The 121896-nt window shown below is 39.9% G+C and overlaps 2 protein-coding genes across 3 annotated transcripts; one reads left to right on the forward strand and one right to left on the reverse strand.

Annotated features, from left to right (window-relative positions):
* The first annotated feature begins 16828 nt into the window (after positions 1-16828).
* On the forward strand, positions 16829-39239 carry S1PR3 (sphingosine-1-phosphate receptor 3). Its single transcript, XM_060762040.2, has 2 exons — positions 16829-17108; positions 35062-39239. The coding sequence occupies exon 2, from the start codon at positions 35199-35201 to the stop codon at positions 36327-36329; it is 1131 nt and encodes a 376-aa protein (XP_060618023.2). The 5' UTR covers positions 16829-17108; positions 35062-35198; the 3' UTR covers positions 36330-39239.
* Positions 39240-56163: 16924 nt separating this feature from the next.
* Positions 56164-106298, reverse strand: SHC3 (SHC adaptor protein 3). Of its 2 annotated transcripts, XM_060762038.2 has the most exons (12): positions 103941-106298; positions 88870-88940; positions 81673-81736; positions 77990-78109; positions 77420-77473; positions 73724-73775; positions 70119-70245; positions 68224-68377; positions 66276-66372; positions 61313-61507; positions 59805-60100; positions 56164-57117 (listed from the first exon to the last, which is right to left on the reverse strand). In XM_060762038.2, exons 1-12 carry the CDS (start codon positions 104460-104462, stop codon positions 56989-56991), a joined length of 1881 nt encoding a protein of 626 aa, XP_060618021.2. In that variant the 5' UTR covers positions 104463-106298; the 3' UTR covers positions 56164-56988. The 2 variants fall into 2 exon arrangements, with proteins under 2 accessions (XP_060618021.2, XP_060618022.2); XM_060762039.2 differs by lacking the exon at positions 77990-78109.
* Between the last annotated feature and the right edge of the window lie 15598 nt (positions 106299-121896).

Below are 121896 nucleotides of genomic sequence, written 5' to 3' on the forward strand. Positions count from 1 at the left end.
TCCCGGGAAATATGAAGCTCTTATAGTGAGTTCCTGCAGTCCGGCATTCATCTCCAATCTTCTCAGGCTCATTTATTTCAGAACAGCTGCTAAAAGGATCTACCTGGAATGATGCCACGTTAAACAGCAGCTCTTAAGATACTGCATCATTTCCTTTTCTTTTGGACTGTCAAATCTTTCTTCTTCCCAACCCACAAATATTCCCATTCGAATGCTGTGAAGAAGTTAGTCTGGAGACTGCTGATTTTAAGACACACCAAATGAGCATCAATGTAGAGTTTGAACTGATATGGCAGGTTCAAAAGTTCAATTCAACATTCATGAAAGTGGCTTACTTTGTTTATGTTGGTCATGGAGGAATGTAGGATTCTTGGGCTAGAGCCTTAAGAACATAATACATTTCTGCAGCAATTTATCATGCAATCATTCAATTTCCCTGGGGGCATTTGCCATCTGCCCTGACAAAGAGATGGCTTCCACTTTCTTCTGGGAAGATTGGCTTTTGTTTGCTTGTTTGTTTTTAGTTTCAGTGACTTGTGCTTAGAAGTCAATGTGAAGTTCTTAGATGTCCTTGATGGAGCAATCAGCCTGATAAGAGCTTATATCACAAATCTGGGATGTTAAGCTAAGTGTGCCATTAGACTGCATTAGGAAAATATGTTTACCAGGTCAATTAGTTCACCAAGAAATCACTGCCATGTAGTTCAGTACTAGCAATGCTTCCAATTTCCCTCTTACTGATATTCAGTGGATGAAAACATGAGAACCTATTTGTTCAGTGTTATAGCTAAGATTATTTGCTGTTGCTATGTGCCCTCAAGTAATTTCCGATGTATGGCAACCATAAGGTGACCCAGTCACAAGGTTTTCTTGCCATGGTTTATTCAGAGTGAAGTTTGCCATTAACTTCCTTTGAGGCTAAGAGAGTGTCATTATCACATAGTTCCCCAGAGGATTACATGGCCAAGCAGGGATTTGAACCCTACTCTCCAGAATCATAGTCCCATTCTCAAACCAATACACTAGGAGTTCTCAAAGTGTGCTTTGTGGAGCCCTTTGGGCCCTGCGAAGATACTGAGGGACTCCATGGTTTCCTCCTCCTCTTCCCCCTCTAAACTTTCCTTCCTCATTCCTGCTCCTCTCTCTCCTCCCCTCACCTCTAAAAGCCTTTTCTCCTCGCCTTCCTTGCTTCCGAAATCCTATTTCCCTCCCATTATTCAAGGGGTGCTTTGATTGTGATTTCCCTGCATGGCAGAAGGGAGTAGAACTGGATGGTCCCTAGGATTTCCTCTATTATTATTATTATTATTATTATTATTATTATTATTATTATTACAAAGGCTAGGTGGCCATCTGTTGGGGGTGCTTTGGTTGTGCTTTTCCTACATTATATAATCTATATAAATAAAAATGTAATGTTTTTTGTGGGATTAACATAACTAAAAAACCACTGGATGAATTGACATGAAATCTGGACACAATACACCTTTCTGGCTGATGAGTGACCATCACTCACAAAAACAATTAAAAACACAACAGAAGGGACTTAAAGGGCCAAAAAACCAAAAAGATGCTACAGCGCATGCACAAAAACAACTCCCCCTGACAAACAAAACACACAATAACATAGTCACACTCTCTTCCAGACTATAGCTTTCAGCATCCCCTAGACCAGGCCCTTTATGAGAGGAGGGTGATCCAAATGCTCTTCTTCCAAGCTGCAAGCTTTGATTGCATACCAATCCCTGTATATTTCCAATTTCTTATTCCTGGACTTCAACTCCCAGCAATCCTCCAGAGAGATAAGATAGATAGATAGATAGATAGATAGATAGATAGATAGATAGATAGACAGACAGATAGATTAGATAGAGATAGATAGGTAGGTGGAGCAGTGGGTTAAAGTGCTGAGCTGCTGAGCTTATTGGCCAAAAGATCACAGGTTCGAATCCAGGGAACGGTGTGAGCTTCCGCTATTAGCGCCAGAACCTATCAGTTCAAAAACATGCAAATGTGAGTAGATCAATAGGTACTGCTCCGGCAGGATGGTAACGGCGCTCCATGCAGTCATGCTGGCCACATGACTTTAGAGGTGTCTATTGACAACTCCAGCTCTTTGGCTTAGAAATGGAGATGAGCACCACACCCCAGAATCAGACATGACTGGACTGAATGTCAAGGGAAAACCTTTACCTAGATAGGTAGGTAGGTAGGTAGGTAGGTAGGTAGGAGAATGGCTGGGACTTGCAGTCCAAGAATAGGAAGAGAAAGAAGAAAGGGGAGAAAGAAGAATGGAATGGAAAGGGAAGGGAAGGGAAGAGGAAGAGCAGGAAGGAAGGAGAGAATGAAAGAAAAAAATGGGAAAAGAAGGAAGGAAAAAGGGAGAGAAGGAAGTAGAAAAAGAAAGAAGGAGAGAAAGAGGGAGGGAAGGTTGGCTACAGCAACATGTGGCGGGTACAGCTAGTAGAATATATAAGCATTTATTGGGCTCCACAAGAAACCTTTGCTTCAAAAAGGGCTCAGTGGCTGAAAAAGTTTGAGGACCTCTGCACTAGACTATGCTGGCTCTGTTCGGATTATTTACCTACATTTGTATTTTGCCAAAAATTCAGACTACAGTTATCCTGACCATACCTCTGTTAATGACCAACCCTAAACCCTAACCCTAACCCTCTCCCCCCCCCCCCCCCCACTTTATAAAGTCATTTCCCACTCACTCTTCTCTTTTTTTGAGCGAAAAATCTGTCTCTGATCTTTCCATGTTATTCTGCTTCTGGTACCAAATCTTCTATTAAAGAAGCAATGCTCAGGAACACATTTATTAAATGAGGTATACTTGTAATTTTAATGTCACTGCAAAGCTGTGTTTCCTTTGTAAATTTTTGATAAATGACCTTAATGTTGATCTCAAAAAATGTGTAACCTAAACCACTAGGTAAAGATAAAGGTTCCCCTTGACATTAAGTCTAGTCAAGTCCAACTCTACAGGGTGGTGCTCATCTCCATTTCTAAGCCAAAGCATCGGCATTGTTCATAGACACCTCCTAAGTCATGTGGCTGGAATGACTGCATGGAGTGCCATTACCTTCCCACTGAAGCAGTACGTATTGATCTACTTACATTTGCATGTTTTCAAACTGCTAGGTTGGCAGAAGCTGGGGTAAGGATGGGAGCTCACCCCACCCTGTAGATTCGAACTGCTGACCTTTCAGACAGCAGCTCAGCAGTTTAACCCACTGTGCCACCACAGCCCCCTAAACCTAAACCACTACCTAGTGGCAAATTTATTTGCTGTTGTTGGATAAGGAAAACATGGCTATTGACCTTAATCCTGTTGTTAATGCCAATTAGAATTTATTCATTGGCTCAGTTGGATTCAAGCCTTTATTACATTTTGTGGTCCATGCTTGATTTAGTAGAGATAATCAACCGTTTGTACAGGCCAGGATGGAAATTGGGTAGCCACCCAGCTATTGAAAGTATAAGAAATGGTGAAGAATGCAAAGCATCACAATCCAGCATATCTGGAAAGCCAAACATTTTCCACTACTGACATGAATTTCATGAAGAGATGAATACGACAGAGCTCCATTGCTTTTGCTTCTTAATGGTTTTGGACCAATAAGTAGTGAACTAGGAAAATGTTCTCTAGATGTCATACAAATTTGAATCAATGGTTGGAATAATTGGATGTTTATCCCAGCTAACCAAGTAGCCATGGCAACTGTTTTAAGAATATATTCCTTTTTGTGATGTATATAAAATGTTGTACAGGATGGGACTGCCAACAAAAGAAAAAGAAGGAAATAGAACACATCCAAGCATACAATGATGACAATTCAACATGACAAGAAATAAGATTTGTAGCTTCACAATGCCCTGCGGGTTAACAAAGAAGCTATGATGATCCAGGGCACTGACAGAAAGCACTTGAAAAGGAAGATACACATTCACTTGAGAATCACATTCACTTCAGAAATGTGGCAAACCCCATACAATGAAACAGTCTTCGATAACCAAGGCTTACGCTAGCTGGGGATGAAGAAGGTACTTCAAGAAGGAACAAGGTTGGTGAAGGCTTCTATAAAACAATAAAATAATTTCAGTATCTTTGATCCAAGCCTTGAACTAAGTTTGCATTTTAACTTACAGAGATGGTGATATTGTAAATCATAAGAGGTCACATGCAAGTATGAATGGCATTGAGTAAGAGTTTATATCAGCCCTCTGTATCCACAGATTCTCCATGCACAGATTCAACCCATCCAAAAAACAAAGCTTGGTTTTGACATTTTATACAAGAGTCAAAATTAAATGCCATTGGATATAATGGGACATAAATATTCACAAATTTTAGCATCCATTGGGGGATACAAAGAGCCCACTATACTAGCTTGATGTGTAGCTAATTGCTGGTATCACAAACAAATTGAATTCTAAATTCCAATCAGCTTGGGTAAAATCAAACCATGCCATTTTGTGTGATATCATCTGAGGAACTGGCATTTAATATTTATTTGTTTATTTATTTGTTTATTATTTGTTCAAATATTTAAATCACATCCTATGTCTACATTTTGATATAGTTAACCTCATTTCTGTGCCAAACTAAAATGTAGTTAACATTTGCAGTAGTTGGCACTGGAGAAAAAGGCACAGGGGGCAGGATACAAAGTAGTATAGAAAGTACAGACAAGAAAGTACAGAAAAGAAAGGAATTTTTCACCCCATATTGGAACAAAGTACAAACAACAGACTGTTATACATTTTACCAGAACTCCATGATCTAATCAAACCAGAATTCTGAGTTTACAAAGGCTTTGATGAGGAGTCAAATTTTAGCTTACTGTTACAATGAAATTAATCTTAATGTCAATTGGGCCTTTGGGATGAATGTGCACAACTGGAACACTACAGCAAAACAGGTCCTTAGTGGTAGCTCTAGGTGACTAGGGTGTATGCGCCAGTGTAAGTAATTCATGCTCTCATCCCTCTAGAGCTCCTCCCATGCTAGATCACAATATTGTATTTAAAATACCAATATATTTTTTACAAAATCAGCACCTATATTTTTAAAAAGCAATAAAAAATACCCTGTGTAACACTTGAAGATGAAACTCCATGATCTGAAGAGTCATTGTAATTATCTAGGTGATTGAAATAACACCTCCGATTGGAATGCATCTGATTGGAGCCCCTGGTGGTGCAGTGGGTTAAACTGCTGAGCTGCTGAACTTGCTGACCGAAAGGTCACCAGTTAGAATCCAGGGAGCAGAGTGAGCTCCCACTGTTAGCCCTAGCTTCTGCCAACCTAGCAGTTCAAAAACATGCAAATGTGAGTAGATCAATAGGTACCGCTCCCACAGGAAGGTAACAGAGCTCCATGCAGTCAGGCCAGCCACATGACCTTGGAGGTGTCTATGAACAACGCCGGCTCTTTGGCTAAGAAATGGAGATGAGCACCAACCCCCAGAGTCAGACATGACTGAACTAAATGTCAGGGGATAACCTTTAACTTTTGAATGTATGCATGTTAGAAGGTTCAAAAGGGAAATTAGCATAGATTTTTTATCCTTGTAGGTATATTGATAACTATATCAACATGGATGCTGGGAATATGAAAAATATTTTGGAGTTATATTAAACTACAGGGATAAAAACAATAAATTTCTGGAATCCAGCTGAACCTCCAGTAACAGAGAAGTACTCCGGCCTATAATATGTATATTCTACTTCAGGAGAATGAAGCCCCATCTACACAGGTCACATATGAAAACCCCAGTGGTGCAGTGGGTTAAACCCCTGTGCCGGCAGGACTGAAGACCGACAGGTCGTAGGTTCGAATCCGGGGAGAGGTGGATGAGCAACCTCTATCAGCTCCAGCTCCTCATAGGGGGACATGAGAGAAGCCTCCCACAAGGATGATAAAAACATCAATTCATCTGGGCATCCCCCGGGCAACATCCTTGCAGACGGCCAATTCTCTCACACCAGAAGCGACTTGCAGTTTCTCAAGTCGCTCTTGAAACGACAAAAAAATATCCAATTCCCAGACCTGGGAGTCACTAACCTACATAACCCCTGCCTTGTTAATTCAGTAAAATTTGCTGGTCAAGATAAAGGATAAGGGCAGTTGGTAACAATGTGAGCCTAGAACAAACTGTTTACTGGAAGCCACAATAGCCACTCAGTTCAAAGTGCTGTGAAAGAACACTACAAAACCACTTTGTTGAGAACCCGACATTAGAAATGACCTCAGCAATATTATTAGCTCTCCAGATTCTAGTGCCCATTTGCAGTTCTATCCCTTGGTCCTCTTCTCTGGTCTGGCCATTTGTCTTTTAATTTATTACCTTCTTCCTTTGATCATACAGCTTCTGATTTTAGAGTCCTGAGAAGTCCCATTTCCTAATCATGAACTGCTTTCAGGGTAACATTTTGTACTCATTCCAATCGACTGACGTTTTAAGAGATATTTTGTTTCCCACCATAATGGTCCTGAAGAAACAGCTGGCTCTTCAAAGGAATAAGATGAGCATTGAATACACGGAAATGTGATGAGGGCATTGCAATATTTGTATGTGGCCCCATATGCTCCTGCCTTAGAAATAACAGTCCTCTATTAGAAATCCTCTACTATTTGAGGGACTGACTACTCCATCTTAAAAGACAAATACATTCTTCATGCAGTCTTTATTTATTTTTACCACTTGCTGTGGAACAGAAGCTCTAAGAGACTGTAGGCTTCCAGGCACATCGGCACATCTGGCACTGAGGCTGGCTATAGGAATTTAAAAGTTAAATGAGAAATCCTGAATACATGATATTAACACAGAGGTCATTATATATTCTTATTTTAATTGTCAACAATAATTCAAATCATAGCTGTCGAGCGCTCAATGAGAACTTGGAAGAGGTACCAGATTGATCTTCATCTCTTAATCTTTACACTTTACACTTCCCAGACTAATACAGGAACTAAATAATAGTTTGGGTCCATAGTTCTTACAATTTTACCAAAAGACCCAATGTGATATAGTGGTTTGAGCACTGGACTGCAACTCCAATCATCATCATCTTCTTCTTTATTTATATCCCACCCTATCTTCCCAAGGGGACTCAAGGCGGTGAACAACAAATATTGGCAAATACTCAGTATGAACTAGACTGAGACAAAATAATCCACCCCACCTTAATCCAAAACAAACCACATCTATATTAAAAGTTATCACAGATAAACAAGAATTAAAAAATAACATAACAAATATACAAGTTCGATTCCACAATTCAATTCCTCATTCAGCCATGGAAACCTACTAGGTGACTTTGGGCAAATCACATTCTCTCAGCTCCCAAAAGCCTCGTGATAGGTTTGCCTTACAGTCACCATAAGTTGGAAATTACTTGAAGACACACAAATCACAATCCTCAACAAAACTGTATATCAGAATAGGAGATATATGATTAACCATTAACAAATATGTGAACCAGCATGGTTATATATGTGGAAAGATACAGGATGCATCTGTCCCAAAAGCAACCCGAAGTCCCATTTTTAGAGAAAAGGTGGAATATAAATATAATGGACAGTGTCCTACATCAGCTACTTCATCACACTAGAGAATGAATCCACTTTAAATCCAGTTTCTGCCTCCTGCAGAATTCTGGGGTTTGTAGTTTAGTGAGACTGTTAAAGGCTCCTCCCTGAACTACAAACTCCAGAATTCTGCAGGAGGCATCAACCGGATTTAAAGTGGATTCATTCTATAGTGTGATGACATCCTTCAGTAAGTGGGCAAGTTGAGTCAGAATCCCACCTTGGACAGCAGCACTTAGCAGCTTACATAGAACTGGCATGAACTGTGTTTAACTAAGTAGCTTCTCTTCGTCTGACAAACACCTTCTTATGCCACAATCATAATTCCAAACTCCCAACATGCTTTACTGGGCAATAGCTAAATGGGGAAAAGGAGGTCCATTCCGCCTTTGAAACATGAGTGAATTATGTTTCCACTCAATTTGAAAGGCCTGACCATGAGATGTACTCAGCATCCAGACTGATCAAAAATACCAGAAAGTTTCAAACTGTATTCCTGTTCGGTGGGTTCTTGTGAGTTTTCTGGGCTGTATGGCCATGTTTCAGAAGCATTCTCCTGACATTTTGCCCACATCTTTGGCAGGCATCCTCAGAGGTTTATTCCTGTTCTTTTCAGTATTACTATTTCTGTCAACTCTCAGTACAATCATTTTTTAAAAAATACTAGATCATTTTATTTTAACCCAGCATACAACTGGAAAGAAAGGAACAGATTTTTGGACTTTTAATTTTAATCAGTCTGGATGCACCCTTATATGTACTTAATGTCATTTTTCATGTGATGAAGTCTATGTGGCATACAAGCTTGATTGTGTATTCACATCCCATTTCAATGGAACTCGAAAGGATTTTGGAACCCTTTTGGGTTGAACCTATTGGCACATATGCATCATTTTAACAGTGCAGCCCTCTGTATGTTTTCCCAAATGTAAATACTTCTGAGTTCAGTGAGGCTCATCCCAACTAATTGTGCCTAGGATTGCAGCCCTGGTCATAGGAATCTCCCAAAAGTGCTCTCCTATTAAAAACCCATGGTTACCATTAAGTGCTGTGGTGGCCTCTTCAATCAAAGAACAGCATTCTTTTTGAAGGGAGAAAAAAGTCTGTCCATTTATCAAGGTTTTGATGTAAAGAAAGTGTCTGAAAGCTCTGCAACATCGTATGTGCTGTACAATGGCCCAGCATGTCCAAGCACTGTCACTATTCTTTCCACTGGGGTTTCTTCTGACATATTCACACGGTTTTAAGCAACTGAAGCAGTGGTGCATTCTGCCAGAACATTAAATTGTGCCTCTATTCAGACACAGTTGCCCTCACAATATTGTTAGTGTGTCTTGGTCATGCTCTCAAAATTCTCTGCTCTTATTTGAGTTGGTTGACATGGTCAGCTCGGCTTTCGCCAAAATGTCTAATGTAGAGCAAAGGTTAGAGACTCACAGTGCATTGCTTTCCTGTAAAGCGTCTGCTAGAAAACTATTTCAAAAGCAGCTTCACACATTGTGTTTGTGCTGCCCCTATTGGGCCCTTGGGACACTTCAGTAAATAAAAAGAGGCAGAAAAATGCCAAGAACTGAATGCGGAAAAGAAGCATTTTTTAAAAAATCCAAAAAGAAATCTGTTATTTTAAAGTAATTTTGTTGGCTTAAGCTAATTATTCTTTTTATTAGTATTCCTCACAGATCTAATGTTTTCTTAAAGAAGTGAAGAAGATCAAATATGTCCAATAAATTAGATTCTCATATAAGATGAACAAATTAGATTCTCATATAAGAGGCATAAGCAAGAAGTGAAGATACCATCACCAGGGGCTTTGAGGGAAGGGGCAGCGTTTGCTTCCCTTGCTGCCTCTGGCTCAGCTCCTGGGGACTCACTCCTAGCAGAATTGAGGCCCTGACTCTGTGAAGCAAGGTCAAGAATCGACACCTGCTTGCCCCAAAGGCTAGAGAATAAAAAGAACCATGCCTGCAGGGCCTTGGGCATAAATAAGAAGTGAAGGCATCATTAACAGGGGCTTTGGGGAAAGGGGTCATGTTTATTTCCCTTGCTACCTCTGGCTCAGCTCCTGGGGACTCACTCCAGTTGCTTGGTGCTGCCGGATTCCATCTTGACCAGCCTCTATTTTGGCATCTTGAGGTCAGCACATAGATACCGACATTTGTTTCTTCCAGCCATGGCCCTTGATACACCTGGGCCCTCTTTTGAGTGAACACTACCACCATAACCCTGGTTTTGTGTCTCATTCCTCCCCCGATGGAACATCTGCTCCATTAAAACTATGTTTTAATCTGTTTTGTTGTATTTATATGTTTTAATTGTTTTATAATTTGATAGGTTATATTTATTATTTGTTGTATAATGCAGCATTGAATTTTGCCATAATCTATAAGCTTCTCTGAGTCCCCTTTGGGGTTGAGAAGAGCGGGGTATAAATATAGTAAATAAATAAATAAATAAATAAATAAATAAATAAATAAATAAAAGGACAGAGGGATGGAAAAGACCACAAGGATAAGAGAATAATGGGAAGAAAATAATGAATGTTTTTCTTCTGCTAAAGCAGATGGAAATTATAATGTTTTGGGGAAATTTGTTGAACTGTACCTCCCAGAAACCCTAAGTACCAAGGTCTGTGGTGAGGATTACATGATTCCTATCCAACCTTTAATAAAAGGGCATCCATTCCTCGTATTTCCTTCCCCTTCTTGTTATCCTACCTTAATAACCTTCTTCTTTAGTCCATTTTTTCCTTCACTGTTCCAACCTTATATGTCTCCATGTTCCATGGGAGGAATATAGGAATCATTATAAAGATTCATTGAGACTAGCTGTATAGAAATATGAGAGACAAAGGAAAAGAAATAGAACAAAACTTGGAGAAGAAGCAACAAAAATGGTGTTTCTCCCTGATGAGATCCTTCTGGCAAGACCCTCCAACTTTGACACATTTGATTGCTGCCTTAATGGTACCTGAAGTAAATCTAATGAAATGAACAGGACTTCAGTAAGACATGGACAACTTGTCCTCTTGTTTTCAGTGGATCACCTAAAAAGTATAGCAAAAGATGTTGTTCTAAAGATATAGGAGTATACCACTAAAGCATTATTAAAGCCTCCAAGATCTAATGCACTTTAGAGTATTGGTGACTAGAAACCAGAGTTCAATTCCCCACTTGGCAATGGAAATCAACTGGGTGGCTTGGATGAGTCACACAACTTATTTATTTGTTTGCGGTATTTGTATCAGAAATACGAGGTGCATAACTTGAACAACACAACAGTAGATATCTAGTTAAAATGTGGTACTGGAGAAGAGTTCTTTTTTCTTTTTAAAATATGTATTTTTTTATTTTAAAGCAATTCAATAAATTTGTTATACAGCAGACACATAATATCCAAAGCATCTCATAAATCTTTTTATACCCATTGTTACTTTCACGCTTATACATATATTTCTATCTTTCATCTCCGTGCTTACCTGCCCCTGAGCCACTTCTTTTAATATTTTCTATCCAAAATTTCATTTTCTCTTTTGGAGGTAACTTTCCATCCTTCTTTTTAAATTCTCTTTCAATAAATTTCCCACAGACTTCATCAAAATCACTCTTTTCCATATCCTTTTTTTAACTTTTAACTTACATATCAACTTATCATTTATTGTCAATGTCCATAATGCCTTGTACCACTCTTCAATTTGTATATTTGTTTCCCTTTTCCAATGCCTTGCTATAAGCAGTCTTGCTATTGTTAGTAGATTAGTTATTGCATCTTTTTCTTCTTTTTTCAGTTGTTTCTTATTATATAATGACAACAAAGCTATACTAGAACTTCTTCCTTCTATTTTTATATTCATAATAGTTTCTACCTCTCTAAATACCTGAGAATTCTGAGGTATCATTGACTGTTAAAAAGATAAATGAATGAGTCCTTAAGGCAAATCAAACCTGAACTCTTTACAAAAATGGGGAAAACTAAACTGAAGATGTTATATTTAAATTGTATATATTGTCTGCTGCCTTGAGATCCTATGCTAAAAGACAAAACAGAAATGTTGTAATATTTTTTTAAAAAAAACACAATTAAATTATACTTTCAAACAACAAGCCACAGCCTTTGTTGGTCTCCTTAAGTTCGTGCAGTTGATGAGGACCCTTGGGAAGGCTTGGGAGGACAGGGGTATGCAGGTAGGGGCTATGCTGTCCTCAAAGCTGATTTACCATGTAAAGTGGTTTTTTGTCTAGACTGTCTATGGATTGGTGAAAATACCTTTATGAATACTCTAGTCCAGTGGTTTCCAAACTTTCCAAACTGGAGGACCAAAGGTTGGGAACTATTGCTCTAGCCTAATGGTTGGTCTTCTAGATGTTTGGGACTTCAACTCTCAAAAGCTTTGGTCCTCCAGGTGTTTTGGACTTAAGTTCCCACAATTCCTAAGTAAGCTGGCTGAGATTTCTGGAAGTTGAAGTTGAAAACATCTGAAGGACCAAAGGTTGGGGACCACTGCTCTAACCTAATGGTTGGTCTTCTAGATGTTTGGGACTTCAACTCTCAAAAGCCTCAGCCTGTTTGGCCAACTGTCAGGAATTCTGGGAACAGAAATCCAAAACTCCTGGAAGATGAAAGCTTGGGAAACATTGCTCTATCCAGTTCATCTTTCCTATGAGACAAGGGTGGGAGATGTGGGTCATTTTTTGCCTCCCTCCACAATTTACTGACTGCTGCAGTTGTCACTGCAATCACAAGAAGCATACCACCAAATATTGACAACATTTCTCCTTCTTTCCTTCCAGAAAAGAAGTGGAATCTGCAGGACACTTGAAAGGCTCTATGGCCCCCTCCTTACAAAAGGAAGTGACCAAAATCACCACTCAGAATTTTGCCAACAGCTGCAAGTACTGGTACAAACATTGCATATTATTTTTACAGCTGGTCGGCCTTTCCATAAAGAAAGGTACTCCAATACACCCTTTCCCCCTCCCCATGGGAATTTGCCCAGACCTGACTTTCTAAAGACATGGAAACAATTATTATACACAGAGTTATTCCACTCCAAAGGACATCTGAACCTCTCTTGTTCTCTCTGTGTCACAGACATTGCTAACCTAGATGGAATGTAGGAGAGAAATACTTTAGGAAAGGACTGTCAGTTAATGGCATTATGCAAACGTTGCCAACAGAAGGTCCCAGGTTTATTCCCAGACATCTCAAGATAAAAGGATCAGAAAACAGATGAGGTAAATTGACCTTTCTGCCTGCAACCCCGGGAAGGTGCCATTGCAGGAGGGAGTTTAAAGCCCTGTGAGTTTGCCTTTCAAAAATAGTGGCAGAGTTGAGGTTTAAAATAGCCCGTCTGACCTGATGGTCCCAATTCAGAGTGGGCTGTCCCCCCTCTCCCATGAGTAAAAATGATAAAGTACTGCATATTATGGTCTGAATCCCTTTGGTAGCCTGCCTAGAATAACCTGACTGAATCAATTGTTGAATGATGAGTCAATGATGTTGAATAATGATCTAAATCCCACTGACTTGATGAGTTTGTATTTTATAGTTTTATCTTCTGGGTAAAGTGGATCGAAGGAAGTTCTGGGTGATTTGCACTAGATTAGCAAGGATGCTTGATTCCTGTCCTGCCCCACCAGAAAAGGAAGGAAATGTAGACTACAGTGTTTACCTGATCTTGGAACTATCTCAGAATCTCCCAGACAGCATGACCAGTGTTCAAAGAATTCTGGTACTTGTGGTCTGAAAAAAACGAACTCTTCCAAAAAATGGACCATGAACTTCCCTCAAATCAGTTACCTAGAACAAATTCCTGGGCTCACCATGATTAAATTATGTGTACCTTTTACAGTACAGGAGCCCCTGGTGGTGCAGTGGGTTAAACCACTGAGCTGCTGAACTTGCTGGGAGTGGGGTGAGCTCCCACTGTTAGCCCCAACATCTGCTAATCTAGCAGTTTGAAAACATGCAAATGTGAATAGATCAATTGGTACCGCTCCCGCGGGAAGGTAATTATGCTCCACGTAGTCATGCCAGCCACATGACCTTGGAGGTGCCTATAGACAATGCTGGCTCTTTGGCTTAGAAATGGAGATGATCACCAACCCCCAGAGTCGGATACGACTACACTTAATGGACTAGACTTAATGTCAAGGGAAACCTTTACCTTTACTTTTACATTACATTGCATCTAGCTGAAAAACAAATTAGATCCCACAAGCCTGAAGTCTATCTGCTTCTGCTGTACCCATTACTGTTCTAGAGGGAGGAAGAATGCATCAAATGGTAATGTGTTTTTGAAAACATTTTAGTCAAAATGAGGGGTTCTTGTTACATTGTTAATGGTAACATTGGCATCCTGTTTTGTCTCAGCCCCCTTCTACACTGCCATATAAAATCTAGAGCAGTAGTTCTCAACCTGTGAGTCCCAGGATGTTTTGGCCTTCAACTCCCAGAAATCCTAACAGCTGATAAACTGGCCAAAACACCTGGGGACCCACAGGTTGAGAATCACTGATCTAGATTGTCTGCTTTGAATCGGATTATAAGGCAGTGTAGACTCATATAATCCAGTTCAAATCAGATAATCTGGATTATTTATTTGATAATCTGGATTCTATGGCCATGTAAAGGGGCCTTAATGTAAGTTCTACTCATACATGCAGTTGTGCACTTTTTGGTCAATGCGTAAATCTGTTTTCTCTTGAAAATTATGGAACAGGGGTTATGCTCATGCATTAAGCCATAAGGCAATTATGTAACAAGAGGCTATCGCAACCAGCAGAGACCTTCATGAGAACAAAAATTACAGTACAGCCAGCCTTCCACATTTTCTGCAGTTAGAGGTACAAGATCCTTGTGAAAGTGAAAAACCATAAATAAAAATGTAATTTTCTTTTCACCTAAGAGTTCTCTAGGTTCTCCAATGTGATTCTATAGTCAACTTCCACTTGAAGTTGGCAATTGAATTGTGCTGAAGAATCAACAAATGTCTAGAGAAATGTCCTCTCTAGGAATATTTAGATCCTCCAACATGATTGTATCGTCACTTTCCAATGTATGTTGACCATAGAGTTACACAGGAGGACCAATACTAGGGTTACGGTCTGTGGTAGATGGGGTTACACTCCTCCTGAAGGCACAGGTTCACCGTCTGGGAGTGATCTTGGACTCATAGCTGAGCCTGGAACCTCAGGTCTTGGCGGTGGCCAGGGAAGCTTTTGCACAATTACAACTTCAACACCAGTTGTGCTCGTACCTTGGGAAGTCTGACTTCGCCTGGTGGTCCATGCTCTGGTTACATCCCGTATAGATTATTGCAACATGCTCTACATGAGGTTGCCTTTGAAGACTGTTCAGAAGCTTCAACTCATCCAATGAGCAGCAGCCAGGTTGCTCACCAGAACAGCGTTCAGGAACACACAACCCCACCCCACACCCCGTTATGTCAGCTCCACTGGCTGCCAGTCTACTATCAAGCACAATTCAAAGTGCTGGCTTAAGAAGGAGAAGAAGAGGAAGAAGAGGAAGAAGAGGAAGAAGAAGAAGAAGAAGAAGAAGAAGAAGAAGAAGAAGAAGAAGAAGAAGAAGAAGAACTTTATTTTTATACCCCACCTCCATCTCCCCGAAGGGACTCAGGGCAGCTTACATGGGGCCAAGCCCAATCACCAAAGTTAAAAATATAACACATTAAAATGCATGACATCAATTTAAAACAGCATTAAAACAACATTATAACAATATATAAATCAAGCATCAAAACCAACAACAATGGTGTGATTCAAGTCTCAATATGGGAGGACGGAATGGTGATCCACACTTCAGAGGATAGGGCTGGTGGATAAAGTGCATAGGTTGTGTAACAGCATTTAGGATAAGAGCAATATAGCAGCGTCATTCTAGCTTTGGATACAGCAGTAGTAAAGTGTGTGGCCAGGATTTTGGATCCTAGCCGGAGCCAAATACCAAGGGAATTGTCTAGTCAAACGTCTATAAAGCCCTAAACAGTTCCAGCCCAGGCTACCTGTCCGAACGTATCTTCCCCTATAAACCAGTTTGGAGTCTAAGATTGTCTGGGGAGGCCCTGCTCTCGGTCTCACCTTCCTCGCAAGCATGGTTAGCAGGGGACGAGAGACAGGGCCTTCTCAGTGGTGGCCCTTGGTTGTGGAATTCCTTACCTAGCGACATCAGATCCGCCCTCTCCCTATTAGCCTTCAGGAAAAGAGTCAAAACCTGGCTCTGGGAGCAGGCTTTTGAAAAATAGGGCAGTGCTGTAATCTTAATGTGGAATTATGTGCAAGTGATCACTGAATGGCTTCAGACCTTGAACTCTGGATGGCGTGTTTTAACCTTGAATGTATTTTAATCATGCTTATTATGTTGTAATTTTAATCCAAACAATTTTTAGGTGAATCTTGTATGTTTTGAGGCACTATGTGGGTGCCATTTGTAAGATGCCTTGAGTCCCCATCCCCCAGGGCAGAGAAAGGTGGGGTATAAATAAGGTAAGTAAATAAATACATGAACCATTAGTTCCTCAGAAGTCAAAGCCACAAAGTACTGGAGCCTCAACTTTTGTCAGTCATAACCCACTTCCTCACAGATTTCAGACATTGAAATACCAGACATTCTCCTTCATCACACTAGAGAGAAAAATCCACTTAAAATCTGCTTTCTGCCTCCTGCAGAATTCTGGGGTTTGTAGTTTAGTGAGGCTGTTAAAAGCTCCTCCCTAAACTACAAACTCCAGAATTCTGCAGGAAGCAGAAACCGGATTTAAAGTGGATTTTTCCCCTTCTAGTGTGATGAGAACAATTGTCACCCTCATTGAAGCTGATTGTGCTGAAGGTTTCCTGAGCTGAAGCTCTCAACCCTCCTTTTAAGGGGCGGGCGGGCGGGGGGGGGGGGCATCTTTTAGGAAAGGAAGTCCTCTCCCTCCAGATTGGAAAACTCCAAAAAGTTTTGTCTGCCTTTATCATACAATGGAATAAAATCTCGAATTATGAGTTGAGGCGAAATGGGGAGCAGTTCGGGTGCGCCAAAGAGGAAGGGGGCAAATTCAGAGGCAGAAAGAGAAATGGGAGTGAGTTTCTGCGGTGGGGAGTGAATGAAAGGATGGGTGGGTGGGTGGAAAGACATGGGGAGAAGGAATGCAGAAGGAGAGCAGGAGGGGGTCTGGTGGGAGGGAAAAAGGGACGGGGAGGGGGCCGATTTCGGAGGGGAGGAGCTCCAGGAGCAGAAGCAGCAGCAGCAGCATCTCTTCCTCGCGTCTGGGTAGAACTCCTATTCCTCCTCCTGCTGCTGCTGCTGCTGCTGCTGCTTCTTGGGAAAGTTTGCCAAGCTTGGATGGGACGATTCTTCGGCGCTTGAGTAGCACCAGGACTTTTTTTTTTGCAAAGCATCAACCGGGAGGCAAGAAAGAAAGGAAGAAAGGCAAGGCAAGGCATCGGAGGCGCCGGATCTTCTCCTGAGCCAAGATGAGGAGCGTCAGGAAAGGACCCCCGGAGAGACCCAGGTGAACTGAAGTTCAGATCGAGGCAAGGGGGAGGTATAGGTCCTATATGGGGAGGTACAGTCCTCGAATGCTCAATGGCCCTTCTAGATCTCTTTTGGAGAGGGAGGGGAACCTGAGGGCCAGGGCACGTTGAAACTGTTCCCTTCTCCGATCCGAATGAAGCAGCAAGAGAGGCGTGAGTACTGTGGAATGAATGCAGTTTGCCATCCCTTTTTAAACTGCCCTGGCTCAATGCCGTGGGACTCTGGGGTTTGGCTCCTAGGCGAGGCCAAGGAACTCTTTGGCCGAGAAGGCTCAAGACTTTGTGAAAGAACAACTTCCAGCATGCCATCGCCTCGAGCCACGTCAGTTAAAGTGGTGTCAAACTGCATTCCTTCTACAGTGCAGATCAGTGCAGATCCTCAACCCCTTAATACAGTTCCTCATGTTGTGGTGACCGCCAATCATAACAATATTTTCGCTGCTACTTCATAACTGTAATTTTGCTACTGTTATGAATCGTAATGTAATTATCTGATATGCAGGAGATAGTTTCATTCACTGGACCAAAGTTGGCAAAGTCTGGATAAACCCAAATTTGAATACTGGTGGGGTTGGGGAGGGGTTGATTTTGTCACTTGGGAGTTGTAGTTGCTGGGATTTACAGTTAACCTACAATCAACCTCCTCTATCTTGTTCATGCCCAACATTATTTTTTAAACTTCGTTTACATTTGGCCCAGCCACAGATTTTAAATGTGCACTGTACCTTGTTTAATGTTTATGCTATTTGTATTTGTGTATGGGATTTATTTTAATTGCTTTGTATTGCGTCTGTTATTGCTTGTATTGCTGTATTGTGGGCTCGGCCTCATATAAGCCGCACCGAGTCCCTTGGGGAGATGGTAGCGGGGTATAAATAAATTATTATTATTATTATTATTATTATTATCAAAGAGCATTCTGAACTCCATCATCGATGGAATTGAACCAAACATGGCACACAGAACTCCCATGACCAACAGAAAACACTGGAAGGATTAGGTGGGCATTAACCTTGAGTTTTGGAGTTGTAGTTCACCTACATCCAGAGAGCACTGTGGATTCAAACAGTGATGGATCTGGACCAAACTTGGCATGAATACACAATATGCCCAAATGTGAACACCGGTAGAGTTTTTCAGAAAATAGACCTTGACTTTCGGGAGTTGTCGTTGCTGGGATTTTCAGTTCACTGACAATCAAAGAGCATTCTGAACCCCACCAATAATAGAATTGGGCCAAACTTCCCACACAGAACCCCCATGACCAATGGAAAATACTGTGTTTTCTGATGGTCTTTGGTGACCTCTCTGACATCACCCTTGTGACACCCCCCCCCCCCCGGGGTCCCGACACCCAGGTTGAGAAATACTGCTCGAAGACCCTGTGAAATGACAGAATTCCAGTGGTGTCAAATTGCATTTATTCTACAGTGTAGATACAGCCAAGGGCTTGTTGGACACAAAGGGAGATCTGCTAAGAAGTATTGTTTTAGTCCTGGAGGTGCCATCATGACACTTTCTCCTCTCCAACACCTCTTTTTTTTCCAGAGTTATCCCAATAGTTGAGGGAAAGGGCTGGAGAAAGGGAGATGGCAGAGAGATTTGCTGCTTCCACACTTCCCAACTATTTCTCAACTAAAGTTGCTCAAAGAAAGGGACATTTCCAGAAGGTGGGGGGGGGGGGGGGAGAGAGAGAGAGAAATAGAGACCCTCTTCTCCATAACTTTCCCTTCCCATCCTTTGTTTGACATGACATCATTTCAGAGGTGAGTTTTGGTGAGTTCAGTGTTTGCTAAGGTTTCAGTCCATGATTGAATCATGCTTAGAGCAGACCCCTTGAAAGCAATGAGACTTCAGCAAGCCTGGACTACACTCTATATCAGTGGTTCCCAGCCTTTTCTTGACCAGAGACCACTTTGACTGGGGACCACTCTCCAACATTAGTGCCAAAAGGGTTACGAATCAGTTTTTGATCAACTTTAGATTCAGTTTGTTATTTGGGGTGCTGATTCAGAAAATTGCACTGGATAAATCCCATCAGCTATGGTTTCTGATACAGAATATCTGCTATCTAGTAGTCACCATCTGCTCACCCACAGAAAACCATATTCAATAAGCCTTGACACTAGAATTGGGTTTTGTGAGACCAGTCGCTCTTGTTGTAAAGTTGTAGTAACAGTGGGGCCACAGTCAGTATTTTAGTTCTTGTGGACCACTGGTGGTTCATGGACCACAGGTTGGGAACTGCTGAGTCTATATCACTGGTTCCTAACCTTTGGGCCTCCGGGTGTTTTGGACTTCAGCTCCCACAGTTCCTTACAACCTTTCAGCTGGCTGGGATTTCTGGGAGTTGAAGTCCAAAACACCGGAGGCCCAAAGGTTGGGAACCATTGGTTTGTATGAATAACCTTGGTCCCCCTGATTTCAGTAAGCACAGCAATCAGAGTAGCCATTTCTAAAGGTAGGGTGTATCTCCACTGTTGAGTGTATGTAGTTTGTCACCACTTTAACTGCCATGGCGCAATGTTATTGAATCCTGACAACTATAGTCTAGTGAGGCACCCGCACTCTTTGGCTAAAGAGTTGACCTTGTAAAACTGTAGCTTCAATGACTCCATAGCATTAGACCATGCCAGTTGTAGTGGTGTCAAACTGTGTGAATTTTTCAGTATAGATGCACCCAATGTCAAAAGTTCCTGGTCGGTTTAGGTTTCAATGTGTCACCTCTAGCTACAAGGACTGCAAACTACTTATTAATAGTTGTTATTGCTCTTAATGTGGCTGTGTTTGATTATTTCCAAGTTAATTGGGTTTAAAGGGAATGCAGGCAGTCCTCGAGTTACAAACATTCTACTTGCAAACAACTCATAGTTGAGAATGGGGTGAGACAACAGGAAGTGAGAGAAATCTACCCCACTGAAGGGAAATTCATTCATCGAAGAGTTATCATGCGGAAAAGATGTCCCCACTGAAGCTTTATCAGCAATCCTTGTTTCCACAACAAGGAATGTATTTTTCAAAATCCAATTATCAGAAAGTGAGGGGAAAATCTTCTGAACAGGGGCACAGGTAGCAAAACAAACTCCACAGGAGTGTCAACCCTTCTCTATGCTAGCCAAAGCTTATAGATAGATAGATAGATAGATAGATAGATAGATAGACAGACAGTAAAGTAAAGGTTTTCCCTTGACATTAAGTCTAGTCATGTCCAACTCTGGGGGTTTGTGCTCATCTCCATTTCTAAGCCGAAGAGCCAGCGTTGTCCATAGATGCCTCCAAGGTCATGTGGCCGGCATGACTGCATGGAACATATATAGCTGGAGTTACATTTATAAAATGTACCTGTTCTGACTTGCAAATATTCAAAGAAAATACACCAAGAACTCTTAGATTGGAGGTAGAGTCAGCCTATTGTACCTACAGGTTCTGCATCCACAGATTCACTACACACAGCTTGAAAATTGTTTTGTTTTGTTTTGTTTTAAAAGATAAACCTTGATTTTGTCATTCTATATAAGGGACCATTATATGCCTATACCATTATATATATAATGGGACTTAATTTTGGTATCCACAAGGGGTCCTGGAACCAAGCCCCAGTAAATATGAAGTGCCTACTGTACTCAACTTTACCAAAAATGTGTTTCTAAATATGCAACTGAAATGTTAAGTTCTCAAAATCTGTTACCTGAAGGAACATTTCATTGGAAGTGGGCAGGAATCTTATTTGTGGGAATCCCCCCCCCCCCAAATAGTTATACCTGAGGTAACACCCTGGTGCTCTCACACCAGAAAGTATAGTTCTGAGCAACCTCTGGAGAAACAAAGCATCAAGGGAGGAGGCCATCCTCCGCTCATTAATAATTACACCTTACAGATTGATCTGGGTGGGCACTTTAGAATATGGAGCTTCTTTGAAGAGTCCAAAGCCAAAGAAAAGAGCTACTTTTTCCAGAGTTATAATTCACATATTAATGGGTTGAACCAAGGACATGAGAATGCCTCCATTTCCTCCAATCATTTTTTGCACATCCTGGTTAAATGATCATAAGAGATGGTCCTCTGAAGGACCATGATTATGAGAAGGATAATTCAGTTCCTGGGAAATTGCCAAGATTTTGAAAGGGAATGTTCATCACAGTGCTGTGGTATTCAACTAAGTAGAGTCTTGCTTATCCAACCTTCACTCATCCAACATTCTGTAATATCCAATGTAGTCTGCCTCCCGCTTGGATCCACAGCTGTTTCAATACATTGCAATGTTTTGGTGCTAAATTCATAAATACAGTTATTACTACAATACATTGCCATATATTAAACTGCTTTTTTCTGTTGATTTGTTGTAAATCATGATGTTTTGGTGCTTAATTTGTAAAATCATAATGTAATTTGACATTTAACAGGCTTTTCCTTAATTCCTCCTTATTATCCAACATTTTTGCTTATGCAATTTTCTGCTGTCCCATTTATGTTGGATAAGCGTGAGTCTCCTGTATCCATAATGGTGTCATTGTATAGAAATAAGGGACACCCATTATGTGTTTGGGGGAGTGCAGTGTTTTGAAATACGAAGCAGGATTCTCTTAAAATAAGGAGTGTCCCAATAGTTAGTGTTTTATCTCTTGCGAGCCATAGTGTATTATCTACAGATATATTAAAGGAGCTGAAATCTCACCAGTTATTACAACTGCTCCATTCCGCACATCCCAAATATTGCTATGCATACAGCTGACCCTTGTGTTTGTTTTGCCTCCTACTGTGTCTTTCTAATCAAGCAATGTGGCAGTTGACTCTACCCACTTCAGGTGATACGAGGCAGGAGTTTTTGAGGGACTTAGTAAAGGTAGGATATCTTCTACCCACCACTCCTCTCCAGGGACATACCTTAATGCCTGAGAGCCCAGGGGACGATGGGCATGCCAAGTAAACCTTTTATTTGGTAGTTGACTCAGGAGTCCTTGCAGACTTTCAGGCAATATAAAATATATTCAATAAATAAATAATAAAGACAGGCAAGGAGAAAGGAAGGGAAGGTCAAATGAGGTTGATGACAGCTCACAACAAAGGTTCAAATGGTTGCTTCATTTGTGCTTGTCATGCAAGCCAGTTTTTTCATCCCAGCAGATAGTGTGGGATGGTAGGATAAGGATAAAGGAATGGAGGTGGCCCCAACTGGTTCAAGGACAATATGCAATCTAATCTAATGGTAGCTATACCAGTGCTGTTCCCAATTTGCTCAGGGCTCAATTTGGCTGGAGCTTACAATCTGCGAAGTCTGATCTAGATAGATTATTGCAAGTAATATTCATTCAGGTGGCAAGTTCACATGGCACCTATCCACAGTCTTAAAACCTAACTGTGATCTGAAAGCTAAATTCAAAGATGACATGAATATACTGTACATATTTTCTATGTTCCCAGCTGTTCATCCGCCTACATCTCAGCAGTAGTGAGCCACAATCTATGAACTGTCTGATGGAGTTTGGATCTCTAGACTTAAACATTATGTAATTTCACAGCTTTCTTGAACAGCCCTGTAGGGAAAGAAGCTAAGGCTAAAATTACTTAGAATTTTATTTCCAATCCACACATATTCAGTCTTTTTCATGCATTCATTAGAATTACTCAGAGAGGTTAATTACTAAATGATCATTGGGAACCTTCAGATACTGTCTATGTAAAAAGAGCTTTTATTGCATCCCTTAGATTTCTCTAATCATTATATTAATGTAATCTCAAGGGTGCCCAGTACAGAGAGATATGGATGGTCCATGTTTTCATCTCCAGGAAGAAGGCTTATATGTATGTACCTAAATATGCACATAGGAATGCCTTCAGAGTAATGATCCCTCATTGGCTGGAATCCTGTATGGCTAACATCTGCAACAGAATCTGGATTTGGGTCTACTTATTGCTTTCTTAGAAATTCCCTCATATATGGTAATCATTACTAAATTTCAGAAGACAGCTGACAGAGCTGGTTGACATCGATCAGGCATGAGCAGATTTGGATGGATATTTGAAAACCTTCCCATTGGGGAGCCTTTCTCATGTGCAGGAGATTGGCACTGTAGCTTGTTACTGCAGAGGACCTTGCTTGTCAGTGTAAGAGCACAACATTTCTTTCTCATCTGGAAAAGGAAGGACATGGCATGACATTGCCATAGGTGAATGGGAAACAGAGCACAAAAATGACCAGAAAACACATGAATCCTGTGATCCCCTTGCTGTCCACTACTGATTTATTCCCTTTCAGGACTAAATTCAGTATGATGGAGAGCATATTGACATGTCTACCCCATTCTAATTTACAGAAGAGGTGTGTCTCTTCATATGGAAAAGGTTACACAGAGAAGGTGTCTCCTTGGAGCAATATTCCTTGACTCCATCTTTGCTAGTGCAAGTGAATTGGGTTCAGAGGAGAAAATTGTGTTATGGAAGGAAGCCCAATGAGACAAACTGGAGTAGGGAGGGCTCAGTTCTACTTAGTCGTATATTCTTTTTCATAAACATAAAGACCAGACAGCTGCACTCACATGTTATGTGCTCACTCACATTGAAAGTGCAGGTGGACACCCTGTCACATCTCATTTGGCCCTTTTCTAGCTTTAGCCACTGCCTGTCAGGGCTAGAGGTGACGGACCTTTAAGTTCATGGTCAAAAGCCAAGTAGACTGTCAGCTGAATCATTCTTCAACTAGGAGCCCTTTCACACTACATAATTATAGCACTACGAGCCACTTTAACAGCCGTGGTTGCGTCCTGTGTAATCCTGGAGCTTGTAGCACTAGAGCTCCCTGACTGAGAATTCTGAATACCTCTCCCTAAACCAGGTATAGGCAAACCGAGCCCTGGGGGCCAGATGCAGCCCCTTGAGCTCTTTTCTCAGGCCCTCTTCTCTCTCACCATACTGTCCTTTCCTTCTCTCTTTCTTTCCTCCTTCCTTCCCTCCCTCCCTCCCTTCCCTCCCTCTTTCTTCTTCCTTCCTTCCATCCTTCCTTCCCTTCTACCCTTTTGTTCTTCCTTCCCTCTTTCCTCCCTCTTTCCTTTCCTTCCTTCCTTCCCTTCCACCCCTTTGTCCTTCCTTCCTTCCTTCCCTCTTTCCTCCCCTCTTCACTTCCCTTCCTTCCTTCCATCCTTCCCTTCCACCCTTTCGTCCTTCCTTCCTTCTCTCTTTCTTCCCTCCCTCCTTCCCTTCTACTTCAGGACAAAAGGGAGCAATGATTTCAAATGGCATGGAAAGAGATTTGACTGAAAAATTAGGAAGAACTTCCTGGTGAGTGGATAGGTTGCATCGGAGTGTGTGGGGTCTCCTTCTCTGGAGGCTTTTCCGCAGATGCTGTCTATGGGGAGTGCTTTGGTTGTGCTTTATTGCATGGCAGGGGGTTGGAATGAATGGTCATTGCGAGTTTCTTCCAGTTCTAGGATTCTATATCAGGAGTAGGCAATACAGGTTTTAATGGATACACTTTTTCTCTCCATCCACCATCCCATCCTGACCAAGACCAACCCTTTTTGGGATCCAAACATTTCCCATCTTTCATTCACTTTCTGCCTCCTAAAGAGAAGAGGAAGGGGAGCAAAGGGCAGGAAGAGGACTTGGGGAGAACATCCCTCCCTGCCTGCTCACCCCGCTCTGGCTTGCCATGCAGCCCCCAAGTTAGACAGTTTGTCCATGCCTGCCCTAAACTATAAATCTCAGGATTCTATAGGATTGAGCTATGACAGTTAATGGAATCATAGTGCTAGCACAGTATATTCAAGAGTATTATGAAATAGCAACACTGGATTCTATCTGTTGGGTGTGTTATATTTTGACCAGGAACAGTCTTGCAGCTGCCTGCTTTGACACATCTATATCTTCTGGGAAAATATAGGCTTTGTGTACTTGTTGCAGTGGATTCCTGCTGCTTGGAGGAATTGGCCCTGGCAACAGTTTCAAACCACTTCCTTGCCACAGGCTCTGAAGTTCATTGTTTTGGTTTACCATGGAAACCTACCTATTATCATCTTCAGGTGTGCCAGAAAAGTGTAGCTCACCTCAAAAAAGATTACTATAGCTTTTAAAATAATGGTATGTGTTAGTGGCATTCGTTCTTCTAGATTAGTTGTAAGTACCGAAGATGCAAACACTTGTGATCCAGGATCACATCCATTATCCTGTTCAGCTAATGTGGGGAAATTCCCTTCCAGATGTTAGAAGACATCCTATTTTAACACTCCAATCGTTCATTTTCATTCTTGGGTTAAGGTAGTCTGTTCAGGGGCATTTATTTCAGCACACTTTAAAAGGTAAAGTGATATTTTTATCATCAGTTCCTTATCTGTTATATTAAGTTAATTTCCCCCTGCTTTCGTTCCTCACATTTTACACTGATTTGTCTTTTGTCATGAGAAATTAGAAAACATTTTGCAAAAGAATTTGTGAATTCACTCTATAAGCTGAAAATTTGACTTCACTTCATCACCTTCTCAGGACATCTAATATCTAATGACCTACCAGAAAGGATCCGATAGTTAAATGAGCTGTTGGAATTTAAAACACATTTGAAGACCTATCTCTTCTGGCAGGCCAGTTTTAATAAAATTGTGTCTTATGTTTAATCTTTGTTCTGTGTATTTTCATATGTATTTTGTAGAAATATGTTTTACTATGTGCATTTTACAGAATGTTTTCAAGTGATTGCGTGTTATAGCAGTGTTGTAAGCCATGAGGAGAGGCAAGTAAGAGATAAAATTATTGTTGATTATTGTTGTTGTTGTTGTTGTTATGCAGCAAGTCGCTTGACTATCAAGCAAAAAGTGGGTGCTAGAAATAATATCATACAAAAGCTGACTGGCACAATCTGTGGCTCACAACCAGACACAGTGATGACATCCGACCTTGCATTTTGCTACTCTGCTGTGGAACACATCTCACCACGTTAAAACAGTGGATGTGGCTTAGAAAGAAATAGCTTTTTAAGATCTACAGAGATACTCACAGTAATACCTCTGCAAGCAAGAGTTAAAACCCGGAACCTCAATCCATGGCTGATACCAAATGAGAGACTCCCTCCTGGTCACACAGCCGACTGGGCAATTTGGAAGGCACTGAACAGACTGCATTCTGGCACCACGAGATGCAGAGCCAACTTTAAGAAATGTGGAGTCCATGACATACGAGTGTGGAGAATAGCAAACCACAGACCACTTACTGCAATGAAGTCTGAGCCTGGCCACATGCATAATGGAGGACCTTCTCACAGTGGCCAGCTACTGGTCAAAGGACATTTAGTATAATGGCAAGTTTTAACTGGGTGTTTTTAAATACATTACAACTGAACTCTCAATTTGCTTCTGACATGTTAATAAATTATTATTATTATTATTATTATTATTATTATTTGAAACACAACAAAATGAGTCCACAACAGACAAAAATCACTCAGCTGGCGGTTGTACTGGATCACACATTGGACACTTCCCAAGTGTCAAGGACTGTGTGATGTATTGGCGTATAATGCATGCAGATCCCAGTAAGGTGGCCTTCTGCAGCTGGCAGATGGCAATTTTGTCAGCGCTGATTGTGTTTAAGTGCAGGCCAAAGTCTTTAGGCACTGCATCCAGTATGCCGATCACCACTGGGACCACCTTTACTGGCTTGTGTCAGAGTCTTTGCAGTTTGATCTTTAAATCCTCATATCGTGTCAGCTGATATTATTATTATTATTATTATTATTATTATTATTATTATTAGCTAGATTTGGAAGACACTTGATGAACTATCTAATCTATACCATTGATATTATATTAATATGACTAGTTAAAGCACCCTAACTCTTCTTAAGGACTTCCAGTGAAAGATAATCCACTGTCTTCCAAGACTGTCTACTTTACTGTGGAAGAACTTTTGTTATCCTTAATGTTTTGTCAAAAATTTCTTTCTTGTAATATGAAACTCTTTGTTCCAGCCCTGCCCTCAAGGGCAGCAGAAAACAGGTTTGCTCCATCACAAAGGATCAAGGAAACGGTGGTTTTTATCATTAGAATTTGAAATTATTTTAAAGCTTTCCCATGGTTTCTTCTGAAAGACCCTTTGAACTCTAGAGGAAATAATGATCACAGCATCCATGTACTCACACAAGCATATTGTGTGGTTTCAGTGAAGAAAGCGTAAAGGTGGTGAGAGCACTGCTCTTGAATATAGCTTTTGTTAATTATGGTTAAACCTCATTGCAATTATTTGATACCATTTGTCAGAGTTATACACAGGCTTTTAAAAAGAACACAACCACAGAAGCCAAGACAAATAGTGGCTTATTAAGAGTCTTTGCACTTTCCAGGAATTAGTGCTTGGGACATATTGTTATCTAAAGTGTAGTCTTAGTAGACACAAACATTTTCAGAACTGAAGCAAGAAAACATGTTTGTTTTGAAAGCCAATATTAGCCTAGATTTTAGTGCTGCTGATGGATACTTGACAGATGATACACAATAGCTCATCAGAGATGAATCCCTATGTGGAGCAGTAGGGGCATGTGGTTTTCCCTACCCCCTGTCTGCTAATGTTTGCTTTTTTACTTGAGATATGCTTGCTTTTCTCTGGTCTAAAAATGGTAATTTGTGGATATGGCTTCTATTTAAGGCCACCCACACAAGAAAGAAGGGAAGCTGAAATATGCTCACTATGTCTGTTGTTTGTTTGAGTTTTCATGTTGCTATGTGCAGTATAGAATCAAATGGGTGTCAGGTTTATTCCTTTCCTAATTTTCCAAAAAAAAAAAAATACCCTTTATGAATGTTTCTGAAAAGGAGAAAATTATCACATTTAGTATAACAATCTATTCTGCCATTGGGCTGTGTATTAATATTCTATGAATAAAAATTGTTTTTTAATCATATTTTTATCTTACTATTCATTCAGATCTCTCAAGGTGGTATACAAAGTTTTCTGTTGCCAATGTTGTCTTTACAACTGTACTGTGAAATAAGCCAAGCCAAGCATCAATGAGTAAAACATGGTTGCTCAAAAGACTTTGTAACAGAGTAGACAAATCCAAGCAATCTTCCTTATCCAATGCACATTCAGTGATGGGAGTGAGTTACTTTTTTAAAGTAACATTCCATACTCCAGTCACCCGCATCCATTACAAGACATTGGCAAAAACTTTTCAATTCTCTGCCCCCTTCTTGTAGTAACTCATAAGATGGCAAATATTTCCCCCAGAAAAATAATAGGTAACTGGCTGATATATTAGAAGCACAGTATAGAACAGCATTTCTCAACCTAGGGGTCAGGACCCCTGAGGGGGTCATGAAAGGGTGTCAGAGGGGTCTCCAAAGACCATCAGAAAACACAGTATTTTCTGTTGATCATGTGGGTTCTGTGTGGGAAGTTTGGCCCAGTTCCATCGTTGGTGTTCAGAACTCTCTTTGATTGTAGGCAAACTATAAATACCAGCAACTACAACTCCCAAATGTCAAGGTCTATTTCCCTCAAACTCCATGGATGTTCACATTTGGGCATATTAAGTATCTGTGCCAAGTTTGGTTCAGACTTGTTTGAGTCCACAGTACTCTCTGGATGTAGGTGAACTACACGCCGAGACTACCCTAGTAGGAGCTGCTCAGGACTTCATGTCTTCCATGGCAACCATGGGGCTGTCCCAACAGATATCTGGCCCCACTCACAGTGCTGGACACACATTGGACTTGGTTTTCTGTCAGGGATGGGAGCAGAGTGGCGGTGTTGAGGAATTATCCATCTCTCCGTTGCCATGGACCGACCACTATCTGGTCAGCTTTAGACTTACTGCACCTCCCAACCTCTGCAGAGGTGGGGGACCCATTAAATTGGTCCGCCCCAGGAGGCTTATGGATCCGAATGGATTCCTGACGGCTCTTGGGGATTTTCCCGCTTCCTTGGTTGGTGATCCTGTTGATGCCCTGGTGTCTCACTGGAATAGGGAGATGACTAGGGCAATAGACACGATTGCTCCGGAACGTCCCCTCTCAAGTAGCCGAGCTAAACCAGCTCCTTGGTTCACCGAGGAGCTGGCAGCAATGAAGCGAAGGAAGAGGAGACTAGAGCTCGTGTGGCGTTCGGACCCGAGTGAGTCAAATCGAACACGGTATGTCGCTCTTCTCAGGGCATATGCCATGGCAATAAAGGCGGCAAAGAAATCTTTCTTTGCGGCCAATATTGCGTCCGCAAAGAACCGTCCGGCTGAGCTGTTTCGAGTTGTCAGAGGTCTATTAAATCCCACCAAGTCGGATGGGAACCCTGACAACTCGACGGCCCGCTGTGAAGCATTTGCTCGGTTCTTTGCGGACAAAGTCGCTTTGATCCGTTCTGACCTGGACACCATGTTAACGGCAGTCTCAGAGGATGTAACACGAGCATCTGCTTATCCGATTTCGTTGGATTCATTTCAATTGGTGAAACCTGAGGATGTGGACAAGATACTTGGAGGAATGAGAGCTACCACATGCATCCTAGACCCCTGCCCATCCTGGCTTCTAAAGGAGGCCAGAGGGGGATTGGCCGAGTGGGTGGAGGTGGTGGTTAATGCCTCCCTTCGGGAAGGCAAAATTCCAGCCAGCTTAAAACAAGCTGTGATAAAACCGCTGTTGAAGAAACCATCACTGGATCCCACTCAATTCGTCAACTTTCGGCCTGTTTCCAATCTTCCCTTTTTGGGCAAAGTCCTGGAACGTGTGGTGGCCTCACAACTCCAGGCATTCTTGGTAGACACTGATTATCTAGATCCGGCACAGTCTGGTTTCAGGCCGGGACATGGTACCGAGACAGCCTTGGTCGCCTTAGTGGATGATCTGCGCAGGGAGCTAGACAGGGGGAGTGTGTCCCTGTTAGTTCTGCTGGACCTCTCAGCGGCCTTCGATACCGTCGACCACGGTATCCTTCTGAGACGCCTCGCGGGAATGGGCCTTGGTGGCACTGCTCTGCAGTGGCTCAGGTCCTTCCTAGAGGATCGTACTCAGAAGGTGTTGCTGGGGGACAACTGCTCTACCCCACAACCATTGACTTGTGGGGTTCCGCAGGGCTCAATACTGTCCCCCATGTTATTTAACATCTACATGAAGCCGTTGGGAGAGATCATCCGGAGTTTCGGGGTGCGGTGTTATCTGTACGCAGATGACGTCCAACTCTGTCACTCCTTCCCACCTACTACTAAGGAGGCTGTTCAGGTCCTGAACCGTTGCTTGGCTGCTGTATCGGACTGGATGAGGGCGAACAAATTGAAATTGAATCCAGATAAGACAGAGGCACTCCTGGTCAGTCGGAAGGCCGAACAGGGTATAGGGTTACAGCCTGTGTTGGACGGGGTTACACTCCCCCTGAAGACGCAGGTTCGCAGCTTGGGTGTGATCCTGGACTCCTCGCTAAGCTTGGAACCCCAGGTCTCGGTGGTGTCCAGGGGAGCATTTGCAGAACTCAAACTTGTGCGCCAGCTGCGCCCGTACCTTGGGAAGTCGGACTTGGCCACGGTGGTCCACGCTCTGGTCACATCCCGGATTGATTACTGCAACGCGCTCTACGTGGGGTTGCCCTTGAAGACGGCCTGGAAGCTTCAGATGGTCCAGCGCTCGGCAGCCAGGTTGCTAACAGGAGCGGCACTCAGGGAGCACACCACTCCTCTGCTGAGCCTGCTCCACTGGCTGCCAATCCGCTACCGGGCTCAATTCAAGGTGCTGGCCTTGGCCTATAAAGCCCTAAACGGTTCTGGCCTCGCTTACCTCTCCGAACGCATTTCCGCCTATGAACCGACTAGAACATTAAGATCGTCTGGGGAGGCCCTGCTCTCGATCCCGCCTACGTCACAGGTGCGCTTGGCGGGGACGAGAGACAGGGCCTTCTCAGTGGTGGCCCCTCGGCTATGGAATGCCTTGCCAGCAGACATCAGACAGGCACCTTCGTTGCTGGCGTTTCGGAGAATGGTCAAGACCTGGCTTTACGAACAAGCGTTTGGCTAGGCAATGCAACTAATTAAGGAAGACGGTAACTGAACATAGGAACGGCACAATGACTATGAGAATGGATCTGACTTTAACGGAGGCGTTATATATGTTGTTTGTTGATTTGTCTGTCTGATGTTAATTGTTGTGGAACGACGTTGTCGTCCCGGTTGTTGTATTGCTGTGTTTTAATTGTCCTGTAAACCGCATTGAGTCGCCTGTCAAGGGCTGAAAAATGCGGTATAAAAGTGAAGCAAATAAAATAAATAAATAAATAAATAAATAAATACATACATACATCTCCAAAACTTAAGGTCAATGCCCACCAAACCCTTCCAATATTTCCTGTTGATCATGGGAGTTCTGTGTGCCAAGTTTAATTCAATTTCATTGTTGGTGGAGTTCAGAATGGTCTTTGATTGCAGGTTAACTATGAATCCCAGCAACTACAACTCCCAAATGACAAAATCAGTCCCTCCCAACCCCATCAGTATTCAAATGTGGGCTTATTGTGTATTTGTGCCAAATTTGGTCCACTGAATGAAAATACATCCTGCATATCAGAAATTTACATTACAATCCATAACAGTAGCAATATTAGTTATGAAGTAACAATGGAAAAAAATGTTATAGTTGGGTGTCACCACAACATAATGAACTGTATTAAGAGGTCACACCATTAGGAAGATTGAGAACCACTGGTATAGAAGAACCAGGGCTTGCAGGATCAAGGTACTCAGACTTTTTTAAAACCAGGACAACAATAAACAAGGACAACCATCCCCCCATTCTCCCCTATTCCCTCTGAATGTAGCTGCAACCCTCACAGTAGCAAGAAGGAAGAGATGCATTTTCCAAGCAAATACTCTTGTTGTGAGCTTTCCCAACTGTAATATGAAGTATTTTGGAATATATTTATCTTGAATGGGAATTTATTGCTAAGTATAGTAACCTTATTTTTTAAAAAAGATGATAAAACCTACTGAAACCGGTTTGTTGACATGGATCAAGGCAGCCTCTTGCATTTTTTGATTCTTCTGGAGAGTATGACTAAGAGGACTCTCATGATAAGCAAGTGCTCTTCAAAATTTTGCATCACATCACTGTGCTATCCATTATCTTGGCTGGTACAATAAGAAAAACTGATATCATATGTTTAAGTAGGATGCCTTTTATCTAATATAGCTATTGAGTGCCCATGATGGATGCTGCTGTTTTCATATTCTACTGTGAAAAGGCATTATCTATGGCCTCATATTCCCTCAAAGGAAAAGTTTTGTGGGTCTATGCCAATCAGATGCAATGCCTACAAATAGATTATATTCCATACCTATGGGAACTCAGAAATGCACAGAAGTATTTTTTTACCATTATATCCCCCAAATTAGGTGCCATCCAGCCATTTATCCATTTTGCCTTCATATTCCCAGATGGTACGTTTAAGTCAGGAAGAGAAACAGTGGCAGTTCCAGGGGTTGGTTTTTTACCCCAAGTTTCCCCACTGAAGGCCATGTAGATTGCCAAAACTACTACAGAAGAAAACAAGGTGTAGAAGTGGCTGGAGTCCACTTTGCTTCTGAATTTTTTTTAAAGAATGTTAAAGAGTGAGACATCTATAGAATAGAGAAGTAGAAGGTGCTACTCCTAAAGACTTCTGGCAGAGGCAATCCATTGTTTGGTTTGGTATGGTCTGGAGAGGTTGTGGGCCTCAAAAAATCAGCCATATGAGACAATATGCAGCCCCAGACCTGCATTTTCATCACTCCAGCTATAAGTGAAGGACAAATCTCCCTTGGGAGAACCTGGGCCCTGAAAATCTTGGAAACCAGATGCTCACCAGGCAATCCAATGGACTTTCAGTAAATTTGAAGAGAGAACTGGGTAAGTCAACCAATTAACCATGTCCCAAAGCTCCACACTCCTGTGCACACAGAGCGCAAATGGCTTCCAGGCATAGAATCAGAGTCGGGAGGAATCTTCCAAGCTGCATCTAGTCTAGCCTCTGCCCTACAGGGGTACACAGCTAAAGCACTTTAGAGAGATGTCCATCCAACTCTGTTTATAGATCACCAGAGAAGGAGAGCCTCCAAGCCAGTCTATTCCACTGTCAGTTACTGTTTTGAAATTTATCTTAATGTTATAGGTGGGATATTTTTTCTTCCGGTGTGAATCCATTCATTTGTGTTCTTGTCTCTGGAGCAAAAAAGCTTGCTAGCTGACATCTCTTCACATATTTAAGCAAAGAAGTCACTCTTGAACTGTGTTGGCCAAAACTGTATGCAATGTTCCAGTTGAAGTGAAATATTACCAAAGCTGAATAGAATGGCACTATATTACTTCCTTCAGTCCGGATGCTCTAGTTTTGTTGATTCTGCCTAGAATTGTATTAGCATTTTTGGCTAGAGTATAACATTGTATACCTGTGTTTAATTTGTAGTCTACTAAGAACATTAGTTCTTTTTCACATGTATTATTGTCAAGCCAGGTGCCACCCACCCTATATTTGTGTGTTTCATTTTTTAAATTCCTGCTTAAATGAGGTACTTGATCCTTTTGGGATATGGGCTGAAGTTCTGCATCAAACATGACACAATTGAGTAACCGGATGCAAACCATGTCTTGTTAGTTTTGGCCCAACTCTCAGAACGTTAAGGTCATGTTGAATCCTGAATCTGTCCCCTGGGGTATTAGCTATGCTTCCTAAATTTTGGTTTGATAAACATGTCCTCTCTTCCAACATTCAAGTTGTTTATAAGATGCTAAACAACATCAGGCCCAATATAGAATTCCAAGGCACTGCACTTGACAGTTATATATGCATAGTTGTTTGCCTAGAGAAACCTCAATCATATGCAGAGAACCAGAAATGAGAACCCCTGAAGATGCAGGTTTGCAGCTTGGGAGTGATCCTGGACTCATCACTGAGCCTGGAACCCCAGATCTCGGCAGTGGCCAGGAGAGCTTTTGCACAATTAAAACTTGTGCGCCAGCTGCGCCCATACGAAATTAATAAATAATAAATAAATGTGCAGTATCTACAATGCATCCAAGGAGGGCACAGAGAGATTTTGCTGGACAAGTTCTGTAAAAGGAGGAAGAGCTTAAAGGAAGGTATTTTGGGGAAATTCCTTTATTGGTCCACTTGAAAGGTATGTAGAAGCCTCCCACCAACATAAAATTCATTTTACTTTCCTCATTTTACTTTCCTCATTTTACTTTGCATTGTGTTTCCCTAGTCCTGTTGCAGACAACTTGTTGCTAATGGTGGGTGCTTAAATGTGGAAACGCGATGATATGTTGACATATATAAGTGCCCTTACTTTTAGAAGCAGTGGAAGAGAACTTGGTAGGAGATGTCCATTAACACTGGTAGCACCCTTTTCCTTGTAAAGTCTAGATATGCTCTTTAGAACAAATTAGTTGAACATTCTGAGTGTCCACAAAAATGTTCTGTAATGCATTATGTCAGAAAACATGAAACTACAGCTGTTGTTTTAAAAATACTCTAGATTCTCATGTAGAAGTCTAGACATTTTGTCAAAATCCACCCAACAAACTGGACCATCATATGCACAGGTCAATGTGATTACTGTTCCTTAACTTTTATCAAAAAGGGAACCATCTTCTCTGAGTAGAATGATGAAGGGCAAGAGCTTAGTCCATCTCAGGACAACCTATAGGAAACATTTATCCCCTGTACTCTCTCTGCTATGGCACATCTTCTTGCCATTTTGCATGCCTGGGTGGAGAAATGGCATTCATTCAGAAAAGAACTGGCATTGGTTCTTTCCCCTCTCTGTGAAATGGCCCTCAACTTATCGACAGATCATATCAAAACGAAGAATTTTATTCCCCAAACTTGCTCTCGACTTATATACGAGGTTGACCTATACTTGGGTATATACAGTACACTTATGAAATCAGGGAATACAGGGCAACTGACTAATGCAGTCTCCTTTTGGGTGTTTTACAGGTCTTGCTGTCCATTCAGAATGCTGACATGCAGCAAGTAGAGGAACCGGATCGCTTTTCAAAGGCGTCTTCCAAGGGATGTGACTTGGACTCCCCCTTGTGGACATCAATTGGAATAAAACATTCTCAGTTTGGAAAATGGCTGCGAACAGCACACCACACACAGGCATCTTTTCCTGTCAAGACAAAAAAATGGACCCTGTGATATGTTCCCATTATAATTACACTGGAAAGCTGAACCGAGAGAAAGAAACAGGGCTGACAACCATTGCACTACTTATCATTTGCAGTTTCATTATCCTGGAGAATCTGATGGTGCTGATAGCCATCTGGAAGAACCATAAATTCCATAACCGCATGTACTTTTTCATTGGCAATCTAGCCCTCTGTGACTTACTGGCTGGGATCGTTTACAAAGTCAACATATTGATGTCCGGAAATAAGACCCTGACACTATCTTACCGGATCTGGTTTGTTCGGGAAGGCAGTATGTTTGTAGCTCTGGGGGCTTCTACCTTCAGCTTATTAGCTATTGCAATTGAGCGACATTTAACCATGATCAAAATGAGGCCCTATGATGCTAATAAGAAGTACAGGGTCTTCCTGCTTATTGGAACTTGTTGGCTTATTTCAGTTTCCCTGGGCGCACTACCAATCCTTGGCTGGAACTGTATTGGCAATTTAAAAAACTGTTCCACCATTTTGCCTCTCTACTCCAAGCACTATGTGGCCTTTTGCATCATCATCTTCATGGCCATCCTGTTGGCCATTGTAATTCTCTATGCTCGCATTTACATCTTGGTGAAGTCCAGTAGCCGCAATGTCACTAATCATAACAATTCTGAGAGGTCTATGGCCTTGCTTAGGACAGTTGTGATTGTGGTTGGGGTTTTCATCGCCTGCTGGTCTCCATTGTTTATCCTACTGCTGATTGATGTTTCCTGCAAAGTAAAAGAGTGTAGCATTTTATACCAGGAAGATGGGTTCATTGCCTTGGCTGTCCTCAATTCGGCAATGAACCCCATCATCTATACCCTGGCAAGCAAAGAAATGCGCCGGGCATTCTTCCGTCTGGTTTGTGGCTGTCTGGTGAAGGCCAGTGCCACAATGTCTTTGCCAATTCAGCCCACCCCAGATCAGAGTCGTAGCAAATCCAGCAGCAGCAACAACACACAGAAACCAAAGGAAGATTACCCACAGACTAAAGGCTCTCCATGTATAGCTGAAAAAAATGAATCTTCATTTCATAATGGAAACTTCTGCAAATGAAGTCAATGAGTTCTACAAGCCAAGGCTTCTTCTCTGTGGGTTTTTGGACTTATGGAGCCAAATGGAAACCCTCTTAGTGGCATTTCATGCACTTAAATTAGGGCATGGGGTATTCTCCAATTTCTGAATTTCCAGTGCCTAGACCTTGAGTATTCCTTGCCCAAGAAAACCCTATGAAGTTCATGGGTTTGCCATGTGGACTGAAAGGTGATACTTTAAGTAAGTAAATTGATGAATGGTTTGAAGACACATAAACCGACAAATGTTTTGCACAAGCCATTTGAAACCAGAGTTCTACTAAGGAAACTTATAAATGCCACTTCAAGTCCTTACAATGTCTGTGTAAATTAAAATGGGCATATTTTGTCATGTCTTTTTCTGGATACTGATTGACCTCAAATGTATATGCACGAGAGAAACAATACAGTTATTTTATACTGATATATAACATCCAATCCACACCCATGTATATGATGCAAATCTGTGTGAGTTTCCTGTGCCCCATCTACTTCTTGTCTGCTTGGCCCATGTACTGCCTCTCTTCCAGTGCCTTCAAACTCCTTGATCCCCCTGGTTTCTAAATACAATGCAACTCCAAGGATCCATTCATGACATCCTTCTGTTCCAAGCTCATCTTTCACTTGCATCACAGAAGCCGGACAATCTGACAACATTCTGTGGCTCAGCAGCTCCTCCGCAGCAGCCACAATATTTATGAATATTCTGTAATATCACAATTGCACACATTAATGTGACACAGGGATTAATGCCCCTGAACAAATGGTAGACAACGTTTTGCATATTATGTATGCGTATATTTATCCATACAAATTGAATAGCAAGAAATGATACTGTTCACACAGAAAGACAGGTACTAAGCAAACCAGCATAGTCCTTCCTGAAATTAATAGGGAGATTATTTCCATTCTGCATTTCCCTTAATGTAGCTCATTGTTCACATATTGGCACTTTGAATATTATTCTGAGATTTGTTATTCCAACAGATAAATTTCAAGTGTCACCCTCTTTATCTTTTTGTTTGTACATTTATTTTAATATGCCAATTGTGTGGCAAGTGTTTACATTATCTGATGTTATAACCTTGATATGCTGTGTACGGTAACCCTCTGTAACATAACAAGTACTGTGAGCGAGCATGCTTCAAATGAAGAAAGATTTCACAAAGTTTTGGAGAAGGGAAAGCACATGCTGTACCAAGCCAGTATTCTGTTCTGCAGTTATCAATGCAAATTTTCTGTAAGTGTAGCTAAATATGGCTGTTATGACTAGAGGCCAATTCTATTTTATTCAGAAATTTTAAATTGACTAGTATAGGTTGGGCATCCTTTACCTAAAAATTCCAAAATACTCTGAAATCCAAAAATGTACAAATGGGTGGCTGTGGCTGTGATAGTGATTCTTTTGCCTTCTGATAATTCACTATAGACAAAATTTACTTCAATATTGTATAAAATTGTGCATAAGGTATAAATGAAGCATCAATTAATATGTTTGGATTTCAGTCCCATCTCCAAGGTATCTCATTACATACATATAGAAATGCTCCAAAATCACAAAATCAAAAATGCTGGTCCTCTACAATTCAGATAAGGGATATTCAACCTGTAATTACTCCGTTCATGAATATTTTTATTATTATTATTGAATGTAGTTTAGGGTGCAATTTGGAATTTCATGTCTATCATGTATATACTTAAAATCAATACATATATTTTTATTTTACTCCTTGAAAGAGATTTTTAAAATTTAGGACCAATCTATGTTACTGAAGTGGAAAAGGAAATCTGTCCAAGCAATGGCACTGTGTTCCCCAACATACCAAATGTACTTGTGTATAAGGTTTTCTTTTCTTTTTGTTTTTTAAATGGCACAATATCATCCCAAAAAACCATAGAGACCCAGCATGAAGGTAGTGACAAGAGACAGAGGTGAGAACCTCCCACCTTATTGCCTCTTTTTGCCCAAACTGGAGAAAAACAGGCAATCCTCCTCCTTTCATTCTTCACTTTTTTCCCAGCTTGAGCAGCATTTTGTGTAGGTGTAGATCTTTTAAGATCAGTAATGCAATTTAACCCTCACTCCAATTGTAACTCCTCAAAAAAGCATATCCTCTACTCTTTAGCTCTTCCTAAGTATGGCATCATCATCATCATCATCATCATCATGTAAAATAAAGCACGTGTATTTCACACGTGATCAGCCCACACACTGCCTTGCCAGAGAAAGAAAATATGCTATATAGATGAACAGTAAAGAACAAGCAGTGTACTCTTTGTAATTCAGAACAATATATTTACAATCATGTGATCAGTTACATTGACTCACATAATGTCCTTTTAGAGATATTTAAAATTGTCTTTCTTTGTCCATGTGGATAAACTCCTTCAGCAGCTCATAAAGCAAGAGCACACCCCAAACACTGTCTCTCTCTGCTTCTCTCTGCTTCTCTGAAAGCACCTGCATAGCTCAAGCCTGAAAAACATAACAGTATCCAAAAGTCCCAGGCTCAGCCAGCTCTCCGGGCGTAGCTTAGCCAATCAGCTTCGTGCATCTTATTTTATAGGTGACTCACACACTAACTGATTTCCTATATGCTCCAACACTAAGTAAGTTCCTTCTATGCATTTTTAAAAGAAAATTTTTCTTTGTTACATGCTCCAAAGTTTTGCCCTAGATATATCAGAATCCGTAATTTTGGCCCTAAAACCTGACCTTGACTGATACATGGTCAACTTATACACAGATATACATATATAATACTTCCCATATCACTTGAATCTTAGCATTCATTGACAACTGTATCATGCTCTAATTTGAATCAAATAACTTAGTGAGAAATTGCCTGGTGGATTCTGGGAGCTGTAGTCCAATAAAAGAACTTTTCTTTTATGCTTGCAGTACTTGAGATTTCATTCTAGATTCTAAACGGTTTGTGAGTCACAATGCAATGGGCTAGGGGTCGATTTCATAGTTCAGCTGATAGAATGGTTTCCACCCACACTACAGTTTTCCCTTTCCCTTTATCTTCTGTATACCTTTAAAGTCTGCTCTGGAGCATGTTTTGGGGTGATTCAGAATGCAACATTGGGGAGAGATTTCTGTTACACCAGTATACATCTGTTAAGATTAAACCAGCTGGTTATTTGAGGGATACTTTCTTTAGCTGGGAGATTGTGAAATGTTTACAAGATTTTGGGAAAAATGGGGGAGCTTCTTTTAAGATGGTCAACTTTATTGAAAATCTATGCCTAAGGGCGCAATCTTCAACCTACTTAGATGAAAATAAATGCCATTGAAAACAAGGGAGGATCCTATGGGTTTTCTTGTCCCCCCAGCTACTTAATGTCTATCATTTATAGTTGGTTTGCATAGTTTTTACCATGAGTTTAGAATCTTTTCAAGAGCTCAGTAGATTGACTTCTGGATCTCTGGACAAAAAACAAGAGAATGTATTGAAACTGTGAAAAGAAACCAGGCAGTATAAAGTGACATACTGAATAAAAACTGCTAAAAGCAGCAAGGTCCTCATTCTTTCTCTCTCATTATAAATGCAGCAATACAGCAACATGTATCATGACAAGGATACTGAAATCATAGACATGAAATGGGCCATGGATGTATATGTTAACTTTCTTAAATTGTAATGCAGCTATATATTTTGTTGCATTGTATGATGCACCACTTTCAACTTACAAATGAATGTTTTGCTATGTTTCCTGGCATATCGGAGGTCATTCTTCTCCAATGAGTAATTGCTCTTGACATTGCACTGAGATAGCATATACACACTCTGAAAATGTATTACTTACTGCATTAAAGTATTGCAAACCGCAGATAGGACATAACACATCTAAAGGAAATATAACCTAATCCTGCCTATCTTTACTGAAAAATTAAGCTTGGTTTCTATGCATGCATTTGAATGAAGACATAATGAGGCAGTACTTAGATGAGACAATATATTATACAAAGCTTTGAACATGAGATTTGAATGTTAATTCAATAATGTTATACATCTGCACTGAGCTCCATCTCCACCAACCATAAAAATACATACCCAGGGATAATTGGATATTATGTCTGTGTATGTCACTAACAATATTTCAACCATCATTGATTCACTCTTCTTTAAAATTTCAGATCTAAATTCTGTTGTTAGTCCTACCTAAAGTAGATTCATTGAATCAATTGGATTTACCCATCTGATCACTTTCCATTAAATTTTAAAGGATTCCAGCCTTAGTCTCTAGACATGGGATTTACAAACGGATAATTTACCTGAAACCATATAATGTCAATCCATTTAAAATTAATATCTAGCAACAAAGTTGTATATAATTAATCTGGCAAAACACAAATAATGGTGATACAAGTGCTTTTTCATGTCAGAAGCGACTTGAGAAACTGCAAGTGGCTTCTGGTGTGAGAGAATTGGCCATCTGCAAGGACATTGCCCAGGGGATGCACAGATGTTTTGATGTTTGATCATCCTTGTGGGAGGCTTCCCTCATGTCCCCGCATGAGGAGCTGGAGCTGACAGAGGGAACTCATCCGCACTCTACCTGGATTCAAACCTGCGACCTGTCGGTCTTCAGTTCTGCTGGTGCAAGGGTTTAACCCCTTGCAACACCGGAGCCTAAGGAACAAAAAAATCTGTCATCAGAATGTATTTACAATATTTAATTGTATTAATTAAAGTAAGCAGAAGTGGCATTATATCAGCCTTTCAAAAGCATTTTACATTTTTTCCTGTTCCAGGCAGATAATAGTGTGATGGCTCAACTGGCAGTCTGGGACTCTGAACTACATCAATCTGTGGCCCTGTAAACTCCAGTGCTTCTGCCCCTTTGGAAAGTACCATTGGGAGCTTGCCAGGAATAAGAGTTTACAGTTTTCCTGCAAGCATGTTTCTTGCTTCTCAGAGTCCTTTTGGGAAAGGCATAAAAGCTAGAAAGGAACTGGAGCAAGCAGGGGGCTCTGTTCAGAAATTCATAATGTAAAAAAGAAAAGTCAAGGCTGTCAGCAAATCTTGAAATAGAGGCAAAGTATTTGGAAGAGAGCAAGGAGCCATCTGGGCCCGGACTCTGATCAGACGTGGACTTATCCACCCAACAATTTCTGCACAAGCCACAGTCTGCTGGAGGGAGGAACAGCTGCACCACAGAAAGAGACATGCAAGGAGGAGAGTGGCTCTAAATTAGTTCTGCAAGCAAAGCAACACCACATATTGGAAGAGTAGGCATAGAGAAAACAAATCTCAGGGACCACAGACTGCCTAATGTCACTGTATGTGAATGTGCATGCATGTAATCCCTTTCCAATTTTAAAAATCGATGTCAGATAGACTGCAAAATACTGGTCTTTTACACGTTATCCAAACACCTATGGTTATAACTTTGTTGGATTGTGGCTGTTTTTCAAATGTATCTTTTTGATGTTTGCAGAAATGATAACTGCAACTTCTTCCTCCCAGGATACCCTTGGAATGATGCGACATAATGGTATGACATTGCAGGAGGGAAAAGGAGAAGAAATAGAAGCCATTCCTGGCAGTGGCAGCTATTCAATTACCCCATTAGATAGCCATTCATCACTACGAAGCACCAGTCTGGGGGCATTTGGCTCTGACAGGTAGAAAGTTTTTGTGCTACTAAGGGTTCTGCTGTGGCTGTGGCAAATAATAAAACTTGGAACCCGCCTTGACTCAACACATTAGCCTTCAAATGGTATGGCGAATTCAGGAGTGCCATTTCAGTATAACAACAACAACAACAACAACAACAACAACAACAACAACTTTATTTTTATACCCCGCCGCCATCTCGCCAAGGGGACTTGGGGCGGCTTACAAAGGGAACAAACCCAAAAATTACAGATGAAAACAAGACACATTAAAATCAATAAAATAAAAATAATAAAAACCTAAGATAAAAGTCATGGCTGGATTCAGGCTCAATGAGTGCAAATAATTCCTAAAAGGAGCCAATGAAAAGTGTGAAGATCAAATGTATGCAAACTTGGGCATAACCTTAGCAAAATGACAAGGAACCAATAGGAGGGCCGGAATAAAGTGCAAGATTTAGGGTGGGTCAAGATAATACTCTAGTGAACTGCCTAATCAAACTATTTGACTTATTTATTTGTATTAGGCATCTACAGTAACACTAAGAGCAAATGACAACGATTCACTTTGAAGTCCAGTTCAGATCTGAGCCCAGTTCAGTTTAAATGGTTTTTAACTCAGTTCCACCTCCAACCTGGATCTCAAGTTGTAATCAAGATTCAGAATCCAGCTCACCTTTGACTTTAACTTCTGCATGCAGTGGTGTTTGCCCTAGTATTATCCAGATGGTATTAGCAAACCTTCTTACACCATCTAGGTTGAGGATTCCTAAATTCTGCATCTGAACAAGTGGGCTAAATACGGCACCAGATCCCTTCTGATCTTGGATGCTAATCTGGGTCAGCCTGGATTAGTACTTAGATGGGAGCCTGTCTGCCAATGAATACAAAGTACTGTAGATTATATTTAAGAAGGGACTGACAAAACCATTTCTAAGTATTCTTTGCCTAAGAAAACCTTATGAAATTGTAATCAATCGGGAGTGTTTTGATTGAGTGGCCCTATATGGCAGAAGGATGGACTTGTGGTCTCTCTACCAAACTCTTAAGATTCTTTGAAATCCATGGGATCTTCATAAATCAACAGGCAACTTGAAGGCACATACACACACAAACAGACATCTGAAAAAAACCGCAACACTGAAGAGCAATGACAAAAGATATTAGGCATGCAGGCAGCAATATATGACAGAGACAGGCAAGCAGAAATACAATGTCAGACTCCATGTACTTCTTGGCCAGTTTCCTGGTACAAGGATGGCAAGCAGCTCAGCCTATTAATGTGTAGCTAATGAACAATTATGAACATTATAAAGAAATGGAAGCTCTCTAGCTTTATTCTACCTGCAATCTAACTGTTGATATTCAATAATGTAGAATAAGGAAATGGGACAGGAAGGAAGGAAGCTTTACCTGCATGCAATCTAACTCATACAGTTCCCCCTGATCAATCCCCTTGATACCAACTAATGCATTTGATGGTTGAGGCTTTGAAAATAAAGATGATTATACAAAGAATATTGGAGAGTGGGAGAGTATTGTTGGGATGACGATGAGATGACAACATCACAAAATGTAAGGGAAAGGTATGGCAGGAGGGACCTATATTTTATTATCCCACCGCTGCCAACAATATGTATTAAGGATAGTAAATAGTAGAGGAGGTTTGTGTGTAGCATAGCTGTGACTGCACACTTTATTATAGATATATATGTTCGTATGAAACTGTAGATACAGGCTGATATGAGGCTTGAGATGGGATTATTGTGAGGCTTATAGTGAGAGAGGTTTGACTTTTAAAGGATGTTGTCTGCAACATCTTAAAATTTGTAACCAAATACCACATACTGAATCCTGTTCCAAAATATCTTCAGCTGTCTTCCTTGAAGTATATCTTCACCTCAGAAACTGGAAAACAAGTCTTTGTTATAAGAAATTGAACAAGGAAATATTTATTGAAGGATTCTCAGGCACACAAATCTTAGTTGGTTACACAGTAGTTTCTTCTCATTATTCCTTAGTATAGTTACAGTTAACTTTTATAACATGAACCTTTGAAACAGTTTCTATATAACTTCCAGGTTGGCTTATCTTCCTGCCAAGCTGACTTTAATAACTTGCTGTACTTTAAAATGTTATTCTTTCTCAGTCTTCTGACTGGGTAAATATAACCTTATAGTTCCTTCACCCAAGCAATAGGTTACGTGTAAATTTGTTTCCCAAAAGTACATTTTTACCCTCAGTTCCACTGACTAATACTTAGGCACAGTTTTGCCTTTTATTTACTTCAGCTCTCCCACTGAAGACACAAAATATTACTGGTAATTCCTTTCCCTTACTCACAAGCTATTTACTAATTCAACACTGGTTCACTTAACCCACTGAATCCAAGGCTGAAGACTAAGACCCGTCGCAAACTAGGCTCCTGCGTGAGCAAACCTTGCCAGCACGTCCCTGACGTCATGAGACTCCGCCTCTCGCCCCGCCCCTTTCTCCGCCCCTTTCTCCGTGCCAGCGTGGTTTTTCCTTTGCTAGGGCAGCATTGCCAGAGTACTCTCTCAGTTGGCAGAATTCAACTGAGAGAGAACGCTGGCAATGCTGCCCTAGCAAAGGAAAAACCAGTGGTTTTCTTCTCTAGCACGGAGAAAGGGGCGGAGAAAGGGGCAGAGAGAGAGAGGCGCAGTTTCATGACGTCAAGGATGTGCTCGCAAGGTTTGCTCCCGCAGGAGCCTAGTTTGCGGCTGCTCTTAAACTGCTTGCTCTAGCTCCAACATTGCTAGCAGCAACCTTCCTTTGGCTCCTCCGGCCAAAGACTGACTAACTTTTGAAAATGTCTGCTCTCCTCCTGTTGTCAGTTAGCTCCTCCCCCTTTGGTTCCTGATCTCTGCTAAACTAGATACATTCCTAGAGCAAACTTGGTTACTGTGGCAACGCATCAACATAGCAGCTGCAGCTTAAGCAGACCTGTGCTTACAATATACTAATCTTAATGAATGTATTCAAAACCCATATTATAATTCGACATTTCATTACAATTGTCATATACTGGGATCGAAAAATCATGTGATTAAATGGTGAACATGGAGAGATAAAGAGCAATATTTATTCATAGTCTGTATCTTCACCTGAATCAAAATTAACAACCATTTAGAATTGTTCATATCTGGATATCTCCTGAATGTGTTACAACTTTGTTCTGGATTTGGGATCCATCCAATCAAAACCACATCTTTGATTCATATTCCTCATATAAATCAATAAGAAGCACAGAGATAAAGAAGAAAATGTTATTGTTGGGCCATTACCATCATAACTAATAGCAGGATTTTTATAATTACCTTGTAATTTCCTTGGAGGCTGATCCCAGAATGTAAAGCTGGCAAAGTATGTCCCTTCTGCTTCATCCAAGGGCCCATCCCGACAAAAATGCCCAAAATGCACAAGCTCCCATGCTTTTACTGGAGGTGTTCAAATGATTCCTCCAGTAAAAATGAATTAATTCATGACAAAGCAAGAAACCCCTGTTTTATCCTGAATTAATTAGATAGCCCATTAGATCCGAGCTTTCTTGAAATGCCCAGTTCTAATGGGCTATGGGCCCTGTGAGGACAGACCAATCTCCGCACCCATTTCACACCTTTTGGGCTCCTGGAGCCCAAAGATGCAAGATGGCACCCACCCCCTTCCAATCCCCACCAAATGTTCAAAAAATTGTTAAAAACGTACAGGACTGGCATTAGGCCTCCCTGCATGCCACCTGGAACGTACCAATGGCTTTTTAACAGTTTTTAGGGCTTTGGGAGCGGGTGGATACCATCCCAGTAGTTACAGGGATGGTGTGTAGACACCCTACTGAGAAAGCCTGGTTTTCAGGGTGAGGGGGGACTTAAACCCATTTTGGAATGCGCTTCGAAGTGGATTTAAGTGTAGTCTGGAAGCACCCTTAGTCTCTTGATCTTAAGGCTCCAGATTTTTTTTTTAAATTTGGCTCCTATTTTCTCTCTCTCTCTTATCAGCACATGTTTCATGCTCTAAGCCTTAATCTGTTTCATACTATATAATTTGTAGCACTTTGATCCCACCTTAACTACTATGGATCCATACTACAGATTCCCACCTTAACTACTATGGATCCATACTACAGATTCCTGGGGTTTATAGTCATGTGAGTTATTGGAAATTTTCTGCTCTGCTCAAAACTACAATTTCAGGATTCTATACCATGCAGCCAGGGACAGTGGTATCAGAGCTGCAATTGCAAGTGTAAAATCTTTGCAAAATTTTTGAGTATTCTTTCTTCCTTATCAACATTCACAGGCAGCACTGCCATACACTTCAGGTCATATAATTTGGATTTATTCTTCTGGATCTTAACATGTGTTTTACATTCTTGTATTACATTTTCCTTTCTTAACCAGGATGTTTGCTTTTAGTAAAGTATCCACTGGTTGACAATAACCACTTGCAATTTTTATTGGGCAATCTTCCATTAGTACGACTGACTTTCATAAATGCTAGAGTGAAAATGATCATTGCGCTGTTTGCTTTCAAAAAGGCATTCCTTGCAAACAAATCTGTGCTTGCTCAAGGGCCTGTGCTCTGCCACTTTGGCTTCAGTGCTTTTGAGAATTGAAAATTTCATAAGCATGGAAAGCACTTATGTCTAATTACACCCACAAAACATTTTCCTGTCTGAATATATATCTTTTGCCAGCTGGAATTTTTGCTTGTCAGAAATTACTGTACAATGCAATTAGTGTTATGAATGCTCACAGCTTAACAGCGCACTGCATTGATTAAAGGAGAGAGAGGGAGAACATCATTCCATAGAGATAAGGCAAAACTCAGAAGAAACCTGTTGAGGCTTCTGGTGTGTATTCTCTCCACTTTTTATGGGGCTTCTTTTGCTTCTATCATGCTTCCAGATTCTGATATCCAAATTTTGTTTGCAGCTTCCTTACTGAAAATATGTAGGGAGAGTCCAATGATTTACAAAGCTTCAGATTCTGTTTTGATTAGAAACTCATAATACAGTTTCCATATGCTCCACACATGCAAAAAAAGACAAGGAGAAAGATGGGTTTCAGCACCCATATTCATAGGCAGATGGCCCCATACTTCATGGAGGAGAAGGTCAACAGCTACAGTAGGGTTGTAGTTATGGGTTGATAAATGAGGTCACTATCCCACCATAAGGATTCTGCCACTCCAAAATGAATTTCTCCCTCAATCCCCAAACCTCTAATATAGTAGATGCATACAACTTCATTGAACATTTAGGAGCAGTAGAATGCAAACAAAGCAAATGTAAGAGTTCCCAGTGTGAATTATTTTCCGAGTTTCACTCTCCGCAATGCTAGAAATATGGGGGTTAAAGAATATTTCATGTGGAGACTATAATTTCAATTTGGGGAAGCAATATCTTAATTTTGTTTCCCTGTCAGCATGCCCCTGGAGAACAGTGAAATATGACACCATGTTATTTGAATCATAGAATCAATCATAGAATCAAAGAGTTGGAAGAGACCTCATGGGCCATCCAGTCCAACCCCCTGCCAAGAAGCAGGAATATTGCATTCAAATCACCCCTGACAGATGGCCATCCAGCCTCTGTTTAAAAGCTTCCAAAGAAGGAGCCTCCATCTCACTCCGGGGCAGAGAGTTCCACTGCTGAATGGCTCTCACAGTCAGGAAGTTCTTCCTCATGTTCAGATGGAATCTCCTCTCTTGTAGTTTGAAGCCATTGTTCCACGTCCTAGTCTCCAGGGAAGCAGAAAACAAGCTTGCTCCCTCCTCCCTGTGGCTTTATCTCACATATTTATACATGGCTATCATATCCCCTCTCAGCCTTCTCTTCTTCAGGCTAAACATGCCCAGCTCCTTAAGCCGCTCCTCATAGGGCTTGTTCTCCAGACCTTTTATCATTTTAGTCGCTCTCCTCTGGACACATTCCAGCTTGTCAATATCTCTCTTGAATTTGGGTATCACATAGAGCATATAATGCATTTCCTATCCAAATCTGAGAAGGAAAGGGAGGGTCTTGGATTAAGATGCTGCCACCCCAACAGACTGACTAGAACAAGGAGCCACTATGCATTTTTAGGGAATCCAAAGCACTACATGATGATTAAACATTACCTTTCCATCAAAAGTTTGGGTGATTTTATCTATGCATGATGACGGCCTTAGCTTCTCTGTTGTAGGAATACCAAAGAGCCTACACTGTGAACACTGAGGTGGTTCTTCCTTGCAGTCATTGTTAGGAATTAGGTGCCCAGTGAATGTTTGGGCACTAGTTTCTTTCCTTGGTTCTTTTGTGTTAACATCCCAGCTCAAGTTTGATGTTCCAAAACAGATTGGAAATTACCATTTCAGGTTTCAAAATTCAAATAATTCAAATTGCAAATTCCCTAACAAAATTCTCAGATTTGCAGTCAGAGTATATTTAGCAAAGCTCATTTTCTTAAATTATTTAATGAACTCATTTCACAACTTTGAGGTCAGTTGTTTTAAATGTGCCTGTGTGTGTGTGTGTGTGTAGCGTACTGGTGAGCACAGAAATATATAAACCTAAATGGGATTACAACTCTATAAAGATTGCATTTTTTAAAGTTCCTTGATATGAGCAGCTTGATGAGATGGATTCTGACATAGGTAGTTTGTAGACAGATTGCACATATTGGCCACAGCCCAGCATTGCAGATCTACCCAGCCACTAGGCTTATAGTGTCGGAATCACAGATGCCGTAAAGGGCCAGACTCAGAGCTAGTTCCAAAACAGAGTTTATTGAAGTAAAGGAAAAAGACTCAGAGACACATAAATCAATGCCTCTGGTCAAAACTCAAAGGTAAAACCAGTCCTGGTTCAAAAGGTAAACAAAAGTATAATCCGGATTAACCGGACAAAAGAACCGAATCAAACACAGTACTCCGAAGTCACACAAAAAAGGCACAGCATGCAAATGGTAAACAAATGCAGAGAAGCCGCAGGAAAGAAAGCGTAGTCAAGCGAAGTCCTGGGTCATAGCAAGAGAAATCCGAAGTAGCGAAGTTCCAAAGTCCACAGAAGCAGCGTCGTTGCCAAGCCGGTCCAAGGTCAAGGAAGGGGGAAATCCACACTCACGAGAATCCAATCCGAGTCAAAAGCACACACAAACAAAAGCAGCAACCTGCAGATCCCAAACCCAATGCCAAACACGAAACAGGCAGCGACAAGTCCAGACAGTACCCAATGCACAAATGTATACCAACACCTTGCCTTCTGCAAAGATCCCCCATTCCTGAACCCACTTTTATTACACATCATCATCATCATCAGAAGATGAACTGACCACCGCCCCATGATTATCCCTTGCGACTCTTAACGTGAAGTCCTATGCCCATCCCTCCATCTTCTCCATCTCCTGTCAAGACTTAGATCCCCCCCCCCCCAAGACTCAGTTGTATTCCCCAATTGCCAGTCTTCACTTCCAGAGAATCCCAAAAATGTATCACTAGATGCTGGCTCCGCACAAATAGCTTGCACTTCCTTTACCTTAGTCCAATCCATAGTGTCATCCCAGTTTTCCCCACTCTGTGACCCATCATCCCCAGAGAAACCCTCAAATGATTCCTTATCTGTAGGTGCCGTAAGTATATCCCGGATCCTCCTCCTTTGCTGCTCCTCATCTGATTCCTGCTCCCGAGTAACCCTCTTTCTTCCTCTATTCCCATCCATTGTGTCTTCCTCCTCTCCTTCACTCATTGAGCCTTCATCCCCAGAGAACCCCTCAAATGAGTCCTCATCTGTAGGTGCCGTAAGTATATCCCGAATCCTTTTCCTCTGTTGTGCCTCATCAGACTCCTGCTCACAAGTAACTCTTTTCCCCCTTCTGGCACCCATACCGCTGCTTGCAACATTACTTACAGGCTCTACTACAACATATAGTGTGCGTTAGAGAAAACCACACACTTTCTAAACACGGAAATCCACTAAGACTATAAGTCAGGGTGCACGTGCTGCTCTTTGTCTCATGTTTGTATTTTTATATTCAATCAAAGCAACAGTAGTGTGTTCCACCTAGTATTTTTTTGGTTGCTTGAAAAGGTAGGTATGCTCCTTTGGTTGTTTAGTGATAGGAGGAGAGTGTGGACCTTTAAAGACTCTTCTAAATTAATGTGTTAATATAATTGTGTACTGTTTGTGTGTGTACAGGAAGACCCTATTTAACTGCACCTGGAGAAAAATGGAGTTGTACTGGAGAACCTAGTAAAGTCCTAGAAAGGATACCTCTAGGTCCTCCAACACAACTTAATTGTATGCAGGAACCCTAAATCAGGTAATTTTATGGATTCTGTCATTTCAGGTAACCACAGTTCATCCAAGAATGTATCCTTGCTGATACCAGTGTACACACAATTACCATTACTTCCTTTTCAGGCTCATGCATAAGACTTAGGCTGGAATTCTATTGGGGATATATGTATAGTTTATATAGAACACATTTAAAGCAAGGCACAATACAAACAAGGCATACTTTCGAACTTATTAATGTTTTCAGTGTAATTGTGTGTACAGTGGTATCAGCAAGGATACATTCCTGGATGAATTGTGGTTACCTGAAACTGTTTAAAAACATTGGTTTCTCCCCCCTGCAAGTGCTTATAAACATCTTACAAAGAGGGGACCCCTTTTCTTAAATTCTAATTCCTGTTACTTATATGAAACTGAATGCACCCTTTTGCTCTTTTCTTGGGACACTGTCTTCCATCACATAAGTGAGAACCAATTGAAGGAGCAATAACTTCAGTTAAAAAACAAACATACAAAACAAACAGGTTATGATAGTCAGGCTTCTCTACTACTCCACAACTTCCCAACTACTCCAGATAGTGTCTTCCCAATCATAACAAATCAAATAATTCTGTAGCTCAACAAACTCTACTGTTTGGAAAGAAATACTACAAGTAATGCCAAACAAAGCAGAGCCAGCTAACAACTCCCAACAAAGGATTCCTTCAAGCAGGAAGCAGCCAGGCTTTGAAATTGCAAAGCCATTCAGTGCTAATCAAGGTGGCCAATTGAAATATTCACACTTGCCTCCAGTAGACAAGAGTTCTTTCTCCCACTTTGGACATTCCACAGATATATAAACCCCACTTGATTAATGTATTGTCGAAGGCTTTCATGGCTGGAATCACTAGGTTCTTGTGGGGTTTTTTGGGCTATAGAGCCATGTTCTAGAGGCATTTCTCCTGACGTTTCGCCTGCATCTATGGCAAGCATCCTCAGAGGTAGTGAGGTCTGTTGGAATTAGGACAATGGGTTTATATATCACCTGATATATAAACCCATTGTCCTAATTTCAACAGACCTCACTACCTCTGAGGATGCTTCCCATGGATGCAGGCGAAACATCAGGAGAAATGCCTCTAGAACATGGCTCTATAGCCCGAAAAAACCCACAAGAATCTACCCACTTGATTCGTTTCCAACAGACCTCACAACATCTGAGGATGCCTGCCATAGATGTAGGTGAAACATCAGGAGGGAATGCTTCTGGAACATGGCCATACAGCCTGGAAAACTCACAAAAATCCAGGATTCTTATTCTCTGAGAAATTTAGCTTTTTCATCATCTGCTTTGACATTAGTTTGGCTTGTATTGATTTTTCTAATTTTGTAACCTTTGTTTGAGCTGCTAAGCAAATCAGGTAATGATTATTTGTATGCAACTACCCCAGCTATCATCCGTCCAAAATTTCAATTCTTCTTGTGGAGGTAACTTTCCATCTTTCTTTTAAAATCCCTTTTTAATAAATTTTCTCCATACATCATTAAAATCATTTTGTTTCCATATACCTCTTTCAGCTTTTAATATACATGTCAGCTTATCATTTATTGCCAATTTCCATACTTCCTTGTACCACTCCTCCATTTGTATATTTAGTTCTCTTTTCCAGTCTTGCAATTGTTAATAAGTTTATCACATCTTTATCCTCTTTTTTCAATTGTTTATATAATAATAATAATAATAATAATAATAATAATAATAATAATAATAGAAGCTATACTGGGGTTTCCCAACTCTTGGCATCCTCGCCAGCAATTTTTTTTAGTAGTTTTTATTTATATTTGCTATTCTTACTGGTGTTAGGTACCATTTCCATATTAATTTATAGTAATTTTCTTTAACTCGTATTGATAATTTTTTTAGATGTCTTTGTCTCCATAATTGCTGGCACTCCATTTCATTTATTTTTATTCCCGAATCTTCTTCCCAGACCTCCTTATTTTTCCTTCCTTTATTTCAATTATTATCTTATATACTTTACTAATTATTCCTTTCAAAAATTTCATGCTCCTCTATATCCTTTCCATTTTGTATTATTTGTTCAAATTGATTAAGCTGTGGCTTGCGGGGGATCACAGTGGTGAGGGACAGATAATATGTATAAGCAGAAAAATAACATTAGATACCAAAAGTTAAAGTATGGTAGACTGTATTAAATAATATGTCTCTGCTGTAAAACAATGGATAACAAATGAAAAAAAGCAACTACCCCCAAATGATTTCATCAGCATGTACTTAACTATCTAGAGAAAAGGAGGCACTGCATATTTATTAAAGTTTGTGGTTTGCTGAAGATATGGGCTAGGAAAGAACTTAGATTTTTCCATATTTTTCTCACCTTACTTTAGCACAACCAGCAGCTCTTCCGTTTCTTAACAGCCACTCATCCACTTGAATGCAATTGGGATATTGCTATCAGACATCCCTTGCATTGCATGATGTGTCTTGAATCATAAGCAATGCTTTATCTCACATTACAAAAGTCTGTCAGACTTTTTCTGTAATAAGTTGAAAATAGGTCAGTGTTTATCCTTTATGAAGAGCCTTTGCAAGTTGAGCCTCTAGCAAAGACTGTCTGTTAGGCTTCTCCAATAGAGATTGCTTTCAACCTGATGTATGCACATTTGACATGTGGGTGCAAGGCTTTTCGTTTTTTGCTGCCTGAAGCTGAAAAACTAATATAGATGTAGCAGAAAATAATGTGTGAATATGGCAATGTCTTTCCCCCTATTCAAGAGCATGCTCACTACTCTTGAATAACTGCTAAGGAAGTCATGATGCACCCATCTTGTTTCTTTTTCAGTCTTCAAGTGCAGGCCCTTATAATAACTCATGGAGCCCCCGGTGACACAATGGGTTAAATCCTTGTGCCGGCTGAACTGCTGACCTAAAGTTTGGTGGTTTGAATCTGCATGATGGGGTGAGCCCCCATCTGTCAGCTCAGCTTCCCATGTGGGGACATGAGAGAAGCCTCCCACGGTATGGTAACACATCTGAGCATGCCCTGGGGAACATCTTTGCAGGCGGCTAATTCTCTCACATCAGAAGCATTTGGCAGTTTCTCAAGTTGCTCCTGTCACACACAAAAAATCATATCATATTGTTATTCTGGATTATATTGTCTGAAACCGGATTTTGCTGTACTCTCAGCTCCATTTGGGTGTTGCCACTGTCATACCTTGACACATTTGTGCTGCAATAATCTCATTTGCATTTTTTTCATCAGCACTATAGTCATTATCACACTCCATTTGCCATGATTTGTTCTTCATGGTTGCTTTGCATGTAATATGGCCATAGTAACACTATTAGGGCTCAATATTATGTTATTCCCATCACTGCCCAAAATTATAATCACAAGAGGTGGAACAAAAAAGAAAAATACACCACACCACTCCTTATCATTTTCGATCTCTTTCTCCTGAGAAAAACAAAAGTGATTATCAGGCTTGTCAATTGTTTCAGGTTGCCTTGTTCAAAACTGATTCACTCAAGCTCATTATGCCATAATACAGCGATTACAGCTCTACATCACTACAGTGCGCCCATTACTGTATGTTAACGCATGTTGTGAACCGGTCCGAATCCCTCTTTGAAGGTGAGAGGGTCGGTATATAAAACCTCGAAATAAATAAATAAATAAATAAATACTGTCCAGATTTCACATTTGTGAGAGGTGACACTGGAAGAGAAATGAACCAGGCCATTCCCTGCCATTTTGATATCTTTCTCTTCTGAAAAACAAAACTGATTATCATTCTAGTTAGTTGTTTCAGATTCTCCTATACGGATAACACCCCATTTGTACTAATTAAGCCATCATAATTAGGACATGATATCACAGTGCTTTTGCACTCTTATCCATGGTGAATGGAGAAATCTTTGGAAAATATCACCATGCAGTTAAAGTATCTGAAGAGTGAATTCTAATGGCATAACAGCCAGGATCGCAGTGCTATTGTATGATAACAGCAAACAATTTATAGAAAAAAATAGAAAAAAATATTTAAAAGAGCTATTCTTTTGGGAAGTCTTGCCCTGCCAAACTATGCACCAGAAGTATTCTGTTTCCTGCTAAAGATTTCCTTAGTAATATCCAAGATAAATTGCATATTGACTTGCTGAAGCAAATGAAGGTCTCTCTTGATCAGCATTGTGTTTCCACAATGGCCAGTCCAATGTATCAATGCATCCACAAGCTGGACAGAGAGCTAAACACTATCCTTATTTTGTACTTTCCCTTCATGTGTGTGTGTGTGTGTGTCAACATATGTAAAGATAAAAAAGTGAGGCAGAAGGGAGGGGGAACATCACAGCAAAAGAAAAAAAAGGGGAAAGGTATCGAGGTAAGTATGGGAGCAAACTCGACTTCTAATCTTTCCGACATCTGTTACCATAGTCCTTTTCTTCTCCTATCTGTATCTCTTCTGCTTTCCCTCCTCTGGAGAACAATTTTAGTTTCAGACATCCGTTCCTTCTGTCCAATTTATTTTTTCTTATTTCATATATTGTAGTAGTGGTATCCAATCTGTTGGGGGTTTTTTTCCTGAGAGGTCCTCGCATAGTAGTTGAGATAATTTGTCAATATTCATTACATCCATTATTTTTAAGATCCATTGATCTACTGTTGGTTATTCTTTCGTTCTCCATTTTGGGCATGTATTATTCTGGCTGCTGTTGTAAGATATGTGATTATTTTCTCTTTTTCATATTTATTTCAAAATCTATAAATTCCTAATACGAAGTTTACAGGTCTGAATTGGAATTTAATGTCCAGAGTTTTTTGAATTTTCCCTTGTATTTCTCTGCTTTTTTTTTTTTTTTTTTTTTTTTTTTTTTGCAGACTTACAGGTACATTAGATATGGAAGAAGGTTCCAGTCTGTTCTTCGCATTTCCAGCATTTATCATTTAGGTTTGAATAGAATATCAATCGTTTTTGTGGTGTCAGATACCATTTTCATTCAGATATATTGAACATCTGTACATGGATGTTCTGTTACATTTATAGCTGTTCGCTAACCAGTTCTGTGCTGGATTACTAAACATGTGTTTTCTGTCATCATAACTTTTGGAGGCAAATTTCATAATTTGATTGTGCATAATGTAAAAAAGTACATGTACTATGCAATATGTATCTACACAAAAGTAAATAAGTTAAGACTCAGAACTGTAACAAAAAAGAAAGGTCTTTTTCATGCCAGCAAACATGTGATTAATTTTGCCATCCCATCCTGACTGTGGTTCACTTTCACTAATGGGGGTGGAATCAGCCAGAACATTTCTATACTCTACAGATATAGTATTATAATTCCACTTTAACTACCATAGTAACATCCTATAGGATCCTGGAGCTTATATAGTTTTGTGAGTCATTAAAGCAGTCTAGAGGAGAATTCAAAGTAGCCTTTCTTATATTGCAAATTACAGGATTCCTTAGAATATTGTTATGACGTGAAATAGAATAATAGTAATATAACTGTGGAGTACTTGAACCCCCAAGAGGTATCTCCGTACATGTGCAGATACTGATGTGTGTTGCCAATGAATTTGTCTAGTTGTGTAACCCCATACACACATTGCAATGCCCATCTAAGCCCTGGTAAACTTCTGGAAACATTTTTGATGAGGAGATAGAGATAGATATAGATAGATAGAGAGATAGAGATATATATCAGTGACAAAGAGATACCTAGTTGTTAAATGAGATTTGGTGCTTGTGATTACACCAAGTACTGTACGTGCTTACATGCTTAAAAATCACACACACGTATGTATATCCCACCCTACCATTGGTGGTTATAGATAATGATAATAATATCCCCCATTGCAAAAAGTCCATTACATATAGGAGAATTTTAATACTGAACACGGTTTTAATAAATCAAATTTTTATCATAAGGTATATTAGAAAAATCAAAGCATGTACCTCATACACAGAGAGATCACATCAAGTCAAAGCAAGTTACAAACAATTTGGAGTAGCATTATATAAGAATTTAAATGGGACATTTGAAAGTGGGGGAAAGTCACAATTTACTCAAGAGACAATTAATCATGTTTTCAAAAGTAGCTTCAGGCTAAAAATTTCCTGTTGGAATACTACTAGCTCTTATATTTGTTCCCTATCCCCACATCTTCTTTTTAATAATTGCATTTTATCTGTTTTCTCTCTATTGTTGTGCTTATTATATCTAAAACTACTCTTAACATTTTCAGTGTGGATTTTCTCCAGAACTTTGATATTTATATTTTCTTCTTCTCAATCCCACAAAACTGGCATCTTCTCCTCAGTTAAAAATGCATGGAACAGGACATATTTTGCTCCATGTCTTCAGCAGGTTGGCTTCAAAAATATAAATATCTACTGTATTTATAAAGAATGTGCGTGTGTGTACACAGTCAGCATTCATAGTGAGGAATGAGAACACTTTAACTGAAGTAATGTAAAGAAACCCCTCCCACCTGATATTTTTACCAGGTTGTCTATCCTTAGAGCATCAGAAAAAATTACTTCTTTTGGTGTCACAAACAATGGGATTTCTTTAATCTATAGGAAGTGTTAACAGGCTGAATTTTTCCCTCTTTGGACATAGACTTGCAGTTCCTTTTGGATTGTGGCTCATGAGAGACAAGAGTTGGACATTTTAGGGTGGGTAGGTTATGCAAGAGTGTAGAGAAGCGGTCACTGTTTTTTCTCTGCTGGTTGATGGAGACAGAGTTCACTCCCAGAAGAGACAATTGGCAAGTTCTTCTCAAGGTGGTAGTTGATGAGATGGCTAATGCTGTCAAATATACGATCCTTCGTACGAACCTGGGAAGAATGACATCCAAGTAGAATGGTCATACATATTCACTAGATGGGGCAATTTGGGCCTTAAAACTACAGGGCAAACTAGGCACAATATAGCAACAAGTTGCTTATCTATTTTAATGGCCTCATATAGCCTATAAAGTATGGACAGCTTGGCTGAGCGCCAAATAAATAAATAAATAAACTTTATATACTGGCCCATCTCCCCAAGGGATTCAGGGCAATGAACAACAATGTCAGCAAACATTCAATGTCATACAAAATAAACATACATAAACAAATAACCATCCCACCTCAAACCCTCACAGATCCATATTGAAACCAAAAATAAGACTCAATATAACATGTAATATTTACAATTCCATAGTAATCCATAAAGAAAACAAAGGAATCAGACCAACGAAATATGTTTTAAATTATAAATTATAAAATTAACTATAAAATTAACTACCGCCAGCAGCCAGGGTGAGCAGTCCATATAACATACTAAGCCTCTTCGTCTTTATATGTCTGAGTGCATAAGAAAGTTTTTAGTTGTTTTTTACAGGAGGTTAAAGAGGGAGCTGTTTTAATCTTTTTTGGGAGGGAGGTGGGGGTGATCACAGAGAAGACCCCCCTCTCTCATTCCCACCAACCATGCTTGTGATGGGGGTGGGACCGAGAGCAGGACCTCCTCTGCTGATCAGAGTGCCCAAGCACGTTTGTATGTGGAGGTGGGTTTGCTAAATAGCCTGGGCCTGAACCCTTTAGGGCTTTAAAGGTAATAACCATCACTTTATATTTAGCCTGGAAGAAGATCGGCAGCCAGTGGAGCCTCTGCAACATGGGGGTGGTACTCTCCATGTTAATAATCTGGCTGCTGGTTCTCCCCAGTTAGTAATCTGGCTGCTGATCTCTGAACCAGTTGCAGCTTCCATACTATCTTCAAAGGCAGCCCCACATAGAGAGCGTTGCAGTAGTCCAATTGAGATGCGACTAAGGCAAATGGAGAAAGATTGAGAGACTTGTTATCACTTTAAAACCCCACAGATTAGTAGGAATAACCAGACACTCTAATTTGGGGGTAAGGCACTGTAGCCTTTCAAATATCATTGTAGTGCAACTCCCATAGCTCCAGTCTCAATAGCTAATAGTGAGAGATCATGGGAACTGTAGGTTGACAATGATCCAACTACAGCTGCTCATGCTAGTCTAGCGCACCCTTATTTAGGGTACTATAGTTACTATATTGAATAAGCACTATAGAAATAAAATTGTAATATATTTCACTGATAGAATATCTTCAATAGAAGCATTTTTAAAACACAATACTTGGGGTACTAAGAAAAACACAAAGCAGTCAAACTTACTGGTATTTATGAATAAACGACCACATATATGAATAATGACGTTGAACTTCAGTGTAAGTGCAAAAGTGGACTCTGAGAACACAATTTCAGAGCCAAAAGAAATTGAAAGGCATAACACTCACTGAGCTTGTCTCAAATACCAATAATGTCAGGCTTAAACAACAGCCTTTTTGGAAATCATTATGAATATAACGTTTGACTGTCCTCTAGTGTTAACCGTGTGAATTGCATTAATTGTTTCTTTTCATTGTTTATCTCTACCAGAAGCTCTGCAGTGTATGTGTGCATGCAGGCTTGTGTATGTGCCTTGAGGTTGCCTGTCAATATTTCATAGGGTTTTCTTAGACAAGAAATAGTCAGCAGATAAATCTGGGATTCTTAAAAGGCCTGCTTCATCTTCTTAAACTTTCCTTTGTACTGTATCAGCTCTTCTATTTGTCATCTTGAGATTATGAAACACAATTTAGCAATCAATCTGTTTTTCCTGAACTGACTGTGCCAGTGGTAGCTTACAGATCCCAGGTTAGTGATGAATCCACTCCAGGTTTGCATCCAGACTTGAGAGGAGCTATCCAAAGGGCTTAACCTTATCCTAAAATATGTTCAGCACCTTGGAAAGCTCTTTAATTAGAGAGATGATTCCCTGCCCACCAAAAAGCCAATTGCCAGCTGCCACTGGGATTTTGCCACAAAGCCCACAAATATATTCCTCTCTCTCTCTCTCTGTTATGAGAGGAATTAATTTTACTGCAGACTTTCTGGGAACTGCTGACACTTCACAAAGGCTGGGAGGATGAAGTGGAGAAGAGGGGAGTCACTGCTGACTGTACTGGCTAAGTTGGTGTAAGTTTTTCGGGCTGTATGGCCATGTTCCAGAAGCATTCTCTCCTGACATTTCACCTGCATCTATGGCAGGCATCCTCACAGGTTGTGAGGATGCCTGTCATAGATGCAGGCAAAATGTTAGGAGAGAATGCTTCTGGAACATGAAACATCAGGAGATAATGCTTCTGGAACATGGCTATACTGTTTGAAAAACAACAGCCCAGTGATTCCAGCCCTGACAACCTTCGACAATACATTGTACTGGCTAAGTCTGATGGGAGATTCAGTCCACAATATTTGAAGGGTCCCACCTCCCCTGACCATGGCTTATGTCATTATATATGTGTTTGCCTTTAAGGCATTAAAAAATCAATTCCCAGTTTTACAAAGATTACACTGAATATACTCTCACAAACGCAAGTCAAATTGTGGACTAGAATGATGAGAGGTGCTTTGTTTGCTGGGTTAACAGAATTAGAAGTAAAAGAGCTCCTCCCTATTTTAAATACTTACAGTTCCTTCAGGGTCCACCAAGAGGAGATGCTTGGCCTGTCCATTATGTAGCCCAGTCAGCACATAAGAACCTGGGTTGGAAGTACTTTTCCGAACCAAGAAATCTCCACATTTCTTTAAGAGCTGTTCTGCTTCTTTTCTGGTCATTTCTCCTTGATACCAGGGTTCTGTGCTCAGTTCTTCTGCTACTGCTACACCAGCTGCTCTGGACAGAAGAGGACTGGTACATTCAACTGAGGTAGCCTTGTTCAAAATGGGCCCAGGTGTTTGGTTCTTCAGAGCATCTTCAAATGGGCCTAGTAGAAAGGGAAAATAACGCATACCAATTAGTGACACATGAAGTAATTCACTACCCAGACTCTTCAGTTACAGTATGATTGAAGCACAACACCTTCAGTTGCCTACTACTGAAATCAACTGGAGTACAACTTGTTCAACTTCAGATCATTCTATTTTCAGTAAACTTCAAAAATATAAATATCCACCATCTTTTCTGGGCATTAAAATGTCTAAAGGCAAATCCATACTGGATGGTAAATCCAGAGCATAAAATGATCCAGACTGGACCTGAAAGTGGCCACATACATCTGGCCAAACCCACTAAAACATCATTAGCACCACATGGACCAGCCATACCAAGGGCCCTCCCACACAGCCCTATATCCCAGAAAATCAAGACAGAAAATCCCACATTATTTGAGTGTGGACTCAAATCCAGTTCAAAGCAGATACTGTGGTATTTTCTGCCTTGATATTCTGGGATATAGGGCTCTGTGGAAGGCCCTCAAGACTGCATTGGCCCTGCTCGACTGTCACCTCATCTTCTGTCTTACCATTCCTCATGGCCATATGCAGAGCTATGTGTGACATCCTTGCCATTCCAGGCAATCTATTCTGACATGAGCAGAGGTGACCGGAAAGGAGTAAATCAATCTCCCACCAATGAGTTAAAAAAAGGGTGATGGTGGCAAATCAGTCTGGATAATGGACCAGTCCAAATTGTGTCCAATCCAGCTGTTCACACTGCTTTGAATCCATGCAATGCTCCAGTGTTTCCAATAAGCTGCAGATAATCTCCCAGCTTTACAAGAAGCAGGGCAGAGCTAGTTTAACCTAGGAAAACCCATGATATTCACCAATAGCAGCAAGCTTTTGGCCATGCTGACAACTGATTAAAGGACCTATCGATAGACAAGGACAATGGAATGGAATGGATATATGGACTCTGATATATGGACTCTGACATGAGATAGTTTTTATAGTTTTTATAGTTTTTATAGTTTTTATAGTTTTTATGATTTTAATAGGTATTGATGTTTCATTTTAATTGTTGAACTGCTATATTTTGTATTGTTTGTTGTGTGATTTGGGCATCTAATTGTGCCTCCTTTGTAAGCCGCCCTGAGTCCCCCCCCGGGGTGAGAAGGGCGGGGTATAAGTAGATGAAATAAATAATAAATAAATAAGAGAGATCCCAATTCAAAGTGATTTTTTAAAAAGGAACTTACTCATGTCAAAAAGATCTTTTGCTGGGCTGCTGTCTTTGGTACTTTCTGTTGTTCCGCTAAGCAGATGTTCAGCTTCTGCCTGAAGAGCCTGCAGAGTTTCCATATTTATATGTTTTGTGTTCACATATGTTGGCATCTCTCCTGGTGAGGTCATATTCGATTTTCCTTCTGGCATGCTACACATATCTAAAGACCCTGTGAAAAGCAACAGAACTCTTTTGTACCAATGAATAGCATAGTTATTCCAAAGATAGGATTTCTGGCACTTTGATCTCATATTGCCATCATTTGTTTATTCATTTTTATGGAGAATCCCAAAATAGACCAATGTCAGTGAATCCACTTCACTCCAATGCTTTTGTGCTGTCCTCACTCCCCAAGACATGGTTTGTGGAAGTTCTAAAATTTTCCATAGGGCCATTTGGTGTCCTGTTAGTCCCAATAGTAGGCTTGGGGAAATTGAATAAAAATGCTTTCATTAATGTGCTGATTTGATTTTTGTTTCTTGTAATAGAGATGTTTTGAACTTTTAAATATTATATAGATAGGATTGTAACCATATTATAAAAATAACCTTTCAAATCTTTGTATCTGTATTTGTTTTAGTTTTTGAAGATTTGCTTTTGGAATAAATAAATAAAGGAGGAGGAAATTCTGAAATTAGTGGTATTGTACCAATATGCACATTCACTTTAGGTTAGTATTTTGATAAAAGATCTCTAACAAATACAAGGTGTTGTAAATTATATTTCAGATGAAGGAACTAGCAAGATCACTTCTGTCTATTCCATGCCCTCCCAAAATCCTATGAAATTCATGGGGTCACCATAATTTGACAGGCCAAACACAATTCATTAAGGAACTGTGATTAACCTATATACTCATGTATAAATCTAGACATTTAAGCCAAGAAATTAACCCAAAAATACCCCAGGTTGACTGATCCATTGGTCATTTTGAGTACTGTACCGTAATACTTATCAAAAAAGGAATCACCTCCTTCTCTGCGTAGTGGTGAAAGACAAGTTCGTCCTTTTCAGGACAACCTAAAAGAAGCACTGACTCTCCTCTCCTCCTTCCACATTGGGGCTCCTTCTGGCCTTACTGAATATCTGAACAGAGAAACTAAGGCTGCAACTGGGAACCTTTGACTTATCCATAGGTCATATCAAAATCCATAATTTTAGCTTCCAAAGCTGTCCTTGACTTATACACGAGGTCAATGCCTCTTGCCCTATGCCAGAACAGGTTGTGCAATAGGGATTATTATTGTAATTAATTCAAGGGGTAATGAAGGGGCAATTCATGAAAGTGATCACTACTGTACTTAACAGTATATTACAGTAATTAATCTACCACTACACCTCCCTGATGATACTGACCGTGTCTGGTTTGAGAAGCTAAGCATGGTTAGGCCTAATTAGTACTTGGATAAGAAAGCACTAAGGAGTTTTCAGAGGTCTACAGGTTGGGTGAGTTTTCTTAAAGCTTTTTACCTGACAGAGAGCATTTCCTGGCACAGCTCTCCAATTCTGGGTTACTATTATCATGCAGCAACCAGCAGGGAATAAATTGCAGTGGTCGACTGCAGTTGACGTAAGCATGAAGGCCATTGGTGAGGATGATATTGTGCACCTTCAAGTCAATTCTGACCTGTGATAAAATTTATTCAGATAGGAGTTTGCCTTTGCCTTGCTCTGGGGCTGAGAGTGTTATGACTTGCTTAAGATCACCCAGCAGGTTTTCAATGACAAGCAGGGATTTGATCCCTGGTTTTTAGAGTCATGGTCTAACATTAAAATCATTCTATCATGCTGATTCACATTTTTAAAAAGCCATTTCCAGCATATGATGTCCCTAAGACAAATACAATATATCAGTCCCCAAGTTACCAAGGGTATTAACCCTTCCCTATGCTATCCAAAGCTTGTGTATGTGTGATTGTGTGTGTGTGTGTGTGTGTGTGTGTATGGCTGAAGTTACATTTTAAAAAGTACCTGTTCCAACTTACATACAGATTCAACTTAAGAACAAATCTACATAACCAATCTTGTTCATAACTTGGGGACTGCTGTATATCATAAAGGCTCTGAACACCATAGCCGGGGTAGAATTGCTATAAACATTCTACTTCGGTCATATAATGAATCACATGAAGTGCAGCTCAGGTCACCAGAATATGTTTAGTTTAGAGAAGAGAAGATTGAAAGGTGACATGGAGCAATGCATTCAAGTGACAGTAAAAGCAATTCCTGCTAAAGGCTAACATGAACACAAAATGTCACTAGCCTGACATCTATACTTATGACAGTTGCCCCAAGTGACAACAACTAGCTAGTTTATTGGAAATAAAAGTTTTTCCTGATCCAGAAAGCTTCCCATTGGAATAGTGGTTATTCATGTCACAACTTGGAAAAATGGTTATTCACGTCACAACTCTCTGATATAAATGCAATCATGTCACGAAGATCTTATCAGTTAGGTCTTTCTTTGATCCAAGACAGTCAGGAACAGTTTTTGCTTTGGTTTTTTTCCTCGCTCTCATTCACTCTGTGAAATTGGAGTCTCCTTGTAAAATGTCTCCTTTAATGGTTGAGGCTTAATTCCAGTTACCAAACAAAAACTAATGATGGGAGTAAAATCAGTTAATGAAACCTGGCTCATTTCACGACTCAGTATGCTGTGTGTCTTATACAATATACAAACCATGGTAAGGGAGGCTGGAGATCATGAGAGATTAATTGCCTCTTAATATATATTTTTCTCATTATGTCACATGTAGGGTAGGAGCCTCAGTGGTGCAATGGGTTAAACCCTTGTGCTAGCAAGACTGCTGTCTGAAAGTTTGGGGGTTTGAATCCTAGGAGCAGGGTGAGCTCCTGTCTCTCAGCTTCAGCTTCTCATGTGGGGACATGAGAGAAGCCTCCCACAGGATGGTAAAACATCCGGGCATCCCCTGGGCAACATCCTTACAGATGGCCAATTCTCTCACACCAGAAGTGACTTGTACAACAACAACAATAGCCAACAAAATTTTATTTATATAAATAAAGTTTAATTCTCCCTGTTCAAAGCAATTTAAAAGGCTGGGCCGGGGCTAGTGCAATTTTAGAGGGCCCGGGAAATTATGTAGAGTCTATGGCTGTACATTTCCAGGGCCTAATAGAAGAAAGTAACCTGGGTAATAGGTAGAAAAAAATGTGGCCAATTTCAACAGTATCTGGGGCTAAACTAGAACTAGTTGTTCTCAAAGGTTTGTTTAAACCACCAGGTCTTCAGGCTCCTACAAAAGGAGGGGAGGGATGGGGCCTGTCTTATTTCTCTAGGAAAGGCGTTCCAGAGGCGAGGGGCCACGACTGCGAAGGCCCTTTCTCTCATCCCCACCAACTGTGCTTGTGATGTGGTGGGAACCAAAGGAGGGCCTCCCTGGAAAATCTTTAAGTCCACGTCGGTTCATAGAGGGAGATGCGATCACAAAGATAGGCGGGGCCCAAACCGTTTAGGGCTTTATAGGTCATAACCTGCACCTTGAATTTGGCTCGGCAACTTATTGGCAGCCAATGAAGCTGTTTTAAAAGGGGCGTTGTATGTTCCCTATAGTTTGCTCCAGTAAGGAGTCTGGCCCATTGTACCAGTTGGAACTTCCGGGCCATCTTCATGGGCAGCCCCACATAGAGCTCATTACAATAGTCCAATCTAGATGTAACCAAGGGGTGGACCACGCTGGCCAAGTCAGACTTCACGAGGTATGGTCGCAGCTGGCACACGAGTTTGAGTTGTGCAAAAGCCCTCCCAGCCACCACCGACACCTGAGCATCAAGTGACAGCGTTGAGTCCAGGAGGACCCCCAAGCTACGGACCTGCACCCTCAGGGGGAGTGTAACCCCGTCGAGAACAGGTTGCCACCCAATACCCCGGTCGGCCCCACGATTGACCAGGAGGACCTCTGGCTTTTCTGGATTAAGCTTCAACCTGTTAGCCCTCATCCAGTCCATCACATCTGCCAGACACTGGTTCAGGGTCTGGGAGGCTTCCTTGGAGTTTGGTGGAAATGAGTAGTAGAGTTGGATGTCATCTGCGTACAGATGGCACCCAACTCCAAAACTCTGGATGACCTCACACAGTGGTTTCATGTAGATAATAAAAAGCATGGGGGATAGAATGGAACCTTGCAGGACCCCTCAGGTCAGGGGTCCAAGCAGGTATCCCCCAGATTCACCGATTGGGAGCGACTCTCCAGGAAGGAGCGGAGCCACAGCAGAGCAATGCCCCAAGACCCATTCTGGAGAGCCACCCCAAAAGGATACCATGGTCGATGGTATCGAAAGCCGCTGAGATATCCAGGAGAACCAACAGGGACAAACTCCACCTGTCAAGTTCTCTTTGGAGGCCATCCACCAAGGCGACCAAAGCCATCTCAGTGCCATGGTCAGGTCTAAAACCAGACTGCGATGGCTCTAGATAATCGGTGTCATTCAAGAATCCCTGGAGTTGGGAGGCAACCACCCGCTCTAGAACCTTGCCCAGAAAGGGGAGGTTAGATATAGGCCGGTAGTTATTCAGAACCGAGGAATCTAGGGACACCTTTTATTTTATTTTTATTTTTCTTGTAGCTACTCAATTCACTCCTGACATGAAAAAAGTGTTGTAGAAATTATCTCTATGTTAATATGCAATTGAAAGCAAGAGGAGGAAACTGTTTTAGGGTTTCTTCACTGGCAATGTACAACTTTTCTGTTTTAGGGCTTCTCCACATGCAATACACAACTTTTCTGTTGCATTTATTTTTTTACATGATTAAATAACTGCATACTGATCAGATATTGCTTTATCTTCCTCCACATTTTATTTTATTGGTGAAAGAAATGCAGTAAAACAGAGCCTTGGGACTGAGGTCCATTCTACATTATTCTATCTGTAACTCTATAACTCAATTTTGCAGCTATTTCAGTGTTCAGCTTACCTTGACGACTGGGTCCCTGTTGCCATTCGTCATCAAATAGGTCTCTTATGTGTTGACTCTGGTAGTAGGTTTGCTCTCTTCCCATTGCTGATGCAGACTAAGATGGTAGTAAAAATATTCTTCATGCAAACTCTACCTTTAAAAACTGTAATGCATTTTCAGTGGGTCTTTTAAATGATTGGTCCGGGTGCAATTCTACCCAAACCCAGTCTTCGTTCATTCATCATGTATGACACTATGACTGAGCATTCTTTTATGAATGAGTTTGCGTAGGAGGATGAGAGTAATGATGACCTTCAGGGAAACTGCACTCCTTTCCTGTTTTATTAACCCCTGTAATTCTAAATGACAAAGTAGGGATATTACATCTATAAAAAGGAACTCCTTCAGTTCAATCACCCTTTCCTGGAATAAATGTGTCAGCCTAATCATTCCAATAAAGCTTTTACCAGGTATAAAAAGAGAAAGAAAAAGAAAAAGATGTTGGACCTTGCTTCCAAGGATTTTCACAGTGATTTTAAATTAAATAAAAGAACAGAAGCCAGATTTAGGGATCATTACTCATTTCTCTGTTGTGATAATGAAACCCCTCTTCTCAGTGCCATTAACTACAATCAGCTAAACTCATATACAGAAACAAAGTGCTGTGGCAATGAACACAGCTAATGTAAAGAACTATAGTCATTAGCATAGACCTTAATTCTCTACCACCACCTTTTTAATAGATGTCTTTCAACTGTCCCTGCAGGATTACATTTATAATTAACACAGAAGAGGTCAAACAATACATGTGAAGTACAGCTTTATACATCTATCTTACTCAGATATGCATAGATATAGTATTACAATAACCTTAGAAATCCAATTCACTTTACTTCTCTGCATGTGTATGTAAAGATGCAGACTGAGGCAAGTAAATAGGGAAATTTCAAATTTCATGCAGAGCCTGAGATGACAATAAATAACTAGTTAGATGAAATTGTAGAATCATGGTAGACCTCTCAATGAAAATGTTGACAAGGGTTCACACATTAAACTACCAACCAATATCATAATTGCTCTCACTGATTGGCACTCACTTTCAGATTAAGAGGGGATATATGTTCAGGTACGTGAAGGATTATCTAAACGCATCTGAATCTACCTCTCCTTCAATATCACCTTCAGAAGTTCCACTCACTGATCTGGCAATGAGTTCAATAGGGCTGGCTGGCACTACTGACAGAACCATCTCAGTTGAGGTCTCTAGCATTTTGTTCAGATGATTCATGGTGTGTTAGCAAGGTTCTACCTAGGGATGTTAATATTCAACTATTGTATGTTTGGAAATGAGGATGAATAATTTTTCTATTTTTCTCCCCACTGTGATGAAAACAAATATTTCTGCATGTTTCACACTTTTTGGGAAATTATTCTGCACATAAATGAATGTTGTTGTTTTTTCACAAGCTTTCTTTTGGGTGGAGGGTGGTTGCACAAAAAAGCCACATATGTTTTTGTACATTCATTCTTATTTTCAACAACAATCCAGCAATCTTACCCTCCACCTTTTTTTTTTTTTGCACATTTTTTCATGTACACATAAAACTGTTGGGATTTACATAAGAACAGTAGCTTTGCACAAACACAAAACCCGTATATGGCCATCTGGAAACTTTTGTACAACTTCCCAGCGTTTTCATGCAAAAAAGTATATTTCTACACAAAATGATTTTCAAATACTGACCAAAGGCTGTATAAAATTCTCACCACTGTGTTATTTTTCCTGACCAGTTTTGTTGAGCGCTATGGTAGAAGTACATAGTTGAGGAGACGGAGAGATGGAATGAATATTATCATTCCATCTCTCCATCTCCTCAACTATGTACTTCTACCATAGGTTTATACCACTATTACCAATTCTTCAAAATAATAACTAATGGAATCAAGCATAGATTGATTTGTCTACCTGAGCAGAGTCTGAAACACAGGGAAGCTTGGCTTTGACCCTCACATCAACTAGGCCACCAGTAGGAGGTATTTTGTTCGGAACACTGTTGTAATAAGGATTCTCTGCTGGTTCACCATCTTCTTCCATCCAAAGTTCATCCAAACTTTGCATCCTGTTGGAAGGAGCTCTGTTATTCTTATCAACTACAGAACTTTGTGTCTAGCTCAAACTGGGTCAATAGATTTCCAATTGAACAAGGCATTACCAGAGTAAAATTATAAGTCAATTGTAATGTTTTTCTCAATAATTATAACAATGTGGCACTTTTAAACATTATCCTCTGAGGGTTATCCTCTGAGGGTTGTAATTTGGCCTTCCATATTCTTCCCTATAGTATTTAGTTACTGTGGCCTGCAAGAACTTTCCGTAACTGACTAGATCTGTTGCCATTATTAATATTTCAAAGTGTTGATTATGTGTCAATTATGATGGTATTGTAAAGTGTTCTAATAATTGCCTTAAATCAGTGGTTCTCAATCTTTCATCCTCCAGGTGTTCTGGACTTCAGCTCCCACAATTCCTAACAGCTGGTAAAATGGCCGGGCTTTCTGGGAGCTAAAGTTTGACCTGGAGGACAAAAGTTTGGGAACCACTGCCTTAAATGAATGATTTTTTAAATAATTATACCAGATTCCATTGTATTAGATACTTTAATTGGCAGTAAGACATCATGCTTTCCAACTTTGGGAGTGATGAGCAAATAAATAAATAAATGCATTTCCAACTTTGCTTACTGACCTCCTCTTCAGTTTGCATCTCATGTAATGCGACTACATTTAACTGAACTTGAACATCACTATAAAATTCACTGTAAACTGATAATGCTTCACTTTCCAAATATCTTAGATAAGTGCCCTGATCCTTTTCCCAAATAAAATTTTTTTGCAACATGTTTCATAACACTTCTTTGGAAGTTATATAATATTTATAGAGTAACACCAGAATTCTGGCCATCTATTCCTGCAGATGACTGGGGTCATTTCCCTGTAAAACATGAAAGCATCCTCTCCCTCTCTTCTCTTGCAGTAAAAAAAAACATTGCCATTGATGTGACCCAGTTTTTGTTACCCTTTCTTTCATGTGCAGAAAGAAAGAGCTTGAAGAGAAACCATTAAAAAGGTACAGGCAGTCCCCAAGTTATGAACAAGATAGGTTCTGTAGGTTTGTTCTTAAGTTGCATTTGTATGTAAGTTGGGACAGATACCTTTTTAAGTGTAACTCCAAACACACATATACTCATATATATATAGTTTTGGATACCATAGGGAAGGGTTAACACCCCTGTAGTGTTTATTTTACTGTCTGTGGCCCTGTTCTGAAGATTTCACCTCACTTTCTGTCCCTGTGAGGATTGGTGATAAAGTTTCAGTTGAGACACCTTTTCCCCATGACATCTCTTTCAGAATTGAATTTCCCTTCTTTAGAGCTAGATTTATCTTACCTCCTGTTGTCTCGCCTCTGTTCTTAACCATGAGTCATATGTTAATCAGATGTTTGTAACTCAGGGACTGCCTATATTTGACTACAATGAAATGATACATGTAACAATACTATGTTCCTTGTTGCAGAAAAGTTGGAGATGACACATGTGCCAACTGCCCCTATTGTGCTGCTATGGACAAAGTTCAGGAATGAAATTGGGGGGAGAGGGGGGCACTGAAGTCCTGCAAGATCTCCTAGGGACTGCAGCCTTTATCCTTCCATGGCTGTCCATCTCTGATATAAACCCTTTGAAGCATCAAAAAATCTCTTTTAAGTTGTTTTTAGTTGCTCTTGCACAAATAAGCTCAACCTTTATCTAGCCATTTCTCAAAGAAAACAACACTTCTACTGAATAATAAAATAATACTCACCTATCATGAAGAGCAGGAATCTTAGAGGGACACTGTAAGTATTGCTTAAAACGAAGTTCAAAAGCTTGCCCTATAGTGCTGATAATATCTTGGGCCAGGCCATCGCAGCATTCCAGGATATGGCATGCTAGTCATGATGAGAGAAATGCATTTGAGAGCATATCCTTGGAGAAGTCCATTCTAAAACTGCATATCTTTTTTCTTTATGCAGCTTATACAATAACAACAAAGAATTCTTTAACAATTTTTAAAAATACCAATAAATTTTAGAATCACAGATATGACATAGGTAACTTTTTTAAAAAAAATATATCAGATGGAGAAGAAAACTGCTGGCTGGCAAGCATTCCCATCCAATGGCTCTGGATTTTCTCCAGCAGTATTGTCTATTTCATTGCTGAGGATTCATATCATTTGACCTTCTAGATCAGTGGTTCTCAACCTGTGGGTCCCCAGATGATTTGGCCTTCAACTCCCAGAAATCCTAACAGCTGGTAAACTGGCTGAGATTTCTGGGAGTTCTAAGCCAAAACACTTGGGAACTCACAGGTTGTGATGGGACAAAAACATTTAAGGGTATGTCCTTGAAAAAGTCAATTTTAGAACTGTATACCTTTTTTTCTCTTTGTAGCTTATACAATCAATTTCACATGAATGCTCACCACATAAAATTGAGGTTTGAATTTAATTTCTTATCCTAAAACAAGTTGCCCATGTAGCAGCCTAATATGGATGTCCCTTTGGATGTCCCTTTATGTTGTTTCAAACCATTAATGTTATTTCTAATTAATCTAGAGCTACAGATTCCTTGCAAGAGGCCAGAGTAAGAGGCACCAAGTTGCACACCCACTGAGGTAGAAAATAAGCCACAGCCAAGGTTCTTGATAGCCCAGAAACAGCCTAGTATCTAGTGTAAGTACAAGTCAGTCTTTTGTAACAGTATATTTCTTTGATTATTTATAAGAATATCATTTGCAGATAATTTTGTACAGTGATTCTGTTCGTTGAAAAAAAAACTCCAAGATATAAGTCTTAAAATATCCATAACATTAATATTTTATACCTGCCATCACACTTTTTCCCAGTGTAAAAAAAGGTACCTGACCCAGTTAAGATTTAAAAATATGTATTTAGCAACAGAGATCTCTGAGTTAGGAGGCAGCGAATGTGTCACAAGATGTAAGAGGGTAATGCATTTGGACAAAGCTTGGTGGAGAAAAGAAATACAGGGGGGAAAGAGCTCATCTCTTGACAAATGGCAGTGTGTTAGAAAGAGAGGTCTACCACTTTTCCTTGGGCTTCTTTGCAGGCTTCTGGACCCATGTAGGGCACTACAGTTTTACTCCATTGCATGGTAGAATCATAGAATCATAAAGTTGGAAAAGACCACATAGGCCATCTAGTCCAAGCTCCTGTCATGCAGGAAAAGCACATTCAAAGTGCCCCTGACAGATGGCCATGCAGTCTCTGTTTTAAAGCCTTCAAAAAAGGAGCCTCCACTACACTCCGAGGTAGAGCGTTCCACTGCTGAAGAGCTCTTACAGTCAAGAAGTTCTTTCTAATGTTTAGGTAGAATCTCCTTTCCTGCAATTTGAACTGATTGCTTCAAGTCCTAGTTTCCAAGGCAGCAGAAACCAAGCCTGCTCTGCCTCCTTATGATATTCTTTCACATATTTATACAAGGCTATCGTGTCTCCTCTCAACCTTCTCTTCTGCAGGCTAAACATACCTAGCTCCTTAAGCTGCTTCTCACAGGGCATAGTCTCCAGACTTTTTACCATTTCAGTCGCCCTCCTCTGGACACCTTCCATCTTGTCAATATCTCTTTTAAATTTTAAATGCCCTGAACCTATCCTCTGGAGTATTAGCTATCCCTCCTAATTTGGTGTCATCTGCAAACTTGATAAGCATGCTCTCTATATTTTCATCTAAGTCAATAATAAAGATGTTGAACAGTACTGGGCCCAGGACCAAACCCTGTGGCACTCCACTGCTCTCTTCTTTCCAGAATGAAGAGTAACCATTTGGGTTCAGTTGCTTAACCTATTACAGATCAACCTAATAGTAGCATTGCCTATTCCACATTTGACTAGTTTGTTTGCAAGAAGATCATGGCGGACCTTGTCGAAGGCCTTACTAAAATCAAGGTATGTTACATTCACAGTGTTCCCTGCATCTACAAAGCTTGTAATTCTATCAAAAAAAGAGATAAGATAATTCAAAAGGCCCTGCCTTAAACTACATTTCCCAGAATTCTGCTCAGCATCAGAAAGCCCCAATCAGGATAGGGGAGAGATTTGTCCCTCCGTAGCAGCAGCCAACCAGAGTTCCCATAAATTGTTGAATCAGTAAAGAGGAGGACTGACTGATACTTCTAGTAAGTAAATCTCTGTGCTGGGCTTCGAGAAATCTCTGAATGAAAGTTCTTTTGGTTAATATGAGAGACATTCAATGAGATAGCTGTTGCAGTTTTTTTAAAAAATTGTCAAAACTTTTTAAAGTTCCCTAAAATCTGTAGATGTATAAATATTTCTGAAAGTTGGGGTGAATGATCCCCTGGTATCTTGTGTCATTGTATAGAAAATTCAAGGAGACAGCTCTTGTAGGTTTTTTTTTAATGTAGTTTATAAAGCCTTTAAAAAGTCCCCAAAATCTGTGGATAAGTGAAACGTTCTGAAACTTGATGGGCTAAGAGTGGTAAATATGTTATAACATTGTAGCAAGTTTCACAACTGTAAAAATGAGGGAAAAAGGAGCCCCTGAAGTTTCCCCACTTGCGCAATTGCTATAACAAAAACATAACACAATTTCATTACTCTCACTATAGTTTTCACTAATGATACTTTAGAAACACTTTTAAAATGAAACAACAGCACCCTCTAATTTTGTAATGAGTTTTGAAACATTTTTTTCATTGATTGCACAGCCCTAGAAGTTAGGCTTATAAACCTAGCTAAATATTTGCTTATTTATTTCACACATAAGAACAAAGAAATTTAGGTTTTCTCCGTAAATGCTAAGATAATGAGAGTTTGGGACAAGTTTCTTTTTTTCTTTTATGTTTGAAGTATGGAGAATTTTGTGCAGAACACGGGGGGGGGGGGGGGGTTAAAATACATTTCAAGGACCAAAACAACACAAATTGTTAAAAGTGATGGCCTTTTGTTGAAGAGCAAAACATCTTGTGACCATTGATAATTTTTTTTCAACAGCACTCTTCAATATAATGAGGTATCTTTCATGGAGGTGAGATTTTAAAATATTTTTTAAAATCCTCACCTCCGTGAAAATAGTGGACTCTGGTAGTCCATTAGGAAACACTTGCTAAAATCTCCTAATTATAACCACTGGGCCTAATTATAATAACTGGGCCCATCCATTTTCTGCATTTCCTGTTGTCTAAAGCTTCAACCACTGAGGCATCTCTTTGGAAGTAGAGTGGTATACAAATGGAACAAATAATGAAACAAAAATCTCATTTTGCACACACTGAACAGATTCTGTATTAAGCTATTATCAATAGAAAACAAGGTACAGACGAATGAGAATCTTAGAAACCTACATTTTCAGAGGAAGAAGAAAGCAAATGTTAAGTAGTACTTTACCTCTACGATTAACAGGGTCCTTTGCTACATATGCAACATAGTCTGTTGTATCCTGTTCATAGGAAGATAGAGAAAAGAGAGAAGCATCTATCATAACTACGGGAGTGTTCTTTTTATGCAGTAACAAAGGTGTATTGCTTTTCATCTGTTTCCCAGTGGTTGCCTGTGCTTGGGTACCATGGTTACAAGTGGGTTATAAATATCAACCAAATACAGAGATGTGATTGTAGAGCAGATAAATTAGGTAGAGAGACCAAAAACCTCTGCACAGACAGCCCTGGAAAATAGTTCTGTTCATTCTAATCATGGAATGATTGATTCAAAGAACAAGATGTCATTAAAATATGCTGTCATTGTACATATTTATGAAATATTTAGAAGCATGTTTTATTCTCACTTTAAGGTAATGCCCTTGTTTTCTGTTTTTATTTATATTCAGACATAAATCCCAAAATGCTCAACAGAGTTTACCTCCAACCAAAGATACATAAAATAACAATCTAAGTCTCAATGACAGAAGCCTTTATTTCTGAACTCTCAGACCACAGTGGCCCATTTGAGTCAATGGTTTTGTTTTTAAATAAGAGAATGAGTAAGTGCAAATCTCAGATTCATCTTCTCCTCCCTCTGTTCTCCCCTCATTTATGTATGAGAAGAAGAAATATAAAGTTCAGCATTTTTAGCAGACAGCTAAATGTTTCATCTGAATAAAGAAAAATGTGGTTTATCCAAATCAAAGTCAGCCCAAGTATTCAATCAAGATCAAACTATGTTTTAAATCCTGATCTGTTAAACAGGATAGGATGCAGAGTTTGAGCTGTAGTTGAGTTGTACAATCCAAGCATACTTCATTGAACCAGAAAATTATGGGGCCTATTTTCACGCAACATTTAATATGTCAGTTCCAGCAAAAAAGGGACTCGTTTTAGTTGTCATTAACTGCAGTACAACTTGACAAGATCACAGTAAAGGAAGTAAGGATGAAATCGTATTTCCCTGTTTGATGGTTCTGATTTCACATTATGCTACAGGCAACACATTTGGTGTCATCTATAGTTATCCCTGCAGTTTGTTTTAAACTGCATCCAAAAGCTTAACGCTTGGAGAGAGGGAAAGAGGAGGAACATGAGTGAATGAACCCAAGACACAGTCTTGCCTCTTTTTGTACAAATCTTATATTTTGAACAAAGGCATGTTTTCTTACTGGGGGAAAGTAGTAATACTTTACTCAGAAAGTTTGTTCAATTTTTTTAAAGCACTGCATGGAATGTGTGAATGATATCTACTTCATCAGATATCTCTCAAAGCTCACAAAGTATAAGCCAAAAGCAATATACACGTATTGACCAACAAACAGCTCTCTAGTGTTCATAAATTTATTGCCTGTTTACATGGATGCTTCTTTTAGGAGTCTCCAGAGGCACAGTGGGTTAAAAGCACTGAGCTGCTGAACTTGCTGACTGAAAGGTCACAGGTCCAAATCTGGGGAGCAGTGTGAGCTCCAGCTGTTAGCCCCAGCTTCTGCCAACCTAGCAATTTGAAAACATGCAAATGTGAGTAGATCAATTGGTACCACTCCAGTGGGAACGTAACGGCACTCCATGAAGTCATGTTGGCCACAAGACCTAGGAGGTGTTTACGGACAACGCTGGCTCTTCGTCTTAGAAATTGAGATTAGCACCAACCCACAAAGTAGGACATGGCTGGATTTAATGTCAGGGGAAAACTTTTACCTTTTACCTTCTTTTAGGAACAAAATGGGGGTCAGTTGATGCCCTCATCCTTGCTCATAAAATGATGAAAACGACTGGATGCTTATCTTAACTTTGCTCTTCTTATAGTGCAGATTACCGAATCCCATGCCATAATAATATTGGGAAAGTAACCAAAGGAACTGTTTCAGGCTGGATCTACACTGCCATATAATCCAATTTAAAGCAGGTAATCTGGATTTTATATTACAATGTGGATGCGGCCTCAGGCTTGGCCATTTTCTGGCATTAAGGAAGAAAACAAAAGTCCAGGCCATTAGGGGTCCTGCAAATGAGTTTGTCTGGTATGTCTTGTAGCCAAGGACAGTCGTGAATTGTCAGCTTCCAAATCAGATCTTGAGTATTCAGATTATCCAATCAATTCATTATATGTGTTATAATCAATATTGTTATTTCCTAAACCATTTTTGTACATCTCACTTAACTTGAAGCATTGACAGGGAGAGACAAGAGTAACAAGAGATGAGAGTGAACATGTTTCACACCTGCCAGAATAATGCAGTTTTTCACATGATGATACAGTCAACAAGCAATAAACAAAGAGTTATAAATGAACCATCACTGACAAAGCACGAGAGAGGAATATTGTGTATCATCTGATGTCAATTCACACCAAACTTTTCAGCTGGAAGTTGACAGGTGTCATCATGGTGAAAGATGCCTATGTAAATTTAGCCCTATGGCTTCTAAGTTACAACAATTCTGACTACTCTGCTGCCTACTACCTGGTACCTTGTGATAACGAATTGCACTACGCTGCTGTATTTCAGAAACTGAGGCTGTGATGAAGAAAAGTACAAAACAGAGAAAATGTAGAGGCTAAACAACACCTCTGCTTCAAACAGAAATTATCTGATTGAAGTATAGGACAGTATCAATTAATGTTTAGGCCATTAAGAAAGCATGCATGAAGTTATATTAGAAAACATTGCCTTAAATCATTATTTTTGGCACGTGCTTTCTGGGGTGGGTGTCCAGATGTTCTTACAGGACTGGCCTGCAAGAACATCTGGAAGCCCTACCCCTCTCCCAAAAGCCCCCAAACCCCTTTGAAAAGTAAAGAAAACTTACCCGACCTCCAATAGACTATAGCTAGAGATCTCCCGGAGCATAGATATGACATTCCAAACACCGGAAGTAGTGGGTTTATCTCGCGCCTTCCAAGAAGTTATGGAATAAACCCACTATCTAATTAATTGACTCCAAACCAGGGTTTTCCTGGTTTGTGGTGAATTAATTCAGCATTGTCCAGGATGTCATCTGGACAGCCCCTTCTTTATTGCAGAAGTTACCGCAATAAAGGGGCTGTCTAGATCCGCCCTTAGTCTGAAAGAACTTGAAGGCACACAACAACTACAATCCTAGATAACCCTACTACCTCATCAGCTAAAAGCAAGCCCATATTTCATATTGAAATAGTGGTAAGTTTATGTTGGTTAAAATTGTTCTTCATTTTAAATATTATATTGTTCTTTTGCATTACAAATACGATATGTACAATGTGCATAGGAATTCATTCATTTATTTTCAAACTATAATCCAGCTCCCACAACACTCTGGGAGAACCCGACATTAAGGCATCACAGCATCACAGTGATGGCTGGTGATGGTGATGTCTACGTCAAAACTATGTGAATATATTCTGGGTTTTAGTAGCAACTGTAAAGTATCTATCCAAAATACTCAAGGTATTAATTACATCTTTAATATCTCCTTTAGTAACTGCACTGAAACCTAGAACAGATTTACTGTGCTACTTACACTACACAAGAATGCTAAATTAAAACTTAGTTGTAATGCTTTGGATTCCCAGTGGTTTTGTGTAGCATTTAAGGACAAAATATTAACTAGCAACATTTCCTGAATAACTTAAAGCTATCTTTTTATATCAATAACAATTAGTATATTTTCAAAGAATACTTACCACATCTACTCCAGAGGCAAAAGAAATTGACTGCATATGATGATTTGCTATAATCTATAGATAATTTAGAAAAAAATAATATGAGTGTTGTGTGCAGACTATTCAGCTTTATTTTTTTTTACTATTGATCCATGTAAATTATGTGGAGTAAGAGCAGAATCAAAAAATAGAAACAGCAGTAAAATCAACAACAAATGTTGTGTATGTTTTAATCTAGAGTGACAACGTATCATAAAAGGCAACTCTGAAATCAATAAATATCAGAAAATAGTTTTATTAACCAAATGCTTCAGAAAACAATTTTATAGTTTTGAAATGGCAAAATGGGAGGTGCTAAGTTTAAGTGCCTATCTTGCAAATGCAGTGCCCTTAACCTCCAATGGTGGGAGCATGAGGAAGGAACTCAGTAGAATACTCATACATTTAGCTGCATTGACTTGAAGGAGACTCCTCAAACATACATTTTCACAAAATTATGAAAGCACAAAGAACAGAAATAACTTGGCAGGTAGCAGGCAACAGATATTATGGAACATCAATCAGGACAAGCAGGAATAAAAGCATACTGACCTGTTTAGAATCAGGTGTCATCAGGTTTAAACTAGTGGTGGATATATTCAGAGTTATATTCATTCCTGCAAACTGAAGGTTGCACTTCCCCAGGATACTAGAGAGAACTTTACTTGGTGGCTGCCAAAGCAAAAATCACACCTATCAGTTTTCTGTTGACACCTGATGACACTTCATTCCATGCGAGAGAAATTGAAGCCTTTGGTTTTTATTAGTCAGAGCTCTGACATTTAAACCAGAAATGTGCAGCTGCTTTCATCTAGCTAGTAAGAAACAAGTGTTGATTTAAGATGAAGAGAAAAGGCTACAAGGAAGAAAAATACAAAAATTTGGTTCTTTTTCACTGGCAGGAAAAAAACATCAAGTTGTAAGCTGATCCATACCAAATGACTTTACAGCTCCCAGGTAAAAATTCAAAATGACTTCTAATAACTATAATATGTCAACCAACAGTAGCATTGATAATAATTAGGATTATATATTTTCCTGTAAAATTTAGTACATCTCCAGTAGAGTTGCATGTACTCTATTTTCTGTTTCAATTTTAATAATAATTTGTAATGTTATTTTTTACCTAGCACTATTTTATATTGCTTGCATAATTTCCTATTTAATTATATGATTTGGAAGATCTGTAAAGGAAATTAGCAGTAAAAGGAGACTATCACATGTGTGGTATATGGACAAATGTTCAATACTAGCTACCTCTGGTTGCTCATTTCTACGATTATTAAAAATTAGAGTTTCCTTAGCCTATCCTTGCAATAATAGCATTCTAGGAAAACCATCGCAGTTCTTGCCTAGTCATCCTGCTGAAACATAACTTTCCATTTGAAACATGAAGATGATCCAGGCCACTGACAAGTGTTTCATCTCAAGTACCTTCAACCTTTGTGCATAGTATAAGAAAATGAGAACAATGAAGCAGTGGGATGGGGGTGATGGAGATTCATGATATGTGGATGAAAATCCACTCTGAAAACACCTGATCTGTTTTATGATGTAATACAGGGCTGACACAAAATGGCCTGCTGTCATACCCATTTCTTGTTGTCACATCCCATCCCTGCCCTGTCTTCTCATGAAGGTGACCTCTATTTTTAGAGTGAGGCCTTGGGACCACATGGTGCTACCACACCACAAAAAGAGACTTAAAATTGGGAGATAAAGTCCAACATGGAACAAAAGGTATTACTAGGTGTTTCTAAAAAGATGTTCCCTTGGAGTACATCACTCCTTCTTATTTTATTCATTTATTTATTTATTAACAGTGTTTATATATTGCTTTTCTCACACCTTGGGGGGGGGGGTGGACTCAAAGAGATTTACACAAAAATGATGGCAAAGTTCAGTGACTTACATATATAAACCAAACCTCAATCTATGATATATAACTAGCATAAAATCAATTAGACAATTCACCATAAGATAAAAGGACATTTTAAACATGAAATATAAGAATTAAAACACCTAATAAAAGCATTAAAACCACATTATCCAACTCATAGACTGGGCCATTCCAAATGTCGATTACACATATTCCATATTTGCTTCTTATTCTGCATTACTAGTCAAAAGTTTGGTTCCATAAACATGTCTTTGTTCTTTTTCTAAGGGGCCATCTTTTCCCCTTGCCCATCAGATTTCTGTGTGTTTTTATTTCATTTTTTTAGTAGTTTCAGCTCTTTAATAAGGAGTGATCTACTCTGGAATGTGTTAGCTGACATCTAGTGAGGCCTTTTTGTCCAGCTCTGGACATTTCATTCATCTCCACTGCCCCGCCATTTTTCTTGCTCTACTTCTTGTTATCTCACGTCACATAACAAGCCAATTGGACCTGGTGGTCATCAAGGAATCACAAGGCATTTGTAGGTAAACTTATTGGAGAGCTGCATTGGTCTACAATACTGCAGTAGTTAGCTGGACTTTCTAGAAAGCCTGCTTGCCATCTTCCTGATGCATCCCTTTGAGAGATCTTCAAAGCAAGGCATCAGATAGGTGGGTGACTGCTCAAGATGGGTGACAACACTGTGGGAGAGAGAGAGTTGCCATTCTTTCCCATCCCCAATCTGAAGCAAAAAAAGTCTCATCCCGAGTTAGAAGATGAACAACAAGGTGACTATTAACAATGAAAGGCATATAAGATGTGAGATAACACATACAATAAATAAACTTTACTAAGACATTGAACACATAGACAAAACAAACATTGGAAATAGAATTTCACTACAATGTATAGCCAAATGAAATAATGTTCCTTTTTTTCAGTGAAAAAACATGATATAAGCCTTTACAAACACAGCCAAATTACTTGATAAACTCCAGTCCTCAACTTCTCATTGAGAATGTCTTCCAAAAGAAATGTATATGCCTGAATGTGAAAGGTCAGAGATAAGAGTGTCCAGCTAAACTGAAATTATCTCTCATTGCCCACGGGGACTGCAGGAACTAATATTAATGACCATGGGGGCTGCAGGGGCAAAGAGGTGGTTGGGAGGGAGTCTGACTGTTGTGTTGTCAGTAGAACAATGTAATCTTCTCAGTATGTGGCTTGTGCTGTCGGTAGAAGAATGTAACGACCAAAAAAATGAATTATGCAAAAGTTGTCTTTATACCTGTATAACCCACTAACAGGATGTCAGCCTACATATAAAAGCCCTACATGACACAATTGCTTCTAGTAATCCACTTAGGTATTGAGATAAGATATCTGAACATATGCACTTGAAATCACTAAGCATATTAACAACTAATATTTCAGTTTGGTGAATCTGAAGCACAGCCCATTTGAACAAGGGAGCACCAGAGAATAAAAAAAACATTACACAGAGAGAATGCATTGATATTGTGATAAAAGAACCAAACCATGGGCTGATCTTCACATCAGAAAATCACATGGGATTCTACTATGTGTGAAACTTAGAAGTCCCTGAACAGACTCAGAAGTGGAGTGGGCAAAATGGCACTACCTAAAAAAATCCCATACCTTGTGTGACTGTGGAGCAGAACAGACAACTCGCCATCTGTATGCTTGTCCATTGTGCCCTGCCTCATGTGCAGAGGAGGAATTGTTGGAGGCTACAGACAATGCCATTGCTGTTGCCCATTTTTGGTCAAAAGATATTTAGCTGCCTGAGCTCCTTCTATTTTTATCAGTTTTATATTAATTTATGCAATGCTTTTGATATGAAATAAATAAATAAATAAAACTTGGCCTTAAGTACTTCCTGACCAGAGATGTAACATTTCTGTAAATGCTGAAGTCATGGAGAGAGCATGTTGTTTTTATGTCGTAATTTTTGAGTTTTTTTAATACTGGTAGCCAGATTTTGTTCATTTTCATGGTTTCTTCCTTTCTGTTGAAATTGTTCACATGCTTGTGGATTTCAATGGCTTCTCTGTGTAGTCTGACATGGTGGTTGTGAGAGTGGTCCAGCATTTCTGTGTTCTCAAATAATATGCTGTGTCCAGGTTGGTTCATGATATTATTTCTGTATTAATTGCTGGGGAATGTGAAATGAATGTCCTTCTTCCCATAGGCAATTACTCAGACACTGTTTGTAGTAGTAGTAGTAGTAGTAGTAGTAGTAATAATAATAATAATAATAATAATAATAATTCTGGACTAGATTGGATTTGTTCCACAACAGCTCCTTCTATTATTAGGAAAACAAGGCAAATACCTTTCTTTTTTTAAAGGCTCCTTTAGCTCCTGGCACAGCTTCACAGATAAGACCGATAGCTTCCCTGGAGAGACAGAAAATAATTTCTATAGTAAATGGCTTTGTCTTTTTCCTTCATTATTTCTATTATTTTTAGGACTCGTACTGGGGAAATCTGATTTAGTTTCTTGTGATATTACATGAGACACTTGTGGACAGGAGGCAATTTGATTAGAATTGCATGGTACCTGAGTGGATCAGGTGTTAGGAGTAAGAAAACCATGGCAACCAGGGTTATCATTTTTCTTAGGGAAATGTGAGCTTTTAACCAGTTATTTACTTCTGGAATATGAGCCGCTCTCTATTGAAGTATGGATTTATTAGATAATTATTGAAATTTCCTGGGAACAAGATTTACAAATTAGATTTAATGGTCACTTTTCTGCTGCAGGCTAATATAAAATATTTAGCATGAAAAAATCCAACAAATAAATGACTATGTGGCTCATGTGTCAACTCATTGTTTTCATTTTCTTTGTGTGTGCGTGTTTCTTAAAACACAGACACATGCAAAGGGACCATTACTCATAGACCAAATTAGTGTTTTTAATTTTTTTTTCCAAATACCAAAGAATGTTACTTTGTTCCAGTCAACTACTTAAACAAGTTGTTCAGTTCTGCAAAATCCCAAGATAGTCAAGCATGCTGTCTTTAAATGTTGCATGTCATGTAGAGCCAATTCTCAGAACTTCTTTTTCATAACAGATTGCAGGTCACATCAATCCTCTCTGAATGTGCCTGCATGATAAAGTTATCACTTAAGTCTTTCATAATGCAACCAATTTGCCTGGTCAGTATGTGTAATCAATACTCAATGTTGTTAAATTTCATAATTACCCAGGTAAGAAAACAGTCCTTACTGGTCATGTTGGCCAACATCCAGTGAGCAGACACTAAGCTAGCTGAATATGTGTTGAATCCAAGTACCTTTCAACCTAAGGATGTCAGAAAATATTTATGACTACTGTCACTCGAGCTCTAACATGACCCAGGTCATCCTTTTGACCCGTCCTTTCTCCATGTCTTCCCTCCCTCTCTTCTGCCAGCAAGTCTAAATAGGAAAATACAGTCAAAGAACCCCCAGAAATCACTATATGTTACAGTTTACTTTGTTGTCATGATTTCAAACACTTTTTTATACAAAACTTAGCTCCAGGTTTATGGGAGATACTGTCAGTTGAATAACAATTTTGAGTTTTAAATGCTTTCAAAATGCATAAAAATGCCAAGACAACAAAATGTTGTATAACAATTATATAACCATTATGCCATAATATTAAAAACAAAAAGGCACAGAATTATTTTTGTTAATACATCTAATGTGACCATCTCAAAATTACAGAAATGCTATCTGTCTATTTCTTTGTCAATTTATCTTACCACAAAAATTATACTTCATTCAACAAAAGACAGTGATTATTAACATACCAAGTGCTAAAGAGCAAGTAGTGAACAATTACTCAAAACTTTGCACACAAGGAAGCAATCGGAAATATATTGTCTTACAAGGCTAAACAAAAACACCATGGATACATTTAAAAGAAATTCATTTGTACTAATATGCAAATACACTTTCATGTAGCATTTTTCTCAGGTGCAAGATGTAATGAATCTTTTTTGAGCCAGACAGCTGCTTGGCTTTTTAAACTACAATATTGTCTCTCTCTAACTGGTTTCCGATTTACTTATCTAAAGTCAGCAGTGCTAATTTAAGATGGTAGACAGATACATATCTAAGCTACAGCACTAGAACAATTCTCAATACAACATCAAACTACCAGTTCTATGATACCAAAGGGGTATTAAACTGCAACAATCGTGTGGGACAGATATACTCCAGCATTACTCAACTGGTGACCTATGGACCAGAGCTAGCCCATAGCCATAAGCTGCCACTTCCCGAAGAGTTTCCAGGAAAGGAAAAAAATGGTTGTAGGCAATGGGCACAAATATGGTACCCATTCCTGGCACTTTCGAGGAAAATTGTTGATCCCCCACACACATCAAACATCTTGAAATGCTTTACTCTAGGTCACGCTAGGTCACTGCTTCTGACCCCAAATGAAGTCCCCTTAGCTCAATGGTGAGGTCCTGAAAAATTTGATAAAGGTACAAGATTTCTGAATGCCAACTAGTCATTGTTTTTGACAGTTACACAAATCTATTAGCAACAATGTACATTGTTTACAGTGGATTCTGCAGAAAATGCTTCAGTTGTACTTCATAAAAAGAAATATCAGCCTGTTTAATAAGCCTTTCAAATGATAATTTCAGTCAATGTTTTACCTCTATGTCTATTTTGTATACCTACATGTGCAAGAACATGTAAAAACATCTTGGACGGAAAGTTATTACATGTGGAAAAAGTTTAAGAAGCCCTACTCTAGGCCACCTTCATTAAGGGCAAAGCAATAGAGCAGTGATTCCCAACCTCTTTTTGTCCAGGGACCACTTGACCAGGGACTAAAAACTGATGAAGAACCCTTTTGGTGCTAATGTTGGAGAGTACCAAAAGGGTTCTGAATCAGTTTTTGGTCACCTTTAGATTTGGTTTGGTTATTTGGGGTGCTGATCCAGAAAATTGCATTGGAAAGACCACATCAGCTCTAGTTTCTGATATAAAACATATGCCATCCGGTAGTCGCCATCTGCTCACCCAAAGAAAACCATATTTAATAATCTAGAGCTGATGTGGTAGTAGTAATCTTTCATGGGTAGTCAGCCTCTCCCCTCCCAACATCCCCGTTGCCTCAGCACTATAAGAGGGTTTTGTGAGACCAGTCAATCTCGTTGCCACATGGTTTTGAGGCATCTGTATAATAGTGAGGCTGTAGACCATATTTTCATTCTTGCGGACCACAGACCACAAATTGGGAACCACTGCAATAGATTATTTTAGGGGACTGCTCATGAGGCTTTTACAGAATAGTCCCACTCTATAGGCATTGGCTTTAAAAATTGTACCCTAAAAGCCTATGTAATAAATGCATCTGAACGTTTCTCAGTTGGTCTAGATAGAACAGCATTTATATCTATCATGAAAACCTGTCACAAGGCTCAAAGAAGGCAAAAACTATTCCCACTTCAACTCTAACTTTCTAACATTTCCACTTAGCACATCAGACATAACACCTGATCACCTTCTTGCCATCAATGATGAATTTGAATTATCCTAACAGTTCATCTTGGATTTATCTACTCCTTCAGTTTCAATAACAGGCTACTTAACTTACAGATGACTAAACCTCACAGATACTGCATATAGGAGTGCCTAGGACCTCATCCCATGGGGGGGGGGGGGGGAGAGAGAGAGAGAGAGAGAGAATATTATTAACATGCCATTTATCCTGCTGCATTAAAAAACAATTTGTGTCATTTATCAGTATCCATCACACTGTGTTGTTTCTTCCTTTTCTCCCAAAATTATCTGTTTCCAGGTTTACCATACAAGCAAGTGCAGTTGAGGCAGATCCCATTTCTCTCCAGGGCTCTTCTGCTCTCCCTCCCTCTTAAGACAGGAGGCTTCATTAATAATAATCTTCTTCTTCTTCTTCTTCTTCTTCTTCTTCTTCTTCTTCTTCTTCTTTATTTATACTCCACTAACATCTCCCTGAAGGGACTCGGGCGGCTAACATTAGGCCAAGCCCAAACAATTACAATAAAGCAAAAGTACACATAAAACAAACAATAACATCAAATAAAATGCTTAAGAATAACATAGCAATGAAATGAAAATAAGAAAACCACAATAAAAACAATGATAATAGAATTAGACAAAACGAGATAGGCCAAATGCAATGGGTAAAAATTGATAAGACCCATGAGTGAGATGGATAGAAAGTGCTATGACTAGTGGGGGACGAGATAGCAGTAGAGTTAATCTTCAACTGAGGGATAAGATGAAGATCATCAGAGAGACAAATTTGGTCCTGGGACGAGACATAGCATGGAAATTGACCGTTCAATTCCCAAACGCACACCAGAAAAGCCAAGTTTTTAAACTTTTTCTAAAGGCTGCCAGGGTGGGTGCCTGTCTAATTTCCCTGGGGAGCGAGTTCCAGAGCCGGGGAGCAACCACAGAGAAGGTCCTCTCCTTCGCCGCCACGAGCCACACCTTTGACGGAGGCGGGAGCGAGAGCAGGGCCTCCCCTGAAGATTGGAGAGATCACGCAGGTTCGTAGGAGGAAATGTGATTACAAAGGTTGGTGGGTGCCAAACCATTCAGGGCTTTGTAAGTGATAACCTGCACCTTGAATTGGGACCGGAAAATGAACGGTAGCCTGTGGAGCTACTTAAGGCAGACTTAATTTCTCCCCATTGGCTCTTCTGCTCTCACTCTCAATGGGTTTTTTTTATGGATAGCTGAATCTAGTTTTTAAAAGGGGAAAGAAAAGGCAGGAAAAAGCACAATTACGAAAGGTTAGAATCAAGCGAAAGCAAAGTAGCAATCTCCTGAAGTGGTGCAATTTCTACTTAATACACTTAATTTTAAAAAATACCATGCAAGGATCAGCTGGCTGAATTTTGAGATATTACCTGGTCATCACTGTTTTGTAGGATATGGCCCATAGGAAGGCCCATTCATCTACGTTTCCAAATTGATTCAATGCAGGCAAATCTGACAGATCCCATCCCATGTGTTTTTCACTATTTTCTCCTGTTTTCAAGAGATTCCTGAGCTCAGAAGATGATTTCTCCCTGTCTCCTCTCTCCATCCATCCATCCATCCATCCATCCATCCATCCATCCATCCACTGTTCCCCCCATTTCTTTTGAACCTGTTCCTTAACAAAGCATAACAGGCAACAGGAAGAAGTCTCCTTGCATCATATAATCTGCTGTGTTTTACTTTGTCTCTTTAATGTTTTAGAGACATGGCGGGAGGGGGGGGGTGGAGTACTACAATAACATTGTTACTCTCTATCACTACAAAATACAGCCCATCTTATACTGGATGACTCTGGGGAGAAAATATTTAACAGTTAACTTACAAAGAAGAAAAGTTTGAGCGCTATAATTATTATTCTGAATAAAATTATGGAAAAAAATAGAGCCATTTATGATTCCACAGCAAGCTGGTTTCAAGAAAGGGAAAAGCTGCACATTAGAAGTGCTGAACCTGACTCAGTACATAGAAGATGGTTTTAAAAGGCAGAAGATTACAGGAGCTGTCTTCATAGACCTGTCAGCAGCTTATGATACCATTAATCATTGCCTCCTCCTGAGAAAAATGTATAATATCACAGAAGATTGCCACCTTACCCACTTCATAGGAAATCTGCTACAAAACAGGAACTTTTTTGTTGAGTTCTACGATCAGAGAAGCAGATGGCAAAAACAGAAGAACGCCCTGCCTCAGGGGAGTGTGCTTGCTCCATCAATGTTTTTACAAATGATCAGCCACTGCCAGAAGGGACAGCAAGTTTCATCTATGCTGACAATCGTGCCATCACCGCTCAAGCAGGGAGCTTTGAAATGGTTTAATAGAAGCTCTCAGAAACTTTAGGTGCTCTTACTATCCATTAAAGGGAAAACCAGCCAATTCCTAATCCATCTAAAACACAGATGTGTGCTTTTCATCTTAAGAATAGCCAAGCATCTTGAGCTCTGAGATTTAACTGGAAAGGAATCCCACTAGACATGCACTAGACACAAAAATACCTGGGAGTTACCCTGGACTGTGCTCTGACTTACAAGAAGCACTATTTGACTATCAAGCAGACAGTGGGTACTAGAAATAACATCATACAGAAGCTGACTGGCACAACCTGGGGATCACAACCAGATACAGTGAAGACATCTGCCCTTGCGCTTTGCTACTCTGTTGCTGAATACACATTCCCAGTGTGAACTACACCTCACCACACTAAAACAGTGGATGTGGTTCTTAATTAGACATGCTGCATTATCACAGGATGTCTAAACTCTACACCGCTGGAGAAATTATACTGTTTAGCCGGTATTGCACCACCTGATATCCATCGGGAAGTAGCAGCCAGTAATGAAAGGACCAAGGAATTGACATCTCTGGCCCATCAGCCAGCACACCAATGCCTTAAATCAAGAAATGGCTTTCAAAGATCTACAGAGATACTCAAAGTAATACCTCAGCATGCGAGAGTCCAAAAGTGGCAGGCTAAAACCCAGAACTTCAATCAGTGGCTGATACTGGTTGAGAAACTCCCTCCTGCACACACAGGAGACTGGGCAACTTGGAAGGCACTGAACAGACTGCACTTTGGTAATATAAGATGCAGAGCCAATCTTAAGAAATGGGGCTATAAAGTCGAGTCCATGACATGCGAGTGTGGAGAAGAGCAAACCACAGACCATTTACTACAATGCAGCCTGAGTCCAGCCACATGCACAATGGAGAACCTTCTCACAGTAATACCAGAGACACTCGAAGTGGCCAGCTTCTGATCAAAAGAAATTTAGTATAATGCCAAGTTTTTAATTTTGTTTGTAGTTTTTCTATATATTATAACTTTATTCTCAGTTCACTTGTGACACGATAAATAAATAGGCAATGGAACCCACTGAGCAATGTTGACTATCTGCTGACTTTGATAAAGCAATTTTCACTGAAACACAACTATATCTCTGCTCCCCTCCTGAGAACAAAAGCATTGCCTAACATTGCAAGTTACAATGATGTAAATACATAACAGAATGTCATTCAGTAAATAAAAGAATGATTCTTTATTCACTAACAGAACTACAATAATGTTGCTATACATGCATGCTTGTAAAAATGAATAATAATAATAATAATAATAATAATAATAATAATAATAATGTAACAGTAAGTCTTCTCTGAATAAATCTTGCACATAAAATCACATGATGGGTTCACATTAGGATCAGTGTAAGTCAGAAATGACCTAAAAGTGCACAAGAACAATGTAATTTCAGTTTTGTGTTATGTAAATCTTTTAAATTGTTTTTATTGTAACTTTCTACCTTTTTGTAAGTCACCTTGAATCCCAGTCTGGAATAAAGATGGAATATCAATAAAGCGATGGTGATGGATGGATATAATATAATGACTACACTCATTATCCAGCCTGTTTGGTTGCCTTTCGATGACATGCTGCTCTTTTGGACAGAAGGTTTAAGAAAAAACTGTTAAAATGTATTTATAACCCATTTTCTTACCTTGTAATCTGTGTCCTTGTATTGAAATCAAGTGACCTCATGGAGCGCAAGACCTCTATACATCCCAAGTACTACAAGAAGGAGAAAAAAATGAAACGTCCATGTAAATATAAATTAGAAAAACTTTACAATGTATATTATAAATTAAAAACACAATCTACCCCTCTCACATGCACACTGAAGCAAGTGGACCTCCAATGGTATCTATTATTTTATCTTTGATGACAGATATGTGCCACTATTGAACAAACTACAACTACTTAACGATAATAGATAACAGAAAAATAAGAAATCATAGTTGCCAGAGTTTGTGGAGAGCACCATTTGCCTTCCCCTTTGGCCACATCCCAAAGGGCTATCTAGTGACTTCTATCTCTCTAGCTATCTTGTTCAGGTTTCTACTGCTTCTGTTCTTGTGTGCCCTCAAGCTGTTTCAGATTTATGCCAGTCAAATGCAAATCCATCATAGGATTTTATGAGGCTGAGAGTGTGTGACTTGCCCTCCTTCATCCAGTCAGTTAGGAGCCCCTAGTGGTGCAATGGGTTAAACCCTTGTGCCAGCAGGACTGACAGGTCAGAGGTTTGAATCCGGGGAGAGCGCAGATGAGCTCCCTCTATCAGCTCCAGCTTCCCATGCAGGGACATGAGAGAAGCCTCCCACAAGGATGGTAAAACATCAAAACATTCACATGTCCCCTGGGCAATGTCCTTGCAGACTGTTAATTCTGTCACACCAGAAGCGACTTGCAATTTCTCAAGTTGCTCCTGACATGGAAAAAAAAACCAACAGTCCGTTTCCATGACCATGAGTTTCAACCCATTCAACTAGCAGAGTTTACTACATCTATACCTAGAGTAACAATAGAAATGGAAATCAGATGGCCTTCCAGATATTTTGGGCTACAAGGCATCACAGCTTTTGCCAGCATTGGCAATGATAAAGAATCCTGGGATCTGCAAACCAACAAGGAATGAAGAGGCAGCTGATTCCAGCCTCTTGTTAATTTTAAGAGTGGCCTTTACACTTCTCATAAGACTCTTGCAACTGCCCACCTTGCCAGACTCTGAACTCTGAAATGGCACTCTACTACTAAGTAAAGAAGTACAAAACATAGCTGAACGTCACTGAGATTTTAGATTTTTTTAAATATATACAGAAGCCATAAACTAAAATTATAAAAATGTAAGAAGTTACTGCCCAGATAGAAACTTTTTAATCTTCTAATGCTGTTTCTGTAGTTGGCACAGAAATCCCTGAAAAAGCTGGTTGACCGCCAGCTATCTATCCACATTTCTAAAAATAACCCTGCAAAATTAGAAAATTTCTACTTAAGCACATTTGAATTCATGGCTGTCTGAAAAATACAATCTGTCTCATGCTTGCATTATAATAGTTTTTGCTGGAGAGAAAAAAAAAACAAGCCTCGTTTCAAAAATGTGCCAAGATTTATTCATGTTGAACTGATTACTTAGTCAGTAACGTGATGACATAAAAATTGCTTCATTTTTTTTAAAAAAGAAAAATACCCTATGGTTCTAATTGCACATGTGGGAGGTATATAAATATATGTTGTTTCAGATATTTCCATTTATGAAATACCAGTTGATATACTACCTTCATGTCTAAGTGGCATTGTAATGGATAAGATTAAACACAGAATCACTTTGACCAGTCCTATATATTTAAGGCTGCAGCACTGCAGCTTTAAATGCATAGGACTGGATATTAGCTCAAAAGAACCGTGAACAGGAATCAGAGCAACAACAGTAGCTCTTGGTGGCACAATGGGTTAAACCCTTTTGCCGGCAGGACTGCAGACCAAAAGGTCAGCAATTTGAATCCAGGGAGCTCCTGTCTGTCAGCTCCAGCTTCTCATGCAGGGACATATAATCCTCCAACAGAATGGTAAAACATCTGGGAGTCCCCTAGGCAATGTCCTTGCAGACAGCCAATTCTCTCAACCCAGAAGCGACTTGAGTCACTCCTGGCATGAAAAAAAGAGCAACACTGAGTTTAAAGAAACCACAAGGACCATCCAATCCAACCCCTACTTTGCAGGAACACACGATCAAAGCACCCCCAACAAATAGCCATCCAGCCTCTGGTTTAATACCTGAATAGAAAGAGACTTCACCACACTCTGAGTCAGCATATTCCACAGCTTTTACTACCAGGAAGTTCTTCCAATTATTTAGGTGGAATCTCTTTTTCTGCAATTTGAATCCATTGCTCCATGTCCTGGTCTCCAGAGCAGCAAAAACAATCTTGCACGCTCATCAATATGATATTTAAACATGGCTACCACGTCACCGCTCAGCCTTCTTTTCTCCAGGCTCCCTAATCCTTTCAATCTATATACTGATCTCTTACATATATATTGAACATTAAGTGCTTGCACTCCAACTTTAGATTCCTCAAATCATATGTGAGATCAACATCAACCAGTGCAACTTCAAGCAAGTTTTCGGATCTATCTGTGTATTAAAAAGTCAAAATATGTATGTATATATGTTGGTTGGTTGGCAGATTTGTAGCTCAAAGCCTCCTACATGGCTTGATGAAATGTGGACCAAACTTGGTACATCTAACTCTAAAGGTAAAGGTAAAGGTTGTCCCCTGACATTAAGTCCAGTCATGTGTGACTCTGGGGTGTGGTGCTCATCTCCATTTCTAAGCCGAAGAGCCGGTATTGTTCGTAGACACCTCCAAGGTCATGTCGCCGGCATGACTGCATGGAGTGCCGTTACATCTAACTCTATTACTCAACTTAAGTCATTGTGGGATTTCAACTACAAATCCACCTCGTTTTGCAGTGAGGTCCTCTCTTTCTCTCTATATATAGAGGGGGGGGCACACTGCAGGTGGATTTGAAATTGAAATACTAATGACAAATCAGATCCATAACCTTGGCATGCCTTTCATATTAGTCCCCTTAGATAATACATTATGTTTGGTGATGGTGGTCAAAGATGTGTATTTGTACAACGTTAATGACAAAGACACTTTAAATTTAAAAAAATAATAATGTATGGTGTTTTTTGGTACACTTTCCCCCTTCTCTCCTTATAGTCATCATCACCATGCTACAACTTCACTAACAGAAATGAAATTTCTTATATGGCTATTTTATAGGTGGTGACATAGCTTAAGTATATCAAATGAAGCAGAACTGTAGCAATGTCTATAAATGTTAGCCAATGCTTTCTGAAACTATAATAGTTAGCTGGCATCTATAGATGCTGACAGTAAATTTTGTACCAATCTGGAATCCCATGGAAAGTGATATAATGAATTAATACCTCTCTAATGGCCATTTCTCATTAATGTGTGTAGGGATTAGACGTTCCATTTAAGACCCAAAATAACAAGCCGAAAACTAGTCAGAATGAAATGGAACGGAAAATCTAAACAGAGTGCAATGCAATCTCTAATTGAGGATTCATGCATTCATAGCCAGTAAACTGATTTGTGTATATTTGGTTACAGAGGTTACACACAGGACTCGCATATCAGTATTCACATTTTTCCTGAATCAACAAGAATATTGTCCTTTAGCTGTGAATTACCCCAAATGTTTACATCAAGTATTGCATGATTACACTACTTTCCATTTCAACTGCATTGCAATCAGACCTGTAGTTCATTACCCTAAAGCTATCAAATTCCATCAAAATGTCAGAAGGTTCCTCTGTTGTTATCTAAGATTAGTCACAATGGTCTAGTCTCTAACACAGTACCACAGCATTAGTGTTTCATTGAGGGCTGAATTGCTAGCTCTTGTGCTGATGTGGTTGAATTTCTCGGCAGTACATGATACACCAGTCTCACAAGAAACTCCTGTGTCATACAAAAGAGGGAAAGCACTGGCAGAAACATGTCTGCTTTTCTTGCGGAGTTTCAGAGACCACTTGGATGTGGCAAACATACATTGGCTTAAATCAGGGACACAGATTTTATCTGGGAGCATAGCGTCCCTCTTCTGTTGCTTTAGTGGTCACCACGTAAAAAATTCAGCACTATGATCTCTAATACAGCTTGATATCACTAAGACTGGCAGTATTTTTGGTCAATTTATTAAACTTTCCTAGACATAGGGCAGAATCCAATGCATGCTCTCTGTTGAATGACGTACAGTGGTGCCTTGAGTTGAGTTTAATTTGTTCTGTGCCATAACAAAGCTCTTAACTCAAATTGTTCTTATCTCAAAGTTAATTTTCACCTTGAAATTCTATTCATCTGTTTCCGTATCCCCAATACCCTCCCCCATTTTTGTTTAGTATTTTTAAATAAGAAAATTTACTTTATAAATAACAAATAATATATCAAAAACTTGCACATTCACATGGAATAATGAAAAAGAATGATCAACTTTAAAATGGTAGAAGCACAAAGATGTAGCACAATGGTAGAAACACAAAGTTGTGGCAAGAAAGCACAAAACACAAAGTGAAGAGACAGGAGCATCATTTTCTTCATACTTTACTCATTCCAGCCTTCCTCTCTCCCTCTCTCTTTTCATGAAGTCAAACATACCAGGAATAAATAATACACAAAATCAACTAACCCAAAGTTTCTCAAACCGGACAAAAGAAAGCAGACAGAAATCTCCCAAAGTGGACAAGGAAAGGAGGCACAAGGCATGGAGGCTGCTCCCTTGAAACCCTAAAGTGTTGTATGCTTGCGCTAGCGTTCCCTCTGGCGCTAGCGTTTAAACTCAAGACACTGCTCATAGGTCATAGTGATAAACAGGCTGAGTGATGGCTCATAACTCAAAATGCTTGTAAGTTGGGACACTCGTATGCCGAGGTTCCACTATATTTCTTCAGCAAGAGTGAAAGGGGCATGATTTTCAAATTTAAAAAGCATGACTATCATGATTTTTTAATTTAAAAAATCACACATGTGCAAAAATCTTTATAATTTCAATCAGCAAGGAAAAACATTTTGAAATGTATTATTGTTTCATGCAGGAACAAATAACCAAAGATTTGCTTTCCTGGTAGTATGATTCAATGATATGACCATGCCAATCTGTTTGAAAAGGAATCCTGTATTACTTTTAAGACTGAGAAAAGAAATTTCTGTTTAAGGTTTTGTGACCTTCACTGCATCTGATGAATTGGACTAGGGCCCATGGAAACATGCTAGAAATTTCTTTTTCTGAGTCTCAAATATACCAAATGATTTTTTGTCTCTTTTTATTATTAATAGTAGGTATTTTATTTATTGTATCAGAAGCAGACCAAGGGTACAGTTGTAATATATTTAAAAAAAACAAAAAGTTTAAAAACTTGGCATTATAGTAAATGTCCTTTGATCAGTAGTTGGCCACTTGGAGTGCCTCTGGTGTTTCTATAAGAAGATCCTCCATTGTGTATGTGGCGAGGCTCAGACTGCATTGTAATACATGGTCTGTGGTTTGCTCTTCTCCACACTTGCATGACTCCACTTTATGACCCCATTTCTTATGGTTGGCTCTGCATCTTGTAGTGCCAGAGCACAGCCTATTCAGAGCCTTCCAAGTTGCCCAGTCTTCTGTATGTCCAGGGAGAAGTCTCTCATTTGGTATCAGCCATAGCTTGAGGTTCCGGGTTTTAACCTACCACTTTTGGACTCTTGCTTGCTAAGGTGTTCCTGCAAGTATCTTTGTAAATCTTTGAAAACTATTTCTTGATTTAAGGCATTGGCATGCTGGCTGATATCTGAATAGTGATTGGGCCAGAGACATCACTGCTTTGGTCCTTTCATTATTGGCTGCTACTTCCCAGTGGAATAGGTAGTAGAAGGAGAACCAACCCGATGTAATGGTTTGAGCATTGGACTATGATTCCGGAGACCAGAGTTCCCTGCTTGGCCACAAAACCCACTGGGTGACTTTGGGAATGTCACACTCTCTCAGCCTCAGAGGAAGGCAATAGCTAACCTCTTCTAAACTAATCTTGCCAAGACAACCCTGTGACAGATTTGTCTGAGAGTCAGAAAAACTAGGACACACAGCAACAAAGTAGATGGTGGACACTCTCTGAGTGACCCTGCACAGCTGGTCAAAGCAAACAATTTTGGACCTATGAAGGATTCAAACTATAGGTTGACCAAGAATCTCATTCAATATGAGGAAGCTCAATGTGTATACATGGAACAAGCCAGATTTGGGGGAGAAGAGGGTATTATTGTCTCAAATGATGCTACCTATAATTTGAACGCAAGAAATGCTCTTTACTGTTTTTTCCCCTTGTTCCTTAACAAGGGCATTTAGAGAAGACTCCAGTAGTAAAAACAGTCTGAGGAGATAAATGCTAATCTTTAATGGACGAGTTCAATCCCAGAAATTACTTTTAAAAAAATCAATCCCCACAGTGCATGGATTTTGCTTGCCAACTTTCCTACTGCATTAGAGCTTTGCTTGGGCACTTTGTAAAGCTCACGATCGGCCTTTTGCCTCTTTTGTTCTTGTAAACAACATTGCTTTTAACTAATTGGGTCATTGCTTCGATCACTGCTCCACTGAGAATGGTGTGGAGACTGAAACATATAATCCAGAAGACACCATGTAAAATTTCCAGTTAGCCATGGATTTGAACCAATTGACCTATCTAAGATTATTGTAATGAGAAAGAACCCAAAAAAAAATCTTGAAAAAAAATCTTGACTGGAAGATGTACCCTGCAAATGAGGGGACAACAATAATAATCTTTAGAAAAACAGAAAGATCCCAGAAGCTCCTGATTTGGTTCTGAAGACCAAAATAAGAATTATTTCAACAAAACACTGCATTGGTAACATTTTTAAAGGCTTTAATCTATGTGTAAATATTCTACTTCACCTATCACAGAAAAATACAAAATCAAATTTCAATTTATAGAATCATGAGGACATTTTATGTGTGCTGTTCACAGATACCTCAGAGACCAGGGTATATGTAAGAATTCCTCTGTGTGTCTGTGAACCAGCCCATTTTATTTAAAGCTCTTCTTTAAATAGCTCAAAACCGTTTGCAGCTAGTTTTCAGATCAATGTCTTGGGATGTAACGTGAAGTTTTGTACTTCAAACAGTGCCATCGTAAATGAATGCTAATTGAAGTAATAATAGTAACGTTTGAACAAAGCTCGATTTTTTTAAAAAAAGTACAGACTGCCACTAAGAGTGAAATCCCTAACATAACAATATGTACATGGAAATACCATATAGCCTGGTTGCCAGTTCAGGAATGACCAAGGTCCTAAGGTTCCTGAGGCATAACCTGAGAGCTATAAACAATCCCTCTTAATTTCCTGTTTGTTAATTAAGACAGAAATCTTAGCTAAAGTGGCTGTTTTCAGATCAAAGTGAAATGAGAGGATTATTCTTGCTCACTTACTTAGGGGAGACAGGATAAGGAACATTTTAATCTACCCCATTTGCTTTAAGACAGAAGGTTGGGTGCAGAGTGAAGCAGAGGCCATTTCCTGATGCCACTATAACTGGAATCGGAAGATCAAAATATCTAAATAAATTGATACACACTGGAGTCTTTGCAAGTTGTCAAAAGAAATTAATTAAGCCTTGGGAATTTTAATTAGCTACGGCTCCAATAGTTGACCTGGACATTTGCTCCCAACCTATTCTTCTTGCTTTAAGACAAATCCACCAAAACTGGAGAATTTTGTTTGTTTATATTGCCTAGAATTGACCCATGAAATCTCAAGGTAAGGGCCTGATATCTGGCAGTCTTTTGTACAGTGCATATAATTAATTTATGTGTTGATAAGAGGGCACAGTGGGGTTTGGTTCCAGGCATCCTTGTGGATACCAAAATCCATTTATGCTCAACTCCCACTATATACAATGGCAAAGAAAAACAGCAGAGCTGAGGTTTGTTTTTTGGAATAGTTCTAAAAATATTTTTCAACCATAGATAATTGAATCTGTAGATATGAGAACCAACTGTTCTTTGGCTTGGATCCTTATGTGACAGAAATCCCAAACAGGATTGGCCAACATGTAGCTGATATCGTGCTTTCAGTGTTGCACTCTGGAGACCAGAATTCAAACTACAACTCAGCCATGAAACGTACTGGGTGAACAAATCACACACTCTCAGTCCCAAAAAACCCTCTGATAGAGTTGTCTAAGTCAGAAATTACTTCAAGGTACACAACAACAACAACTGTGTGGATGTTGCCTTGGTCCCTTTTTGCATCTACTCAAGCCCCAGAACATGTCCAAAGGCACTGGAACTACCCCCTCTCCCCCCCCCCCACCCACACATATGCTTTTCAAAAAGAAATTCTAATGCAAAATTGCCCAGCAGTGATTAAAATTGTGGTTAAGTTGTACCAAGATGTGGTAATTTAGCATTATTTATCCTCTGTGATCTTCCAGGTCTCTCAAATGGAGGAATCGCTATAAATCAGTGGGAGGTAAAGCTCATTCATAACCAGAAGGGATGGAAAGGAAGCTCCATGTTGTACACAAGTGAGTATTAGGATGAAAACTGACCCCTCCACCAGCACAATGGACACCCCTCATCTGAAAGATGCCACCTGACTTCCATCTAATGGAGCCAATATTAATGTACACCGTTCCTGTGAATCAAATATGGTATGTACATTGACATTTCTGAAGATTTTATGATCTCTGTTTAGTGCACTCATCCTGTCATTTGTCTTATCAATACAGCTACTCCATGATGACAAGTACACTTAAATATACATTTATAGCACCTGATTAATACATAATGTAAGGGGTTTTTATCCATTTTTATCAGAAATAAAGATAATGAGAGATACTCAGCTTCACTCCAGCTTTAGGCTAGATGCAAGCATTCAACCATTACCTTAGCAAATCATTTTCTTTTTATCCAAAATGGTTTTTAAACTTTCCTTAAAATTTATCTTCTTCATTTGCATTTGCATTAAACATGTCATGTTTCAGAAATGTTCTCCTGTCTTAAGAATATTGCAGGCTTTTTGAATCCTTTTAGTACAATCCTACATGAATCTACTTGGAAGTAATGAATTCACTTAATTTCAGGCAGGGGTACCAAAGATTCCTAATTCTTAGGAATTATACCTTCCAATCTGTTATCTTATGTAACATTATATATTTTTTGAGACTGAGGGCTTTACATATTCATTTTATTTGTCGACTAATAAATTTGGCTTCGTTCCACCTTCCTGATTTATAAAATAAGCAACCTGATAGGATATGAACACCACTGAAATCAACAGGATATATGCTTTGAATACGATTTTCCTACTTCTTGTCAGGGGGTTGGACTGGATGACCTACTAGGTCTCTTCCAACTATGATTCTATGACATCCACTTGTGAGCTGGCTTGGAGACAAAAGGTTTTAAAATACTGCCAGCTTGATATGTTTCTTCCAAAAACCAATAATACATACCATGTATTGTCGAACGCTTTCATGGCCGGAATCACTGGGTTGTTGTAGGTTTTTCCGGGCTATGTGGCCATGTTCTGGAGGCAATTTTTCTCCTCCAGATTGCCTCCAAAATTGCCTCCAGAACATGGCCATATAGCCCGGAAAAACCTACAACAACCCAATACATACCATGTTATAATGATGTAATTGAAATAAATATTTTGGCCCTTGGTAAGGGGCAGTTGCAGTTAAAGCTAATTGTTCTTCATATTGTCTTTGAAAAACAAATTGTTAGAGGGAATGAATACATACGTCCGTGCAGATGTGTGCACATGAATGTATGGCACATGATTGCTGACATATTTGCCCTATGTTTATGTCTAGGGCTCTTCTAAATACATGTAATGAGTATGTTATCACAACATATGACCTTGATTTTGGCTGGGTTATACCAGTTGTTGGCACCATCTTGTTCTCAGCCTTTTGAAAATTGTTCGCCATGATTTTTTGGATCTTCACTAAGATTCTTTTCAAAGATTTTTAAAGGGTATGTGATTTTTTGAGGTGGTCCTTTGGTTTGAAGGGGGGAAAATAGCACTAGAGTAGACTCTTAGTAGACTAGTATTCATGGGATAGGTAGATGCTAGATAAATGTAGTTTCTGCTTCATTGAGAGTTGCTATTAAAAATAAGCCGAACTAGTACTGCAGCCCATAGTACACCATACCATAAACTCCACACTGAGTTGACATTAATACTGAAAGATAGTAACTAAAAGCAAATAAAGACAAACTTTATATAATACAGATTTACTGCTTTATTGTATTATAAAAACAGATGTTCTAATGTAATGAATTTTATTAGATTTTTTGCTGGTTGTTTGAATGTTCTGGTTGCTTGAATTCTGGTTAACTGAGAGTCTACTGTATATTGCAAAAGTACCCTTTCTCTGCAGATGCACTGATAGTAGCGCTTCTTAGGTTCTGGGGACCAGCAATTTCCCCCCTTAGTGTGCCAGGGACCAGTACTATATTTCTGTCCATTGGTTAACATTGTTTCTTTCCTTCCAAAAACTCTCCAGATAACAGCAGGAGAGGGCTTGAGAACCAGCATCAGCCTGTAGACCACCACATTGCATACTACTGCACATTATAGGAGGAGAAGAAGGATACATTTTTGTTCTGATGTGTTTTGGAATTAAAAATAAAATGTTGCAACAGAAAATTGCTTGATGAATAACTTGTACTTGGGATAAGAATAAAACACGCAGAAACTGAATAGTTTCCAATAGAACTGAACAGGCAGAAATGGAATAGTTTCCAACTGGCAACATGATCAGGCAAGGCTGCATTTTACCATTCTGTTTGACTTGTATGCCAAAAGTATCGTACGTAAAACAAGATTCGATTCAGAGAAAAGAGGTGTGCTATTGTAAATAGCAAATACTTGTGGTGATTATTGGGGGGAGGGCGGGGGGAATAAGGCAAAAAGTGCAAAGACAGGTCTACAGTTGAACGTTAAGAAAAAAATAATGACCACAGATTATTTATATAACTTTAAAGTAGATGGTGAAGACACTGAAATGGTTTGAGATTTTCCCCACCTTGGCTGAATCATCAGTCAGAGTGCAGACTGCAGTCAAGAAATCAGAAGATTCAGAAGGGCACCCATGAACAAACTGGATAAGATCCCAAAATGTAATGACCACTACACTGAATAGTAAAGTTATGATTATCCATGCCATTGTTTCCCCATTTCTATGTATGGTTGTGAAAGCTCAACAGTGAAAAAGCTGATAGAAAGAAAATCAATATTTGAAACGTGGAGAAGAGTCCTACAGCTAAAAAGATAAACAAATGGATCCAAGAATAAATCAGGCCTGAATTATTCCTAGAAGTCAAGACAACTAAATTGAGGCTGTCCTACTTTACCCATATCATGGGAAGACATAACTCACTTGAAAATATGATAATGCTTAATAAGATGGAGGGCAGAAGGAAAAAAGAAAGATAGTATTTCAGATGGATACATTCAGTCAGAGACACCAGGGTCGATAAGACCTGAAAAGGGCTGTGGATGACAGGGTGACTTGGGGGTTTCTCGTTCATAAGATTGCCATAAGCCGAAGTCTACTTGAAGACAACTAACATTTTAAAAAAATGGAAAAGAACAGCAACAACTACTGCAACCCCCAAACACATTTCCCTGTCTGGAGAAGCCCCGTTCATTGTTTATTGATCATGCATGTCCTCTGAAATCCTGGATGAGAGAGATGTACAAGCAAATCCACTAAAAGGCACATTGGCCCAGTTCAGTGTTGCCTGTACACACTCTTAGGATGTGGATGAAAATGCACATCCATATTGATATTGGCTAAATGAGAGGGATATTAATTCTATATACTATAAATCACAGGAACTAGCATTTTTGCATAGAAAGAAGCATCCTATCTAGCTGAAAGAAAAATACAGGAATGGGTCTTTCTTGGTTCCAGCTACTGTAGAAATATTGGGAATTCCAATAAAAAATGTGCCCAAAATGTTTATTTACTTCCAATTGACCTTCATCAGCTAAGACTAAAACTGATCAGTAGTAGGCAACTGAAAATGAGAACGCTTCATTGCTTAAAAACATAGTATTTACTTTCTCTACGCTCATGAAATATATGACCAAAGACAAGTATAAATGCTGCTAAGATTGCCATCAAGACCTAATCCTCTTTGTGTTATGTAGAGCACACACACAGCTGAATAACATTAGCAAGAAAATTTCACCATAATTGAGAAATCTCAATAGACTTGATGGAATTCACTTAACTGATGAACTGAAGTTAATGGAAGTGAGCACATCGCTTCCTATAATTAATATCAAGGAAACTGTTTATAACTTATCCTTAAAAAAGGAAGCAAAACAGATTATCTTTAATTGTTTACTATTTCTCCCACTGTGTCCCACAAGGAATATTGTAATTGAATCGTAGATGGACTACAAGAGACATCTAGTCCAGTGGTTCTCAACCTTCCTAATGCCATGACCCCTTAATATAATTCCTCATGTGGTGACCCCCAATCATAAAATTATTTCCGTTGCTATTTCATAACTGTCATTTTGCTAGTATGGATATGTCATGTAAGGCTATGCAGGCTGTATTTTCACTGGACCAAATTTGGCACAAATACCCAATACACCCAAATTTGAATACTGGTGGGGTTGATGGGGATTAATTTGTCATTTGGGAGTTGTAGTTGCTGGGTTTATAGTTCACCTACAATCAAAGAGCATTCTGAACCCCACCAACGATTGAATTGGGCCAAACTTCCCACACAGAACCCCCATGACCAACAGAAAATACTGTTTTCTGATTGTATATAATTCTCATGCATCACACCCAATCCCAAACAGTGCACCTCTGTACAGTTTAATAAATAAACTAGAAAATGCAGCTAAAATAGATAGTACCTTTCATATTTTTAAGGTACTGTGATTGCATCCATTTTCCATAGTAGATCGGGCTGGAGCGGTGAATCATAAAAGTATATTCCACAATGACAAGATATCAGATTGCATTCTTGTCCTTCTAGTCACTAGAAAGAATTGACCATTTTCTGGGAAGAATTTTTGTTCATCTAAATAGTTATTTAAATATATTAAGAAATAAGCTACTTTATTACAACCACTTTGATGGCAACTAAGGCACTGGCACGATGGATACGCAGCAAGTCATAGGAGTCTAGCATAGTCCAAAACCCTCTAAGGATCAATACTGCTATGACATTTCTCACCCTTTCACTGTATATTGCCTATGTATTGCTTTGACATTTCCACTGGACACCACCCTTAAAATATTAAATAGTTCTTTAAAGAAAAAGAAAAAGAAAAAAAAGGGCTACCTTTCTGGTCTTATGCATGCTAATTTTATAGTTTCTGTACTGAATGAAAAAAAAATCAGAAACATGGAAGAAAGCGAATGCATGATTTCAGAAGCATTGTTTGATTAACTGTTTATAATTAGTAGAGAAATGGCTTCAATACCTTAGTCTACCGACTTCTTTGCACACCTGTTAGCCAGCCAATGCACAACATTCTGGGTAGGTCTTTATTAAACAGCTTAACAACTGATGAACCATTTCTATACCACTGGTGTGTCATGTGGTGTCATGTTTTTATACATCTTCTGTATTGTTAATGTCTGGGGGGGGGGTCACATACTGATTACACTAATGCTCTTACATTCATGTTGCCTTCTTTGCTTATAGCATTGCTCCTTTCAAGAACGTAAGAGCTAAATGTCAGTATGAATTTTAGGAATCTAAAACAACCATAGATAAAGGAGAGACAGAATATTATCCCACCAATACACAATTCCCTCATTAGCAACAGCATTTGAATCATGAAGTCAGATGTTGTGAGCAAGCTTTTCTTGACCAGAAAATTAATAAAACAATGACATGGAGCAGCTACTCTAACACAAAATTACAACCTCTTTCATGTTCAAATATCATGTAACTTGTTCTAAGAAAACACTGGTGTCATTTTGCATGCCATGCTCAGTTTAATACCTGAGGAGGGGAATCATAGCCCTCATTAAATATGGTTATTAACTAAACCACTTGTAACTACCATCATTAAATAATCACCATGTTCCCCACAGCTATCCAAATCACACTATTAAGACTGATATTTAGAAAGATGTTTAAAACGAAATTATAGCCATGGAGTTTTAAGTAAGTGAAGATTAAAGTGTGCACACTATAGCCAGTGCTTAGCATGCTGTGATTTTTTCTCTCTTTTAAACCATCAAGACCATTTTAGCATTTCATGTATAAACTATGTCAATGCTGCCTAGTTAGGTGACTAAGAATGCATATCTTCTCAATATTAATTCTTCAGTTGATCAGCTTAGTACACATTGAAATCTCTCATTGCAACAAATGAAGCCGTCAACCTCACCTTTAAGCCTTACATTTCACCTGCTCAGATTGTACCTTAAGAAAACTGATGTTTTTTCCCCCAGGGAACATTCCATTGTAATAACATTGTACACTGTTGGTTTTTTGTTATTTTGTTTTTTTGCTTTGCACCTAAACTATAAATACTGACAGGGAAAGGGGCTGTTAAAGTTGCCAAGAGCCCGTTATGTAAAACAAGGCTGCATTTTGTCTGCACGGCTCCGAGGGGGAAAGGGGAGTCATGTGTTCGCAAAATAAGACAAATTCCGAAAGTTGGGGGTTTCCAAGAACCCCCAGTGTATGACCACATTCTCAGAATATACAAATAACACACACACACACACACACACACACACATATTATAGGGCATGCATGAAGCATATGCTCATACTTATCTTGTCTACAACAGGGTTAATTAAACATACTAGAAATCCATATGTACAATATTATTCCACTGTTTCGAGAAAGGAGGAGAGACAAACCCCAAAGTCTTTTGTTTTAGAAATATTCCTTTCCCACTGTTTTAAATCCTGTTAACGGACAGCAAGTCAGCAGGCATGTTTCCTTAATTAAAACAAATTAACATGGATTTCTGACAATGTCTTTCTACACTTAGCAGTCTTTCCAAGACTTCCAGAAAGGAAATGTCAAAGAGAAATCTTTCCAGCCTATCTAGCTAGCTGATGAAACAAGAAAGCACACACACACACATATTTTCCATTGATTAGAAGAAGAGAGTAGAAGGAAAACCGACCAACCTTCACAATGTACGTCACTCCAGGACCCAGGATCTTCTCATTTGAATGCAGCCACCCTTGGGAGGCTTTGCTGGCAATGCTGTTACCTTGATTCCAGTCTTCTCCTCCCAAGTGCATTTCTTCTGGCCATGTTTTTTTCCCTGTGCTCATCTTGGTCTTGTCTTGCTGAGAAGACGGAGTGGCAGAGGCAAGGTTACATGAGTTGTCTGAAGCCTCTGCTGCTGAGCTGCCCTGCAACTTGGAGCCAGCGAGCTCCTTCACTGCAGAGGAGAGGTTCTTGATGCCCAAAAGGCTGCCTGTGTGGGAGAGTTTCAAGTGGGACACTTTATGCATAAGTGTGCAAAAGGTGGTGGGTCCATCTTGGTCCTTCTGGAGAATCCCAGGTGAGGCCAGGTATGGAGATGGCGTCGGAGCTGCATCAATTGCTGAGACCTTGCTGTTCATGGACAAATTATGGAAAAGATCATCCACCGATGTCACCGAATCATTCCTGAAGCGGTTATACTTGGTGCGTTGAAGCATGCCCTTCTATCTGGAACCTTGCATATCTTCTGCCAAATCAGAGGATTCCTGGACTAACATAGCAGGTGATTCAGAATATCAAAGATCGACAGCAAACACTTATTTATGTGTGAGCAGGGGGGTTTTCCCAATAAAATTTAAAGGAATTTGGGTTAAGGTTCCATGATGAGGCTACGTGAAGCGGTAGTTTTCTGTGCAAGAGAAAGACTCCATTCCTGCTCAGAGCAGCCAAGTCTCTCACAGCAAAAGCATGACTCACACAAATGAGAAGGACCCTTTTCAACAAAAGGCTCAGTGAACGCTGCAAATCACTTCCTGTAGGGAAAAAATCCACCCACTTACAGCACACCACCACCAATCAATTCTCAAATTCCCCTTTCCTATCTTAAATAGGCATTCTATACTCAGCTTTTCTTCCTATTCCCCATACAACTTGTTCTGGATCCATAAGTGAGTGCCTGCAGTGGCTCTAAGTAACTGCGTGAACTTTTTTATTAGCCATCCCAACTATTTTTATCCTATTCCAATCACTCTATAATTTGTGCCATGATTAGAAAGGAAGCCATTAACAAACAGAAAACCAAAAACACTCCAGCATGCAAATATCTAAAAAAGCTTCCAGACGAGCAAACTACTCAGTAGCATCACACATTCAACGTCAAGTGAGAAAACAAATAGTAAAGAATCCAGGCATTTTCTTTCAGGAAAGCTAAGCATCCATTAAACCATGTTTTCCTGGCCCAGTTTTGGCTCATATAAACCTCATAACATAGTTTTAAGTTTTTAAAGAAACCATTACAACCCTGTGTTTCTCTTTTTTCCCCACTGCCAAAGTTAGTTCATTAGAAATTCTCCATGACACTGGAAAATCATTTTTAAAAGATTTAAGTAGCAGTGGCTAGAGGCTTCTGAAACAAGATACCCTTGACTCCAACAATCCACAGCAAAAGACATCTTAATTTTATTTCTTAGTGCTCAGCTTAAATATAGAAACCTAATAATACCAAGAGACTATTTAGAAGCACTTAAAGCAATGTAGCAATGCCCCACTTTCCAAAATAGGAATAAATCCACTTCAATTCACAAAAATCATAAAATACACCTTGAATAGCTGTTTGGAAGAGAGAATAACTAATACACCATCAATTAAAATATATTTCACCTATTTCTTAAAAGCATGCAAAATTCAACATTAGCACAGAAATCCACTTAATGAGTGAAGTCTATTGTATACAGTAAATTCAGAAGCTGAAGAACTATACTAAACAGATTCCAAATGATGGCAATGCAACTTTTTATTACAAAGCCAAGGAATTAAAACTGCAGCATACAATCCACACTTCTTTCCCTACTAAAGGCTGAAATAGATAAAAGACAAGCACACAATCCTATCTTTCAATGCAGGTAACTACTGAGAAGAACTGATGAGACGTAAACGAAAGCAGCATCTCTGATCCCAGTGGTGATGAATGAAAATGTCCTACTCATTGTTTAAAAAAAAAAGGTTTCTAGTGATCTGCAAAGAATAGGCTTTCATCACCCTGCAAACAGCTACAGCATCCACACTGCATTCATTTCTCCCCCTTCCTCCTGCTACCCTAGCAACAGCAAATATACACAATCTATAGATCATTTCTGGTCTTGTGTTCAGTCACAAGCCGAATTCTCTGCCATTCAGAAATGATTCCCTTCATTAGAAGCAGAGGAGGGGAAAAACGGGAAAAATGTGAATGGAATTCTGTCTTGTCTGAATGAAAGAGCTGGCTAGCATACCAGCATTTCTGTGAATGAAGCACGGCCTTGCAGCCACTGCCAGGCAATCCCTGGGATGCTAACTCTCTGGACCAATGAGATCCTGCCTGGATGACTCATTCAACAAAGGCTTGCTAAATAGTGGCACATTCCATCTCACACACAGGGAGGATTTTTTGACACATATCACCACCAAAGAGAATATACATTCTTTCCAACTCACGCATGCAAACCATGGTTTTTCTCCCTCTGGATGGGAGGTGTGAATTCTTCTTTTTTGTCAAAAGAAAGGAAAAGAAAAGAATAAGATTGAGCTGTTTGAGTGATAATCCAGAGTATCACCCCTGCCCAATTCATTGAGTTGGTTCCTGCATACTGAGGATGGAAAAAACGTGATCCTATGTACCTTGATGCCTATGAATCAACATTGCCGGGTACACTGGAAAAAAGCCAAGCTCTGCATGGAGCACCTCCTCTATGCGGAGGATGCTTTTGAGTACGGGGGTAGGGTGAGAACACAGAACCAGAGTTTATTACAATTATGAAAAAGGTGCCCATCTTCAACCAGATTCAAAACCAGATATCCCACCTTCACCACACTGCTTGATCTTGCTTGACTTTCACCTGCAATGATGCAACCTGTGCCAGCAACCTGAGTGACCCTTTGCTTGGTTTTTCATTTTTCCTCTACATATTTATTTGTTGCCTCTCCTCAGACCCCGGACTCACTGTGGATGGAAACAAAATAAAACAACGTTAAATTTCCCCAAGGATTATTATGAAAAATTTGTTCAAGAAACACTTACATATCCTATAAGAATATCTCTTTTAAAGCATTTGAAATATAAAAATAAGAACAAAAGTGCAGTAACTCCTCCCCATTAAAAGACCCTTCCACAACCACTAGTTAATATACACTAGTCTGTCTAAGGCTGCATCTACACAGGCCTGAAAACCTGGAAGGAAGTGGGATACAAGCATTAGTGTCCAGAAAATACCCCCCCCCCCTCCAAATGTGCATTGGAGTGTGTGTTTAGCCAAGTGGTTCTCAAAGTGTGCACCAGGGAGCTCCTGGAGCTCCGCGAAACATACTGAGGGGCTCCACGGTTCCTTTTCCTCTCCCTCCCCCTCTCCCTCCAAGCTTTCCCTCCTCTTTCCTGATCCTTTCCCTACCCCTACCCCCCTTCCCTTGCTGCCAAAAGCCCCCTTTAATTGCCTCCTTTGCCCCCAAAACTTTTCCCTTCTGCCTCCCTTGGTGCTCAGATCCTTTCCCCTTTGCCTATTTCCCTCCCATCACTCAAAGGATGCCTTGTTTGTGCTTTTCCTGCATGGCAGAAGGGAGTTGAACTGGATGGTGTCTGGGGTTTCTGCTATTATTATTATTATTATTATTATTATTATTATTATTACAAAGGCTGGGTGGCCATCCATTGGGGTGTTTTGATTGTGCTTTTCCTGCATGGAAGAATGGGGTTGGACTGGATGCCCCCTCGGATTGCTATTATTATTATTATTATTATTATTATTATCATAACAAGATTAGTATACAGCAAAGAAGATTACTATGCTGGCTCTTCTATTGGATCACACATCAGACACTTCCCAAGTGTCTAGGACTATGTGATGTATCGGCAAATTATATGTGCAGATCCCAGTAGGGTGGCCTTTTGCAGATGACGGAAGGTAATTTTGTCAGTACCAATTGTGTTTAAGTGCAGGCCAAAGTCTTTAGCCACTGCACCCAGTGTGCCGATCACCACTGGGACCACCTTTAGTGGCTTGTGCCAGAGACTTTACAGTTTGATCTTTAAATCCTCATATCGTGTCAGCTTTTCCACTTGTTTCTCTTCAATACTGCTATCACCTGGGATTACAACATCGACGATCCATACTTTGTTTTTTAACACGCTTGTGAAGTGCTCCAAAACTCTGTCGATCTGAATTCAGAAGTTTTTGGGGGCTCCGATCATGACAGTTTGGTTCCATGGCATTGAAAATTTCTGCCGCTTCTGTAGTTGTTTTGTTTCCAGTTGCCCTACAGGCCCATGCCTTGTAGCCCATTTGTCGAGGGTGCCCAGGAGAAGCACTCACTGTGATCCTTATTATCCTATGTGATGACCGAGCCAGTATAGACGTCTTTAGAGTTTCTTTCGCCATATTTAAATGGGTTGGGTGCACTTAGTTCTGCTTTTCAGTTGAGACCACACTGGCTTGGTTGAACCTACTCGTAGTTTGCACTACCACCAGCACAGCTCTCAAAGAAACAGTTAAGCCCTCGGCCAGCAACAAGGCGGCACCTGGTGGGAGTATTATTATTATTATTATTATTATTATTATTCAAAAGCTGGGTGGCCATCTGTTGGGGGTGCTTTGGTTGTGCTTTTCCTGCATGGCAGAAGGGAGCTGGACTGGATGGTCCCTGGGGTTGTTCCTATTACTATTACTATTGTATTGTCAAAGGCTTCCATGGCTTGAATCACTGGGTTGTTGTAGGTCTCGTGACGTTTCGCCTGCATCTATGGCAGGCATCCTCAGAGGTTGTGAGAATCAGCCACAGAATGAATCCACAAAGTAGAATTAATGCAGTATGACACCATTTTACCCACCATGGTGCAATGCTATGGAATCATAGAAGTTGTTGTTTTACAAGGTCCTTAGCCTTCTCTGTCAAAGAGTGCTGGTGACTCACCAGACTACAACTCCTATGATCTCATAGTGTTGAGACTAGCAATTAAAGAGTATTAATTCTAAATTACAAGTCTTGCCTGCTACCTGATGCAGCACAGCAAAGAGAGGCAGGTTAGCCTTCTGTGGGAGAGAGTTTCACAACTGAAGAACAACCACCAAGAAGGCCCCATAGTGTGTTCACCAGACAGGCATGTAGCCGGGGGGGGGGGGGGGCTCGAGGGGCTTCAGCCCCCCCCCCCCCCGGAAATTCTCATGGTGGTTCGCGAAAAGGCCTTACTGGTGCATTATTTAAGCTGTTATGTTTATTCATATCATGATATGATCACCATACTCAATATATCCCATATGCATGGGGGTATTGGGGTAATGATACAAAAGGTTTGCTAGGGTAGACCCTCTTTCACTCAGACTCAGCCCCCCCCTGAAACTCAGCCCCCCCGAACCCCCCCCCCCCCGGAAAAATATTCAGCCCCCCCCCCCCCGAAATGAAATCCTGGCTACGGGCCTGTCACCAGATGTGCCTGTGATGGAGGTGGGACAGAGGGCGACTTCCCCAAATATTTTAAAATGCAGGAAGGTTCATATAGGAAGAAATGGCCTTTCAGGTAGTTTGAAGATAAGCCATATAGGGATTTATAGGTTATAACAAGGACTTTGAATTGTGTCTCAAAACAAACCAGTAGGAAGGGGCCATCCAGTCCAGCCCCCTTCTGCCTATAACTATTGCCTGGCTTGACAACAGTTCATGTAGGAAAGATCTTAGAGTCTTCATGGACAACAAGTTGAACATGAGCCAACAGTGTGATGCAGCAGCTAAAAAAGCCAATGGGATTTTGGACTGCATCAATAGGAATCTAGTGTCAAGATCAGTAGTTCCCACCCTTTTTGACCAGTAACCACTTGACCAGGGACTACTTGACCAGGGACCACTTTGACCAGGGACCACTCTCCAACATTAGTACCAAAAGGGTTACGAATCCATTTTTGGTCAACTTTAGATTCCGTTTGGGGTGCTGATTCAGAAAATTGCATTGAATAGACCACATCAGCTCTAGTTTCTGATACAGGATATATGCCATGGCCAGTGACAGGGAAGGAGTGGCAGGCGGTACGAAAGGAGCAGAAATAAAATAAATAAAATAACACAAATAAAGAGGAAGGAGGCTCGCAGACCAGATTTTCGTTCTTGTGGCCCACTGGTCTGTGGCCCACAGGCTAAGAACCATCAAAGTGGTTGTAATTTTACAACCGACAAATAAAACCACTAGATCGAGGGAAGTCATGGTGCCTTTGTATCCTGCTTTGGTTAGACCTTACCTGGAATATTGTGTCCAATTCTGGGTACCACAGTTCACAAGAGACATTGACAAGCTGGAAGGTGTCCAGAGGAAGAGAGCAACTAAAATGATCAAAGGTCTGGAGACCATGCCCTAAAAGGAGCATCTTAAAGAGATGGGTCTGTTTAGCTGCAAACGAGAAGGTTGAGAGGAGACATGAGAGCCATGCATAAATATCTGAAAGAGTGTTATAAGGAATAGGGAGAAGGCTTGTTTCTGGCACCCTTGAAACTAGGACTCAAAGCAATGGGTCCAAATTACAGGAAAGGAGATTCCACCTGAGCATTAGGAAGAACTACCTGACCGTACCAGCTGTTCAACAGTGGAACTCTCTGCCTCGGAGTGTGGAGGAAGCTCCTTCCTTGGAAACTATTATACAGAGGCTGGATGGCCATCTGTCAGGGATACTTTGATTGTGTTTTTCTTGCATGGCAGGAGGTTGGACTAGATGGCCCATGTGGTCTCTTCTAACTTCATAATTTTATGATTCCTGGTCAAAACTCTGACCACACCATTTTTGAATTGCTGAAGTTTCCATTTATAGTGTTTTATAGTAATCCACATGGGGCAGATTAAAGGTGAATGCTTTGGAAAGCTATCTCCATCTACGAACCCACGCGTTCACTTCGGTCATCTGGAGAGGCCCTGCTCGTGATCGTGCCTGCATCGCAAGCGCGCTTGGTGGGGACACGAGACAGGGCCTTTTCTGTGGTGGCCCCCCGACTCTGGAACACCCCTCCCAAAGATCTTAGACAGGCCCCTACATTGGCAGTCTTCAGAAAGAACCTGAAGACCTGGCTGTTCCGATGTGCCTTCCCAGGTTAGGAAATCTCCAATACCAAGTCCCATAAGCACTTTACTAGAACTAAGATTGCTGCACACCGCACACTGCACCTGCCCTATAAGCCTTATATACCACCTGTCACATCAGCACTTTTAATCCTGTACCCATTACTCTGGCTCGGCCCAGTTTTATTGTGTCTTAGTGTATTGTTTATTGCTTGTTGTTTATATTGCTTTAATTGTTTTAATTTGCCTTAGTTGTTGTATTGTTATATTGTGTGTTGAGGCCTTGGCCTTTGTAAGCCACATCGAGTCCTTCGGGAGATGCTAGCGGGGTACAAATAAAGTTTAATAATAATAAAAAAATAATAATGGGGCAAATTCTGTCTCGCGCGTCCCTCCCCCACCCCGCCCCCCAATAATAGTGGATATTTTACCATTGCAGCTAAATTCAGGGATATAGCAGAACTAACAATGAGGATTTCCCTTGTTTCAAACAAAAATTGATACATTTGACAATCAGCATGTTTGCCAAACAAACCTTTGTCATTCAGCAGAAGAAAGTGGCTCAGACTTGTCCATATTTGGGTTTCTGGAAAGTCTTGTTAAAATAATAACAAGAGCAGAAATCCACTAGGTGATGTTTTTTCCTTCGCTGCCTCTCCGAATGGTAAGGAAAATATAATTCAGCGATTCCATTTCGGTCAACCTTTAAAAGCATAGAAACCATGTCAGAATTGTTTCTTTATTTTATTGAAGGTAGGTGTATGTCATCCATCTAAGGACCAAAGTACATTTCAACAAAAAATGAGAAACATAAAATGTAATTTAAAAAATAGCAAGAAGATGATATAGGAGATCTTAATATAAGTCAGAAAAGCAGGAGTTGAGAAAAAAGTGTTCAGTAATTTTGTGGCCTTCAGCAAACATTACTTTCAGCATTTCTTTTCAATCCTTAAATGTGGAAATGGTCGTGGCCTGGCTCATAGGGTTGCTGTGAGCAAAGTAAATGATCTAAACTGCTTTGCAAATTAATCCTTATTTACCAGGTTTCTTTAAACTTGTGTTTTGTAACTAGGGAGAATTATGGGTTTTGAAAGTTGCCAAAATAATAATAAACTTTATTTATATCCCGCCCTCTCTCCCCAAAGGGACTTGGCTGCTAAAATAGTAGGGTGAAGGCCAAGGTTAAGCCATTTATGCACTTTCTGACTCTATTGAGAACCATAATGCCTTCTCCAAACTGGGTCATTTTACCTTCAATTGGTGTAACTCTCCTCTGAATTGTGGTTCATTTTTTTAGAAAGCACTTTTCCGTTCCAATATGTTATACAAGCCAGAACACAATTGTTATTCCTTGGTACAATGAAAATTTGATAAAGAACATTTACCCAGTTCCACTGATATTATGAATATATTCAGATAGAAGAAACAATCAGACTTAGGCTTTATTTATTTATTTATTTATTTTGATGAAAACAATTCACAATGGCGGGGGTGATGCGACATATTTCATGACAAGTAACATGATCCCAAGTTATCTGCTGTTACATGTGGGCCACTGTTACAGAAGTCTACACATTTGTGAAGTAGTTTCCCCCCTTAACTTTTTATGACACCACAACAGTTCTACTGTGGCATATTGAGAGTGGAATGGAAATGGCGTGAGAAATGTCTTTAAAACAGAGTTTAATCTGACCTGTGAAAAACTGGGGTCTACACTACTTTGGTCTAGTTTGATTGTGTTCTGAAATACATGATTTAAGATTAACATGTCCTGTCTTGGTCTTTGAGGGTTAAGAAATACTTCTGTATGAAATACTGCTGTTCAGCATATTAAAGACTGTCATTGGCATTCTAGGGCCTAAGGTTCCTCCTACACTGCCCTGTATCCCAGGATCTGATCCCAGATTATCTGATTATTCCAGATTATTTGGCAGTCTAGACTCATATAATCCAGTTCAAAGCAGATAACTTGGTATCAGGTCCTGGGATATAAGGATATAAGGGGGCTTTGGGCCATTCTACACATGCAGCAAAACCCGGAAGTAAATGAGATAAAGGGAGAAGGTGGCTAAACGCCGTTTGGGGAAAGTGCAAAGAGAATCAGGTAAACAACTGAAAAACACGTGTTTAAAAGATGCTCTTAAAACCCGATTCTGCCCCTAAAGTGTGCACCTTCACATGACTGTGTATCCCTGCAGAATACATGTGACTTCTTTCCCACTCCCCTGTGTGGACTGCTCCAGTGCACGTGGACTGTGTGGACTATTCCAGAAAAACAAAAATGGAACCACGGACACACAGGTGGCTAAAGAGAAGCATAATTGGAAAGCAATTTGATCTCTCTGCAACAATTCTTTTCTTTCTTTTAATATTAAATGGAGCTTAAATTAACAGTTGGGTAAAGGGAGAGATAAGAAGTCTGCTTGTGTGTACATTGGGATCTCTGCATGTGCACATATGAAGTTCAGCACAGCTCAGAGACAATTTTTTTAAAACTTCCTCAGGATTTCCTCCGTCTCCCCATCCCCCATCTTGATCAGCTTCAAAGGAAGGCATGAGGATGATGGAGGACCATTTCCCAATACTGACAGGTTCATGTGTGGACTTGCTGTCAGGTCGTCCCAGTATTGTTTGCCCCACTTTTAAAACCCACATTTTGACACTGTCTGGAAGTGCTCCTACATAGGCTACTTAGTAATCTCAACTTGACAAAGTAATGTCTGCGAAATGAATGCAGTTTGACACCACTTCAACTGCCACAATCCAATGCTAAGGAATCATGGAAGTTGTAGTTTTACAAGGTCTTTAGTATTGAGCCATGGGTGTCAAACTGCATTAATTTTACAGTAGAGATACACTCTTTGTTAACTGTGTTGCATGGTAGAGTGTTGGACAGTTAAAAAAGAGTGCATCTCTACTGTAAAATTAATGCAGTTTGACACCCATGGCTCAATACTATGGAATCCACCAAGTCAGTGATGATTCTATGAAAGGTAAATACAGGGATGCCACTTAGGGCCCCTTCCACACAGCCATATAACCCAGAAAATCAAGGCAGAAAATCTCACAATATCTGGTTTGAACTGGGTTATTTGAGTCCACACGGTCATCTATTCCAGTTCAAAGCAGATACTGTGGGATTTCCTGTCTGGGTTATATGGCTGTGTGGAAGGGCCCTAGGTAAATGGAACTGTTTGTATTTGGATCTCAGAGGTATACCAAAAATAATTGCCCTGGATGTTCAGTGGGAATGCTGAACATCCAAAAAACAAGTTTATTTCATCTACCAGCAAAATAGTTTATTTGTGCATATTGAGAGTGGGATGGGAACAATATAATATCAGTCTTTCAGACAGAGTTTAAACTGACCTGTGATAAATTCTGTTGGGTACAAAGTAGGGTCAACCATAACTGAGGACTTTTGACTTTTAAACAGCTATTTTTTTAAACAAAAAGATCAAACCTAGGATCTCAGTAACTTTAGGGTGACTATTTTCTCTCTCCAAGGTATGGCACGTTTTCTCTCGCACACATGCACAGCCCTGTGAATTTCCAAAGGGGCATCATGAGGCTGCAATTCAAATAAACCGGAGCCCCTCTCCGTGAGAGAAGAAAAGGCTTCCGCAGATGGATGTTCGGTTTCAAAGCGACCCAGAGAAAACAAATCCATGAGTGGGGTTCACAGCATACAGAACGCCACACTAGACTGTGAGTCTATTCTTGAAAGGGGAGAAGAATATGTACTTATGCTATCAATTCAGACAGAAGCAATAACAGAGTAGGAATAGAATTTTGGCTATTCTTGTTCTGTAAATTGAGGCTTCAATAGTTCAATATATTTAGTTGTGTGTGTGGTGGTGATTGGGGGGGGGGGATCTTGCAACTTCTCCTTTATAGGCACTGTTTCCATGGCAATTGTGTTGCTAAGGATGGGCCCAATAAGCACATTACAGCCTTATCTGCATTTGGAAGTCATTCCTGTAAAAGGACAGATTGGCAATAACAGCACTGGCAGAATAAAGTGTTAAGACTCGCAAATCTGGCTCTGTGAGCAGCAGCCTGGTGTGCAAGACGTCTTGCTGAGGTTAATGTGCTGGCTGGGAGATGAGCCCACATCCCATAATAATACTTTCTGCTTGAGAACAGCTTTAGGAGTTATATGGATATTCTAAAATATGAAGCAGTCAATGGCCCTTCCTTTTGCTATGCTTTTTAGTTTGTACTCACCATGGCGATAGCATACACTTAATATCCAACAAACAGCTTACAAAGTTCCTCCCTGGATGCATCTACACTGTAGAAATAATGCAATTTTACACCACTTTGACTCCCATGGCTCAATGCTATGGAATCCTGGGATTTGTACTTTCATGAGGCACCAGGACTCCCTGGCACAGAAAGTAAAAGATCTTGTAAAACTACAGTTCCCATTATTCTATAGCATTGAGCCATGGCACTTAAAGTGGTGTCAAACTGCATTAATTCTACAATGTTGATGAATTTCTGTGGGATGCACCCAAGGAAATGAGGTATCTTGACATCCGCTTTCTATGGCAAACTGCTGCTCTTTAAGTTAAACAAAACAAATGTTTAAAGGAGTCAATTCTCCAAGACAGAGAGAAACTGAGGGCTCCTTAAGAAATTGGGGTGTGGATCCAAAGAAACTCATCTGGTGCACACAAAGATCAGACTGATCCGCTCTAGAAAATCAGGATCTGTTCCAATTGCTGAAAGGTGGCCAAACCACTGCTAATATTTCTGTAAATATTATTTTAAACATGATTTTCTAGAGTAGCTTCTGGATGGTAAATAGCATATCAATTGCTGTGGAGGTTGAAATAAGACTAGAAACCTGATCGCATGGTTCTTTGCAAGTAGTCATGGTGGCAATATTTTTTACATACATACTTATGATACATAATACATCATTTACATATTATCCTCCCCAACTTGGCTTCAACCCACATGACCTTAACTTTTTAGAAAAGGAAATGTGGCAGCACATTTAATACTAACTGGTTTTTATTTCTGCATGAGTTTTTGTGGAGAGAAATCCACTTATTTGGATTCAGTACCATATTGTAGAGCAGGGTTTCTCAACCTGGGGGGGGGGGGCATGAGGAGGGTGTCAAAGGGGTCACCAAAGACCATCATAAAACAGTATTTTCTGTTGGTCATGGGGGTTGTGGGTGGGAAGTTTGTTGGTGAGGTTCAGAAAGCTCTTTGATTGTAGGTGAACTATAAACCACAGCAACTACAACTCCCAAATGTCAAGTCTATTTTCCCCCAAATCCATCAGTGTTCACATTTGGGCATATTGATTTTTTTGTGCCAAATTTGGTCCAGATCCATCATTGTGTGAGTCCACAGTGCTCTCTGGATGTAGGAGAACTACAGTTCCAAAACTCAAGGTCAATGCCCACCTAACCCTTCCAGTATTTTCTGTTGGTCATGGGGAGTTCTGTATGCTAAGTTTGGTTCAATTTCATTGTTGGTGGAGTTTGGAATGCTATTTGATTGCAGGTATACTATAAAACCTAACAATTACAACTCCCGAATGACAAAATCAATTCCCTCCCCCACCCCACCAGTATTCAAATTTGTGCCAAATTTGGTCCAGTGAATGAAAATACATTCTGTATATCAGATATTTACATTATGTAGATGCTGAGGGACTATGTTTCCCAGCTTTATTCATAACTGGCTATGCTGCTATAGATGCTGAGATTCTTAAACCTAAATTCTGCTTCCTAAACCACATATCCCAGGATTCCATAGGATATTGTCATGGCAGTTAAAGTGGAATCATAGTACTCTATATTTACTGAAATCAACTCATTTAAAATATGCAACATTTTGATTCCATGAACTACATTAAACCTGTTTGGCATAAAAATGCATGTCAGTACTTGGAGGGTTAATCTGGTGAGTCGTGACTACTTGTAAACTGTCAACTTCTCTCCGAGGATAAATAATGAAAGCTTCAGGAAGAACAAGCACACAGGAAGCCGTGGAGATTGGATATACGTAGGTGTGGAAGGCATTCATTTTTATCCAATCACTGAATAAAGAGCACATTATTCATGCAATCTGGTTCATTCACTGCTACGTGACCTGAACCACAATAGGAGACTGCCGCAGCCAGTCTTGCTGAACTGAACTGCATTAGAAAGCAAGAAAGGAAAGGACTCTTTAGCTTAACCACACAGTGTTTCACGTAGAACAAAACGCGCCACCGTAGACATATGCAGGTCCTGCAGTGAAGATTGTATTGAGACCCACTCTTGAGAACATAACATGGTTTGCGCATGACTTTCCTCCTCCCCTTACAGTATAAGAAGCCAGGGACTTTACCATGATATGAGACCACTTTTTTTCTCTCATCCACAGTTTGAACTTTGCCTTGCATTATTTCTTTTTCCTCAAGAGCCAGAGTGCTATAGGGCAGAGCTTTCCAAACTGTATGCTGTGACATGTTAGTGTGTTTAAAAAAATACAAATATATTTTAAAAAATACAAATGAAAAGTTTTCATGAGATATGTTGCGCCTCCATACATTTTGTTACTACAATTTAGGGATGTGTCTTTATTTATTATAAGGGACTGGCTTAACTTCCTGTTTGCTAGTAAGACTGAATTACTGTGTTGCAAAACGATTCATGTCTAAAAATTGTGTCACCAACATGAAATGTTTTGAAAGCTCTGCTTTAGAGGTTTGAGTGTTGGACTAAGGGTTGAGTTTTTACTCAGGCTTACCTTTGGGGGCCACGGTGGTGCAATGGGTTAAACCCTTGTGCTGCTGAATTGCTGATCTGAAGGTTGGCAGTTCGAATCCATGAGATGAGGTGTGCTCCCATCTCTCAGCCATAGTGTCTGTCAGCCTAGCAGTTAGAAAACATGCAAAATGTGAATAGATAAATAGATACTGCTTTGGCAGGAAAAAACAGAGACGCTCCAAACAATCTTGACAGCCTCACGACCAGGAGCTGACAACCTCCCCAGAGTCAGTGATGAGCACTGCCTCCAGAAGCCTGAAATGAAAGGAGAAGCCTCTGCCCTTGTGTCTCTGTCAACACACTCCAAGACAGGGTTACTGCCAGATCAACTCTTTGCATCTGTCAGAAAACTAATCCAACTCCCTTTTGGCTAAAATGCCAATGAAGACGTATGCTCAGGCATGGAAATCCATCTGGAAACCTTGAGGCGGGCAATGGAAAACCACCTCTGAATAAATTCTGCCATGAAAGTTATAGAATAGGGTTATCATAAATCAAAGGCACATAAAACGAAAGGTTTTATTCAGTTGTGCCACAAGCCTATACACACTGGGAGTAAGACCAACTGAAGACAAGAGGGCTTTGCTTCTTAGAAGACATGTCTCATAATGTCATTTTTGCTTTCACATTCCACTTTTTGACATAATTCCAATTATCACATACAGCAACTCATAATGTAATTCAAAAGAAAATACATTATGAGTTAGTCCAGGGGCCTCATCACACTAGAGAAAAAATCCACTTAACATCCGGTTGCTGCCTCTTGCAGAATTCTGGGGTTTGTAGTTTAGGGAGGAGCCTTTGATAGCCTCACTAGACTATAAACCCCAGAATTTTGCAGGAGGTAGAAACTGGATATCAAGTGGATTTTTTCTCTAGTGTGATGAAGTGACAGGAGACAAAATTGGGGGGAGGAGGTAGATTGTATGATACTATTGAGTAAATTGGGTTGGCCTTGAAATGTTTGTTTTCTCTGATTTATTTATTTAAAAAAACATTGAAAAGTTTTGTACTGTTTGTCACAAAAATAATCTTAATCTACACCTTGTGTTCCAAGGGTAGGCCACTGCCCTTGGTGTAATGGAGATTTTTTTAACTCCTGTCCTTCTCCACCCCCCACCCCACTTCTACTTGGAAGACCATACTACGGTTATAAAGTCATTTGGAAATCAAAATGGGACATGTGAGGCAGGCCTCTACAAGACCATCTCAGAAAATGAATGCTTTCTGCAAGCTCTTGGGGCTTTTGTAAGATTTCAGATGTTGTGGGAACCCAGACCCTCTAAGTAGCCCTAAGTTTCTTGCGTAACCATATATATATAGCAAGGGTTTCCATTAAGGATTCAAGTGAGACCATAGCATTCTGTATGAATTGTAGGGCACAGTAAAGCATTTCTTTTATTTCCTATTGTGAACAATTAAAACAATTAAAATTCCTGACCCAGCTTTTCTTTTCTGTTTCACCCACCCTCTCTATCATGAGGTCACAGTAGAACAAACAGACTTATGATTATGGCCATGAAAGCCTTCGACAGGACTTATTAATTTATTTTATTTTGACCATTACTTTTATGAACCAAAACCTATCACAAATTGTAGTCCAATATCTTTCATAGGTTAAAAGGAGGAAGTACATGAGAGGGAAGAGATCTGAGCTCCAAATACCAAATCACAAAGCGTGCTTCCATATCTCAGACTGTTTGCCTTTGCGGTCCAGTCTAAGTGCACAGATGAGTAGAGGAAAGCAGGCATTCTCAGATCATTGTGGGAGAGATCACTTTTGGTGCATTGGGTTCAGAGGTGTAGTTATGGGCAATGCATAAAATAAGGGCATTGCCTCCCATAAGAACTCTGCTCCTCAATCCCCAAACTATAGTAACTTAAAGCCTCAGTAGCACATTTATAAATAGAATTTAGGCCTCTGAAGAAAAGGGGCAAAGTTACCAAGGGAACATGGACACAGCAAATGTTCATCCCAGCTGAACGACATTGGTATTTCAGTTTAAACGAGTAACGAAGGGGAGACAATGTAAAGGGGAGGAGGTGGCACAGCGTATACTGTGATGACTCATTGTGTCTGTCTGGAGGTACGTTACTATATTGTTCAGAAGTTGTAATTTGTAGATTCAGACAGAAGTCTGACATTGCTGTGAAACATCCTGAAGCAGTCATTTTGAAAAAAATCCAAAAGGGTAGATTTTATTTTATTTTAATTATATTATTTTTGCTTCCCACTTCTACAACCGTTTTGCTTTACCAATGAAATATGTCTAAGGATAGTGCTGAACTCACAGCACAGTGGGGTGCTGCAATCCTACTGAAAACTGCTAAACAGATAAAACAAAAACAAAAACCCTATGAATGCAAAAAACATCACATTCAGATGATTACGTGTGAAAGATGTACAGCAGCACAGACAGAAGACAGACAAAATTAGAGTCATCTCTTCCAATGAGTCTCTTTGAAAAGTCCTACTGGAGCAACACTTATAACAGATCCACAGGAGAGAAGAAAGAGGAACACCTACAGTGCCGGCTGAAATCTCCCACTCACAAGTTCACATTGCTATGGCAACATTGAAACCTACTCGTATGAAGGCAATAGCAACCTCACCTTGGGCAAGACGGGATGTGAAAGGAGGTGGGGGATGTGTTTACTCAAGATGACAGTGTATCATACACAGCAAAAAAAAAAAAAAAAAAAACCCTCTTAAGCCCCATTTGTCCAAAGCCTTAATAGTTACTCACAGAAGGTACATAACAACCATAATAAGATTCAGGCAGGAAAAAATAGGACACTGACTGATACCTCGAGATTTTGTGTGGAAGGCTGTATCGACCTGACCAGTAAGATTTTGGAAGAGGTGGAAGAGATTTTGGAAGAGAATAGCACAGTGCAATAATATAATTCGAATATGTGCAATGACTACAGAATGACCTTAGACTACAATTTCTGGATGGTGTGATTTTAATATTGAATGTAATTGTTAAATGCTTAATATGTATTAATTTTAATTCCATTGATTTAAGCTTAATGTTTGTATGTGTTTAAGGCACTGAATAATTGCCATATGTAAGCCGCCTTGAGTCCCCCTTGAGGTAGAGAAAGGTAGAGAAAGGTAGAGAAAGGTGAGATATAAATAAGGTAAATAAATAAATAAATTTATTCTGGGAAGAAGTAGGTAGTGGGGTGTCAAAGAGTCCAATCCTGGATCCAGTGCTATTCAGCATTTTATTAATGACTTGGGTGATAGAATAAGGTATGCTTATTAAATGTACAGATGGTGCCAACTTAGGAAGAATTTCTAATACAGTAGAGTCTCGCTTATCCAACCTTCGCTCTGTATTATCCAACACAGTCTGCCTCTCTCCCGGAATAATGTCCAGGATGGAAGAAAGAAAGAACCCTTGTCTGTCGTGGTGCTAAATTCATAAATACAGTAATTACTACATAACATTACCTGCTCAAACAAATGAAATTTATGTTGACAGGGATAAATACAACACACCAGGACTAGCAAAATGAAATGCATAAATATAGGTTCAGGCAAAAGCAAGGTGCTACAGCCTCCTTTAGCTGTTCTTCCACATTAAGAATTTTTGCCATCTTGACAATATTTTGTTGTTGCTTGGACACATCTATCTTGGTTTTCTTCTGTGAAATGTTGTATGGCTTGCGGTTTAATAGTGCTGTCTTTCCCAAACATTTGAAACCTTGCTTATTTGTTGCTGTTGTTGTGTGTCTTCAAATTGTGTTAACCTTATGAGGTAAAACTATCACAGAGTTTTCTTGAGTCTGAAAGACTATGACTTGCCCAAGGTCACTCAATTGATTTCACTGATTGCCAGAGTTGTAGTCCAACGCTTAAACCATTACACCATGCTGGCTCCTAACCTTGGTTATATTACCGCAAAAGGGACTAAACAGAAGAGCCCATAATCTCTTGTACTATTTATGTCATTTTTAAAGTGGGACAGAATGTGACAAAATTAAATCAGTATAGATTTCAGTTGACGTGGTGTAGACCACTACTTCTTAAACTGTGGGTCTTGATCCCAGATGGAATCCCTTTAGCTCAATATTGGGGTCAAG

This window comes from Anolis sagrei, chromosome 2 (genome assembly GCF_037176765.1).
Source record: "Anolis sagrei isolate rAnoSag1 chromosome 2, rAnoSag1.mat, whole genome shotgun sequence".
NCBI classification, from domain to species: Eukaryota; Metazoa; Chordata; class Lepidosauria; order Squamata; family Dactyloidae; genus Anolis; species Anolis sagrei.

Bases quoted from the DNA above. Each gene is read 5' to 3' on its own strand.
- SHC3 (XM_060762038.2), bottom strand. From the start codon at position 104,462: ATGCTTCAACGCACCAAGTATAACCGCTTCAGGAATGATTCGGTGACA. The intron at 88,941-103,940 runs GTTGGTCGGTTT...TCCTTCTTGTAG, and splicing joins GAGTGACGTACATTGTGAAG to TACTTGGGATGTATAGAGGT. The intron at 68,378-70,118 runs GTGAGTATTATT...TCCTTCCAACAG, and splicing joins ATTCCTGCTCTTCATGATAG to GATGCAAAGTTTGGATGAAC.
- S1PR3 (XM_060762040.2), top strand. From the start codon at position 35,199: ATGGCTGCGAACAGCACACCACACACAGGCATCTTTTCCTGTCAAGAC.